We start from the raw sequence: 142784 nt of genomic DNA, 5'->3' as shown, positions 1-142784 counted from the left end.
CGGGACCGTCTCCTTCTTGACGGAGAAAAAATATTGAAAGAGGGCCAAGTCAGGTTTTACCCGGAGATGACCCTCGCATAGAGCGACATGGTTGGCGATGGCGAGGACGCTGTTGGGGGAGATGTTGTGGGGTTGCAACTTGTAGGCCTCGAGGATTTCCGAGAAGAAATCACTCGGGGGCAAGGAGAATCCGCGATCCACCAACGTCCTTGTCAGCACACATTCTACGGCTTCGGGCGCCAGGCTTAGGGTACCCAGAACCACTCTCCAGGATCCGGGTTTTAAGAATCCTTCTGCCTCGAAGTTGCGGAGTTCATCTTCGGTGGTGGTGCAGGGCCACCATTGCCCTTTGACTTCGCCTTCGCGATCCCGGGCTTTGGATTTCTTGGCGGCAACATCCTCCACCTTCTTCTCCATTTGTTTCTTTCCGGCTAGATCCGCCGGATTAGAATTGGCTCCCTCAATGGACTTGTCGGATCCTTTGGTAGGATCCAACTGGACAGGGATTAATGGCGGAGGGGCGAAAGAGATTGGCGTAGCCGCGATCGGCTCCGACTGCGATGGAGGCGGAGTGGAAGAAGACATCTACAGTGAAAGTAAACTAACTTAGTCAGAACCACCATTACGCACTAGTCATCCCTACCAACACCGATGAAAAGCTCGAGGCTGGAATACTTACCGGAGATGGATGCTGCGGTGGACGTAGTTGCCGGCGGCGAGGTGTTTTGCTGCGGTGGCTCGCCGAAGTTAAGAACATGAAGAACACTTCGCGGTGGCGTAGGCTCCGGCGAAACTCCGACAGACTCTGGCACGGCGGAAGCAGGAGCTCGGTGGCGGCGCTCGGAGGAGAGGTGAATTGGGGGAGAATGGTGATTATGAAGAGAGCGATGGGGATATTTATAGGCGCGGGATGAGATTCGTGCTCCGCATCCTGTGGTCGGAACGCAAGCGTCACACCTTTGGATGATGGACACGTGTCGAAAACCCTAGCGGTAAAAATGGCTAAGGATCGAGTTACCGTTCAAATTACCCAAAAATGGCGCCAAGATTGGCAGAACTGTTTGAACCCTTCGAGGTTCCGGGTAAGAATTTCAAATGATAAGCCATTATCTCTGCAGGGTAGTAACCCGGAGACTCGTTGTAATCATGAGGTCGATGGATGAAGTCCCGCGGGATGAAGGATCTTTCCGGCATGCAAGCTGGAAAAGGAAGTTTCTTGATGTCGGAGTTCTTCAAGTTTCCCCATGTTTCCGGGAAGATTGTCAGACATGAAGGTGGTTCGAGCAAGGCGGAAATAAGGGGTGAATCTCAGAGAACTCTAGGGGCTACTGTTGTGGGTATACTTCATGGGTGTACCATAGACGGTGATGGTGGCGTATAGCCCATCAGGCGGCCTAGTTGCTGTAGATCAAGATGGATGAAGTCCAGCCCAGGAACAAGGAGCCGAATCCACCGACCAACCCTGGAAGTCGGATCTGGCCTGGCCCATCAGGGGTAGCCGGATCCAGTGCGGCGTATAAGGAAAGGCGGATCCTTGACGTGCACGGCAATGTAATATTCCGTAGTTAGGCAACTTGTATTCCGGCTTGGACTCTCCATGTAAACGCTAAATCCTGGCGCCTTTATAAGCCGGATCCCGGGAGCCCTAGAGGCACAACCACAACTCATTGTAACAACGCGAAAGCGCCCAGTAATACCAGACAAGCAGCAGTAGGCCCTGTCATCGTGCATGTGTTCCGAAGCTGGGTAAACCACGTACCACCGTCCCGAGGACTCTCCGCCCGATGGCCCCTACTTCTTCTCCCCCTCATGAGGATCCCTCCTCCGAGGTACCGTCGAATAGGCAAAGAGAACGGGGGCTCCTACGGGTGCCGTCTCCTTCCTGGAGGCGTTTCATGGCCTACATCGTGCTTCGCCTCCCCTCAGATGCCGGGGGAAACCCTTGGTTCAGCCACTGGAGTAGGCAGCAACGATGGCACAACGATGTCGTTATCTTCTCGAGTACGTCATGTAGGCCATTCTATGAGAGGCTGACGCAACAACTGGAGGTTGGGGGCAAGGTGAAACACAGGCAATTGGCTGCTGCCAAGGACTTGGGCTTCTGTCGCGCAATAATGTATGGCATGGAGGATGCATCTTGATCGGCATCTTACCCTAGTTAGTTGGGACCCTGCCTTCTTCTCGCCGACTCCTCTAAGCGCATGAGGAGAGGTACGCTGGTATGGGTTTCCTTGGAGTCGAGGTCGAGCTTTGGTGGTGCGTCTTGCTTGTTCGTGACGTGGTCCCAAAACAATGTGTGCCTTCTCACCCTTCGTGGCTGGATGTTGAGCAAGACAGGTTGTTTATCATCGGATTTGTAGAGGGTGCGTTGTTTGCCGCTCGACAATATATCGTGGTGTGTTATAGCCTTCTTAGTGTTGTATCAGCTCTTTTAGACTTTCTTCTGTGTGATTAAGCATCTTCGAGGGTGTATTCTCAAAAAAAAAAAAAAAAAAAAATCCTATGCATGCACATCACCGACTCCTCTTGTAGGTAGCACGTTTGTCGGCAAGCAAAGCCGGCCACGGGTGACTGATAAGCAAGCATGGGGGAGCGGGAGAAAAGCAAATAAAGAGAGGGGCTATCTAGCGTGTCATAGTCGATCCATTATGAAGCTAGCTAAAGATTTAGCTGTTTGATCGTGTCTTGCCTGATGACGACCCGTCCATGATCCATCACCTCACTTATGGACCCATGAACGTCAACCCTTACCTAGGCCCCATCTCTATCTTCCTATCTATGCTTGTTATTCAGAAAGCGAGCTCCGGTTTGGTCCACTTTCAAGTTTGCACTAATGAATGCACAATATGCACACCATACACACCTATATGCAAAAATGCCCTTATGTTGTACAGTATATTGGTTATTAACTGTCAACACTCGATCCATCATCATTGAATCTACTTTTTGACGATTCCAATGTACTATTCTTCTTCGACACTTTTTGGAAAGGGTGATAGGAATTTTCTTAAAACTACGGTCACAATATCACAACCATTGTGGTCACATAGTTTTGGTCTCTCTTTCTCTCGGCCACTCGACCTGAACCACATATGCCTCTTCCATTCTCCATCAAGTGACGGTTGTGGCCAATGTCACCCACCGGATTGAACTTCCCGTCAGTCTTCTCCATTGCCGACAGTCAACGGTGAAAGATGCCGTCAGCCGTCTAAAACCGTAACATGTCTGGTGAAGTTGCGATCTCAATCTATCTCCCTCGACGATGACAAGAACTGAAAAACATCAAGAATCTTGAGTAGTGAAGTTGGATTTTAACATTTTTCTTTTCAGTACTCACCTTTTTATTCAATTCTTGTTTCTTCTCGAGCCAGTTGCCCAGTGGTTGTCAAGCTTGGGACCGATGCATGGAGCTTTTGATACCCATCCCCTAGCTGCAATGTTGCCACACATGCGCAGGCACATCCACATGCATGCACACCGATGCATGTTCCTCTCTCATGGATGCACCACATCCAAGGCTAAGACATGAACACATCACCATACGTACGGCTATTTAGCTAGGTACCTTTGCTGCTTTATTACATCCCTGTAGCAATCTAGCTAGGCGCACACGGCATACACGCGTCATGTTTGTGATCCATGCATGCATGCACTTTTGCATCGCAGCAAACATAGGCTAACAATGAAGGGCGCCACAAAAAGTTGGGAACTCCAGTGTAAATTAGAGATGCGAATTGCAAGGTCATATGCCCATGCATACATGTCTGACTACTAGTCATATATTCTGTGCATCTAGGAGTGCTTCTTTTGTATGAGACTCACGCACTCCTTCCTTAGCCATCACTTCTTTTTTGGTCAAAAGAGATTACTTACATGCGAGGGTTCGGGATGGGGAATCTGGATGGACCTATGATGGTAATGTCGTGGAATTTTGCGTGATGGCTACCTTGGGGGCATAGGGATTATCTTCTCTCGCCACATGAATGTGGCCCTGTTATCACCAGAATTTGACCGGATCAGAGGTGGGCCGCGATTGAAGATGGGCTTGAAGAATATACATAGAAGAAATACATGAATCGGCCTTATATGCAAAGTTTGGGCTAGTTTGCCCATGTATCTGTAACATAGTAGGATGACGTGTCGGTTAGACAGGGTTTGGGCTCGTGCCCGGTTGGGATTATTCCCACATTAGAAAGTCTACGGACTATAAATATGTATCTAGGGTTTATGAAATAAACAACAATCACGTTCACCACAAACCAATCTAGGCGCATCGCCAACTCCCCGTCTCGAGGGTTTCTTCCGGGTAAGCATCATGCTGCCTAGATCGCATCTTGCGATCTAGGCAGCACACGTTATTCGTCGTTCATGCGTTGCTCGTGCTGAAGCCTTTTTGATGGCGAGCAACGTAGTTATCATAGATGTTTTAGGGTTAGCATTGTTCTTCGTATCATATGCTATCGTCGTGCGACCCTTAGACATCTAGCCGCCCTTACACCTATCTTGGGTGTAAGGGCGGCACCCCGCTTGATCATTATTTAGTAGATCCGATCCGTTATGGTTGCTCCTTGTTCTTCAAGGATTAGTTTAATATCTGCATGGTTAGGCCTTACAAACGGGTTGAAGGATCTAGTGGCGCATAGGGTGTAGTTTGCTAGCCCTGGACAGGATGTTCCGAGGATCAACCTCGTGTTGGTTGTTAGGCCTTGTCTAGGGTCGGTTTACGATCACCGTGCGTGGCCGCCAGGCTCAATCACGAGTAGGATGTTCCGATTATGCGGTGAAAACCCTAAATCGTAGTAGGTCGTTTTAGCTTTGTTTTGATCAAGCAGGACCACCATCCGATCGTACACCTCGTACGCATCATGGGTGGATCGGCTCCTTGAGCCGATTCACGGGATAACCTCGAGAGCCGATCGAGGCTCGTATTTAATGTTTACGTGTATGCCATGCAGGAAATTAAGCGAGGCATCATCCAACACCTTCCCGACCGGTATAGGTCAGGTGGCACGCCCTTGCATCAGCATCGGACGTGCGTGCCGAAGGCTTTGCGGGCTGTCGCTCGGAGGGACCAGGGCCAGCCGCAGTCCTGGGAGATTCCCGGCTCTACGGTGTTGCCCGTCGCTGCCCGCCGGTGGGTTTCTGACCGCAACACATTCTGGCACGCCCGGTGGGACAATCTTCGACATCAACCCAATCGCCATCTACATCTGAGATGGCGGAGGGCACTCCAGTCAAGTACGAGGATCTGACCGAGGAGCTCAAGAAGAAGCATGACGAGATCAAGGCAGTCCTAGAAGCCGACCTCATCGGCTCTTTTCATAGAACCCGCTCACATGGCATCAGGTGGAAAGGGTTCTCACCTGAAGGCGCGCTCGATGGAGTGGACCTGTCCACCCCGTCGGAAGAACGCACCAGGTCGGCTGCGTCGAGAGATTAACTTCATGGTGGCTCATTCGCTGCACCGCCATTCCGAGAGCCTCGGTGAACACTTTGGAGCGTGTCGCTCTGCGCGTGATCCAGGAAATCATGAGCCATCAATATTCTCCGTCAGGACCAGCTCTGGGGACTTACCATGGAGAGATGCCACTCCAGTCCCGTCCACCGCTGCCGTTCGCCTTGGCAGCACCAGAAGTGCCGAATTCATCGGCATACGTCGTCTACAAGATCGGTGGTGACCCTAGTGACTACCAATTCTTGCATGAGGCGCCTAAGGAGATCCCTCACGGATACACGTGCACATATGTGCCAGACTGCAGTAACTGGGCACTCTCGAACCAGGCTGCAACAGCAGGGACTTCCGGAACAGCAGGAGGAACTTCGGGAACTAATCTTGAGAAGCAGACGTGGCTAGCTAAGTATGCCACCCCGACAAACCTCCAGAGCTCAGCTCCTGCAGGTTGGCTCGGAGCTGGAAAAGCAAGCATGGCTGGCTAAGTATGCCACCCCGGCGAATCTTCGAGTTCGACGCCTGCAGCCATCACCGCGGATCAGATTTGTACAATTCTGAAAGACCAGTTCGGCATGATGCCGAAAAGGAGGACAATCGGCTATTCAAAGCCGTACCCCAATGAGTACGAGTTGATCCCGCTACCACCCAAATATCGGCTCCCTGATTTCACCAAATTTAATGGATCAGATGGTTCCAGCTCCATCGAGCATGTGAGCCGATATTTGGCACAGCTGGGCACGATCTCGAGCATCGGACGAGCTGCGCGTGAGGTTCTTCGCACGGTCCCTCACAGGATCGGCTTTCGGGTGGTACACATCGCCGCCACCGGACTCAATCCGGACTTGGAGGCGGTTGGAAGAGCAGTTCCACATACGGTATCACTCGGAGGCTTCCGAGGCCGGCATTGCCGATCTAGCACAGGTACGACGAAGCGCGGGGAAACGGTGGCGGAATACGTCCGGCGCTTCGAGACCGTTAGGAACCGATGCTATTCGGTTCATGTGAGTGAAAAAGAAGCAGTCGAGTTGGCGGTGGTGGGTCTCTCATCATCGATCAAAGACATGGCCTCCCAAGCAGACTACCCTTCACTGGCGCACATGGTGCAGAAGCTGTCAGCATATGAACAGCGCCACCCAGATGTTTACCAGGATAAATTCAAGCGTGCGGTGGTCCTGGTTGAGGCAGATGAAGATGAAGGTGCTGCGGGAGATCAAGAGGTAGCAGTGGCTGAATGGACTCGGGGGGCAAGCCCCGTGTCCTGTAAATGGGTTAAGCCACAAGATCCTCCAAAAGGGTTTGACTTCGACGTGACCAAAGCTGAGCAGATTTTCGACCTCTTACTCAAAGAGAAGCAGCTAAAGTTACCCGAAGGCCACAAGATCCCCACGGCGCAGGAGCTGAACGGAAAGCCATACTGCAAGTGGCATAACACGTTCACCCACGCCACCAACGACTGCAGGGTGTGGCGTCAGCAGGTCCAAATGGCGATAGAACAAGGGCGTCTAATTTTCAGCCAATACGCCATGAAGGTCGACACACACCCCTTCCCCGCCGTTAACATGGTGGAGTGCACTTACCATGGAGGGTGCCAGCCAGGATTCTCGTGCAACATCAACATGGTCGGACCTGGGCACCACTCTGGTAAGGACGGAGATGAGGGCAGCTGCTCTCATAGCAAGGACACAGAGGAAGCCGCTCCACGCGATCGGCTCCGTCACGATGGCAAGCGCTACATCACAGAGGGAGAAGTGAGGAACGTAAGATATCAGTGACCTCTCTCTGATCACCTCCTCAACAAGTATGTGGGTCAATACGACCAACGCCGGCGATACAACAACGATGATGAAAGAGATCGTCTGGCTAGGGACGCCAGGAGACACCGTCGGCATGATCGCGACGAGGAGAGATATGAGCGCCACGCCAAGGAAAAGTCGAGAGAGCAAGACGACGTGGATAGGCATCGGGACTGCCCCTTCTTCGGACACTGCCGGGACTCGGGAATGAGCCGATTGCCTACAATCGGCAACTGTCCGAGAATGTAAACAAAAGAAGAAGGATGCAGCTAACGTGTCCGTGTTCAAACGTCTAGGGCCTCTCCGCCTCGGAACAAGAACGCTGAGTCCGCTCGGGTAGAAGATCTCGAGGAACTAGAGGGCGATGATGAAGAAGAAGACAAGTATCATCGGCCAAGGTGGTGCCCCGATGGGCTCGGCCGTTCCCAAAAGCGAAGGGTTCAGCGACTACGTGGGTTGGAGGAAGCCGAAAGGTTATACCTGCACACGTTGAGGAAGGCGCGGCCTGATCCGGCCGCTAAAATTCAGCGGACCCCGGACGAAGAAGGTCGGCCACAAAGGAAAGAGTGGCGCCCGGACAAGAGAAAGCCGATGATGAGACATCGGCTGGGACAAACATGGTGTTCATCCTTCCAACGGAGTTTAGTGCTCCGGGGTTAGACGAAGCACCCGTGGCACAACTTGATCTGCGGCCCACGGCCGGTCATCTTTGAGAAGCCACGAGAAAGAAGCTACAGGCATCTGAAGGCCCTGTACTTGCGAGGTTACATCAATGGGCAGCCTGTCAACAAGATGCTGGTGGACACCGGAGCGGCAGTCAACATTATGACTTACTCCATGCTACGTCGGTTGGGACGCTCTAGCTCGGATCTGATCAAGACCAATGTGACACTGAGCGATTTCAACGGCCAAGCATCTGACGCACAAGGTGTTCTGAACGTGGATCTGACCGTAGGAAGGAAGACCGTCCCTACGACGTTCTTCATTCTCGACAGCAAGAGCACCTATGTTGTCCTACTAGGGAGAGATTGGATCTACGCCAACTGTTGCATTCCATCCACGATGCACCAATGCCTAATACAGTGGGATGGAGATGAGGTAGAAGTCGTCCACGCAGATGATTCAGCCGAGATTTCAACGGCTGGCATGAACGTTTGGGAGACATCAGGCCAAGAGCCACTCTCAGGCATCAATTTGGACGACTGCGAGCGCATCGACGTGACAAAGGACGGGGTTAGGCTGGTTTTATCCACCGGCCTAACCGTGTAACAAGAGCAACATCTATGGACAAACGTGGCGATGCCGATCCATGTGATCGGCCCCAAGGATCTATGGAGGAACATTGCAAAACCTTCATTGAGCAAGCAACATGGAGGCCGATTCCAGCAATCGGCCAAAATTATCCTCACCATACATTCTGCCTGGGTTCGACGTCGATCTAATGGGCAATGGGTTTACGTCGGCTGATGAGCTGGAAGAAGTCCACACTGGTCCTAAAAGAGCCGACGTTCACATATAGTGCCTTAGCTAACCACAGAGCCGATATCAGCAGTTACCTGGCAGAATCGGCTCGGGGGGCACCTAATCAGATGAACATGTGCGATACATGTGCAGTGAAACATTGGGGGCCGATAGAAATTCGGCCCGTAAAAAAAAAATTCAGGATGTTTCATGATGTAAAGCCGATGCATAGCCATCGACTCTAGCACAATTACACAGGATCTACTCGCTGCGTGTTCAAGACGCGGATCACCTTCTGATTCCTGGAGGGAGTGAACAGTGAGAGCTTCCTCAGCGACAATGAGCCGATTTGGTGCCAGAACCTTCTCTTCAAGGACTTCCAACCCTTTGACGGTTAAGCCGATTGATGCTTCGCCTTTGATATCGGCTTTCAAGGGAAGAAAAGGTGATCGATGGTGGCACGTTTGCTCAGATTCGCTCAAGTTCGGGTCCATTTATCTGAACTATATGTCTTCACCGCCGTTCTCGCCTTGACTGAGGCTCGGGGGGCAGCCGACTTGGCAGATGCTCTGTTTTTAGAAGCCGATTGGGGTGTCATCGGCTGGCTTTGCATCATGACCTTCTTCGAAGGCGGTGAGTTGTTGCAGAAGAAGACCATCAGAGCCGCTGGAAGGTATCTGAAAGGAGAGCCATCATTATCTACCGGGTCTGGATCGTCCTGTTGCTGCAAATCACGGCTGGGTCGAGATGTGTCGCGACGACTGAAGGGTATGCAGCCTTGATAAGTGATAACGTTAAAGATCTTACAGAACTCAGGTTTTGGTCACTTGAGAAAATCAAGGAGTACAAAGTATCATGATCAGATAAAGACCGATACGCTGCTATCGGTTCTTTGCGTGGAGACTTACTTTGGCAATCGGCGAAACTGGTAAAAGGACAGAATCGGCTTAGAGATATTCTCTTCATTAATCATGGGATTTCTTACAAGGAAAGAGCCGATTGCTCAAGGGAGGAAGAACAAAAGAAGGGTCTGTTGACCAATCTACTACTACTAGGCCTACACTAGTAGATCCTAGTCTACGAGCCGTCGCTGCCCTCGTCATCGTCCTCGGAGCTCTCATCGGCACTGCTGCCGGCGGGCTCTTCGTCACTGCTCCCGTAGCCCTCTACGGGAGCCTCATCCTCCTCGTCATCGTCACTGTCGTCGTCATCCCACCAGGTGCGGAGGCGTTTCGCCGGTGGGTAACCCTCGAGGGAGTCGTCGTCGTCGTCTTCCTCCTCCTCTTCCTCAGAGGAGGTGTAACCGTCCCAAGGGAACAAGTCATCCTCGCTTGCCGATTCCAGCTCCCCATCGGCGAGGAACTGGAGATCTTCATCTCCGCTGGTCAAGGACTTGTCGTCCTCGGACCAGACGGAGGAGGCGTGGTCCTCCTGGTCCCACTCCTCTGGTGCGCGTATGTCCTCCGGCGTCGGCTCGCGGGAGGAGGAAGACCGATAGGAAAGACCGGAAGAGGAAGAGGAGGAAGAGTCCATGGTGGGAGGAGGGTTTTCGAGTGCTACGGAGGAACAGAGGATGAGGAGAGGATGGAGAAGCAAATTGCTCGACGCGGTTAAATAATGGGATATCGGGGAGAGTTAGTGCTACAACAATTTCCGAGGAGACGGTGCCAAAGAATTGTCGAATCGCGCATAGAAGTCAAGAAGGCAAGGCATCATGATGAAAGACTCGCAGCGGTTCGCTCTCGCCACGACATGACCCGACGAAGGAAAAGCATAATGATTTTGGAAATGTCATTTCCAAAACCAGGGGGCATGTGTTATCACCAGAATTTGACCGGATCAGAGGTGGGCCGCGATTGAAGATGGGCTTGAAGAATATACATAGAAGAAATACATGAATCGGCCTTATATGCAAAGTTTGGGCTAGTTTGCCCATGTATCTGTACCATAGTAGGATGACGTGTCGGTTAGACAGGGTTTGGGCTCGTGCCCGGTTGGGATTATTCCCACATTAGAAAGTCTACGGACTATAAATATGTATCTAGGGTTTATGAAATAAACAACAATCACGTTCACCACAAACCAATCTAGGCGCATCGCCAACTCCCCCGTCTCGAGGGTTTCTTCCGGGTAAGCATCATGCTGCCTAGATCGCATCTTGCGATCTAGGTAGCACACGTTTATTCGTCGTTCATGCGTTGCTCGTGCTGAAGCCTTTTTGATGGCGAGCAACGTAGTTATCATAGATGTTTTAGGGTTAGCATTGTTCTTCGTATCATATGCTATCGTCGTGCGACCCTTAGACATCTAGCCGCCCTTACACCTATCTTGGGTGTAAGGGCGGCACCCGCTTGATCATTATTTAGTAGATCCGATCCGTTATGGTTGCTCCTTGTTCTTCAAGGATTAGTTTAATATCTGGATGGTTAGGCCTTACAAACGGGTTGAAGGATCCAGTGGCGCGTAGGGTGTAGTTTGCTAGCCCTAGACAGGATGTTCCGAGGATCAACCTCGTGTTGGTTTTTAGTCCTTGTCTAGGGTCGGTTTACGTTCACCGTGCGTGGCCGCTAGGCTCAATCACGAGTAGGATGTTCCGATTATGCGGTGAAAACCCTAAATCATAGTAGGTCGTTTTAGCTTTGTTTTGATCAAGCAGGACCACCATCTGATCGTACACCTCGTACGCATCATGGGTGGATCGGCTCCTTGAGCCGATTCACAGGATAACCTGAGAGCCGATCGAGGCTCGTATTTAATGTTTACGTGTATGCCATGCAGGAAATTAAGCGAGGCATCATCCAACACCTTCCTGACCAGGTATAGGTCAGGTGGCACGCCCTTGCATCAGCATCGGACGTGCGTGCCGAAGGCTTTGCGGGCCGTCGCTCGGAGGGACCAGGGCCAGCCGCAGTCCTGGGAGATTCCCGGCTCTACGGTGTTGCCCGTCGCTGCCCGCCGGTGGGTTTCTGACCGCAACAGGCCCTCATGCTGAAATGGGTTTGGAGGATCCTACCTGACGACGGGGGCTTGTGGCTTAAGCTGATTAAGGCTAAATACCTACGGGGCCGGCTACTCCTTGCTTGTGATCGCCGGGAGGGATCTCAGTTTTGGAGAGCCCTCCAGGACATTAAGCATGAGATTAGAGCGGGATTATCCCTCTCTATTGGAGATGGTAGAGGGACCATGTTCTGACTTGACCCATGGCTTGGCGATCGCCTCATTTGTCTTGACTTCCCGGACCTCTTCGCCATTTGCGCGAACCCCCTATCCTTGTTGCCGACGTTGCCCAGGGGGGGCTGGGATATCTTGTTCCGTCGCGGTCTAACCCAGGGAGAGGCCCTGAGTATGGCCTCGCTACGGAACCTCCTCCCGGACGCTCTGCCGGGAGGATTAGATGCGCCTTCGTGGCGCTTAACGCCATCCGGCTTGTTCTCCGTGCGGACAGCCTATAGGGCCATGTTTAGGGCCCCCTGCTTCCCTGGACGGCCCCGCTTTTTTAAAGAGCCTATCCCGCTTAAGACGAAGATTTTATTATGGCGGTTGCTTAGGGATCGCCTTCCCTCTGGGGTGGAGGTTGCGAAGAGGCACGGGTTGGGTAACGGGCTTTGTCCATTGTGTGTGATCCCGGAGACGACGACGCACATCATGTTCTCTTGCCCCGCGGCCCGTTTCTGGGGCCTGAGTGGCAGGCCTCAACCCTTGGGGAGTTCATTGAGGCCCATGCGAACAGCACTGCTAGGAGGAGGCGCCTCTTCTGGCAACTATTCGCGGCCTTGACCTGGACACTGTGGACTGTGCACAATAAGATGGTCATTGAGTGTATCCTACCTCGACGCGCTTCTGTCTCTCTCTACTCTTTCTTGGCTTTGTTGCAGCAGTGGTACCCGCTATGTAGGCAGCGGGACAGGGAGCGCTTGGACGGCATGTTGGAGGATTTTCTTGCGGCAGCCCGTCGCATTTCTACGTCGTTCAGCCTCTGAGTGGCCTTCTTCAGTGGGGGTTGTATCACGTCTCTCGTTCTTTGTGGGCATGTTGTGCTGTTGTCCCAGCAGACCGTTCGTGTGTGTTGTGTGCTCGTTGTGTTATATCTGAACTCTGTATGGATGTGGTTGCTTTATTTATAAAGCGGTGCGAAAGCCTATTTCGAGGAGCAAGATTATGCGCCGCTTCATCTGGGCCGGTGACGAGGGCAAGGGCGCCTCCAGAGGGCACTCCGTGGCAAATCGGAAGACGCTGGAAAAGGAAGCTAGGGGCTTAGGGGTAGCCAACGGAGAGATTTTTGTCCTCGCCTACACACTCCGCTGGCCGCGGCTTCAGTGGACCAACCACTCAGAGACCTTGGGCGCAAGCTTCCCTTCTGTGTTATGCAGTGCGGAGCCACGCCTTAGATGTGTAGTCAATTGACTACAGAGTTTTTAGGCAATCGAAGCTAAAAGTATGCAAAAACAAATTAAGTAAAAATGCATACAAATGCATGCATTTGACTATACAACTTCAAACTAACTACACAAGGTTGATGTCCTGGTTTCACCACTGGCGATATGGACATTTTCTAGGGCCTCAACGAAGATCACTCTTGGAAATGGTGAATCACTCTTTTTTGGCATGGCACCTAGTATGCCCATGGGCTTCTACTCTTGTGCCCATTAAACCTCTTTGAGATTGCAACAAGAAAGATTCAAAATGTTGCCACAAAATTACGGAACAACAATTGGATGAAACCTCTTTGAGACTCCAACGCGTGCCTCAGAACTCGTACCCAACCGACATGGTTAATTGATGTTTCAGGCACAATCTCCAACGTGCAATGTCCCTTGAGCATGAAGACTATATTACCTAGATTTGGATCACAAAGGCAATGTACATATTGGGCTCCATTTATACGGTGCAATTCCAAGACTCACAATGCTAAATATTTGGAAAGCGTACGAGGAGGCAAATTGCATGTTTTTTTCATGGTTGGTCCTTCATGCAAGGTTCCTTAGAGAAGATGGTTAGTTTTCAAGGGATGGTGCCTCTTTCCAGTTAGTCTTAGGTGCTCCTGATAGTGTGGTCCATTTATGCATGAACCTCTCCCATCTAGAAACTTCTACAGTCGTGGGGCAAACAGGGCCAAATCCACGCTCAGAGTTAACACTACATCCCTACTTGGTGGCATGCGCTTACTATGGGGGCATCGAAGGACATCGAAATTAAACCAGCTGCCTAATCTAGAATGCGAGGAAAAGAAAGAAAACACATGATCTTTCGAAGGCAGAGGATCGCAGAGGTGGCATCCTGGTACAAGAGCTTTTCATACTCAACACACACACATCACAAACACACACGCCAGAGTGTAGCATTTCGTATAGTGGGCTTTTATGGTGGTTTCAGCATGTTCCACCTTTTCTTGAAACATGCTTACCCTGGTTTCAACATGTACCATCTTTCTCAAAACATGCTTACCCTCGCTACTTCCTCCATATCTGTCTATTAGTCTTACTCATAGCTCTAGGTTGACAATTTGACAAAATTAATATTAGGTATATATTACAAATATTATATCACTAAAACTTCAAATCTTATATTTTATAATGGTATAATTTTTTATATTATATAGGTCAAATTGGCGATCTAATAAGACATCATATGAGGGGAGTATTAAATAAGCTCAGTTTTCTCCCTTTTAAATGAAAAGACAGTGATTCTTCTGGTTGCTGTAAAGAAAATAATGAAGAAATATTTGGCTTTGGAAAGATGTAAGCCTTATGTATTATGTTTGACTAAAAAATTGTTCAATAATACATGGCTTACGTGTGATCCAAATTGATGCCGTTGGATTCGTTTTAAAAATCGCTTGCCGGTCACTACTATATGCAGGATGTGACCGAGACAGAACAGCAATGCAGCTTCCCAGCCCCTCCTAATTTCCTCTTTCAGCCATCTTAATCGGGTCAAAAAGAGCCTTTATTTAGCACTTAGGAACCGATCTTTTGTAGAGTAGTCAACGTCATCTTGCTGCTAAGGACGACGGTGCAACACAGAACCGGGCGATTGTCCGGTGCATGGGACCCCTCGTGCATTATTTTATTAGGTATCGTTGCCTTTTACTCTGTCTAACCAAACATGATAAATCTCGATGAAATATGGCGAAACAGTGTGACACGAATTTTGTAGCGCGAAATCAACGAAACAGACATGGCCGGGACCTCCGCCCAAGATATAAAAGCATTTCTCGTGCAACATATACAATGCGAAAGATGTTCACGGGTGATATAACTAATCAATCTCCAATAATTACTCATTTATTCCATTTTTCTAATTGGGGTTGAAGCCGCCGTGGCTTCAACCCCAACTCGTACTTCCCGGACCGGTACACCGGCATCGGCGTTCGACGGAATGTTGTAGGTCGAATCGGCGATGCACGAGCTCATCAAGACGGATCCCAGAAGGTGTTCACATAAGAAGAGTCACAAGCCTATGCCGATGAGCATGAGGGGGAGGAGTGGGACGGCGAGAAGGGAGAGGAGGAAGAGGAGGAGCCTCCGGCTCCACTGTCATCCGCGAAAAAGAAAGCGCCCACGAAGAAGAAGTCCGCCGGCTCCACTGTCGGCCCAGGACGAACCTGGCGGACCAAGGAGGAAGAATGCCTCACCGAGGCATGGAAGGTGGTAAGCATGGACCTTCTAACTGGCGCAAATCAAAACTTCGATATATATTGGGAGAGGGTGAATGGGGCGTTCGATGAGCGCAAGCATTGTAATCCCCAGTTGAACAGTCAATATGGATCTTAACCAATCCGGCTTGTCACACCATTGGGACATCCTCCAAGCAGCTTGTAATAAGTGCATGGCATCCAAACTGAGGTCAACGAGCATGCGGTGAGCAACACCTCCGTCGCGAACCACGTAAGTGGATCTTGATCCGGTTGGCTCTCTCCAAGGCCAAGGAGGGCGACTTCGGTCGAACCGTGTCGGCACCAGCAACCGCGGAGGGGCATCCCATTTGGAATAAGGAAGCAAAGGAGGCACAGGCCACCGCGTCGGCTGCAGAACGGCTACAATCTTCTATCGAGAAGTGCATCACCGATGCTGTTGTCAGGGAAGCAAACAAGGCTGTTCGGAACGACACCCGCTTCGCTGACTTCACCTGAGTCTTTTTCTTCGGCGGCATGGCGGCGCGCGAGAGTTTTTCGGGTTGGAGTCTGGATGGGAGATGAAGCGGCGGGCGGGAGAAATGAGTGGCGGAGGGGAAGGGGTTTGGGGGAAAAAGATGTATATTTTTGGGATGTGTGGCTGACAGGCGGCTCCCACGCCCAAAATTATTCGCTGCGTGAGGCGTCGGCGCGCTCAATTCGCACATTCACGAAGGGGCCGCACGGGGTTGCCGGCGCTTTTGATGGGCTCGAAATTGCGCTGACGCTTTTTAGATGCGCTGGTGTGAGTCTATTTTCGATACCACCTTCCAAATACTATCGGGACCGCTATCGGGTGCTAGTGGAGATAGATCTAGACCCTCGACTAGCGGCAGTCTCTGGGTGGCGGAACCATTTGTACATGCGTGCACTTTCTACCTGATAAAAAGTATGATCTTTTCTCATCTCCTGTGCACGCACTGCAACTATAATAGTTGCTGTTCGTGCATATGCACGCAGCACGCTGATTTGACGTCACAATGTGTCCAAATCTAAGTCAGTCACTGGCAGGCCCATCTTGTAGATTGTAACTGATGTTTCTTGAAAGGAAAAGTTTATTCCTGATCCTCGACTGAAATCTTAAATTCATATATGGTGCCTCAACGCTAGTAGCAGTAATGATACTGAAGAGTCAATATCGTCTACGTCTGGTCTCATGCTCCAGTGAAAAAAGTTTCTGATGATGACGCGGTTTACATAATTTTAATCAAGTCATCACAACATGAAAATAATTGGAAATATAAAATATAAATTAAGGGAATACATAGTAAAATTACAAAAAGTTCAAACAACCAGAAATATCGTGAAAATCATTAAGAAAATAAATTATAATTATAATTCCCACAGTTTTTACATACCTGTCTGATCAATTCCATATATGTGTTTATATGTTTAATTATTTCCCACAAAAAATGAGTACTGGGTACTAGGTCAGTGGCAAGGCGTGCAAGTGTGCAACCACCCTCTCTGGGTTTTAGTTTTAAGGGAACCGAATTAAACGGGGTATTATCAAGCACGTATAAATCCACTGCTGGATAGGTCTCATCATCTATCTAACATCATATAGCCAAGGGAGGAAATCTTCCCCGTTGGTCAACTCCCCCCCCCCCCAAATGTTTATGTCTTAAATCTCCATTTTGAAATTTTACTTTCGATATTCCTAGTCTACGGAAAAATATGTTTACCAGTTTTTGTATCTTTCCCATGTAAGTGGGAAACTGCATTTCTAATTCTTCGGTGAAAACCATCTGATCTAAGCACTGAAGTTGGCTTCCCTATGAAAGTCGATGGACCGCAAAACAATTATTTATAAGTTAATCAAGAAATATAAAGTTGCTGTCTTGATTTATATTACTTGTGTCATTCACAAAAACGCCTTAGTAGTTATAAATGATTATTTCTATCTCTAAGAGGAAGATTAGTCCTCATAAGTTCAGTATTAACAAATATGGTACTATATATAATTTCTTTCTTCCAGTTACCTAAAGGAGTCTTGCATAGATTGGATTATTTTCGATCCAGATTCTTTTGGCAAGAAGATAGTGAGAAGAAAAAAATATCGGTTGACTAAATAAAGTGTTGTTTGCCGTCCAAGAGATCAAGGTGGACTTGGAGTTCATGATCTTGAAGTTAAGAATAAGGCCCTTCTAGGAAAATGGATGGCCAAATTATTTACTGAGGATGGTGTATGGCAAAATTTGTTGCGAAGAAAGTATATCGGCTCAAAAACGATTTCTCAAGTTACTTGGAAACCTGGAGATTCCCATTTTTTGGCCGGTATTGTGGCAACTAAGAAGCACTTTTTCTTATATGGTTCTTTCTCCATTAGGGATGGATCGGAGATAAGATTTTGGGAGGATAAATGTTGGGAGCAGCCATCCTTCGAGAATGGTATCCATCTTTTTACAGTATTGTACGTCATAAAAGAGATACCTTGCAGAAGGTGATGGAAACATTTCCACTATCTATGATGTTCAGGCGAGATCTTATTGAACCTCGATTGGCTTCTTGGAATGAATTGCTACAACGGTTAGCTTCAGTCCATTTCGTACAAGGGTCGGATAAATTCCATCGGTGACTTACCAAAAATGGTGTATTCTCAATTGGGTCCATGTATAAAGCTTTAATCGAACCCACTCAACCGGTTTTAAATAATAGCTCTATTTGGAAGATGAAGATACCACTGAAAACTAAAGTGGTTGTGTGGTACCTTCGTCGTGGTGTCATCCTTACTAAAGACAACCTTTGCAAAACGAAACTACCACGGGTGTACGAAATATGTTTTCTGTCACGAAGAGGAGACAATACAACACCTTTTCTTCCAGTGTCAGCTCGCTAGGTCTATATGGTCAATCATTCAGATAGATTCTTCCTTATACCCTCCATGCTGCATTGCACATATTTTGGCAACTAGCTAAATAGGGTGGATCCTAGGTTTAAGATTCTTATCATAGCGGGAGCGATAGCCGTTATATGGTCGCTTTGGTTATGTATGGATGTAATGATAAAAATTATTCGCTTATGCAAGTCATATATACCGGTGTGCGACTATGCTCCCTTTATGGTCGTCGTGTTAGCGTTCGGAGGACCGTGACCTTTTTACGGGGTGTCTACACGATTGGAGAATACAACAGTTTATTACCCAACATGGGTGGTTGCATAATCGTAGGATTAGGACACTCCTATGGCATAATTGGCTCATCATAGTTTTGCGAGTGTTCTTTTGTAATGTTGTTTATATGGCATTGTACTTCGCTGGACAGATGTGTGCATTTTAGCTATGCAGAGACCGAATGTATTAGTAAACTTTGAATGATAAGGGTCCTTTATCGAAAGAAAATGGTGTGTCCTTGGACTCTCTCAGTAATAGGAGGTGGGGAGTGGGGACTAGGTGTGAGACCTTGGTGCGTCTCGTTTCCTAGTTAGGAAAATATAGCTGTGAATGGCAGCAGCCTGAATCCAAATCCAATGGAGTCCCAGCAAGAACAAGGACGTGGCACTAGACGTAGCGAGCCAGGCCAAGAACTTCAAAGCACCTGAGTACAAATGACAAATTTGGCTGTAGTTTTCCGTAACGTTACTCCTCCACCTTGTGAGCTGTGAGCTGTGACCAGGGACAAAATCAGCAACAATTTTTGTTGGCTGTGCTCGTGGCATCAATGGAAACAAATTAAGAGCGATGGATTTATTGGATGGATAATCGGATATACATGAACAGAGGAAGCATCGCGATGAAGGAAGAAGAAAAGAAAAACGTGGGGGCACAAAAAAGGCAGGTAATTAAGGTTAATTTAATAGGTGCGCGCGCGCGAGCGAGCGAAGATGAGGCCGACTGTGCGGTGCGCGCGGCGTCTATATAAGCCTCCATCCGGCCGGCCAGCCGTCCGGGCAAAGGTAGCTACGGGACGCCGCGCTCTCAGACAAAGCTAGCCGCCACCGCCACCACCACCACTCCACCGAGAATCACGCGCGCGCGCGCACGTACCGTCGCTCCCGTCGATCGGCCGCCGGCGCGCGGTGGTCTTGTTGTTCTTCTTCGGGTGGTAGAAGATGGAGGGGGTTCCGGCGGCGATGTGGTGGCTGTGGTGGGCGATGGTGGCGGCGCTGGCCGCGGTGGTGCTTGACTTCGGCGCGCGGGCGGCCCACGCGTGGTACTGGACGGCGTCGCTGGGCGGCGAGAGGCGCCGCCGGCTCCCGCCGGGGGACATGGGGTGGCCGCTCGTCGGCGGCATGTGGGCCTTCCTCCGCGCCTTCAAGTCCGGCAAGCCGGACGCCTTCATCGACTCCTTTGTCCGACGGTGAGTTACCACTTGCCACTGCCTCCGAACCGCGTCTTCCTCCTTTCCCATCCGCACGAATCTCCCCGCTCGCGCGATTTTCTTTCCTTTTCCCGCACGCGCATGCAATGCATGCGCTCAGCAGCAGGCCGGGCCTGGGCCTTCGCTTCAGTCCGGATTCGGGCCTGGGCCTCACATAAGGCCAATGGACAGTGCTACACGTCTTGCAAAAACAAAAAAAGTCAACTACTAGTAGTACACCTCGTTCGTTCTAAAAAAGAAAAACTCTTCATTTTGTTTCTCACTTTAACTTCTTGCTTGTTTTACAAGCTTTCACAATAAAACATATACATGACATACAATGCACCAAACAGAACCTCCCTAGAAAAAGCACTAAACAAAACCGATATCTAGATACCCTTTGTAAGATCCTCCTGATAAACTTATTTTAGGGAAATTAAATAAAATAAAAACATCTGTTGGTGCTAGAAAGATAAGCCTAACTTGTTGTTTTGACGATAAGCCTAACTTGTAGGGCTCACCTTTGGAGAGATTTGTTGTTCAATGTGTACGTGGGGTTGCTTTTGGCTACGATGCACACATCAAAAGAGATGCCACCCCTTTCGCATGACAATCCGATCCAGCCCAGTACTCATGTGTTGGCATCATCAGCAACACCATCATCTGTACCGTGCATCCTATCTTCAGTCAGTGGATTCCCCCCTTTTTTCTTCCTATCCACCGTTTCAAACCCATACCTTGATGCTATCAAAAAAAACACAACAGATATCGAGTGTCTTGTTCTGAACTTTTTGTTTTGGCGATGGTCTTTTCTCAACTCTGATGCACCTGTTTCTGTAATCTAGTTCTCTGTGGGACCCCTAATTGTACCCATCCATCAGAATTATGTTTACCCTGACTCATCCATCAGATAGATGTTACAGACTTGACACACCTGACAAGACACTCATCTCACTACCTGGCTGACCTCAGGCGCATGCATCCAAACTCCCCTTTCAGTTTGCTTGGATCTTGCAATGCATGGCTCACAGCTTCAGATGAAAATTGTTTTTCAGATTACATCTGTACTATCTCCTATCACTTGATCTATTCTATGAGGCATGCATCCAAAACATCTCTGCTTCTGGATTGTACACATTGTTCATTTAGCTGAGGAGAAATGCATTCCGTCTTGGCACGCACTGTCCAACGAAGTATCCACCCCTGTCCACACTTTGCAGGAGCAGCTGATTCCTTCTTTGGCACAGATGTCCCTGCACAGATCTCTGTCTCCACTTTCTTAACAGTAGCTGACGTAGATATGCGCTGCTTGATGATAGGTTATCTTTTGTCATCTACTATTAGAACAAATCTAGTCTCTGCATTAAGCATTAAAGTATATTCTGCTAGGGCAAGTAGTTTAATTCTATTCCATAGCGCAGGCCAGACCTAGGTGATTTGGTAGCTATTTTCTAGTCTGCATATCTTTGGTCTTAATATTCTTCAGAGACAACGATTTCTGTCTATTTTATTTAGTGTAATATAATGGGAGAGTACAAGATGATTTCGACACAAAGAACAAAATAATGCTGGTGCACTGTTTGTGATGAAGGATGACTCTAGCTTGGCCGCAAGCATCAGTCGTCCGATCTATTTTTCGGGCAATGTCAAACGTTTCTTTTCTTTTCTCCGGTCTGAAGTCTGAACCAATGTATATTCTGCTACAATGAGTAATTCAATCACATAGTGCAGGCCAGCCAAAAGGTAATCCAGGTGATTTGATAGCTTCTGTCAGTCTACGTAGTTTGCTGCTGTAAATTAGAAATATTTTATATCCTGACACTTTCTGCTTATTTTCTTTTCTTTATAAATAAATGAAGAAAATGCAGATGATTTTTACGCAAGACCAAGATATTCATTAGATTAATAGAGAGGAATCATAGTTGATTTGTATATACTTGGCTAGCTAAAAGATGTTTTCTCTTCTGAATTTTCTTCCATGGTGATGGCAGGTTCGGTAGGACAGGGCTGTACAGGGCGTTCATGTTCAGCTGCCCGACGGTCATGGTAGTGACAGCGGACGCGTGCAAGCAGGTGCTTATGGACGATGAGGCCTTCGTAACCGGCTGGCCTAAGGCCACCGTCATGCTCATCGGTCCCAAGTCGTTCGTCAACATGCCGTACGACGAGCACCGCCGCCTTCGCAAGCTCACGGCGGCGCCCATCAACGGCTTCGAGGCCCTCACGTCCTACTTGGGCTTCATTGACCACACCGTCGTCTCCACGCTCCGGGCCTGGTCCTCGGAGAATAAGGAGATCGAGTTCCTGACGGAGATGCGGCGGATGACGTTCCGGATCATCATGCAAATCTTCATGAGCGGCGCCGACGAGCGTACCATGGCCTATCTGGAGAAGAGCTACACGGAGCTCAATTACGGCATGCGCGCCATGGCCATCAATGTACCCGGGTTCGCCTACCACAAGGCGCTCAAAGCACGGAAGAAGCTGGTGACTGTGCTGCAGCGTGTTCTGAACGAGCGGCGGGCAAAGGGGAAGGGGGGCAGGAAGGTGGTGGACATGATGGACAGGCTGATTGCAGTGGAAGACGAGAGCGGGAGGCGGCTGGAGGACGACGAGATCATCGACATCCTCCTCATGTACCTCAACGCCGGTCACGAGTCCTCCGGCCACATTACCATGTGGGCCACCGTGTTCATGCAGGAGAACCCCGACATCCTCGCCAAGGCCAAGGTCCGCACTGCACTGCAAGAGCGCACGCCATGAATGAGACCTTCAGTTAACAGAGGTGATTGATCACTGATGGTATTTTCTCTTGTTCTTCAGGCAGAGCAGGAGGAGATCATGAGGAACATACCGCCTACACAGAAGGGGCTCAACCTCAGGGATTTCAGGAAGATGGAGTACCTCTCACATGTAAACAAACACATGCTCTGTGTATTCTATTCTCGATGCATTCATTCATGCCTGAACAACGATTTTGCTGCCTGAAACAATTATCTGTCATCCTTTACTGACATTCTCGATCAATTGTTCTATCTGAATGAAAAACAGGTGATCGACGAAACACTGAGGTTTGTCAACATCTCCTTCGTGTCATTCCGTCGGGCGACTCGAGATGTCTTCATCAATGGTGTGTGCCGCGCACTCTAGAAAAATCATCACATGCTATGAAATTTTTGAGTTTTATTGTTGCCTGAACCTTTGTAAAATTGCAATGAACGAATTTCCAGGTTATCTGATACCCAAGGGGTGGAAGGCTCAGCTGTGGTACAGGAGTGTGCACATGGACCCTCAGGTGTACCCTGACCCCAAGAAGTTCGACCCTTCAAGATGGGAGGTTGGGCAGCCTTCTCACCTAAAACATAATCTGTTCTAAGCAAAATGAATGTTTCTGAAATTTATGCAACTAAAGTTCTTGAATCAAAACTCAAAGAATTATGTATTGCTTGCAGGGCCCGCCACCGAGAGCTGGGACGTTCCTTCCGTTTGGCCTCGGTGCGAGGCTGTGCCCCGGGAACGATCTTGCTAAGCTGGAGATCTCTGTCTTCCTCCACCATTTCCTCCTTGGCTACAAGTAAGCTTTTCACCCATAATATTGCTGCTTCCTACAGTTCCAAAGGAACTTTGTGCTACGTCTGAACTTCCGTGTTCCACAAAACTGGGAACATAATTCAGTTGATCCAGATGTTTAATTTTGTATCTGAATGCAGGCTGACAAGGGTAAATCCAGACTGCAAGGTGAGGTACCTGCCTCACCCCCGGCCGGTGGACAACTGCCTGGCCAAGATCACCAAAGTATCCTCCTCCAATGGATACTGAAAATCCCAAACCCTAGGCGGCGGCACCGGGATGCGCCATGTTGAAACTTAGAATGCCTGTGTATGCAAACAGAATATGAAAAGAATAAAGTACAAGGTGTCCGTTGATTTGGTTAAGTTAAAGTTTTCTTTATTTTATTTTTTTGTTCTGTCCTCTCCTAGGTCCCAAATTCGGCTGAATTTTGATCGTAGAAATAGACATTCCAGTCATGACAAAATTTGGATTCAGCCTTTGTTTGCCGATGCCGCGGATTTATTTTGGCTAGAATTTTAGCTGGCTTGGCATAAAGATTGGTGGTTATTAATGAAATTATTATTCAATGATGGCTTATATAATACCTCAGAAAGTGAGAATCCATTTATCCATGGGAGAAAGAAATTCTTATCAACAGGATCCGGCTCCTGATAATATAACTTTGTTACAACCAGCCAGAGAAAATCATCTAAAAGAACTAAACACGCAACAAAAAAGGTTCTGTGATATTTTTTCTTCAAAAAATATGCAGGAGGGTTCTCTTTTCTGCAAGGAGAAAAAAAAAGCCAGAGAGATGTATAATTACATGTGAGAAATGTGGTCAGGAAATGTATGCAGCTGGCATCGATTACCTGATCTAGCAGGGCAAGTGATCGACACGTCAGTATTATAAAATCTGCAAAACTTGAACGCTCATTCGAGTTGCCATGTGTCTGGTTTGGGGCGTCAAAAGGTTCGATGTTACTAGGTAGTTTGGATGTTTGTACCGAGCCTCGGTATTGAGTATTGGGGCATTCACTCCCCGAATACTTCGAATTTGGGCGTTTGGATGTGCTAGGTATTCGGACTAGGTATCCGGTCTTAATATTCGCATGGGCCGATTGAACTATCGCGACCTTCTCCTGAATGACCAGCCTCTGGCATCGACATCGCTCGGTATTGACGTGAGACCAACATCTCTTCCCCACCTCGACCGCGAGCCTTTCGTCCCCACCCCAAGCACCAGACCTAGCTATCACTACACCGACCAAGCAAGTTGACACTAAGCGATGATAGGGTTGGGGTTGGGCAACATCCGAATCAGGCCGGGGTGGCGGATTGGGACAAGGGCAGCCGAAATCTGCACGGGGGCGTCCAAATCGGGAGTGTGGCCGAACCTGCCAGTGACCGGAGCTGCCGGCTTGCGTGAAAGTTATGAGATGATGTGACAATTGTTATGTTATATAATCAATCAAATATATTTAGAAATTACACAAGCAATCGTTTTCAAAAGTGTATCATAATCATACTCTCACTAGAATTCAATACATCACTTTGACCATCCAAACATGATTTTGCATTCAACTAGGATATCAATTACATGTATCAAATGTCTAAATAGCTAAACACCAATATTTGTATTGATCTAAATATCCTGAGATGTTGATATTAGGCCGAACGCAATGCCAAGCCTATCAATACAAATATCCAAATGGAGCCTAGGAGTTACCGGGGGAAAAACGTCCAAATATATAGACGCTGCCTCACTCAGCTGACATTGTCTCTACCTAATAATAAAAGAAAAAAAATTCATCGTTTGGTTTGATTTTGGTATATTTTTTAAATTTCCATCGAATCGAACTTGATAGAAATTACCCACCGTTACAAAAATGACGCAACAATAGGCAATTACAGCAAGGTTCAAAAAGTAAAGAAAGATACAACCAGAACCAACAACTTTACATCAAGAACTTAGAAGAAAACCAAGAAGAAGCAATCGGGTCCTTCTCCACCGTACCGATGAAATCCGCTCAACGTACGTGTCAGCACCGTCTCTGCCAACGACAGACCAATTGGAGCAACGTAATTGTGAAGAGCTGGGACGGAGATGGTGAAGATCCTCTACAGTGGCACCAGACCTGGAGGAAGAACAGTCACCGCCGTGCGACTGAGGAGGGCCACCCTTCATCCATGAGAAGCAGGGCGAGATGGAGTCGGTCGTCGTGTGACCCCTACCGAGGAACTTCCACAGCCCAAGATCCCCATGTTGCAGATCGTGTGGCAGCATAGTCTACGGATAGTTGCACCACCTAGCTCTTAGGCGTTATATGATTCATCGTTCCGATATGTATTTCGCCTATTTTTGTTTTTCTACAACTTTGGTCACTTGAGACAACAAACGGCTGTGTGCATCCTGGTTATGCAGAGGCTGGATGTAATTGCTTTTTGAAGTAATAAAGCATCCTTTATCGAAAAATGTTGCAGATCGTGTTGGGTTTCGTGGGAAGACATGACGAAGCCGAAATACTTGGGAGGCCTAGGTTTCCGAGATATTGAGCTATTCAATCTAGCTTTGCTCGCTCGTCAGGTATGGCGGATACTGCAGGAGACTACCTCGCTGAGCGCAAGAATCCTCAAGGCCGTTTATTACCAGATGGAGACTTCTTGGATGCACATGTCGGTATGTCCCCTTCGCGGATACGGCGGGCAGTCTGTGATGGAAAAAACGTGCTAAAACAAGGCTTGATAAAGAGAATTGGGGCCGGAGGAGGGACTAGTGTTTGGAATTCAAATTGGATCCCAAGAGATGGTTTTCACAAGCCGGTAACATGTTTAATGGATGATCCTCCACAGCAGGTGAGTGATCTAATTGATGTACACAACGTAGCTTGGGATGAGGAGAAGTTAAATCACTTCTTTCTCCCGATGGATAAAGAGCTAATTAAAAATATTTCGTTGATGACGAGGCGGCAAGCTGACTTCCAGTCTAGGCCTGGCATTACGAGAGGTCTAGAGTATTCTCTGTCCGGTCAGCATACATGATGCTAGTTGATACAAGGAAAAGGAGAACAGACTGGCTAGACGAAAGCGAAGGATCATCTAGCAAGAAAAGGGAGGAGAAGGAGTGGTCTGCAATTTGGAAGGTTAAAGTGCCGTCGAAAATCCGTGTATTCTTATGGCGCCTAGCAAAACAGTCACTATCGACGACGGACGTGCTCCATCATCATAACATGGCGCAACAGAGTATCTGTGCAATATGCGGCCAACCAGACTCGTGGGTCCACTCTCTATTAGAGTGCAACATGGCGCGTAGTGTATGGCCCTTAGCTCGAGAGGATATCACAGAGCTGATCGGTAATATTCATGAACCACACGCTAAGGCCAGGCTGTCAGCAGTGATCGAAGCATTGCCACATGAGGCTAGCGAGGGTTGTGGTCACCCTCTGGGCATTGTGGCATGCTCGTCGGAAGGCCATCCATGAGGGGATCTTCCAAAGCCCACTCTCGACACATTGCTTCGTAGAAAGTTTTCTTGCGGACGGCGCCCGGGGTCGCGGACACGCGAGTGCAATCTGTCAGTGGACCACGGTGGATCCCTCCACCGGCTGGGGTAACGAAGATCAATGTGGACGCTGCAACCTCGAAGAACTCGACGATTGCAGCAGTAGCAGCCGTTGTTCGCGGAGATGATGGGGGCTTCCTTGGTGCATCTACAGTGGTGTTCAATGGAGTCACAGACCCAGAGACACTCGAGGTAATGGCGTGCAGGGAAGGGTTGGCAGTGGCGGCTGATCTTCTACTCCAGCACCTCTGTATTGCGAGTGATTGCATCATTGTAGTCCAAAGTATATCAGGGTTGGGGAAAGGTGTTTACGGTCATATAGTCCAGGAGATCAAAACGAGAAAGGAGGCTTTCCAGAGCGTGAAGTTTACTTATGAAGGAAGAACGGCGAATATTGACGCACACAATCTGGCAAGGAGTTTTATTTATTTACATTTAGGCGACATGTTTGGTTTCAATCTCCACCCTCACGTGCTTGTAAGCATTATGTTGACATTGAATGAATAAAGAGGTGGTGAATTTTCAAAAAAAAAAACCCTCCTCTGCATCCTTTTGTCCCACCTTGCCAAGCCAAGATACCCTCCCCTCCCCTTCCACCTATATATAGTAGATATGTGAAGGGAGGAAAATATAGAAAATAAAATAGAGATTCCTCTCTATATTTCTTCCACGCGTTTCCTTGAAGAGCTGCGCCGTGGTGAAGGAGACGTTAGTGGACGTGGGAGTGAAACAGGTGGTGAGACTGTATGTGAGGTGGGTCAGCGGGGTGTAGACGTTAATTACAGAGTTAGAGCATCTCCAGTCGCGTCCCCCAACCGCGCCAGATTGAGTGTTTGGGGGACGTGTTTCGTTCGTGCCGCGTTTGGGGGACGTCGCTCCTCAGTCGCGTCCCCCAAACAAAATTTCGGAAATTTTAAACTTAAGCGAGATTCGATTAGATTCATCCAAACTTAGCATATATTACATAGATTCGAACGAAATTTGACTAAATTTAAACTAAACCTAAATAGAAGTACTTGCAGCGGCCGGAGGCGTCGTAGTTCTGGTGGAAGTTGTACATGTCGTCGGTGATGACCTCCTGCTTGACGCGCTCGTCGGGCTCGTCGACGGGGTCACCCTTCACCAGGCCGCTTGGCCCTGCCTCGCCGTCGTCGGTGAGGTCCACGAGCGACTTGCCGGAGTCGCGGATGGACATGGCGATCGTCGTCTCGACGTCGCCTCTCTAGGCGTCCTTGTAGTTGAGCGACGCCAAGAACGCCGCTCGCAGCCCTGGGCAGTCATCGGGGCCGTCGCTGCTGGCGATGAGCCACTGCTGCCTGATGAGGACATCCCTACTACACCACTACCTCCGTCATTGATAGCTGAAGATGAACCTGCTGTGAAGCTCAAGTCCGATGAAGTTCGGATTGGACCAATTACAAGAGCTCGTGCGAAGCTACTTAAACAACAGGTGAATTTGTTTCTAAACGATATTTTGATTGATGAGAACTTTATACTATCTAAGTCCTATTACTTATGTATCATCAGGTATCAAGAGGAGACGAGCATCGCACGAGGAGAGAAGCAGCTGGACATGAAGACGGACGTCAAGATGGACGTGAAGCTGGACATGGAGCTGGACATGAAGATATCTCATGGACGCGCGAGGGAGGAGCGGGAGGAATGCGCGAGAGGAGAAGACGACGTCCAGGCCGGTCCAGCACCCGGTCCGACCGGACCCCTGACCGGCCAGCCCGGTCCCAGGCCCGGTTGACCGGTCGCCAACCGGCCGCCAACCGGATATGAAGCATCGTACCGGGCAGAAACCGGAAAGTTGCGAAGTTTCCGGTTGCCGCCCGGTTGACCGGACCACAGACCGGCCCGCCCGGTCCACAGCCCGGTTGACCGGATTCCAGACCGGACCAGTCCGAGTCCTGTCTCGACCGCATCTATTCTGGGTCGGTTATTCTTGTATCTTTTCGACTGTAACTCGTCCCGGACACCTATATAAGTGCCCAGGATGCCCCCTAGCTGCTTTAGACCACGTTTAAGATAAACCCTAGTTCTTAGTTGTTTGCTCTAGCAAAACTATTGAATCCCTACACCATATTGCTTGATATTGTGTAGATCCCGAAAAACGCCTGTGCAATCTATTGTTCCATTGGGAATTAGACGGTTGCAACTTACCGCTTCGTGGTCGGCGGCTACGTGCGCAAGTGTGTGGAGTTGCGAATATCTTGCAGGGTTGAGAGCTGTTGCATTGGCGACAGGGACCAATCGAGAGATCTCGTTGCGTCATACAAGTTATCATCCACCTCATCGTCGTGTTTCTCCGCTGCCATCACCCCGTAATCATCATCACCACCGTTGCTTACTGAGAAGATCGGGCCACCCCATATCATCTTGGTATCAGATTTCCAGTTTTCCTCGGTAAGCCATCCACAATCCACCCCATAGTTGAGTTGTGAGTGTTTTCCTATCCAGAAAAAGCCATAAAAAATTAGGGTTAGGGTTTGCCATAGCCTTAGATTGCACTAATTTCGAGTTTTAGTTGCTTTTCGTAGTTGTTTTTGCGTATCTTTTTCTTTCCATCTAGTATTATTAGGGTTTGTGTTTTCTCTATCATCTAGTTTATCATTTTGTGTCAGTTTTGTTACTCCGAGTCCACATAGCGTACAGTGTGCTTGTTCCCAACCATGGACACAGCCTTTCAATATAAAGTGACTAGGAACTTCCTCAGAAGAGACTAGTTTTACCGCTCGACAGGCTGCTCGTTAGGTTATCGGTGCTTGGCATATTTCTGTTGGCCGTGTTATCAAGGAGTTGTGTCAAAAAAAAAAATTGAAAAGAAGCAAAAAGAGCTACATAGCTGCGTGTGTTATACAAAAAGAAAAATCCAAAAAGAAAAGTGAAGTGCTAGTTGAATCAAGTGAAGGCCTAAGTTTACTTTACTGCACCCGTAGTTGAGCAATCTTGTGCCTGTCTCGTTGAGCTTTTCTAGCGTCTCTCTTGTGCATTGCAACCTTTCCCACATATAGTTGTATTGCCCCATTATATCGCCTTGTGTGAGTATCATTGGTTGTCTACGGTCAGCGCTAGAGCTTGTTATTGGTGCAAATAGGTAGCCTACCTACAGCCCCACATATACCCTGCTTTGTCGTGTGATTTGTTCTTATACCCTTGATATTCGCTTCGCTACATCCGTGCACTAGTTGTTACTACAAGTGGTAAGCAACACTAATTTACTTTGGAACGGTAAGATTTCCTTTTCTTATCAGTTTTGAGTGAGTTGTGAGAGTACCACCATATATTGTTGATTTAGTGCACTAATCTACTAACGATGTCTGCTAGTGATCATAAAATTGTTAACCAGGAAAATAAGAGTGCTGCAGATATCATGGAGGGAGTATGAGGCTCTTCGTAATGAGATGCGACGTGAATTCCGCGCTCAGGACGAGGTGCTTAATGGGAAGATTGATGAGATTTCCCAAAAGCTGGATGCTACTCATGTGACCGTCACTACCATGCAAGATCAAATGACGGATGTACAACGTAATCTTGCTGATTTGCGCTTAGCTGTTGAGAATTTGACCGCGCAACAACAACAAGACGATGACGAAGATCCCGAGCTTCAAGATGACGCACACAATGCTCGTGATGCGCCACGTGGTAATCGTCCTCGCGGTTGGGCTCCACTTGGCCGCAATGGTCGTGGACAAGATGAGGAAGATGGCTTGGGTAAGCCCAAGTTTTCTATCCCCAAGTTTGAAGGAGGAGCTGATGTTGAAGAATACCTCACTTGGGAGCTCAAGATTGAGAAGTTGTGGAGCTTACATCCATATTATACTGAAGATCGGAAGATCAAGCTTGCTTCTTCCGAGTTTGATGACTACGCTTTACGTTGGTGGGATGCTTTTGTTCGTAACAGAGATGAGGATGGTGAGCAGTCTATACGCACATGGCGTGCCATGAAGGAGGTGTTGACGTCAGAAACCCCCTGGCGGGCAGAGACGGACAACACAGTAGAGCCGGGAACAACTAGGGCTGCGGCTGGCCCCAGTCCCTCAGAGCGACGGCCCGCAAAGCCTCATGGTCGCACGTCCGATGCTATCGCAAGGGCGTGCCACCTGACCTATACCTGGTCAGGAAGGTGTGGATGATGCCTCGCTTAGTTTCCTGCATGGCATACACGTAAACATTAAATACGAGCCTCGATCGGCTCTCGAGTTATCTCCGTGAATCGGCTCAAAGAGCCGATCCACCCATGATTCGAACGAGGTGTCCGAATATATGGTGGTCCTGCTTGATCAAGATAAAGCTAATGAGATCTACGACGATTTAGGGTTTTCACCGCATAATCGGATCATCCTACTCACGATTGGGCCTCGCGCTCGCGCACGGTGACCGTAAGCCGATCCTAGACAGGGCCTAAAAACCAACACGAGGTTGATCCCCGGAACATCCTTTCTAGGGCTAGCAGACGTCACCCTACACGCCGCTGGATCCTCCAACCCTTTGTAAGGCCTAACTATTGCGGATGTTAAACTAATCCTTGATGAACAAGGAGCAACCGTAACGGATCAGATCTAGTAAACTATGATCAAGCGGGGTGCCGCCCCTACACCTAAGATAGGTGTAAGGGCGGCTAGATGCGCAAGGGTTGCATAACGAAAGCATGTAATTCGAAGAACAATGCTAACCCTAACACATCTAAGATAACTACGTCGCTCGCCATCAAAAAGGCTTCAGCACGAGCAACGCATGAACAACGTGGGCAGGCTTGTAGCTGCCTAGATCGCAAGATGCGATCTAGGCAGCATGGTGCTTACCGGAGAAACCCTCAAGACGAAGGAGTTGGCGATGCGCCGAGATTTGTTTGTGTTGAACGTTGGTTGTTGTTTATTCCATAAACCCTAGATACATATTTATAGTCCAAGGGACTTTCTAATTTAGGCGTGCACCCAACCGTGCACGGGTAAAACTCTAACTAACCGACGGGTATCCTAATATGTTACGTATACACGGGCCAACTAGCCCACACTTTGCATATAAAGGCCGATTCACATATTTCTCCCATGCATATCCTTTAAATCCATCTTGATCGCGGCCCCCTCGACTCGGTCAAATTCCGGTGATAACACATGCCCCCTGGTTTTGGAAATGACATTTCCAAAATCATTACGCTTTTCTTTCGTCGGGTCATGTCGTGGCGAGCAGAACCGTCGCAGCACTCCTCATCATGATGCCTTGTCGCCTCAACTATCCCGCGTGATTTGACCGCTGTCTTTGGGCACCGCCTTCTCGGAAACCGCTATGGCATCGAATTCCTACTATAGCCCCTTTTATTTAAACGCCTTGAGCAGTTTGCCACTCCATCACTTTGCCCCGTTCTGACCATCGGCACCCCAAAAACCCCCAATCTCCTATAGCCATGCCTTCCTCTTCTTCCTCCTCCACCTCATCGGTCTTCTCTGACTCTTCCTCCTCTCGCGAGCCGACGCCGGAGTGGGGCTCGTTGGCGGCGCACGACATCCTTGCCCCGACGACGTGGGACAAGGAGGAACATGATTCCTCCATCTGGTCGGAGGATGACAAATCCCTGACCGAAGGAGAGGGCGACCTTCAATTCCTCGTCGAAGGGAAAGAGGAGGCAGAGAGCGAGGACGACTGCTTCTCCTGGGACGATTTCACCTCCTCCGAGGAAGAAGCGGAGGAGGACGACGATGACTCCCTTGAAGGTTACCCACCAGCAAAGCGCCTCCGCACCTGGTGGGACGACGATAGCGATGACGATGATGAGGAAGATGAGGCTCCCGTAGAAGGCTACGGAAGCTCCGATGAAGAGCCTATCAGCAGTTGCGCCGGAGGCAGCGACGACGAGAGCAGCAATGGCCTCTAGATTAGGGATCAGTAGTGGTAGTTGGCTTTTGCCCTCTCCTCCCCTGAGCAATTGGCTCTTTGCTTGTAAGAAATCCCTCTATTAATGAAGAAAATATTCCTCAATTAAATTCGCCTCTTTGTTGACTTTACCGATCGTCGAATGGAGTCGCCGCACGAAGAGCCGACAGCAAGACATCGGCTCGCATCGCAATCTGGGGCCAAGCCGTTGCTTACCCACACGGTTCAACAGGTCTTACTAGGCCTAAGCCTCGTCCAAACCACCAGCTTGAACTCTTTATCAATCTCACATTATGACCTCTGGTCTGAACCGATTCCATTAACTTGTTAATTTGAGCTCATTCCTCTAGAGTCGATATCAGCGTATCGGCTTTGTTATTCTGAAGTCGATGCCTATACATCGGCTGTATTTTCATACTGTTATCTCTGTGTGTTTTCTCAAGTCGATGTCTGCGCATCGGCTGCGATTTTTTTTTTTACCGGCCGATTTAAAATCGGCCTCCATACTTCACTGCCCAACATCCCACATGCTTGGGTAATACTTCTTGAGGTGTTGACCATTGACGGCTACTGGGAACTTCTGTCCGTCCAATTCTTCCAACATGTATGCATTACCCTTCAAGGCCTAGACGACTTTGTACGGACCGTGCCAATTAGGAGACCACTTGCCATATGCCTTGTCTCTGGTTCCTAACGGCAACACAGCTTCCCATACCAGATCACCAACTTGAAACTCCTTTGGTCTAACCTTCTTATTGTAGGCACGAGCTACCCTGGCTTTGTTCTCCTTAATCTTCTCCAATGACCAAAGCCTAAGTTCTGTTGCGTCCTCAATAGTGTCACTCATCAAAGCTGCATATTCTTCCGCTGTCAGATCATTCTGAAACGTGACACGTCTTGATCCAGCCGTAATTTCCCAAGGTAATACGGCTTCCTGTCCATAGACAAGCTGGTACGGCGAAGTCTTTATAGCTTCATGGCACGACATGCGGTAGGCCCATAATGCTTCTGATAACTTCTCATGCCAATCCCTAGGGTTCTCGTCAATCTTTCTCTTGATCGGCTTGATTAAGCTCGATTGGACGCTTCAGCTTGCCCATTAGCCCGAGCATAGTACGGAGATGATCGGATCGCTTTAATCCCCATGTCATCGCAGAATTTCCTGAATTCTTTAGAAACAAAGACCGAACCTCCATCGGTCGTGATAGTTTGGGGAATCCCGAACCTATGAATCACGTGTTCTTTCACAAACTGGATCACATCTTCTGATTTCACCTTCTTCATAGGGACGGCTTCCACCCACTTGGTGAAATAGTCTGTGATGGCCAAAATCCATTCATGTTTTTTACTCGACGCCGGATGGATTTTGCCGATCATATCCATGCCCCTCCCTCGGAACGGCCAAGGCTTGATGATAGGGTTCATCGCTGATGCTGGTACCATCTGAATCTTCCCAAACATCCGGCATGCTTGGCACCCCTTATAGTAATTGAAGCGGTCTTCAAGCATGGTGGGCCAATAAAACCCCGAGCGCCCGACCAGCCACTTCATCTTGTGAGCCGACCGATGAGTTCCACGAGCGCCTTCGTGCACCTAATGTAAGAGCCGATTAGACTCGGTTGGTCCCGGCACTTGAGTAGTAACCCTTCCAACGTCCTGTAGAACATATCGTCTCCTATGAGGACATACTTCATGGCTTTGTATCTTATCCGTTTAGGTGCCCCCGAGCCGAATCTTTTAAGTAATTGAAGATTTCGGCTCTCCAATCATCCTGTTCCAGGAATTGCACCTGGACTTCCGACCCTTCAGGTATATCTATGTAGCCTGATGCCATTTGTGCGAGATTGTTGGCCTCGGTGTTTTGGGCTCTTGGGACCCAATTAAAGTTGATGTACCGAAACTGTGTCATCAACTCACGGCATTCCATCCAATATGGGAAGAGCGATTCACTCTCGCACTTGTATTCATCCGTGAGCTGGTTAATCACCAACTTGGAGTCTCCAAAAAGCTCTACTGCCTCCGCTCCGGCTTCCAATAGCAACTCCATCCCCTTACGTACTGCCTCATATTCTGCCACGTTGTTGGTGCAAGGGGTAGATAATCTGATGGAGAAAGAGTACTCTGCCCCCCGAGGCGACACGAGCAGAATGCCGATGCCACAACCATCGTCGCAAGCCGATCCATCGAAGAACATAGCCCATGCACGTATGGATAGTGCCGCTATATTGGTACTGATTCGCTCAGCTATGAGATCGGCCAACGCTTGCCCTTTGATCGCTTTCGCAGGCTGGTACCGGAGATCGAACTCCGACAACGCAAACATCCACTTTCCCGGCCGGCCCTTCAACACAGGGGCCGACAGCATGTGCTTGACAACGTCCGACTTGCATATGACGAAGATCTCTGCCGTCAAAAGGATGTGATGCAGCTTGGTGCAGGTAAAGAACAAACAGAGGCACAGTTTCTCGACCTCAGGATACCTTGTTTCCGCGTCCAACATCCTTCTGCTGAGGTAAAAAACGACCTTTTCAACGCCCTCATAGAGTTGTACCACCACCGAGGCGATGGACGTATCAGCTACTGACAAGTAGATGTAGAACGGCCTGTCTTGCTGGGGCGGAACTAGCACGGGCGGCGTCGTCAGATACCGTTTAATTTCATCAAACGCCTGCTGCTCGTTCCGCCCCCGATGAAACTCGTCATCAGATTTAGTCTTCACCAACGCCATGAACGGCTCGATCCGTCCTGACAGGTTAGAGATGAATCGGCGGACGAAGTTGATCTTGCCGATAAGGCGTTGGAGTTCCTTCTTCGTGGTGGGCGGCTGCATGGTACGCACTGCCTCCTGACTTTTCAGGCCGATCTCAATTCCTCGTTCATGAACCAAAAATCCTAGGAACTGACCGGCCGTCACACCAAAGGCACACTTCTTTGGGTTCATTCTCAGCCCGAACTTCCGAGTTCGGTCTAGGACGCGTCGCAAATCTCCCAAGTGTCCCTCCACGGAGACGGACTTGACTACCACATCATCGATGTAGATTTCCACCAACTTGCCGATCAGATCGTGAAATATATAATTCATGGCTCTCTGATATGTTGCACCAGCGTTCTTCAACCCGAAGGTCATGACCACATATTCAAACAAGCCTACTGCCCCTGGTACTCTGAATGCGGTCTTGTGTATATCTTCTGGAGCCATGAAGATCTGGTTATAGCCAGCGTTGCCATCCATGAAGCTTAAAACCTTGTGGCCAGCAACTGCATTGATCAATGTTTCTGCCACAGGCATTGGATACTCATCTTTTGGAGTGGCCCTGTTAAGATCTCGGAAATCGATAGCCACACGCCACCGGCCGTCCTTCTTTTCTACGGGAACGATATCGGAGATCCATTCCGCATACCCGCATGGCCCGATGAACCCGGCGGCCAACATCTTTTCGATCTCTTTCTTGACCTCCTCCGGGATTTCGGCCTTCATCCGACGTGCTCGTTGTTGGAACGGCCGAAATCCTTTCTTAAGGGGGAGCCGATGTTCAATGATGCTCCTGTCCAACCCAGGCATCTCTGTGTAGTCCCATGCAAAGCAGTCTGGGTATTCCTTCAATAGAGCAATCATCTGACTCCTGAGTTGTGGATCTAACTTCCTGCTGATGAAAGTTGGCCGAGGCTTATCCCCAGGGCCGATGTCGACTTCCTCTAGCTCGTCAGCCGAGGTGAACCCATACCCCAGCTTTCCATCACCTGTGAGGTCGACGCCAAATACTGGGAGAGCCGTTGGCGCGGATAATACGGTCCGATCGCTAGAATCGGTCTCCATCTCGATCATCACCAGGATCTTGTGGCAGTGTCGGGGCCGGTCGCGTGGATCGGCTCCCTCTTCATCCTTGCTATGAGAGCAGTTGTCCTCATCGATACCCTTACCAGGGCGGTACCCAATTTCTACCATGTTGATGCTGATGTCGTGGGAGCGGGTTCTGTGGAAAGAGCCAATGAGTTCGGCCTCGAGGGTTGCCTTGATCTCGTCATGTTTCTTCTTGAGCTCATCGGGCAGATCCTCGTACTTGACCGGAGTGCCTTCCGCCATCTCGGATGTAGATGGCGATGTTGTGGATGTCGAAGGTTGTCCCACCGGGCGTGCCGAGAATGTGTTGACGTCGAAACCCCCGGCGGGCGCAGACGGGCAACACGAGTAGAGCCGGGAACAACTAGGGCTGCGGCTGGCCCTAGTCCCTCGGAGCGACGGCCCGCAAAGCCTCCCCGGTCGCACGTCCGATGCTATCGCAAGGGCGTGCCACCCGACCTATACCCGGTCGGGAAGGTGTGGATGATGCCTCGCTTAGTTTCCTGCATGGCATACACGTAAACATTAAATACGAGCCTCGATCGGCTCTCGAGTTATCCCGTGAATCGGCTCAAAGAGCCGATCCACCCATGATTCGAACGAGGTGTCCGAATATATGGTGGTCCTGCTTGATCAAGATAAAGCTAATGAGATCTACGACGATTTAGGGTTTTCACCGCATAATCGGATCATCCTACTCACGATTGGGCCTCGCGCTCGCGCACGGTGACCGTAAGCCGATCCTAGACAGGGCCTAAAAACCAACACGAGGTTGATCCCCGGAACATCCTTTCTAGGGCTAGCGGACGTCACCCTACACGCCGCTGGATCCTCCAACCCTTTGTAAGGCCTAACTATTGCGGATGTTAAACTAATCCTTGATGAACAAGGAGCAACCGTAACGGATCAGATCTACTAAACTATGATCAAGTGGGGTGCCGCCCCTACACCTAAGATAGGTGTAAGGGCGGCTAGATGCGCAAGGGTTGCATAACGAAAGCATGTAATTCGAAGAACAATGCTAACCCTAACACATCTAAGATAACTACGTCGCTCGCCATCAAAAAGGCTTCAGCACGAGCAACGCATGAACAACGTGGGCAGGCTTGTGCTGCCTAGATCGCAAGATGCGATCTAGGCAGCATGGTGCTTACCGGAGAAACCCTCAAGACGAAGGAGTTGGCGATGCGCCGAGATTTGTTTGTGTTGAACGTTGGTTGTTGTTTATTCCATAAACCCTAGATACATATTTATAGTCCAAGGGACTTTCTAATTTAGGCGTGCACCCAACCGTGCACGGGTAAAACTCTAACTAACCGACAGGTATCCTAATATGTTACAGATACACGGGCCAACTAGCCCACACTTTGCATATAAAGGCTGATTCACATATTTCTCCCATGCATATCCTTTAAATCCATCTTGATCGCGGCCCCCCTCTGACTCGGTCAAATTCTGGTGATAACAGGAGGCAATGACTTCTCGCTTTGTGCCTACAAATTACTTGCGGAATATATATGATAAGCTGACTCTATTGAGACAAGGTGTGAAGACTGTGGATGAATACTACATGGAGATGGAGATGCTTATGCAGCGTGGCCGTGTCCGTGAGTCTCTTGAGATGACAATGCAGCGTTTCCTCAACGGTTTGAAGTATGATATCAAAGGCATTGTTCGTCACTACAGCTACACCAATATGAATCAATTGTTACATCATGCAAGAGAAGCTAAATCACAGTTGGCTGACGAATCAAAGGTCAAAGGTCGAGCTACAGGAGGTGGGCGTTTCACACCCCGCACGGTACCATCTTCGGCGCCGGCGCCTTCGACGCGCTCCGCACCTTACTCTACTCCGCCTAGTAAACCGGTCTCCAATGTGTCCAACACAAAGAAGTCCGAATCTGCTACAAGTACGAGTGGCTCTAATGTGTCTACTGCGCGTAACCGTGATATGGTTTGTCATACATGTGGTGGCAAGGGTCACTTCAAGAGAGATTGTCCTAACCGCAAAGTCATGGTTATCAATGAGGACAATGAATACGAGACTGGAGATGATGTTGATCCTAATGCTCCAGAAGATGATGACTATGACACTGATGGTGAAGATGCATATCCGTCTGATGCTCGCACCATTGTTGTGTCTCAGCGTGCTCTTAATGTGTTGCCTAGTGCATCTACTCAGCGCTGCAATTTGTTCCAAACAAAGGCTTTAGTTGGTCCTGACAAGGCTTGCAAGGTCATTATTGATGGCGGGAGTTGCCGCAATTTAGCAAGCAAGGAGTTATGTACCAAGCTGAAGTTGAAGTATCTACCGCACCCGCATCCATACTATATTCAGTGGTTGAGCGACAATGGTGAGATGAAAGTAAACCACATGGTGCGTGTTGAATTTGCTATTGGACCGTATAAGGATTGCATTGATTTTGATGTTGTTCCTATGACGGTGTGTCACCTACTATTGGGACGGCCTTGGCTCTATGACCGTTACGTGCAACACAATGGCCGTGCTAATACATATCACTTGGAGTTTAAGGGCAAGAAAATTAATTTACAGCCTATGACACCACAGACAAATTGTCAATGAGTCTCGTCAGAAGATTGAAGTAAACTTGGAGGATGCATCCATAGATAGGCGAGAGAATTGTAATGTTGTGAGTGATATAACGAAAAGTGAGAGAGTGAATTCCTTAGTCTCATTAGCCACCAAAGAAGACATGAGAGAATTTAGTAAGGATCCTACAGCCATGCCTCTTGTGCTCTTGTACAGGGGTACGGTTTTGGTTTCTAACGACATGACCCCTCTTCCTATTGGTGTTTCTAATGTTTTGCAGGAATTTGGCGACGTGTTTCCGGACGAGGTACCCGCAGGACTTCCACCATTGCGAGGTATTGAGCATCAAATCGACTTGATTCCCGGAGCTTCGCTACCCAATCGGGCACCATATAGAACGAACCCCGAAGAGACGAAGGAGATACGAAGCAAGTACAAGCGCTACTCGACAAAGGTTATATCCGCATAAGCCTTAGTCCTTGTGATGTTCCTGTTATTCTTGTTCCTAAGAAAGATGGTACATGGCGTATGTGCGTAGATTGTAGAGCGATAAACAACATTACTATTCGATATCGTCATCCTATTCCCCGCTTAGAGGATATGCTAGATGAATTGAGTGGTGCTACTATTTTCACTAAAATTGATTTGCGTAGTGGTTATCATCAAATTAGGATGAAAGAAGGGGATGAGTGGAAAACCGCCTTTAAAACAAAATTTGGTTTATATGAGTGGTTAGTAATGCCTTTTGGTTTAACTAATGCACCTAGCACTTTCATGAGACCGATGAACCATGTTTTGCGTGATTTTATTGGCAAGTTTGTGGTTGTGTATTTTGATGACATATTAATCTACAGCCGCAATGAATCTGATCATATTATACATATTCGACATGTTTTGCAAGTGTTGCGTGATAGTAAACTCTATGGTAATCTTGAGAAGTGCACATTTTGCAAAGATAAGGTCATATTTCCGGGTTATGTTGTCTCTAAGCATGGAGTAGAAGTAGATGTGTCTAAAATTGAAGCTATTCAAAATTGGCCTACTCCCATGAATGTGAGTCAAGTAAGAAGTTTTCATTGTCTAGCTGGGTTTTATCGCCGTTTTGTGCCCAATTTTTCTACTATTGCTGCACCTTTGAATGAATTGACTAAAAAGGGTGTTGCATTTGAGTGGGGCGTTTCCCACGATCATGCTTTTGATGAACTGAAACGATTGTTAACTTCTGCACCGTTGCTTGCACTTCCTGATTTCAATAAGCAATTTGAGATTGAATGTGATGCTAGTGGTATTGGAATTGGTGGTGTGTTGATGCAAGAGGGTCGCCCAATTGCATATTTTTCGAGAAACTTTTCGGTGCTAAGTTGAACTATCCAATCTATGATAAAGAATTGTATGCTTTAATTAGAGTTCTTGAGGTTTGGCAACATTATTTGTGGCCAAAAGAATTTATCATACATTCTGATCATAAAGCTTTGAAATATCTGAAAGCCCAATCTACTTTGCATAGGCGTCTTGCTAAGTGGGTTGAGTTCATTGAGTCTTTTCCATACATTATCAAGCATAAGAAGGGAAAAGATAATATTGTTGCTGATGCTTTATCTAGGAAGACTATGCTATTAACCCATCTTGATGTTAAAATTCCTGGATTAGAGGTGTTATGTGATTTATATGCGACTGATCATGATTTTGCTGAACCGTACCGCTTGTGTGTTATGGGTAAAGCATGGGAAAAGTATCACATACACGATGGGTTCTTGTTTAGAGCTAACAAACTATGTGTTCTAGAATCGTCTGTGCGTTTGCTCTTATTGCAGGAATCACATGCTGGAGGTTTGATGGGTCACTTTGGGCGTGAGAAAACGCTACTTATTCTCGCTGATCATTTTTATTGGCCAAAGATGAGGTGGGATGTGGACAGGTATGTGAAGAGGTGCATTACTTGCAACACGTCCAAGTCCAAGCTGAAGCCTCACGGTTTGTTTACTCCGTTACCGGCACCTACTACACCTTGGGAAGATATTAGTATGGATTTTGTGTTGGGTTTGCCGCGTACTAAAAGAGGCCATGATTCTATATTTGTGGTAGTGGACAGATTTTCTAAAGTATCACACTTTATTGCCTGCCACAAAAGCGACGATGCGTCGCATATTGCTAACCTGTTTTTCAGGGAGATTGTTCGACTACATGGAGTCCCGAAGACTATTGTTTCTGATCGTGATGTGAAGTTCATGAGCTACTTCTGGAAGACACTTTGGGGAAAGCTAGGGACAAAGCTACTGTTCAGTACTACTTGTCATCCCCAAACTGATGGTCAAACTGAGGTGGTGAATCGAACCTTGTCACAACCGTTGAGATCCATGATCAAGAAGAACCCGAAGGAGTGGGAAGAGTGTTTGCCGCATGTGGAGTTCGCTTACAACAGGGCGGTACATTCTACCACGGAGCTGTGTCCTTTTGAGGTGGTGTATGGTTTCAAACCCATTACTCCACTTGATTTGTTGCCTTTGCCCATACATGAGAGAGTTAATATGGAGGGATCCAAGAGGGCAGATTTTGTGCGTAAGATCCATGTGAAGACTAAAGAGTTGATCGAGAAGAAAGGCAAGAGCAATGCTGCAAGGATGAACAAGAAGCGCAAAGAGATGTTGTTCAAGCCTAGTGATATGGTCTGGGTACATTTTCGCAAGGATAGGTTCCCGAAGCTGCGGAAGTCTAAGTTGAAGCCTCGTGGTGCTGGTCCTTACAAAATGCTTGCCAAGATCAATGATAATGCATACTCGATAGATCTTCCAGTTGATGAGTTTGGTGTCAGTAATTCTTTCAATGTTGCTGATTTGACACCATATGACGGAGAAGACCTTGGAGCGTCGAGGTCGACGCCTTTTGAAGGGGGGAGATGATGAGGACATCCCTACTACACCACTACCTCCGTCATTGATAGATGAAGATGAACCTGCTGTGAAGCTCAAGTCCGATGAAGTTCGGATTGGACCAATTTCAAGAGCTCGTGCGAAGCTACTTAAACAACAGGTGAATTTGTTTCTAAACGATATTTTGATTGATGAGAACTTTATACTTCCTAAGTCCTATTACTTATGTATCATCAGGTATCAAGAGGAGACGAGCATCGCACGAGGAGAGAAGCAGCTGGACATGAAGACGGACGTCAAGATGGACGTGAAGCTGGACATGGAGCTGGACATGAAGATATCTCTACACCATATTGCTTGATATTGTGTAGATCCTAAAAAAGTCTTGTGTAATCTGCTGTTCCATTGGGAATTAGACGGTTGCAACTTACCGCTTCGTGGTCGGCGGCTACGTGCGCAAGTGTGTGGAGTTGCGAATATCTTGCAGGGTTGAGAGATGTTGCATTGGCGACAGGGACCAATCGAGAGATCTCGTTGCGTCATACAAGTTATCATCCACCTCATCGTCGTGTTTCTCCGCTGCCATCACCCCGTAATCATCATCACCACCGTTGCTTACTGAGAAGATCGGGCCACCCCATATCACTGCCACTCGTACTCCGCCGCCTGCGCCGCTTCCTCCGGCTCCTCCTTCACCTCCGGCTTCGGGATGAGGAGGGCGGCGCCACGCCTCTCTTGCTGCCGCCGACTGCCGCTACCGCTGCCGCCACGCCTCGTGTTGACGGGCGTCGCCGGCTCCTCCTTTACCACGCGTTTGGTGACGGTGTAGAGCGCCGAGCGGTACGACAAGGACGGCGTCGATCGGGCTGGTCCTGAGGAAGAAGAGTTCGAGGAGGACGAGTACGCGGTTGAAAGGACACGGATGTCGCCTAGAGGGGGGGTGAATAGGCGATTTAAAACTTTTACGAGATGGGCTTAACAAATGTGGAATAAAACTAGCGTTTACTTTGTCAAGCCCAAAGCCTATATACTATTGTTCACCTATGTGCACCAACAACTTATTCTAAGCAATGGTTCACCTATGTGCACCAACAACTTATGCTAAGCAATACAATCAAGTATGTGATAGCAAGATATATATAACTTCAAGCACGATGGCTATCACAAGGTAAAGTGCATAAGTAAAGAGCTCGGGTATAGAGATAACCGAGGCACGCGGGAGACGGTGATTTATCCCCGAGTTCACACTCTTGCGAGTGCTAATCTCCGGTGGAGAGGTGCGGTTGCTTAGTGCTCCCGAACGCCACAAGAGGCTCACCTTGAGGTGTGGTTGCTCGATGCACACCAACGCCACAAAGGCCTCACCCCAAGGTGCGGTACTCACACCACACACCGAACGCCACGAAGGCGCCTCACCTAGATCTCCGGTGACCCTCGCCACAAAGGCCTAGGTCACGGTTCCACTAAGGGATTTCCTTCGAGGCGGAAACCGGGCCTTACACGAAGATTGGGGCACACATCCACAACTTAATTGGAGGCTCCCAACAAATCGCCACAAAGGCCTAGAATCCGTCTAGGGTTCCAAGAACCCAAGAGTAACAACTTTCTTGCTTTCACCTCCACGAATCATCGTGGAGAACTCAAACCGATGCACCAAATGCAATGGCAAGAACACCACAAAGATGCTCAAGTCCTTCTCTATCAAATTCCAACAAAGCTACAAAAGCTATTGGGGGAATAAGAGAGGAAGAACAAAGGAATTCACAAAGAACACCAAGATCAAGATCTAGAGAGTTCCACTCACAAAGAGATGGATTTGATTGGTAGAAAAGTAGATCTAGATCTCCTCTCTCTTTTCCCTCAAATGGGGGCAAGAATCATGGAGGGATTGAGAGATAGTGCAAGCTTCTCTAGTTCAACAATGAAGGAGAGAGAGAGTGAGAGAAGCACCAGCCCAAGGAGAAAGAAGGGGGGTATTTATACCCCCCAAGAAAATCGAGCCGTTGGGCAAAACCAGGGCCGGATATTCCGGCCCAAGTTGGGGCCGGATAATCCGCCCCCCCCGGATAATCCGGCCTCAGGGACAAAACCTGGTAAAAATCCGGCCAAATGTCCGGCCCCTATCCAGAGCTGCTTTTCTTCTGGTCCTTAGCCGATTTCGAGGGCCCCGGATATTTTGGAAATATCCGGCCCGGATAATCCGGCCCGGATATTTTGGAAATATCCGGCCCGGAAAATCCGTCCTAGCAAACTGCAGAAACACCAAAACTAAAACGGGCATAACTTTAGCATCCGGACTCCGATTTTGATGATCTTGGGCTTGTTTTGAAGCTAGGAACAAGCTCTACAAGATCATGCAGGAAACCATCATAGTCCAACAAGGGAGGATAGAAACAAATAATGAAAGGTTTGACCTATCTAAAAAAGACATACCGGTAAAACCTCCAATCTCGAAAATGCAACAAGTTGCCCGTGCAAAAACCATTCTTGATGAACTAGAGCTTGTCATGAGAATAAGTGATATGTCTCCAACGTATCGATAATTTCTTGTGTTCCATGCCACATTATTGATGTTATCTACATGTTTTATGCACACTTTATATCATATTCGTGCATTTTCTGGAACTAACCTATTAACAAGATGCCGAAGTGCCGCTTCTGTTTTCTGCTGTTTTTGGTTTCAGAAATCCTAGTAAAGAAATATTCTCGGAATTGGACGAAATAAAAGCCCAGAGGCCTATTTTCTCACGAAGCTTCTAGAAGTCCGAAGACGAGACGAAGAGGGGCCACGGGGTGGCCAAACCCTAGGGCGGCGCGGCCCCACCCTTGGCCGCGCCGGCCTGTGGTGTGGGCCCCCCGTGCCGCCTCTTGACTTGCCCTTCCGCCTACAAATAGCCTCCGTGACGAAACCCCCAGTACCGAGAGCCACGATACGGAAAACATTACTAGACGCCGTCGCCGCCGATCCCATCTCGGGGGATCCCGGAGATCGCCTCCGGCACCCTGCCGGAGAGGGATTCATCTCCCGGAGGACTCTACGCCGCCATGGTCGCCTCCGGTGTGATGTGTGAGTAGTCTCCCCCTGGACTATGGGTCCATAGCAGTAGCTAGATGGTTGTCTTCTCCCCATTGTGCTATCATTGTCGGATCTTGTGAGCTGCCTATCATGATCAAGATCATCTATATGTAATTCTATATGTTGCGTTTGTTGGGATCCGATGAATAGAGAATACTTGTTATGTTGATTATCAAAGTTATGCTTATGTGTTGTTTATGATCTTGCATGCTCTCCGTTATTAGTAGATGCTCTGGCCAAGTAGATGCTTTTAACTCCAAGAGGGAGTACTTATGCTCGATAGTGGGTTCATGCCTGCATTGACACCTGGACAATGGACGTAAAGTTCTAAGGTTGTGTTGTGTCGTTGCCACTAGGGATAAAACATTGATGCTATGTCTAAGGATGTAGTTGTTGATTACATTACGCACCATACTTAATGCAATTGTCCGTTGTTTGCAACTTAATACTCGGAGGGGGTTCGGATGATAACCTCGAAGGTGGACTTTTTAGGCATAGATGCAGTTGGATGGCGGTCTATGTACTTTGTCGTAATGCCCAATTAAATCTCACTATACTCATCATGATATGTATGTGCATTGTCATGCTCTCTTTATTTGTCAATTGCCCAACGGTAATTTGTTCACCCAACATGCTGTTCGTCTTATGGGAGAGACACCTCTAGTGAACTGTGGACCCCGGTCCAATTCTCTTTACTGAAATACAATCTACTCCAATACTTGTTTCTACTGTTTTCTCTGCAAACAATCATCTTCCACACAATACGGTTAATCCTTTGTTACAGCAAGCCGGTGAGATTGACAACCTCACTGTTTCGTTGGGGCAAAGTAGTTTGGTTGTGTTGTGCAGGTTCCACGTTGGCGCCGGAATCTCTGGTGTTGCGCCGCACTACACCCCGCCGCCATCAACCTTCAACGTGCTTCTTGGCTCCTCCTGGTTCGATAAACCTTGGTTTCTTTCTGAGGGAAAACTTGCTGCTGTGCTCATCATACCTTCCTCTTGGGGTTGCCCAACGAACGTGTGAAATACACGCCATCAAGCATATTTTCTCGGCGCCGTTGCCGGGGAGATCAAGACACGCTGCAAGGGGAGTCTCCACTTCTCAATCTTTTTACTTTGTTTTTGTCTTGCTTTATTTTATTTACTACTTTGTTTGCTGCACTAAATCAAAATACAAAAAAATTAGTTGCTAGTTTTACTTTATTTGCTATCTTGTTTGCTATATCGAAAACACAAAAAAATTAGTTTACTTGCATTTACTTTATCTAGTTTACTTTTAGTTACTTTTGTTACCATGTCTAGCTCTGAACCTGTTACTTCTTCGTCTGAAGAATTAGTCTTTACTTTTAAACAAGGGGATGAGGAGAGTTTTAAGGATGCCTGGTCTAGAATTTTTACTTCTTATCGTAAAACTGAACCTCAAATGACTCTAAGTTTGCTCCTTAGCAATTTTTATTTTGGTCTTATGGTTCGCTATAGATATGCTTTGGATACTTTAGTGGGAGGAGATTTCCTTCATTGCAATGGGGATCAAGCTTTTAATGCCATAAAGAAGTTGGTTGCATCATATGATTCAGCTAATAACTTTGATTCAGATCCTCGCTAGCATATATAGTAGATTAAATACTCTGGAGATAAGTACATCTAGCTTGAATGATAACTATTGCCACGTTCGTAATCGTCTTGAACAAGTCTTAGTGAACTCTAAACTCTCATTGTGGGATCCTTCTGTTAAAATTGTTATCGGTGATCGAACCCTCCATGCCTATTGTGATATTATGTATGAATTTTGCCTTATGCCCGAAAGTATTTATAAATCTTTGAAACTTTGGGGAGTTGAGGAAGGAGGAGAAAAGATAACTCTCATTGATAACTCTACTATAATCCCTAAAGGAATAGCTGCAGGTGTGCATACAACTATTTGTGGAAGAACAATATCTATTGATTATCTTGTTGTTGAAACAGGAAAACTCACACTCGGAAGATCCCTGCTGAAACTATTGGGAGCGAGTCATTGATGTTGGAGAAGGCACTTTGAAATTCACCTCTATACCGGGAGAAACTCGTATATTTCCTAAACCAAAGGGTAAGAAAAACAATAAGAAAGGTAAGGGTAAAGCCCAAGGTAATGTTGAAGTACCACCCCTCGATAATACTTGATACACACTTTCTGCGCCTAGCTGAAAGGCGTTAAAGAAAAGCGCTTATGGGAGACAACCCATGTTTTTACCTACAGTACTTTGTTTTTATTTTGTGTCTTGGAAGTTGTTTACTACTGTAGCAGCCTCTCCTTATCTTAGTTTTGAGTTTTGTTGTGCCAAGTTAAGCCGTTGATAGAAAAGTAAGTACTAGATTTGGATTACTGCGCAGTTCCAGATTTCTTTGCTGTCACGAATCTGAGCCCACTGCCCTGCAGGAAGCTCAGAAAATTATGCCAATTTACGTGCATGATCCTCAGATATGTACGCAACTTTCATTCAATTTGAGCATTTTCATTTGAGCAAGTCTGGTGCCATTTTAAAATTCGTCAATACGAACTGTTCTGTTTTGACAGATTCTGCCTTTTATTTCGCATTGCCTCTTTCGCTATGTTGGATGAATTTCTTTGATCCACTAATGTCCAGTAGCATTATGCAATGTCCAGAAGTGTTAAGAATGATTGTGTCACCTCTGAATATGTCAATTTATATTGTGCACTAACCCTCTAATGAGTTGTTTCGAGTTTGGTGTGGAGGAAGTTTTCAAGGATCAAGAGAGGAGTATGATACAACATGATCAAGGAGAGTGAAAGCTCTAAGCTTGGGGATGCACCCGGTGGTTCACCCCTGCATATATCAAGAAGACTCAAGCGTCTAAGCTTGGGGATGCCCAAGGCATCCCCTTCTTCATCAACAAATTATCAGGTTCCTCCCCTGAAACTACATTTTTATTCGGCCACATCTTATGTGCTTTTTCTTGGAGCGTCGGTTTGTTTTTGTTTTTGTTTTGTTTGAATAAAATGGATCCTAGCATTCACTTTATGGGAGAGATACACACTCCGCTGTAGCATATGGACAAATATGTCCTTGGTTTCTACTCATAGTATTCATGGCGAAGTTTCTCCTTCGTTAAATTGTTATATGGTTGGAATTGGAAAATGATACATGTAGTAATTGCTATAAATGTCTTGGGTAATGTGATACTTGGTAATTGTTGTGCTCATGTTTAAGCTCTTGCATCATATGCTTTGCACCCATTAATGAAGAAATACATAGAGCATGCTAAAATTTGGTTTGCATATTTGGTTTCTCTAAGGTCTAGATAATTTCTAGTATTGAGTTTGAACAACAAGGAAGACGGTGTAGAGTCTTATAATGCTTTCAATATGTCTTTTATGTGAGTTTTGCTGCACCGGTTCATCCTTGTGTTTGTTTCAAATAAGCCTTCCTAGCCTAAACCTTGTATCGAGAGGGAATACTTCTCATGCATCCAAAATACTTGAGCCAACCACTATGCCATTTGTGTCCACCATACCTACCTACTACATGGTATTTTCCAGCCATTCCAAAGTAAATTGCTTGAGTGCTACCTTTTAAATTCCATCATTCACCTTTGCAATATATAGCTCATGGGACAAATAGCTTAAAAACTATTGTGGTATTGAATATGTAATTATGCACTTTATCTCTTATTAAGTTGCTTGTTGTGCGATAACCATGTTTACTGGGGAACGCCATCAACTCGTTGTTGAATTTCATGTGAGTTGCTATGCATGTTCGTCTTGTCCGAAGTAAGGGCGATCTACACCGAGTTGAATGGTTTGAGCATGCATATTGTGAGAGAAGAACATTGGGCCGCTAACTAAAGCCATGTTCCATGGTGGAAGTTTCAGTTTTGGACAAACATCCTCAAATCTCTAATGAGAAAAGAATTAATTGTTGTTGAATGCTTAAAGCATTAAAAGAGGAGTCCATTATCTGTTGTCTATGTTGTCCCGGTATGGATGTCTAAGTTGAGAATAATCAAAAGCGAGAAATCCAAATGCGAGCTTTCTCCTTAGACCTTTGTACAGGCGGCATAGAGGTACCCCTTTGTGAAACTTGGTTAAAGCATATGTATTGCGGTGATAATCCAGGTAGTCCAAGCTAATTAGGACAAGGTGCGAGCACTATTAGTACACTATGCATGAGGCTTGCAACTTATAAGATATAATTTACATGATGCATATGCTTTATTACTACCGTTGACAAAATTGTTTCATGTTTTCAAAATCAAAGCTCTAGCACAAATATAGCAATCGATGTTTTTCCTCTATGAGGACCATTCTTTTACTTTCAATGTTGAGTCAGTTCACCTATTTCTATCCACCTCAAGAAGCAAACACTTGTGTGAACTGTGCATTGATTCCTACATACTTGCTTATTGCACGTATTATATTACTCTATGTTGACAATATCCATGAGATATACATGTTACAAGTTGAAAGCAACCGCTGAAACTTAATCTTCTTTTGTGTTGCTTCAATACCTTTACTTTGAATTATTGCTTTATGAGTTAACTCTTATGCAAGACTTATTGATGCTTGTCTTGAAGTGCTATTCATGAAAAGTCTTTGCTTTATGATTCACTTGTTTACTCATGTCATCACCATTGTTTTGATCGCTGCATTCACTTCATATGCTTTACAAATAGTATGATCAAGTTTATGATGGCATGTCACTCCAGAAATTATCTTTGTTATCGTTTTACCTGCTCGGGACGAGCGGAACTAAGCTTGGGGATGCTGATACGTCTCCAACGTATCGATAATTTCTTGTGTTCCATGCCACATTATTGATGTTATCTACATGTTTTATGCACACTTTATATCATATTCGTGCATTTTCCGGAACTAACCTATTAACAAGATGCCGAAGTGCCGATTGCTGTTTTCTCGCTGTTTTTGGTTTCAGAAATCCTAGTAAAGAAATATTCTCGGAATTGGACGAAATAAAAGCCCGGAGGCCTATTTTCTCACGAAGCTTCCAGAAGACCGAAGACGAGACGAAGAGGGGCCACGGGGTGGCCAAACCCTAGGGCGGCGCGGCCCCACCCTTGGCCGCGCCGGCCTGTGGTGTGGGCCCCCCGTGCCGCCTCTTGACTTGCCCTTCCGCCTACAAATAGCCTCCGTGACGAAACCCCCAGTACCGAGAGCCACGATACGGAAAACATTACTGAGACGCCGTCGCCGCCGATCCCATCTCGGGGGATCCCGGAGATCGCCTCCGGCACCCCGCCGGAGAGGGGATTCATCTCCCGGAGGACTCTACGCCGCCATGGTCGCCTCCGGTGTGATGTGTGAGTAGTCTACCCCTGGACTATGGGTCCATAGCAGTAGCTAGATGGTTGTCTTCTCCCCATTGTGCTATCATTGTTGGATCTTGTGAGCTGCCTATCATGATCAAGATCATCTATATGTAATTCTATATGTTGCGTTTGTTGGGATCCGATGAATAGAGAATACTTGTTATGTTGATTATCAAAGTTATGCTTATGTGTTGTTTATGATCTTGCATGCTCTCCGTTATTAGTAGATGCTCCGGCCAAGTAGATGCTTTTAACTCCAAGAGGGAGTACTTATGCTCGATAGTGGGTTCATGCCCGCATTGACACCGGGACAATGGATGTAAAGTTCTAAGGTTGTGTTGTGCTGTTGCCACTAGGGATAAAACATTGATGCTATGTCTAAGGATGTAGTTGTTGATTACATTACGCACCATACTTAATGCAATTGTCTCGTTGTTTGCAACTTAATACCTGGAGGGGGTTCGGATGATAACTCCGAAGGTGGACTTTTTAGGCATAGATGCAGCTTGGATGGCGGTCTATGTACTTTGTCGTAATGCCCAATTAAATCTCACTATACTCATCATGATATGTATGTGCATTGTCATGCTCTCTTTATTTGTCAATTGCCCAACTGTAATTTGTTCACCCAACATGCCGTTCGTCTTATGGGAGAGACACCTCTAGTGAACTGTGGACCCCGGTCCAATTCTCTTTACTCGAAATACAATCTACTCGCAATACTTGTTTCTACTGTTTTCTCTCGCAAACAATCATCTTCCACACAATACGGTTAATCCTTTGTTACAGCAAGCCGGTGAGATTGACAACCTCACTCGTTTCGTTGGGGCAAAGTAGTTTGGTTGTGTTGTGCGAGTTCCACGTTGGCGCCGGAATCTCTGGTGTTGCGCCGCACTACACCCCGCCGCCATCAACCTTCAACGTGCTTCTTGGCTCCTCCTGGTTCGATAAACCTTGGTTTCTTTCTGAGGGAAAACTTGTTGCTGTGCTCATCATACCTTCCTCTTGGGGTTGCCCAACGAACGTGTGAAATACACGCCATCAATAAGCACAAGCTCTAAATCATCACATGGATAAGATCCAAATAATAACCAAGAAAGATGATGAACCAAACTCGAAAACGCAACAAGTGATCTATGCAAAATCCGTTTTCGATGAACTAGAGCTTGTCATGAAAATAAGCACAAGCTCTAAAACATCACATGGATAAGGTCCAAATAACAACCAAGAAAGATGATGCAAGGATGCAAAGGTTTGAGCTCTCTCCGAACGATACGATCGAGTTACTCACTCGAGAGCCCTCTTGATAGTACGGCAACTAAACTATAAACCGGTCTCCAACTACACTATGAGACCGGTGAGAAAGAAACCCTATCAAGAGCAAACCTTATACTTGCGCATTCCACTTGAGCTTGATGACGACGATCTTGACCTCAACAAGATGGAACGCCTTTCTTGCTTGTGCTTGCTTGACGAAGTCTTGTAGATTGCTCCCCCATAAACCACCATGGGAGAGCTTCTTCTTCGGCGCATCTTCACTTAACCATGACCACCATGTGGATTGCTCCCCCATAATCCACCATGGGAGAGCTTCTTCTTCGGCGCATCTTCACATATCCATGATCATCATATGGATGGCAAGACTCAAGCAAAAGATCTCTTCGAGATGGCTCATTTTGAACTTGCACTTCATTTCTCCATGGCAAGCTTCAAGCTTATGAACTCTTCGAGTTGGCTCATCTTGAACTTGCACTTCATTTCTTCATTCTTCATCATGTTGATGTCTTGAAGTAACTTGAGGGATCACTTCATCTTCATCTTCAAGACATACTTGACACTTGATATCCTTCATCGATTTCTTCTTATTGCAACCTAATACAAACATGTTGATGTCTTGAAGTAACTTGAGGGCTCACTTCATCTTCATCTTCAAGACATACTTGATACTTGATATCCTTCATCAAATTCTTCTTATTGCAACCTTGAAGCCAACATATGGTTCAAGAATTGCCTATGGACAACTCCTACAAATATAACTTAATGCAAACAATAGTCCATAGGGATTGTCATTAATTACCAAAACCACACATGGGGGCTCCATGCACTTTCAGCGGTCCTCCTCGGCTGCCATTGCGGTGGTCCTCCTTGAGGAGACGGTGGCGGTGACGGTGGCGTCTCCAACCTTGGAGCGCCGTTGCGGATGTCACGGATGACGTTGTCGAGGGCGCGACCCGGAACGCCCCAGAACAGGGCGCAGCCGTCCCTGCTCCAGCTGTTGGGCCCGTCGATGAGGCCGGTGGTGCTGTGCATCTCAATGTCGTATTTGCCCTCGAAGTACGTGGCCCACCAGTCCTCGTTGTCCTTGGCCGCCCATGTCTTATCCGCCTGCTCCTCGGCGGTGAGTTGAGCCCGCCGGGCCTTGATGTCGTCCCTCCATTTCTCCGTGCCCGGCTTCGGTAGCGGCGGGACGCCAATGCCATTCACGGCCATCTTCCAGCCGCCGCTGCTTGGCAGGCGCATGTCCGGCGGGACAAGATATTGGGCGTGGTACAACGCCCACGCCTCCGGCACGGTTAGGCTGCCGCGGCCGAAGCCGTTCGCCGCGGCGATCTTGCGGGAGGAAGAGGTCGACATTGTTTGGAGCGGCGAGGAGAAGATCTGGGGGGGCGACGAGAAGGTTTGGGAGCGGTGAGAGATTGAGACGAACCGCAGGGCGTCTTAACGTACAGCGGCGGCAGCGGGTGGTTGCACGCAATAACGCCGGCGCGGATGACCACGCGGCCATGCACGACGAGACGCGTCCCTGCGTCGCCTGGAAAACCAGGGACGCCATTAATGTCGCTTGACCAAAGGTAGGCGACGGGGTTTTAGGCTTCCGTGCCGCTGATGCGTCGGGCCCGCGTCGTTTCGCCTCGCTTTTCGTTGTGTCCGGCGTGCCCGGTGCGTCCCCTGTGGGACGGGGACGGGCTCGGGGGCCCGGACACCGTATCGGGCCGCGCCGGACAAAAATCGGCTTTGGGGTACGCGGCTGGAACCGTTTTTTTGTTCGGCGCACCCCAAATCGGTTTGGGGGATGCGACTGGAGATGCTCTTATAGTTTCAAAGTAAATATATCATGCAACATGAATCGGCCGACGAAAATCATAAAATTGTAATCTCTGGAAGTATATATTGAAGCACTATACAGAAAACATTATCGACTCTTTTTTTATTAACTAGCAAAAGTGCCCGTGCGTTGCGACGGATTTAAATTATAATTTTAGTTATATCATTATAAAATAAATAATCATCACGCAGAAAATCACTCGTTAAATATATGAAAAAACACTAAAATTAATTAAATCTTGTTAAATTAACCAAACCAGCACACACGAACATCGACAATGCGAGGAGAGTATTCTTCCTGGGTTCAGGTTTGGTGCTCGTCCCCTGCTAAAAAGGTTTGGTGCTCGTCATGATACCTGCAATATGGGCATGTTGCAGAGTAATTAGACGCTGATTTCCTTCGGTGTAATTTGTGTTGTTGTGTTGATTAGGCACCACCTGCTCTCCTATTAACGATTGCATAGATCTTTCTATGACATTGGCGTTAGCGTCGGTGGCGGCATTCCACCAATACTGGATCACTGGATCGAATATGTATAATCCTCCTACGCTCGGTGTTGACTCCCCGTTCTCCGGCCACTGCACCCACTCCAAGATGTCTCCACCAATTATGTCATACGGCGGTCTAGATGCCAACGGATCTGCGCGGCAGTGCCGACACTCAACACGATGGCAGTCTGGACAGCAACGGATCTACGTGGCGGGGCAAACATTGACACGACGGCGTTGGCAGATTTGGTGGTGGTAGGTGTCGCCGAGTCCTCGATTGATGTACTTTGCAAACTTCGATCAAGACCAGCCTTTGCTTTGCTGCCCGGACACCAAACGAAACCACAAATCGGGCGGAAGTAGTACTAATTTGATCGTGTCGCTCCTTGCCGGAGGACCGCCACACCGCGTGTTAACTTACAACAGAGCACGACATGCGAACGGAGATCACATCGCTCTTTCTGGTAGGCGCGTTTCCTATCTTTTCGTCGGGAGTTTGTCATCTGCTGTTGTCTTGATCTGGCATGGTGGCTGCCTCTCCTACGTCTAGGTACCCCGCACGTATGGCCCTTCCCGTGTGCCTTGCGCCATGTTTATATATAGGCAACGACGCCAAGCTAAGGCAGTGGGCAACGTACGTGCGTGACCGTCTAGGATTCCTCAATTTGTTAAGATCTGGACTCGTCTCTTCCTGTCGTGAACAACCTGTACCCATAGCATATGTGGACATTTAACCACCATTATGTATTTGTATGTATTGCTAGTAACCAACATACGCAGTGGTGAACGTACGTATTCCGTGTTATATACAGCTATACGGTCCAAAATACCATCAAACATCAGTCGTCGCTGGTGCATTTCTCCAAACAGCTAGCGGGCATGAGCATGCAGGAAGCCCAAGGTTGGTTGAGCGCTGCTTCTCTGCTTGCTAGTTCAGCGTTGCTTCTCTGCTCGCTTTCCTCACGCCGGCCAACGGCGAGAGGCGTGCGAATCGCGTTGCGCGGCAGAGAAGTTCTCTGCTCTCGCTCTCGGCTAGAGAAGAGAAAACGAACCTGTACGAACCGGTACTGCGACCTGGAGCTCGCGCTGATCGGCCTCCGTTTCTACCGCCTCGCGCAGGCGCGCCTCCACCCCATCCTCCTCCGACTGCCCCGCGCACCAAGCGCCGCCCCGAGCGCGTCGCCCTTGCGCCTCCCTCCAATCGCCGGACCATCTTGATGAGTGCCTCCTCCGTTCGGGATCTTGGGGGAGAGTAGGATTGGTGCTGTTGCGATTCCGTTCCACCGTTCGGAGGAGGTGGATCTCTCCGGTGGCTGGAGATAGAGGGCTAGGCCAGCCGCGGACACGGGCTCTCCCTTCCGGCCGCTCCCTCGTCCCGCCGCCGCCTACCGCCGCGAGGAGCCGAGCCAGCGTGCGGACGAAGGGTTCTGCCTTCCGGCCACTCCCCTCCTCCGTCGCCGGCTACCGGAGGCCTCCCCACGTGTGTGGCGGTCGGAGAGGGCTTGGACGGCACGGCTCGCGGCGGCGCTCGGGCAGGCGGCTTGGACGGCACGGCTCGCGGCGGCGCTCGGGCAGGCGATGCGCGCGGCGGAGGCGTGGCCCGCGGTGCTCGGGCAGAGCATCTGCCCGGCTCGGTTAGAGGGGCCAGAAAGAACAAAACAGGACGAATCGGTACAATGGCAATCTGCAGTATTATGTATTTTGGTGGGAGGGTAAATTCGTCCAATAAAAAGTTGGACGAAAATTTTGGCAGAAACCTTAGCTCCTTTATTATTAGGTATAGATTACCAACAATGTCAATGTGAAGTCAAATCGAGGCCGACGTCAAATCAACACTAACACGTACGGCGCACAGTACGGAAGTAAAGGGAAAGAAAAAGAGGAAATTCAGCCAGGCTACATCACAAACACACCACATATACACATACACGCACACACGCGCGGGGTCATGCTTGAATATATCAGTGGCCGCCGCCGTGCTTGTCGTCTTTCTTGTGGCCGTGGACGTGCTTGCGGAGGCGGTGCTCCATGGCCTCCTCGCGGTGCGCCACCTTGGCCTGGTGCAGCTCCATCTCAGCGGCGGCGACCTTGGCCGCGCCGCGCTCGTGCGCCAGTTCCCGTTCGTCGTGCGACCTCGCCGTCGCCGCCTCCGCCTTCTCGGCCACCTTGGCCCGGGTGATCGTCGCGTTCGCCTTCATGGCGCTCGCGCTGTCCTTCACCTTCACCTTGGCGTGCTGCATCTTCTTGGTCTGGGTGGTTTCGATCTCTAGCTGTTGTTTTTCTAGCTGTGGTTGGTGCTTTGCTTTCCTTCTCCGGCTAGCTGGTCGAGCGGGGGTATTATATAGGCGGAGCCGTGCTCCAGGTGGACGAATCGCCGTGCGACGCGTGGGTGGCCTGCTGCGAACGGGTGGAGGAGGCTGACGCGGCCTGACAGCTACGCGATGTCGATCGACATGGATTAGGTAGAGGAAAGGAACAAGTGCGCAGCTACTCCTACTAGCATGCGTCGTGGATGGACACTTATTGGAAGGGGAAGTCGACCTCGCATCCGAAGTCGGCCGCCTAGAGCTGCAACAGGGAAAAAAGGCCACGTGGCAGAGCGATCCGCATTTCCCGGGTTTACTGTCGGTTGCTCGTTGACTGAGTTTAACAAACTGATGTGGATTTTAAGATTGACGAAACCACCACAAACGTATAGCTACAAAAGTAAATGTCGCTTCTCGCTGAAAGCATATTCCGACAAAGTCTCAAAGCTAGGATTTGATCTCTTGTGGGATGAGGAGAGCACCATTACCCTCATAACCATTCAACTACATGTTAATTTTGATTTCGTTGCGGGTTAGCAAACTGTGGAAGTGATAACAAATGATCACGTTGATATTATATATGGTCTAGCGAACTTCAGAAAAGTCATATATTGTATGACATAGGCGAGCATAATCACATCGAAAATGGGCCTTCTGAAATAGCGACCGCGTAGGAGAAGTAGGATTCATGAGGTTAGATTCAGGTTCGAGCATTTTGGAGATGAATGACTCTCAAGACGGATTTATACCTTAATCAAACCGTTTGGGTTAAGTACCATTTTATTTTCTCATTTCTCATAGATTTCATATGTTCATTACAATCGTTTTCGGCCAAAAATAGAATTCACCTCTCTACATAGAATTTGAATCCTAAATCGACTTTCAAATGCAAGAGCTAGAATGCCGTGAGGGAGCCCTATCTAAAAAATGCAAGGCCAGATCCCACTTTCTTTAATCGAGCGGGCAAGGGATCGCAAACATCTTTTCTTTTCAGAGAAAAGGTTTTCAAAATATTTCTTATTGGATCAGAAATCACATTGCATTTTTTCATTCTTTTCCATTTTTCTTCTTTAAGACTACTCTGGCTCGCAAAAAGGCTAGGCCTAGGCGGCAACTGCCGTTACTAGTTTTAGGTTTTTAAAATGTCTATGTTTTTAAATTTCTAGAAATATTGGTCAAGTATGATCGAACTATCTATGAATCTACTATTTATTTCTAAAATTGTGTTACATTTTGAAATTTAATTTTTTTAGTATAGGGGCTCCGACTGGAAGCCGTCCGGTCCCTAGTTTTACCACCTGCGTCTCCAATATGGACCCTAAAACAGACCGAAATCCAGAAGGAACAAGTGGAGATGCTCTTAGGTGTCCCCTCCACCTCAATTCATCACCAAACTTAAAAAGTAAATTAGCCCTCGAAAAGATCACCACCAAACTTAAAAATAAACTAGCCCACGAAAAGATATTGGAAGATGCAGGCCATCCAATGAGACCAAATGTTTTTTTTTTTAGATCAACAGGGGTCTCCCCCCAGCTCCATTTCATTGAAAAGAAGCCAAGTCTTATACAGAAGATAGCTAAAACAACATAACCGAAAAGAAAGATCAGGCTTTTGCTGGGGAGACTGGTTGCCATCCCAACCAACTCCGAAATACCAGCGAGGCCTTGGGCTAGTTCAAACTGGGAATAGTGTGCACACACTAAAACCATACGATAACTAAATCCATTACAACCAAACAGATAAGAAGGAGCCTACTAGCGCAGCTCCCAATCTTCTCAGCTTTTCCTTCGGCATCCTCTTGAGACTACACCACCTTCTCAGTCCATCGATCAGGTGACCACATGAATCTTGTGGGAGTCACCAGGATTGTCCAGGAGGTAGGCTAGCGACGCCCTGCCATCAAAGCTTGAGTTCCAGGAAGAGACCCGATCGAAGGAGGGACATTTCACCCCACCGGGAGGCAGAGAGGAGCTCTTAAACCGGCTAGCAAGCGAGGTCCATGAATCGACCGTTTCCTCCGGACTCTAGCTCTTTGAAAGGTTTCAACCAGTCCCGAAGGAGGAAGAGAACCCTTCGCCACACCTGTTTCACATTAATCCAAGTGGTTTTGTTAAACACCGGACTATTTCTATTAAGCCATAAACTCCACGGAACAGTCGAAGAAGCTACATTAAAGTGCATGAATTTTTTGTTACAGAGCCATTTTGAAGCAATTGATTCAAAGTTAGTAACCTGCACTTCAAAGATCTCTTCAAACAAGTTCCAAATAGATCTAGCCACTATACATTCAAACATAAGATGGTGTACTGATTCAAATTCAGAACACATCTCACAGGTCATGGGTTTAGGAATACCTCTAGCTCTCAGATTATCCCTAGTCATGATCTTATTCTGGGAGAACAACCAAAGAAAAATTTGAATCCTAGGAGGGATTTTCAGTTTCCAAACAGCAGGTAGATAAACTGGAGTGACACCTCTAAAATTAATGATAGCATACAGAGAGCTAGATGAGTAAATCCCAGAAGAGGTGTATTGCCAGATCAACTGATCTTCCTCTTGAGAGAAAATAATAGTCTTAGCAATCTCTAGCAGTTCAAACCACTGAACCATCATGTCATCAGTGAAGGTTCTCCTAAAAGTACCTCTAATCTCCTGGCCATCCCAGAGCTCAGAGATGGTTCTATTCTGTTGGTTAGAAACAAAATAAAGATCCCAGAATTGGGTAGCCAAAGGGAAATTGCCAAACCAAATGTCTTCCCAGAACTTTATGGATTTACCATTCCCTACATGCCATTTATATACAAATTTCACTGCTTTAGCAGCCCACATAACACCTTTCCAGAAAGTGGAAGGCTGAATGTCATGACAGGACAGAATGTTTGGGTTTCTAGTGTTATATTTAGTATCTAGGACTCTTCTCCACAATGCCCCTTCACCCTGAATATATCTCTTAATCCAAGACCCAATCAAACAAATGTTTAGATCTTGGAGATTTGGAATACCTAAACCTCCAAAGTCCTTTTTCATGCATATGGAAGGCCAATTAGCTAAATGAATTTTATGATTACCTTCTTCATCATTCCACATAAAGTTGGCCATCTGTGAATCAATCAGATGCAGAGCCCACTTGGGGAACTTAAAGAAGGAAAGAAGATAAATAGGGATACTAGCTAAACAAGACTGTATGAGAATCCTCTTGGCCGCAGAGGATAGAAGTTTCCCTCTCCAGCCAGTAATTCTTTTAAGAATATTTTCAATGATAGGTTGCAGATCCTCACGTCTCAATCTATCATAATGCAAAGGTATACCTAGATACTTAACAGGAAAATCTCCCATGACACATTGGAAAATATCCAGGAAAGGTTGAGTTTCATTATTATCCATATTAATAGGAATAAGTTCACTTTTATGAAAGTTAATTCTCATGCCAGAAATTTGCTCAAAACAAGTACGAATCCATCTCAAATTTAAAGCAACTCTCTGATCATTTTTAAGGAACAAAAGAGTATCATCAGCATATTGGAGACTAACAATTCCTCCAGGTAAGAAATTGGGGCAGAGCCCACTAATCAAACCACCTTCTGTCCCTTTAACTAACATCCTAGAGAAAACATCTACAATGCAATTGAATAAGAGAGGGGCAATGGGGTCCCCCTGTCTTAAACCTTTGCCAGTCAAGAAAAAATTCCCTTCAATGTCATTAACCTTTACCCCAACAGATCCTCCCTGAGTAATTTGTTTAATAAATCTAATGAAGGTGGGGTTGAAGCCTCTGAGCTCCAAAACTTCATACAGGAAATCTAGGTTAACCTTGTCATATGCCTTCTCATAGTCAAGTTTTAAAACTAAACCTTTATCCTTATTCTTATGCACTTCATGAATAACTTCATGTGCAGTAACAACACTTTCTAAAATAAATCTTCCTCTAATGAAGGCTGACTGATGATAAGAAATAAGTCTATCAATGATCTTAGCCAATCTATTAGTCAGAACCTTGGTAAAGATCTTAAAAGAGGAATTCAGAAGGCTAATAGGTCTAAACTTCTTCATGGACCTAGCCTCATTTTCTTTAGGTATAAGAGTGATCATGGCAAAATTCAATCTATATAGATCTAAGGTATCATCAAACCAAGCATTAAACATATTGATCAAGTCAAATTTGATCACATCCCAAAACTTCTGATAAAACATAAAGGGAATACCATCAGGACCAGGTGCCCCATCTGCATAGGATCCAAAAACTGCAGTTTTGACCTCCTCCTCAGTAAAGGCACTCCCTAACATTATATTCTCCTCCGGAGTTATCTTTTCTCCCTCAGAGAAGAAAGTATCTTGAAGCCTGATGGCTGGTCTATTTTCTTTTTTAAATAGGTCCTTATAAAAGTCTGTAGCTACTCTGAGCATTTCATTAGACTCAGTAACAGGGCCATCAGGACCATCTAAGACATGAATGTGTTTTTTCCTCCTTCTCTGATTGGCCACAACATGAAAATATGCTGTATTTCTATCTCCCTCTAAAATATTCCTATCCCTAGATCTCTGCCTAGCTTTAGTCTTCTCAAGGATCCAAAAAGAATTTAACTCTCTAAGAATGAAATACCATCTCTCCCTCTCAATCTGAGAAAGGACACAGGTTTCAGATTTAATGTCAAGAACATCATATTCTTTCATAAGTTCTTTCTTTTGTTTTCTAACTGCAGCCTCATAATTACTACTCCACCCTTTAGCTAATCTCCTAAACAGCCTAAGTTTTTGTTGCCAGACATCAACTACATTATTATTATCCACCTCTAAGTTCCAAGCTCTATTTACCAACACAGCAAATTCAGGAATAGCTAACCACCATTTCTCAAGCTTAAACCCTCCTTTTTTTGGAATCCTGCTCTCACCAGAATCCCAAACAAGAGGGGTATGATCACTACCTTATCTAGATAAAACTTTAGCACTAGCTAGAGGGAAGCAACTATCAAAGGAAGTAGAACAGAAAATCCTGTCAAGTTTACACATAACAGGATTTTCTTGATTATTCCCCCAAGTATAGCTCCTACCAGAGACACCTATCTCCATAAGGGCCCACATTTCTATCCAGGCATTAAACTTATCAGCCCATTTGAAATCTATATTACCATTATTTTTATCTTCAACAAATCTAACTAGGTTAAAATCACCTCCTATCAGACACGAGTCCTTCCCAATTAAGACAGAGTTCATGAAGTTCAGAAATAAACTCCTGTTTCCTCTCCTCATAGGCAGAACCATAGACAGTAGTAATTCTACAAATAAAATCATTCCTCCTATTTTTAACTACAGCACTCACTGAGAAAGTTTTAATTTCCCAGTCTAAAACCTCTAAGAGATCAGCATTAATGCCTACTAAGATACCACCAAGTGAGCCTATTGCAGGTAGTAAATTCCAGACAAAATTTCTATTTCCTAGAAGATTTTTCAGAAAGGAGTGACTAAATTCTCCTTTTTTAGTTTCCTGGAAGCCAATGTAATCTAAATTAAGAGGCACTAAGTTATCATTAATAAAAAGCTGCCTACCAGGGGTGGAAATGCCCCTACTATTCCAAAAAGCACATATCATGGGTAAAACTTCTTGGGGTGCTTGCCCCGATATTTTCTAATAACATCTATCCATTCTTCGACAAGTTCCTCTTGCTCGGTCCTTATCGAACAAGGAAGCAGCTCTAGGGGAGGAACAAGCTGAATGCATGCTATCGCATTCTACTTCTAAATTGATACCAACTACCTTGGCAACATTATCTAATTCATCAACATGTAAAACATTAAAAGGATTGTTAGACATTATACCTCTCATCCTTGGAATCTCCAGGTTGTTAATCTTCTTCATCTCCTGTGCTTTCTCCATGATGTTCTTGGATCTGTCAATCCTGTTACTCTGCCTAACAGGTTGCACAGAGTCCCCACTTGGATCTTCTCTTTGCTGGCTGCTTTTCAGTCACTTGATCAGCAGATATGAAGGGAAGCTCTACCTCTGGCATGATATCATCAGGTAGCTCCATTTCCTGATCATCATCTTCAGGAGCAGTCTCTTCAAACTGGTTGGTCAAGTTACCTTTGAGCATTTTCTCACTGTACCAGAACTTCTTCACTTCCTCACTTGCAGTTATGGAGACTGGAGTCTTGTCCCACACAAAGGCACCCTCTTGATCAACTAGCCCTCTCTGGATGAGCTTCTGGTAGACATCAGCAGCACTTGATTCTGGAGGAGCACAATTCTCTCCAAGAGGAGCTTCCATCACTTGATCTTTCTGAGAATACTGATCATTGGTAGAAGCTTGATGAATGTTTCAAAGAGAGAAAGATTGTGGTCTTGCAGTAGCACCAGACCCACTCCCATTGTCTTGTCCACTTTGGTTGCTACCCTCAGCATCTCTCTTGCTCTGATCTTCAAGCTCTTCTCCAAGCAGGTCATCATTCTCTTCATTCATGGGAATAACACTTTCTAGAGTGAAACCAAGGTGGAGAAGGTTCCCATGGTATCCAAACAGTCTTCCAGGAGGTAGTTTGGAGGGATCCCTGCAGTGAACCTTTACCCTGACTTCTTGAGCATTGTTCTTAAACACACTGAGCCAATCTACTTCTAGTAACAGGCCACAAACAGAAACAGCTTGATCAAGACTAGTCCACTCACACCACTTTGTTTGAAGACCAGTCACCTTGATCCAAGTTTCTTTGAGCACTTCCACAGGTTCTGGGTCATCATTCCAAGCTTCCACCTTGACCCAAATACCTTTCTTCTTAAGGCCAAATCTGGGGTAGCCAATAACCTCTTCTACCTTGAGATGGGGTGGGAACTTCACCAGTACACATCCGACCGCCCAAGCTCTCCGATTTGCCATGGCCGATTAGTTTTGTATATCCGAGCAAACTCAGCATATAGCTCATCCTTAGAAACTTCACCACCTTCAATTATCACAATGCCACAATTTCGGTGGACCCAAGCTCGGATTAATCACTGTCTCAGGCATCTCAATATGATAGAAACCCAAACCTGGAGCCCCACTTCCTACATACTTAGCTAGCTGGTGTGGTCTTTTCCTGACTGGGCATTCATCCACCAGATGAGAAGTGGCTTTACAGATGAAACACATAGGAGTCCTACCACAAGCAGCTTGGTGGTGTCCTGGCTCTCCACAACACATACATATGGTGTTGGTATAACTCATCTGTAATGCATTGGAGGAGATAGCAGAAGGAGAGTTCTGTTGGACAGACCCAATCTTCTTCTTTCCCCTAGCAGTGTTCTTTGGCTTGCTCAAACCTTCACCACCAGAGGCAGGAAGCTGCAGTTGCTGTTGCTGTTGCTGCTGCTGAGGCTGCTGTTGCTGTTGCTGCTGCTGCTGAACTGGAGGTTGCTGAGGTTGTTGTTGGAAACCAGGTTGTTGAGAAGCCAACCATTGATTAGATTGCATACCAAAGCCAGCATTAGGAGGGTACTGCTGGTATGAACCATTGAAAGCCCAAGGAGGAGGCATGTGGCTTGGAGCAAACCCAAAAGGAGGCTGAGGGTAACCAAAAGCTCCAGGTTGGGGGAATTCCATGGGCATCTGCTGCTGCTGTTGAAAGGTAGGTTGCATCTGCCCTGGCTGCTGCTGCCATTGTTCTTGGTTGTTCCCACCTCCACCTCTACCTCTACCTTTGTATCCCCCTCTACCAGCCATGTCTACTATGGTATCTACAGGACATATCTCCACACCAAAATGACTCTCCCCGGAGATCTCCTCCGCCGCCACCCAAGAGGCCAAAAGAGGAACCCTGAAAGAGGAGGCACCCTTTTTTATAGTAGCTTTGCGGGGAGGAAGGTCTGGTGGATGCCATGGAATATGCCAAAGTTGTTGGAAAAAGTCATCCACTCCACCAAAGCATTCTCCACCACCCACCTGCTGGGTCTCACTGATCTCTGGACCCCTCCAGAGCACCAATCTTGATGTTTTTTGATTCCTCTTCTCCATTCTTCTAGAAGCTTGAGCACACTCCACCACAGATTCATCCTAAGCATGGACCTGTAGAGGACCAGAAACCTGAACCTCATCAGCTAGAGTTCTGGTGGTGGCTGCCGGAGCTGTTGGACAATCTCCTCCAAGAATCTGGTGTGATAGCTGAACTGAATCAATCCATTTACCGACCGAATCTCTGATTTGTTGAACCCTTGAGCACTCTGCACCGGCTGCCGGATGCTCGGTGCGGCCGTAGTGAGCCGCTTCTCGCGCTATCTCGAAAGCAGTTCGAGATTTCCGCGGCCTCCCTGTCTTCTTCTTCCTCGGATCGCAAGCCTTGCCCACTGTCACTGATGAAGCCTCGCAGACCATCTTCGCATTGCAGTCCTCCTCCGATGAGCTGGACATCGCCAGTAGCTCGGAGAGCTTGGCGAATCTCGGACCAGGCTTCACCTCCTGCGCCTCCGCGCGAGGCTCCACCGCAAGACGACGACCCAGCCCGCCAAGGTGTGTTGATGACGATGGAACCAACGCGAAGCTCGCCCTCTGCCGGAGTTGGAGGAGTGGTTGAGCTTGGCCTCTCGGCGAGCGCAGACCAATCCTTCCCCAGTCGCCAACGCCAGCCTCGTCGAACTCCGGTGCACCCTCGGTAGCTGACATGTTCTCATGTTCCCTCCCCAGGCTCCACTTCCGAGTACATCTCCTCTCCCTGCGCCTCCTCTCTGCCATCCGCCACCACAGACGCCAGAGTAAACCTCCTCCGGCACGTCGCAGATCTGGGCGGATTGAGCTTGGTGGCGAAGGTTTGAGCAGTGGTAGAAGTAAATCGAATGGGGAACAGGGGAAGGAGTGGAAATCTATATTTCACTCGGTGCTCCCTCTCTGATCGCCATGGCCCGCTTCGGTGGGGAACGAAGGAGAACCCGCCATGAACAGTGCGCACGGTCGGAGCGGAGACCAGAAGCGGTTCGATTCCACCCTGAAACAGATCATGGAGTTCCACCTCATCTCCCATAGCTTGAGAGAAGAGCGAAACATGCCGGCGCGGCACCACCGGAGGAATCACGGCGGCGGGATCCCGTCCCCCCGCTCTCCAGCCGCGACCCGCGCCTCCAGGTAACGGATCTGACGCTGAAGATCTCGGGGAAGCGGGGGACGCCAACCGATGGGCTCGCACATCGCCGTCCGCTCCTCCGGCGAGGCTTGCATGATGTAGAGCAGGTAGTAGCGCCGGGCCAGCTTGTTGTGGAGATCTAGCTCCAGCGAGCTCTCCCTCCGAGTACCTTCTCGAGATGGCTCGGAGCCCCGAGGGGTTGAACCCCTGCGCGATCCGCTCGGAGAAGACATCCGCACCCTCCGCCGCGTTGTGGAGGCTCTGTGAGACGGCGGCCGCGGCGGAGGTGCGGTAGATCGCCGTCGGCGAGAGGCGCATAGAGAGCTAGGAGAGAGCTAGGAGCTGTTCTCACTACGTACCAGGCTGCAATTTTCAGATGGGCACCGGGGTCAAAAGCTCAGAGAGAGAGGGACATTGAAGCAAAGTTTAGAGGGAGGGACATAGAAGCACAGAAGGGGGAGCTGCATATTATCCTCTTCGTGAGAACTTCAGAGAGGCATTCGGAAGGAGTCTTTCCCTTTTCTTTAAAAACACCTAACTTGAGGAAGCCTTAGAATAGTTTCAAGAAGCCTTATAGAATAGTTTCAGGAAGCCTCAGAATAGTTCCAGTAGTCTTTCACTTATTGGTAGAAGAGACCGCCCTTCGATGATGTGCTTCCTAGATGTATCATGTACCCATACACAAAGCCACCTCGTCGATCTGTTACTAAATTTAAAGCATCTGGGGACTTTCCATTAGCATACATACACAGGCATCATGCAGCTCACATCACTGCTAGATCCAAGCCTACATTAAACAAGCCAGCAGCACGCGTAGTAGTGCGTCAAACAACAACACAGGCAATGTGGAAATTATTAGTACAAACGACGACGTCTATCTTAGAGCCGTCCTGCAGGCCGCCGGCTGCCTAGTAGTGGCCAGCACCGGCGGCAGGAGGGTAGTACGCCCCCGCGCCAGGCGGCGGAGCGGGCGCCGCCGCGACCCCATGCTTGTTGTGGCGGGCGTGGCCGTGGCCGCCGAGGCACCCGGTGGCGGCGTGCTTGTGGATGCGGTGCTCGATGGCCTCCTCGCGGTGGAGCGCCTTGTCCTGGTGCAGCTCCATCTTGGCGGCGGCGACCTTGGCCTTGCCGCGCTCGTGCGCCAGCTCCCGCTCCGCGTGCGACCTCGCCGTCGCCGCCTCCGCCTTCTCCTCCGCCTTGGCGCGCGTGATCTTGGTCTTGGCCTTCACCGCGCTCACGCCGTCCTTCACCTTCTCCTTGGCAGCCTGCATCTTCTTCCACTGGTCTAGCTTCCTCTCCTGTTCTCTTCCTTTCTTGTCTCTCTTCGATTCTTTCACTCACTCGCGCTTGGTTCCGTTTGGATGCGTGGTGGTCTGCTCGATGGAGTGAAATTTATACGGACGGGTAGACTCCACGTGAACAAATCAGTGAGCGGCGCGTGGTGGACACGTGGCACACATGCATGTTTTAATAGACAGAACGACCGATGGAGAAGACGGGCAGCTGGGCTGACGGACGGATGCTTCCAGAAAAGGGAATAAGTACACGTACGTCAAGGAATCAATGCATGCAGTCGTGGTGCATGGGCATGGCGGTAGTCAAGTGCCGTTACTCGACTCCGGCGGGGCACGAGAGGCTACCATGGGAAGGGAGCATGCTATCTGCGGATCGATCTAAAACGATGATTTAAATGGTTTGATTCAGTCTGTTTGAGTTGTATCGTGGATAGAAATTAGCGTCGTGGATAGAAATTAGGTTGATGTTTGGCCGGCCAGGCCAGCGTGTCGCGTGGAGCGATCCACGGGAAAATCGTACAGATTTTATGAAATCATGTGCGATGGCTCGAATCCATAGTCAATCCTATTTTTGATAGGACCGGTTGATAATTGAATCCAATTTTATTTGACTATCCATTCTATCCGTGATAGCTATTGTGCCTCGATACCCCATATAATGAACGAATGTAAAAAAAAGACAAGGCACAAGTTAAGATTTTCATTTAGATGTTGTTATATGTTACACGTTTGAATGAAAAACAAATGAATTTAAAATACAAATAACCCTACTAGTCGTTGGTCGGCGGGCGCAACGCCCCAGCTTCGTCGTCGTTCTTCTCCTGAGGCATGCTCTCGCGCCCAGGCCGGTACCGGGTGGTCGGCGGTGAGGCCTAAGCAGAGGTGGGTCGCTGGATCACCGCAAACCACCGCCACGTAGTGAACTCGGTGTTCGTGGCAAGTCACTCATTTTCGCAGTGGGTTTCCTCCGTGAGGGTTCGAGTGTTTAGCTCAAGGATCCTCTGTCACTCGGCCTCCATGAGGAGCCGCCCATATTCCTCGGTACGCAACCGCTCGCGGGAGACCGCCATGAGCCTGATCTAGGATGAGGGTGGCGTTCCTCCAGTTGTGCGCAATCCGTAAAGACTCTAGTATCGTCGCATGCTCCAAATTGCTCACTTTTGCTCCTGTTCTTACTCGTCCGCTTCGCACTCCGCGTTGACCTCGGACTGCATGTCCTAAAGGACGGACTCTGCTATGTCGGCCTCGCTGAGGCCTACATTGAAAATGTCTGACGGGCTCCAGCTCCAAAGGTGGAGGTGCAAGGCGGCATGCCGCCGTGCCAGCCCAACATAGAGTAGTTGGTGGTCTTGCGGAAAGGCATCCTAGCTACATGGCGAGGATGTGTTGGGGAAGGAGTTATGTAGTGAGAGCGCGGCGGATGACGCGTTTAAATAGACCAGCGCATTGTATGCCCGCGGGGAGCATGAAACGGTCGACATTGTTGACGGACCAGCGCAGGAGCGGCGGAGGCATAAGCGTAGGCATCGATGGGCGCGGGCAACTTTAGAGTCAATCTATTCCACTGATGGCTAGAGGAAAAAGGCCATTGGGCCGCTGCATGCAGGTCCTCGTTCCACATGGACGGATACGGGAGGACACACACGTTGTCCGCGTAGACGCATCCGTTCCCTAAGTTTAATGGACCAATAGGTCGCGCCAAACGGATCGGTCCATTTAGATCATCTCACTGAATCATGAGTGGGTGGTCCGCATATTCGCGCGCACAGATTCAAACAACCCAGCACTGGATGAATCGACCCGCCGGAGATGCCCACCTCTATGGCAACTACGGATTGGCGCTGGTAGGTAGCGATCCCGGCAAAAGAAATGCTATTTAAAAGTTTCAAAGAAATGTGAAGTAAAATTTTGCATGTACATATTATGTTGATACTTACGCGTGTGAGTTTTCACGAAAAAAAACCATTGTGTGTGGCCTGCATAAAAATAACAAAATGTCCAAATGAGATTAGTGAACAGGAATTTGTACTATTCACAGGAATAGGAATTTGCATTTTGTCATTTTTGTGTAGGTCACACACAATGGTATTTTTCCGTGAAAACACACACGAGTAAGTACCAACATAATATCTATATGCAAAAATTTACTTCACATTTTTTGGAAACTTTTAAATAGCATTTTTTTTAACTTTTCGTAAATGGATGCGCGCGCACCCAGGTTCCATTCACCATTTCCGGAATCCGATATCCCTTTCTTCAGCCGTCCGTTTCTACTTTATTTTATTACTTATAGTTCGAATTTTAGAACAAATGTTTAATTAGAAATAACAAAATGAACTGAAAGCTAAACTTTCATGGATCCCACTTGCAACCCAGCCAAGCCTTTCCCGGCAGGATTATTTTCCCGGCGGGAAGAGGCTGCAGAGGCGAGGCACCGGATCCCACTATCCCAGTCCCTCCAAACCTACCATCAAACCAGTAACAGGGTAATATATTGGACTATACGCCATTACGCCAACCCAGATTTTTCAACAGACCTCATCTGTACATAATCAAATCTTAAATGAGAATACAGACTCGCGACAACAACCAACCTGTTACAACTTAAAACAGATTACAGTAAAATGAGGCTATAAGGACACGGTTTAACTTCGACATGACAGAGCGAATCGGACGCTCTTATTTATCGCACAGGCGTCTTCCCGATTCTCGAGGCAAGGGCAGGCCAACTTGCCTCCTATGTATATATCATCTCCCACTCTACTACAGTTCCCTTAGATTGAAAGATCTGAAGGGCGATTGGCATCCAAGATCAACCATCTTTGTTTGATGGCTGGTACACGGCATCCATGATACCATGTATGGTCGACAGGCTCAGGCCTGGGAACCTGTGAGGAGCATCGGGGCCGATCTCAATCTTGACAAAGGGCCATTTCATTATGGATGCCGCGCTGCGCTCTTCGTGCCCGTCACCGACCGCGCAGAAGCGGACGTTAGGACCGCCATAGCGTTCCTTGATCCACTTGAAGCACTGCAGTTTCCCCACTTCCCACGAGCTGTAGACTGCACAATGTAAGCAGTTGAACATTAGCATAAAATTTCCATGCGCAACAAAAATGAAGTGAACAAAAACCACTAACTAGTACGGCAACGTAAGTGTACCATTATCAGATGAGACCACGTCATCCAGGCGATACAGCAAACATTTGGCAATACTTGGAACCAGGGACCCTGAAGTAACTATGAGATTGATGCCTAAAGGTTTGCTACCAGGTTCAGCTGTCGATTTACCCAGTGCTTCTTCCAGCAACTTATGAGCTGCATATCAGGAAAACAGTATTGAGTATTCAAGCATGCAAAACACATCGTAGACGTTGACGCAAGAAGGCAATGAACTTAATCATTCTATCCCTCCATGGCATACTCTATTTGTTTTTGCACATAGATTCAAGTATACATAGTTATCACCAGTTCAGCAACCTTATGAAACTGGATCAATAGTAAACATAGATTGAGATGTGATTCCGTGTTTAGAGTAGACCAGTCATTGTTAGTGCAGAAAAATGGATACGGATAACAAGAATGCTATCAGAGGATGAAATCACTTCAACTTATTTCTCCCACATCTCAAGGCAAGGGTACATACGGAAACCAAAAAACAAAATTCCAGATTTTATCACTGACATATTATATATCATATAATGTATCCTCTTGGAGTCTTGATTGTAAACACATATAGCTTTTATAATGCATCCTCTTGGAGGTTGTAAACACATATAGCTTTTATAATAGATCTAGTTCATCATGAAACTGAAAGCATGCTCTCTTTTTTCACTAACTGGAAGTAGAAATTTAGCAGCATCTTGCTTTGATATTAACATTATCATGTATTCCATAATTTGCATTACATAATGTCATTATGCTTTAGCAGATTTTTGGATGTAAACACTTTAACTCCAATGGATGGTTGCCACCTTTTCTCACAAAGTGAAAATCAGAAGCATCTTGTTTCAATATTGATATTTCTCAACAGTAAGAAACATTTCCAAGTGGAAATAGTAAACTAGTATGAATCACAATACCTGAAGAAAGCCAACCATCAGTATATTTATCTGTCGAACTATACAAATCATTCCAGACTTTTAACATGTGGTGGTCCAGAATTTTTTCCAAACCCTGAAAAAACGCCAGAGCAGCTTAAGCTTAGTGGCTCAGAGATGAGACTAATAGAAATATTACAATTTACAAATTAATAACTTTACGAATCAGAACTCCAAATAGTAGCAATAAAACTGAAGCTCGGGAGCTTTTCAATAAGGAAAATGATGGCTGGGAACTCCAAATGGTAGCAATATACCTGCTGCAGTTCAGCTGCCTAATACTATTTTACAGAACGGAGATACTTTCTTGACATTTTCAAATCAATATATGATACAAGACCCACCCCACTCTCATGCCGCCAAAAATGGCCAAAAATAATGTTTTCGCCATATGGCAACCATTCAAAATATGGTCAGTGCTCGATGTAAAGCTTGAGCGAAAATATCAAACTGTGACTAGACATAAACTTGCGTGGTCTGGTTGTCCTGATGGAATCTAGTTATGTGGTTACAACTCACAATGCTAATTTGCTTAGTTAACGGACCACATGTATGTTGGAATACTCTTCATTCTAGAAGCTCACATGAAAAGATGTTAACATCTCTGAACAAAACTGGCTTCAATTGTGTTACAAGATTAGGATATGCATGCAGAAAAAGTTGTACACACGAAAGTTTGCACACTGAATTTGCAATATACCACTACCACTTGCTAGATGTTGTAGAAAACTAAGGCCAAGAGCAAAACATCACAAGGATTAGGTCTAAGAATTAAAGACCAAACACCACAAAAGAAGTTATTGCTACAGAAAGGAGACAGATGCTACGTGAATTCTCTCATCAACCACTCATTCTCATGACACGAAATGATCGATTATAGCTTTTTCGAAAAGTAATCTGGGCACTGGGCATCACCATATTTAGAAGGTTCGCTCTTAAATGCAACAGAGCTGCTTAATGGCATGTAACAAATGTTCAAGGAAATAGAGTAAGATCAAGTAATTATTGTGACACCTTTGCATACTTGTCTCCAATAGCACGATGCCTATAGGCAAGCTTCCTTTTATTCGCATCATCATAAGGAGAACTAAAGCAGTCGGCCTCAAAATCATATTTCGTCAAGTCTTTCCCATCATCATATGCACGTAATGCATCGAGATAGGGTTCATTGTAGTTCTCGATCTGCATATGTGAGAGAACAAAAAGATCAGTACATGAGATAGAAATTGACATATAAAAATGGACCCACATTGTACAAATATGCAGCTAGATGACTCATCCACAATATCAAAAGAAGATACTGAATACAGTTTTGGTATTTCTAGTAGCATTATCATTCCTAACAAGATAAAAGGCAAAACAACATGCAGAGAAAAATGTGAAATGTTCTCATACATATGTTAATCTAGTAAGCTAGCAGCGTATAAGATTTGAGGTGTCAACTGACCTCCTCATAGAAGAAGTGCCCATCGCATAGTTCAAGAATGATGTTCTCCCAACGCTTCCCTAACTCAGTACCTTTTTCATGGTCCTTGAGGCCTTCATAATGCCCAGCAAACGACCCATCCAGCAGCGACTTGAGCAGAATAAGCGTTTCATCCATGTCCCATACGTACACGATGATAGGCTGGTCTGTCACGCCATCACCGGCGGAAGTTTGGCTACTTGCCAAAGCGGAGACAACTTCGTCCATTCGGCACCTGTCGACATACAAGATCACATCAGCTAGAATGTAGTATCGCACAGATGACGTAAAATCAGGGCAGCACGCTATCAAAGTGCGCCGTCGCTAGTTACAAAATCCCATTCTTATGGTATCATCATACACGCTGTCGCTGGAACACGTGACGAAAGACGACATTCAGTCCTGAAGTTCGATACGTTTAAGGTTACATATGTTCCAACATAGGGCCTCATCAAGAAGAAAAAATTCCTCTTGTACCACCCCTGCTCCATGTTGGCCCCTTGTCCCCTCTGGCCTCTACTGCTCTATACTCTTCATGTACCAGACGACGCGCCCAAAAATTCCAACAAATAAACTGGTACTGATCACCACTTCTACCACGCAGAAGCACTGATCCGGCAGCCAACTGAAAGGCACAATTTATTTCGACTAGATCGATCGAAGCTAACAGGAACAGCAGGGGAGGGCAGGGCTCCCGGAATAACCCCGAGCAGCACAGGATAGGGCTCGTGAGCGGCGACATGGACCAATCCAGGCCCGGATTCGGATCTCCACTCCAATCCAGTAAAGTAAAACCGATGAGGACGAAACGGAGCTCTACCTCGCGTAAGATTCGGCGGCGGAGACCTGGCTGGCGGGCACGGCTGCCGCGTCCGTCTGCCCCGGCGGCGTGAGGGCGGTGGAGGTGCGGCGGCGTGGGCCGGCGGATGCGATGCGAAGCCGGAGGCACCTGGAGCTCGTGAGCTGTTTGTTAGAAAGAAAGCTCTCTCCTGGGACAGAGACAGAGATATGAAGAACAAGTGACGTGGCCTTATCTGGCCCGTTGAAGAAGTTAACGGAACTGATTTAGAGAAATCCACACGACAAAGCTGTTTTTTTCTTTAGGAGCTAGCCGGAGCATGGCCTTTTCAATTTTGTCAGAAAATTACACATGGTGATTCGAAAAAACTGATGACTAGTTTGGTTTTGTAGTTCTTTTTTGTTGGTTGTGTGTGCTCATCGAGCATGCCGCTCGATGGTTTGGTTTTATAGTTGGGTCTCTATGGTGGATTTATCGTCCGAAGACGGGCAAGGGAGGGGCCTCAACGCGTTCTCCTGTTTACTAACCTATTTGATTTACGTCAATCCTAACTGATAATCTATCCCTTGAGCGGTTGTTATCCTTCTGCACGTATGTTTATCTTAGTTTCACTTCTCTATTTTGAATTATATAGACCTATCCTCGGCCCAGCTCTCCCAACGTAGATCCATCTACAACGACGCTATTGAGAAGCCAATTCTTCGTTCAAAGCAAGCAACTACATGTGCATTGCTCTTCAGTCGCTAGTGTATTTCCATGTCTATGGTGAACTTTGCAATGTTAGCAGAAAAACCTTATTCATTAAGAGATGGAACTTCAAGAGCAGCTAGGTCTAGAGGGAAGTTGTGAGCATTACGTTCGTGCATTACTTCCATACCAAGATTAGCTCGGTTAATGATATCAGCCCAAGTATTAATAACGCGACCTTGACTATCAACTACATATTGGTTGAAATTGAAACCATTTAGGTTGAAAGGCATAGTACTAATACCTAAAGCAGTGAACCAGATTCCTATTATAGGCCAAGCAGCCAAGAAGAAGTGTAAAAAACGAGAGTTGTTGAAACTAGTATATCGGAAGATTAATTGGCCAAAATAACCATGAGCAGCCACAGTATTCTTTTTGGTCATCAAATTCTTTCTAGTATAATGCATGACTAATATTTGCCAAAAAAGAAAGAAAAAATGACACTAAAGCTGATAGAGATACGGGGAGAGAGAGGCATGGGAAACATATAGCTCATCAAGGAGGGCTTTGGACATTATGTAAGAGAAAAATAAAGATGCTTTGTCATTCGATTAGTTATGAAGAAAATAATATTTACATAAAATCCTAAGGAAAAAAGAGTCATGGCACCGACATAACTGGTGGATAAGGAAAACATTAGTCCCGAGATGGTGGGAATAGTTGCAATCATATTGGGAAAACTCTTGACTTAGTAGGGCCACATCCTAGCACTGCATGATGACGTTGTAGGGAACCTGCCCGTTATTCCTTCTAGACTTAATCACACTAGTACGATGGTTGTTGGCCACCTTCTTATAGGCTTTGGAAAGCTGACAATGAATTCATCGCACTGTTGGTTGAATGGCACTCCATTAGATGTTGTCTTATCGTGCGGCCATTCGCCACCAGAATGAAGCTACAATTTGTGGGACAAGACCTGATCCGTCTTCGAGTGAATATGACATGTTTGTGCAAACTAGGCCGTGAGGCCAGCTGCGCGCGGGTTACCAAGTTATGCATAGTGAGAATCTTATTGTGCGCACAAGCGTGATACATTAGCCCCATGTGTATCCTCATACCTTTTTGGCACTCAAGGGGGCAACAGAGCTAGGAGAGGCTGAATCTAATTGACCTAAATGGGAGATTGTTTTTATCATTTTTTTCCTAAGAACACGCGCGAGTATGGCATGTCTTCATTCGGTAAGGAAGAGAATGAGTTATTTGATTATTAAAGCCAGAAGCAGATCACATCAATCTGTCTCGAGCTCCTCCATACTAACATTCTGGAAGCTTGGCGAGCTTCCACTGCTCAAACTCCGTCATGATACACCGGCAAAACTCCATCAGAAGGGTTGCCATCTTTTCAAAGACCTTGGCATTCCTCTCTAGCCATCTTATCAAAGACCATGGCATTTTTTATCATGATTATATTGGACAGAGCATAACAAGCTTTATAGAATCGTGTGAACTGAGCTGAGAAACTAGGCTCGGTCCGGCAACTTCGAGTCCCCTTTCCCCTACTACTGTAGCGTGTGAGGCGATAAGAAGGCGACTTCGGGTTCTTCGCTTCGCCGCCGGCCGGGGCGGTGGTTCCCTCTCTCTCCATCTGCCGGCTCGGCGGCGGGAGAGGGGGGAACCCCGGATCTGCGAGTCCGGCATGTACATAGTAGGGGTAGGTTTCCTGGAGGTGTTATCGTGAGGGGGTTGATGGTGCCTCAGTGGAATAATGGTGCCAGAGCTTGTTCCCCTTCCCGGCGATGCATGTGGCGCAGTCGATGAGCTGCTGGCTGTGCGTGCTCGGGGCGTGGTCGACGCGGCGAGGACGGCGACCGGCGCATGGAGCTTTTGTCCTCTGTCTCTCTCTTCGTTGCGGTAAGGAGGGCTCTGGCCTTGCTGCGGAGAGTCTGGGGGTGGTGCGGCGGCGTTCCGGCGGTCGTCGTCGGTTGTTGCAGCCGCCTCGTACAGGAGCTTGTCGTTGTGGAGGCAGCCTGGTGCTTGCTTGCTTTGGCAAGGTTGGTGGATGCTGGAGAGCGTCTTCGTTTCTTCTCTCTGGCTCCAGCTAGAGACGGCGAAGGCGAGGCAGCGGTGGCTCGGGGATGTCTCCCCGCCGATGTTCGATCAACGGCTTCGATTCCGGCGGTTGCGTCGGATGATTCATGCGGTTTGCAACGCAGCTTGGCTGCTAACGAGCCCTAGCTGTTCTTGGGTCTGTGGCAGGCTCGCTTTTTTCTCCGATGGCGTCCCGGCGGCATTGGCCTTCGATGCGGCGGGCGGTGCGGTGGTGGAGCTACAGGACCTGCAGGGACTTCTTTTTTATTTTATCTTTTCAAAGGGTTCTTTTCGCTCTTTGCCATGGCAGGTGGCCTTCGGGTTGCTCTAGTGTGTGGGTGCGTGTGCGGTTTCTGTTCTTGTAATCTTGTTTGAACACGTACTTGCTTTCCTCAAAAAAAAAAAAAGTATCGTGTGAACTGAATATGGTGCATGGTTTCATAAAAGTGCGTACCACAACTTTTTGACGCATTTCTTTTCTTTTCTAAAGTTGTAATCTGTTAATCATACATAACCATTCTTCCACGAAAAACAAGTGTTCGATACTTGGATTGTTTTGTCCCCAATAGCTTCTCGTATAATGACTTCGTCAATCTCAAGACCCGCCGGATCAATTCTTCAACGCAGTCTTTTGGAGGTGCTCATAGGGGTAGGGTGTGCGTGTGTGTGTTCATAGGGGTGAGTGTGTGCGCGTATGTATGAGCGTCTTTGATTGTACTGTGTTTCAAAAAAAAAAAAAGTTGTAATCTGTTAATCATACATAACCATTCTTCCACGAAAAACAAGTGTTCGATACTTGGATTGTTTTGTCCCCAATAGCTTCTCGTATAATCGAAGCTTTTGATACCATAAAGCTAGCTACTAGCCAAAGGGGGCACGTGGCCACTCCAATAAGCGTTCAACATTTTCAGATAACTGTTAAGATGCTGATGAGTCATTTGCCCAGCTCAATCGGACGGTGAACTTTACAAGCTGCATACAACATCCTAAGCCACGTCACTCATGTGTGATTGCACACATCACTTGCACGTTTACTCTTCGCACATACAACCATTTGAAAATAGATGCAGCATACATGACCCTGCCCTCTTAACGTTGCAGCCGATAGTGAGGCATCAGTAGCAATCAAAATCAATTAAACTAACTTTATTTATTGTTTCTCTCTTCTTTGAGAATAATTTCTCTTTTTCTTCGATAAAAAAATGTTTTAATATCGCGAAGATACCAATTACATCTAACATCTGCAACAACACATGGCTCTAATGGCAATAAGGCTGCATACAACAACAAAAAAAATTGCAAAAAGGAAAAGTCCAGCTAGGACCAAACCCCCTTTATTCGAAGCCAGGCTGGCAGTCCCCACACCACTGGTCGCCAAACCCACCGGATGTATACCGACAGATCAAGGGCGGAGGATCTGGAAGGGACCCAAGATCCACAACACCGCCTCTTCCGCAGGATAACACTGAAGTGCATCGTCGATGAAGTGGATCAACATCGCCGCCTCGACTAGAGGACTCCGCCCCTGGCTGCCATGCTCGACGGGAGGTGCCCGTGCCTCCATAGCCATGCTTGAACATTGTCGCCGCGATCTACCCCCAGCTCCTTCAGCGTTGGGTCCTGCCGCCACAGACGAGGTCAGCGACAACGACGACGAGAATCTTGTGGCAGCTAGGGTTGGCCCCGGTGCCGCCCTGGGGAGCAGCACGGGAGCCTCTCCTTTTTTGCAAGTTGTAGTTTGCAAATTAACTTATCAGGAGCTCCATGTTGGTAATTGTGAAGCACCGGTCTTGGTAGGGAATTCAGTTCTATCTTCCCATTCAAGGATTCTCACCTTTTTTGGTAATAAGTATGTTTTAAGTTATTGAATGATAATTGCATTTTAATAACTGGCGACCTATGTGATTTGAAGCCCTATAGATATTATCTTGGATTTTTTTCCCAAAATTTGGTCCAACCCATTTATTCCATACTTCCTGAAATCTGCCCAATGGCCCATTTATCCAAGACAAGAGGTGAGACAAAAGTTTAGTCATATGTTGTTAGTACAGAGATGGACCTTTTTTTTTTTAGAACCCGCAACGGAGTGCGGGTCATTGTATTAAGCTGACAAGAAACACCATAGAAAGGCTACAACACCACACATGCCTTTCGGCTTACAACGCACTCCTACAACACCAACAAGCTCGCTTTGTCCAACCTCAACCCAAGAATGGCGAGGAGGCGGGGCATAGAGTCTCCAGACCGCGTCACATCCAACGCCCAACAAAAACCACAATACGACCAATAGCCAAGTTGCCGAGACCAACGAACCACTCCATGCGCCTAGAAGATGAAGCGAGAGAGTGGCTGGGTGTGACCGAACTTGGGAATGAGCCGACTAGAGAGTGTTGGTGATGGCGTACATTGCGCCCCGGAGACTCACACCTTGAGCAGTAGCCAACACCGGCAGGACCACAACCTCCGAGTGCCACACTAGGACACCCCTCGCAGCCAAAGCAGCGCCTTCAAGAAGGAAAGCGACGGAGCACCGCCGCCGCTGCCCGGTCTGACAGGCAGACCTAGGGTTTCCCCCGGCGTCGAGGGGAAGAACAACCAGGCCCAAGAACACGCCTCCAAGGAGGAAAATGGCGCCCGCAGGCGTCACCGTGGTCAGCATCGGACGTACCGAGCAGGGTTTTCACCCGGGCCAAACACCGCCCCCAGCGAGACGGAGACGAGTCAGAAGATGCCGCCCTGAACCACCACCGCGGGAAGCATCTACTAGTCGACGGAGGAGAACAAAGCCCACCAAAAACCACCGCAGCAGCCACCCAACATGAACCAGGAACGAGATCAAGATGATCTGATCTAGGGAGTTAGGTCGTTGCCGCCACCGGAGGAACTCCGGCCACCACCACCGCCGGAGGAGGACCACCTTGAGGCCGGCCCTCCGCAGATGAAGAGCCAAGCCGGCGCGACCAGAGGGCATGGCCCGCACGAGCCCATCTGGGCCCGCTCGAGCCCATCCAGACCCGCGAGCTCACGGTCGCCGGTGGCGCAGCAAGCCGCCTCGCCCCAGCGTCGCCACGCCTCCTCAGCTCCGCATCACCGGCTGCGCACCGCCTCCGGTCCCCAGCGGGGAGGCCTCCCTCCAAGCCGCCGCACTAGGAGCCGAGAGGGACTAGGTCCCCGCCGCCCCCTTCACCGGCGTCGCACGGCTTTGCCCGGCGGCCGCGTTGGGGGGCGACGAGGAGAGGGAGGAGGGGAGGAGGGTGGCGCCGGCTGGGAGTTAGGGTTCGCCCCCCAGTCGCCCGGAGGAGGCGACGCGAGGGGCGTGGTTTTTCACCATGAGATGGACCTTCTTATACGGAGGGTTGTTTCACTTGTTGTACAAGCATGAGGAGAGGACTCCTACACGTGCACTCCTCCTCTACCGCCTGCCTCAACGTAACGTGCGTCACGGTTTGCGGGATGCTTCGAGTCGATACCTCTTCTTCTTCTTTTTTCACGCATAAAATGGAATTCTCTTACATGTTTTGTAAACCTAAATTAGGCCAGTTATGGGTCCTAGATAAGCTCATCAACGATGATGACAAGGCCTTTCAATTTTATTCTTTGTTTTTTTTTTTTGCACACGAAAATCATGAATTCTTGGATTTGGCGCATCCCATGGCATGTCGCCTATGGTTCTGGAATTTCCCATTTCATTATCATTGTAGCAGGAGACTCAGTTGATCTTGTTGAGGCAGTTGTCTAGCAGGCGGGGGTGAGGCAGGTACCTTACCCGGCATCTTGGATTTACCTTTTTGTGAGAGCATTCATATATATAAGATTAAACTGAATCAAATCAGAACTTTTACGGTAGACTAGCAAAATATAGGATCAATTTCTTATGTCGTGTATCCTCGATTGATGCAGCCTCGGATGCTTAAATTGTAGATTTGAGTATTGAGCGATGACTTAATCTAGGAGTTTCTAGGATAGGGAGGCAATTCTGATTAGCCAGTGCACCGTTTTATACCATTTGACGAAACAAAAAAGAGGTGCCAGCAAAACCACCAACAAAACCCCATACCCAAAACAAGTCGCATAGGAAACAGAAATGCAGAGGGAAAACAAACAGATTAACGAACTGGTAGTTGCAAATACCAGGTTATTCCTTCTACACACCAGGGGCCTGATACACACACAAGCACAATACATGCAAAATTACAAATTGTAATTCTCAAGAACAACGTATTTACAAACTGTGCAGGTTACGAAGCTTGGGATTCCAACAAGGCCGCTTTCTTCTTGTTTGCCTGGGCCTCACTGTACTCGCCGTAGGAGTAGGAGGCGAGGCCCCAGAGCGAGAGCACGAGGGCCATGCCCTTCTCGCTGCTGAACTTCTCGTGGAGGAAGACGACGCCCAGCACCTCCGTCACCGGGATGAAGGCAGCGATGAGGATACCGATGAAGAGCGTGTGGACGCAGAAGATGACGCCCACGGCGCCTAGAAAGAAGAACTGCCATAGTATGGCGCTCCACACCAGCACCGTGTAGTACCGCGCCTCCCCCAGCTCGAACGCCCGCGCTTCCCTCGCGATTGCCTGTATACACGCATGCCAAGAATCGATCAGTCATCAGACCACACTTCCACGAGCGCCATGTTTCTTTCGGGCGTGGTCTAACTGCGACATGATTAAGGAGAATGGGGGATTTGCTTAGTTCATGCTCAATCAAGTTTTACACCGTTGAAAATTTGTTGACTGCCAAAACCCACCGGCGGGCAGCGGCCTTGTCAACACTGTAGAGCCGGGGGGAGCCTAGAGCTGCGGCTGGCTGAGACCCCTCCGAGCGACGGCCCGCAATGCTCTTCTGGTCACACGCGGCGTTGCGAAGTGCAAGGGCGTGCCACCTGACCTATACCTGGTCGGAAGGTGATGAGGTTGCCTCGCTTAGTTTCCTGCAGGGCATACATGTAAACGTTAAATACGAGCCTCGATCGGCTCTCGAGGTTATCCCGTGAATCGGCTCAAAGAGCCGATCCACCCATGATCCGTACGGGGTGCACGAATACTTGGTGGTCCTGCTTGATCAAGATGAAGCTAATGAGATCTACGACGATTTAGGGTTTTCACCGCATAACCGGATCATCCTACTCCAGGTTGGGCCTTGCGGCCACGCACGGTGCTCGTAAGCCGATCCTAAACAAGGCCAAAAAACCAACATGAAGTTGATCCTAGGAACATCCCGTTTAGGACTTGCGAACGCCACCCTACGTGCCACCTGGATCCTCCCCCATTGTAAGGCCAAACTATTGCAGATATTAAACTAATCCTTGTAGAACAAGGAGCAATCGTAACGGATCAGATCTACTAAATAATGATCAAGCGGGGTGCCGCCCCCACACCTGAGATAGGCGTGAGGACGGCTAGATATGCAAGGGTTGCACTACGTAAGCATGCTTAAACGAAGAACAATGCTAACCCTAACACATCTAATGATAACTACGTTGCTCGCCATCAAAAACGCTTCGAGTACGAGCAACGCATGAACAACGTGGGGCTTGTGCTGCCTAGATCGCAAGATGCGATCTAGGCAGCATGTCGCTTACCCGATAGAAACCTTCGAGATGAAGGAGTTGGCGATGCGCCGAGATTGGTTTGTTTTTGGGGTTGAACGTGAGTTGTTGTTTATTCCATAAACCCTAGGTACATATTTATAGTCCAGGGGACTTTCTAATGTGGGCGTGCACTAAACCGTGCACGAGACAAACTCTAACTTTTAATCTAACATATAATCTACCATAAAGATACACGGGCAATTCAGCCCAATTCCTTCGTGTCAGGCCGCTTCAGGATTTTCCATATATACTCTTCCAAGCCCATCTTGATCGCGGCCCACCTCCTGATCGCGGCTAAATCCTGGTGATAACACATGCCCCCCTGGTTTTGGAAATGGAATTTCCAAAATCATTACGCTCTCGTCGGGTCATGTCGTGGCGTAACCTGTCGCAGTATCCGTCATCATGATGACTTGCCTTCTCAACTTCTCCGCGTGATTTGCGCAGTCTTTTCTCTTTCTTTCAAACACCACTTCCTCGGAAACTCGCTGTGGCATTGAATTTTCACCATCTCCCTTTTATTTAACCGCTACGAACAGTTCGCCTCGCATCCTCGCATTAGCAGTCCAAAAACCCTCCTGCACCATCATGTCTTCTTCCTCCTCAGCCCCATCGGACCTCTCCAGCCAGTCCTCCAGTTCCCGCGAGCCAACGCCGGAGCACAACCCAGCGGCGGTCCATGCGGCCAATACCCGCCGCGCCATTGCGGCCGGGGAGGAGTCAGACCATGACTTCTCCATCTGGTCCGAGGACGACCAGTCCTCGACGGACGGGGAGAGCGACCTCCGTTTCCTCGCCGACGGGGAACCAGGGGAGGAGAGCGATGACGATCGCTTCTCCTGGGACGACTTCACCTCCTCCGAGGGGGTGATGGAGGAAGAAGAGGACGAGGAGGACGACGACGACGACGACTCCCTCGAGGGCTACCCACCAGCGAAGCGCCTTCGCATGTGGTGGGACGACGACGACGGCGACGACGAAGACGGGGATGAGGCCCCCGCGGAGGGCTACGGGAGTAGCGACGAGGAGCCCATCGGCAGCAGTGCCGATGAGAGCTCGGAGGATGACGATGAGGACAATGACGGCCCGTAGATAGGACCTCTGTCATAGGGTCAGTAGTAGTAGATGGGGCAATGTATCCCCTCGTATTTCCTTTTGAGAGCAATTCAGCTCTTTATGTAAGAAATCCCGCCTATCAATGAAGAACTATTCCCCATTTTGATTTTGCCGATTTCTTCTGAGTTTAATTGAGCCGATTTGCCTCTCCTACTGACCTTGCCGATTTGCCCTCTTCGTCAATGTGTAATGAGCCGATAACAACGCATCGGTCCTTCCACAGAGCGATCTACCAGGCCTGTTGCCCCCCGAGTCTCAGCCAATGCAAAACAGAGACGAGGAATACGCGCATGAACTGGGTAGACCTGGGCCTGATCGTGTGTGGGGAAGCTCCTTATGCAGCGTCAGCCGATTCGAACACAAATCGGCTTCTCTGAGCGGAAAGCCTTCACGGTGAGCTGCCCCCCGAGCTCTTACTCGAGGCGAGAATGTGCCACAGCCGATAATTTTTTTGTTTCAGCTGCACTAGCCCCACAGATTAGACGTCCTGGATTTGGTGAAGGCTTGATAATCCTCGCACAACTAGAGTCGATGGCTACACATCGGCTGTTTCTTGATTCTGAAGTCGATGTCTGCTTGCATCGGCTGTGCTCGAAAATTTTCGAATTTTCACTTTTTATTTTTACAGCCGACCTGTGCATCGGCCCCCATATTCCAATACCCATCAACAAAAGATGAGATGCTTCTGTTGCATATCCTCGTATTTTCATATACCTGGGTGCCCCCCCGAGCCGATTCTGTCAAGAAAATTGATGGTATCGGCTCTGTTGGATAACATGTTGAACCCAGGTAGAAAGGTAGGTGAGGATAATTTTGGCCGATTGCTGGAATCGGCCTCCACGTTGCTTGTTCGTTGAAGGTTTTGTAAGTTCCCTTCGTAAATTTTTTTGGGGCCGATCACAAGGATCAGCCTCTCCTGGTTTGCCCATTGGTTTGATCTTGCTACTTGGTCAGGCTGGATGAAACCAACCCAACCTCTGACTTGATGCGCATGCTGCCGTCCACCTTGTGGGCTCCGTAGAGTCGTGGGGCGCTACGCTCTGTCGGCAAGACGAGTACCATGTTTGTGCCAGCCGATGTCTCATCATCGGCTTTCCTCTGTTTAGGGCGCCACTCCATTTTCCGTGGACGACCCTCTTCATCCAGGGTTCGCTGAACCTTTGCAGCCAGATCGGGCCGTGCCTTTCTTAGCGTATGCGAGGTACAACCTTTCGGCTTCCTCCAGGCCGCGCAATCGCTGAACCCTACGCTTCGGGAACGGCTGAGTCCGTCGAGGCACCACCTTGGCCGGTGGTACCTGTCTTCTTCCACTTCTCCCTCGTCTTCCGAATCTTCAAGATCTGCCCAACGAGGTGACTCGGCGCGTTTGCTCTGTGGCGGGAGAGGCCCTAAGCGCTCGAACACGGACACGTTGGCTGCCTCCTTCTTTTTCGATTGCATTCTGGGCAATTGCCGATTGTGGGCAATCGGCTCATTCCTGAATCCCAGCAGTGTCTGAAGAAGGGGCAGTCCCAGTGTCTGGCGTTGTCATCTTGCTCCCTGGATGCTTCCGTGGCACAGCGCTCGTGCTCCTCCTCATCGCGATTCTGCCGACGATGTCTTCTGGCTTCTCTAGCCAAACGATCTTCTCTATCATCGTAATTGGGTCGCCGGCGTTGGTCATACTGGGCTAACATATTTGTTGAGGAGGTGATCGGAGAGGGGTCGCTGATATCTTATATTCTTCACCTCTCCCTGTGACATAGCGCTTGCCATCATGATGGAGCCGATCGCGTGGAGCGGCATCCTCTGTGTCCTTGCTATGAGAGCAGCTGCCCTCATCTCCATCTTTGCCAGAGTGGTTTCCAGGTCCTACCATATTTATGCTGAACGAGGGACCTGGCTGGCAACCTTCGGGGTAGGTGATTTCTACCATGTTAACGGCGGGGAAGGGTTGGGTGTCGACCTTCATGGCGTACCTGGTTGAAAATTAGCCGCCCCTTCTCTATCGCCGCTTGGATGTGCCGACGCCACACCCGGCAGTCGTTGGTGGCATGGGAAAGCGAGTTGTGGAATTTGCGAGTACGGCTTTCCGTTTAGCTCTTTCGCCGTGGGGAACTTGAGACCTTCAGGAACCGTCAACTGTTTCTCCTTGAGCAGGAGGTCGAAGATTTGTTCAGTCTTGGTCACGTCAAAATCAAATCCCCTGGGCGGCCCTGGTGGCTTTACCCATTTGCAGGCCACAGGGGTTCCTCCCTGAGTCCACTCAGCCACTGCTATCTCTTGGCCTCCCGCAGGCACTTCATCCTCCTCCGTATCGACCATGACTATTGCACGCTTGAACTTGTCTTGGTACAGGTCGGGGTGGCGCTGTTCATATGCTGATAGTTTCGAACCATGTGCGCCGGCGAGGATAATCTGCTTGGGAGGCCATGTCCTTGAGCTGTGTTGCAAGGCCTGCTACTGCCAACTCGACTGCTTCCTTTTCGGTTATACGAACCGAATAACATCGGTTCCTAAGATTCTGAAGCGGCTGGATGTATTCTGTCACCGTTTCCCGCGCTTCGACGTAGTTGTGCTAGATCGGCAATGCCGGACTCGGAAGCTTCGAATGGTATTGCATATGGAACTTGTTCTTCCAATTGCTTCCAAGACTCGGATGGAGTTCGCCGGTAGAGAGGTGTACCATCCAAAAGCCGATCCCGTGAGGGACTGTGAAAAGAGCCTCACGCGTAGCTGATCCGACACTGAAGCCGGCCCTAGTTGAGCCAAATATCGGCCGACGTGCTCGATGGAGCCGGAGCCATCCGATCCACCGAATTTGGAGAAGTCGGGGAGCCGATATTTTGGTGGCGGCGGGATCATCTCGTAATCGTCGGTGGTACGGCTTGGAATAGCCGATCGCCCTTCTTTTCGGCATCATGCCGAACTGGTCTCTCGGTATGGCACCGATCTGATCCGTTGTGCTGGCCGTAGGAGTTGCACTCGAAGATTCGCCGGGGTGGCGTACTTGGCCTGCCACGTTTGCTTTTCCAGCTACGAGCCGGCTGCGGGAGCTGGGCTCGGGAGTTTCGTCGGTGTGGCGTATTTAGTTAGCCACGTCGCGCTCGTCGCCGACGTTCCTCCCTGTCTTCGCCGGAGTCCCCGATGTTGTGGCCTGGTTTGTGAGTGCCCGGTCACCACAATCCGGCACATACATGCACGCGTACCCATGAGGGATCTCCTTAGGCGCCTCCATTAAGAACCGGTAGTCACTGGGGTCGCCACCAATTCTGTAGACGAGGAATGCCGGTGTAGTCGGCACTTCAGCAGGTGCTGCCAACGCAAATGGCAGCGGTGGACGGGACCTGGAATGGCAACTCCCCTTGATGCGTCCCGAGAGCTGGTCCTGACGGCGAGTGCCGGCGGCTCATGATCTCCTGGATCACGCGCGAGCGACACGCTCCGAGCACGTTGACCAAGTTCTCGGAGTGGCGGTGTAGCGAGTGAGCCACCGGGTAGTTGATCTCCTGCCGCGGACCCCCGGTGCGTTCCTCCGACGGGCGCAGAGGTCTACCCCATCGAGTGCACCTTCGGTGAGAACCCCTTCCATCCGATGCCACCGGAACGGGTTCTCCGAAAAGAGCCGATGAGGTCGGCTTCGAGGGTAGCCTTGATCTCGTTGTATTGCTTCTTGAGGTCATCGGGCGGATCCTCGTAGGTGAGCGGCGTGCCGTCCGCCATCTCGGATGTAGATGGCGATGTGGTTGATGTAGACGATATGTCCCACCGGCGTGCCGAATGTGTTGATCTGCCAAAACCCACCGGCGGGCAGCGGCCTTGTCAACACTCGTAGAGCCGGGGGAGCCTAGAGCTGCGGCTGGCTGAGACCCCTCCGAGCGACGGCCCGCAATGCTCTTCTCGGTCACACGCGGCGTTGCGAAGTGCAAGGGCGTGCCACCTGACCTATACCTGGTCGGGAAGGTGATGAGGTTGCCTCGCTTAGTTTCCTGCAGGGCATACATGTAAACGTTAAATACGAGCCTCGATCGGCTCTCGAGGTTATCTCGTGAATCGGCTCAAAGAGCCGATCCACCCATGATCCGTACGGGGTGCACGAATACTTGGTGGTCCCGCTTGATCAAGATGAAGCTAATGAGATCTACGACGATTTAGGGTTTTCACCGCATAACCGGATCATCCTACTCCAGGTTGGGCCTTGCGGCCACGCACGGTGCTCGTAAGCCGATCCTAAACAAGGCCAAAAAACCAACATGAAGTTGATCCTAGGAACATCCCGTTTAGGACTTGCGAACGCCACCCTACGTGCCACCTGGATCCTCCCCCCATTGTAAGGCCAAACTATTGCAGATATTAAACTAATCCTTGTAGAACAAGGAGCAATCGTAACGGATCAGATCTACTAAATAATGATCAAGCGGGGTGCCGCCCCCACACCTGAGATAGGCGTGAGGACGGCTAGATATGCAAGGGTTGCACTACGTAAGCATGCTTAAACGAAGAACAATGCTAACCCTAACACATCTAATGATAACTACGTTGCTCGCCATCAAAAACGCTTCGATACGAGCAACGCATGAACAACGTGGGCTTGTGCTGCCTAGATCGCAAGATGCGATCTAGGCAGCATGTCGCTTACCTGATAGAAACCTTCGAGATGAAGGAGTTGGCGATGCGCCGAGATTGGTTTGTTTTTGGGGTTGAACGTGAGTTGTTGTTTATTCCATAAACCCTAGGTACATATTTATAGTCCAGGGGACTTTCTAATGTGGGCGTGCACTAAACCGTGCACGAGACAAACTCTAACTTTTAATCTAACATATAATCTACCATAAAGATACACGGGCAATTCAGCCCAATTCCTTCGTGTCAGGCCGCTTCAGGATTTTCCATATATACTCTTCCAAGCCCATCTTGATCGCGGCCCACCTCCTGATCGCGGCTAAATCCTGGTGATAACAAAATTGCATCGCGTTTCAAACGTATAAGTTGCAACTAGGTTTTTTTTAGTTGCAAGTGAAGTTGCAACCGAGAGTTTTTTAGTAGCAAGTGAAGATGCAATTAAAAAAATTTATTCGGACAATTAAATTTGCCTTGTTAGTCATCAAGTGCAACATAAGATGCAATTAAGATTTAATAATACCATCTCACCGAGAACGAAGTTAGAAATAATCATCGTAGGAGTAAAAGCTTGATAAGTTTCCTATATCTTCTGACGTTGGCATTTGTTACTGTCTGAGCCAGCGGTCAGTCCTAGGTAGAATCGAAGAAAGATGGCAAGCCACAAAGTCTGTAAGAAGATTCGTTTTCGTTTTTGTTTGTTTGATGTAAGAAGATTCGTTTAAGAGAGAAAGTAGGAGGATATGATATCTCTTTGCGCTAAAAGCATTATCTGCCTTTTCATCCGAAGACCGATCCACATTTGTTCTTCATGCATGTGAACGGTGGAGTTAGAGCATCTTCTCTCACGTCGCGTCCACCAACAATGTGTGGGCGTTGGATTGGTTTATTAAGGGAAGCCGCCCTCTAGTGACGTGTTAAGGGCACATCCATTTTCAGCCACGTTCCTCAATCAAAACACATAAATTCGACATAATTTATTTTTTTCTTTCAAATCTAGTTATACATTACAAAGCTGAATGAAAAGGGGTTATATTTTAAATAAAACCTAGCCTACTAGCTATCGATCGGGGGCTCACGATGGGCCAGCCTCGCCGTCATTCTTCACCTTGCCATGTTGAGCCCACCTCTCCGCCTTGTCGTCAGATGCACGCGCCATTGCTTCATGCATCTTGCGGTGTTGCGCCACCGTCGGTACCGCCGGAGCTTCCATGGACGTTAGCCTTTCAACTCCGCCCTCCTCAGGCGACACTCCTCGTTTTGGGCGACTCGCGCTGGTTCGCGGGTGGTGTCCTCAGGGCGGGTCTAAGCATTGAGCTCGAGGATCCTCTACAGCTCGACCGCCATGAGAAGGTGATTAGCCTCCTCTATAGGTGGATGTTCGACGAAGATCTCGGATGCGCTACATGATGGCCTCGTTGACCTCCTATCGGTTACGGGTGGCGTCCCTACGCTTCCTTACCGACTGGAATGATGCGAGGATAGCCGCCTTCTCTGGGTCGCTAACTCCGGTCGTTGTCCCACATCGCCTCTTCCATCATCTCGCACTCCGCGTCCGCTAGGAACGCCTATTTGGGCTCAACGAACTCATTGTAGTCATCGTCCAAAGGGAAGGGCTTGGTCCGTGGCGGCAGAGGTTCAGCCGGCAGCCCCTGCAGCCGTTGCAGCCCAACATCAAGTACGTGGTGATGTTGTGGCGCAATATTGTTACCAGAAAGGTTGTGGCTAGGAGGAAAAGAAGGGCGGGAAGGAGCGATAGAGGCGAGTGCACAGTGAACTTGCACGATGGTCGGTCTTTAATAGGCGAAGACGAGCCGGAAAGTGGAGGGAAAGGGCGGGAAGGAGCAGTGTGTAATAACGCCGGCGACGACGAGATGTCTCGCCTACCCCCTCCCCGGGAAACATCGCAACCATTATGAAAAGTTGCACGCATGTGGGTGTGTCCATGACTGGGCTATCCCTCCAATCTCCAAGTCGCCACTGCGTTGAGTCCGACGCCCCAACAAGGAGCCCTGTGGGGGCGGGGATGGCTTCGAGGCGCCGAACATGCTATTGAGCCGCGCCGGACGAAAATGGACTTTGGAGCACATGGCTGGGCATGGTTTTCTATCGATCGCGCCCAATAGGCCTTCGGGGCACCATTTGGGGGGACGCGACTGAACATGCTCTTAGGGCATCTTTTATGCGGCAACACATTTGGTCCGTGCACGTCCGATGAAGTCATCCCGGTTAGAAACCGTGGCCCAACGCCGGAAACACATTTGGCCACATATCCGTTTGTTTTTCTGCAAGGACCTAATCCTGATCCAAATGTGGGTCTCGTTTGCATCCTCAAGGACAAGATACAGATACGCGACATGTCCTCCCTAGTCTGCACATGTCCACCTCTCTGAGATCGTGTCGGTGGCACAACAATCCCTCGTGATCTTATAAATGGGACCGTGCCTACTTCTTCGTGCCCACGAGCAACCCTATCACCACTCCTCACTCCGAGTCCCCACTGCGGTTGTCGACAGTAGCAACCCTAGTCGCCATGCCCGAAACGGTGGTCTGGTAGGGGAAGCACGGCCATGTGGCCAGCTCCTCCTCCATGGTTAGTCGACGTCATGTTTCGCGTACCCCCTCCCTCGTGTGCGGCAACGCGTCAATGTCGATATCACAATGATGCCCTCGTTCTTGGAGTTGGGCATGTTGGTTCCATGGCTGGGCAGCGGACGTGCACCTGCCCACGGGTTGGCATCTAAACCGCGACAAGTTGTCGATGCCTCTAGATCTGCCGAGGCGCCAGAAAAGGAGGCTACTAAGCAGGTCGAGAGGGGAGCCTCCATGAGGGCCATGGCGAGGGCCGAGAGGGAGGAAGTGGCGTGGAACGCGGTGGGGAGGGTCGCAATGGCGCGGGACGTTCTCCCCCTCGCGCCGCGACTCCATCTGGTCCACTGCCCTACCCACCGGCCACATTGTGCCCCCTCCCCCACCCACCCACCCACCACCATCGTTCATCATCAAAATCGAGAGTGACGAGGACAACGACTAGGCGACAGGCGGGTCGACAATTCCTAGATTAGGTAGGGTTGACCGACTTGGGCCATGGCTGACGCTAGCGTCGTGCATCCTTCTTTTGACGGTTAGTGGTGGGGCATATATTTGAGTGCCGAAATTGTGCCGTCCAAGAGATACTGTGGGATCATGCAACCCCTAGCGTGACAATACCACAGTAGTCCTACATTCAGAAACCAAACAACGTTTCTTTCTAGGTGGGGCCTAGACGTCCTGATTCCATGGTACGCTTTCTTCCCTGAAAATCGCGTGTCTCCACTTGAGCCAAAGGCCAATCGCCAAATGCCCCTTTTTGTGTTCAAGCTGCGATGATGTCATCCAGGAGAAAAAGAGAGGATGGGAAACGACGGCAACCGGCCTGCCTCGCTTCATCGACCTATGCGTCTATGTCCAGCCTTTTGCCCGTATTGTACTTTTGTATCATAGGTGTGCACTGTGTGAAATTGCATGCTCTAATTGGTTTATCTATAAGAACGATCTATAGTAAAAGAGGTGTGCACTAGGTAGAATTGCATGCTCTAGCTGATTCATCCATAAAATCGATCTAATGAAACAGACTATATGCAAATATATTCAACACCTTTCTTCGCATCTAGACCGGTGAGCTTTTTTTTTTAGATCTTGCACATGACTTAGATGTTTATTGTTGATACTTAAAAGGAGGCCGCGAATATTTATTTTAAATACTACATTGGCTAGAATTTAAAACCAGAACCTTTTAGGGCACTACTGGTGCCGGCATGCTACTGCGAGATGAGGAAGGACAGGTTATTGTCTCGGCTTGTCGTCAGCTGTTCAGATGCTCTGAAGCTTTTGAAGCGGAAGTACATGCTTGCAGAGAGGGACTTGTTCTTGCCCAGCAATGGAGTGACAAACCAATGGTGGTGGAGCTGGATTGCGCCGCTCTATTTGATGCTATCAACAATGCTATGCTAGATCGGTCGACGTTTTCGTTTCTTATAGCTGAGATTAAAGCTTTAGTTATTTCTGGTAGTACTGTTTTCTTTGTAAAAGTGGATAGAACACAAAATAGGGCTAGTGATTGTCTTGCATCTTTTGCGAGACTACAGGGTAGAACTTTGATCTGGGATGATTCGGGGCCTGATTGTCTTCGTCAGGTCCTTGAATCCGACCTGCTTGTAATCCCTATTGAGTAATAAAATCCGCTTTTACCCGCAAAAAAAAAAAATTTCATTCATAAGATAGGTCTATAATAGAAAAGACTAGGCAATTATATTCAACACCTTAACTAAGCTAAAGGCTGCACCTCTCCTAGCAAGATCGCTCCATGCAAACACCAACTACTCGATCGATCGATCAAGGACTAGTGTAGGGCGAGGGACGCGTGACCTGGAAATCGTTGTTGACGATCATGCCGACGGTGCAGAAGGCGGTGGCGAAGAAGCCCATGACCAGCTGCATCTCCATCACCAGCGCGTACGTCAGCACGCGGCCACCACCACCCGCGGCGGCGCGCTTGTACGTCAGCTCCACGAGCGGCAGCACGAGCCCGTACAGCGCCGCGGCGCCGAGGCTGAGGACGAAGCCCAGCCAGTACTGGCCCCGGCTCACCCCCGCGGGGCGGTCCGACGAGGCGTGCAGGCCCAGCACCACGGCGCCCATCGTCAGCAGCGCCACCGCGTTCAGCGACGGGGCCGTCAGCCGCTGCCGCACGACGAGGAACGCGAAGAAGACCGTGAAGGCGAGCTGCGTGGAGATGAGGATGGCGGAGGTGGACACCGGCAGGAAGGACAGCCCGTACGCGTACAGGAAGTCGTCCGCGCCCGTGGCCACCCCGAGCGCCGCCGCCGCGAGCAGGATGCGCGGCCGGGTCAGCACCAGCGGCGCGCGAGGGTCGCGCGCGCGCCGGCTGAGGTAGGACGCCACCACGGGGATCAGCAGCAGCGGCCAGCCGCCGGTCTCCAGCCACGCCGACAGCCACTGCCGGTGCCCGCCCTTGCTGTAGTAGAGGCGGCTCAGGAGCGGCCCGCCCGTGGTGCCCAGCGAGAGCATCCCGCAGTTCACCACCACCAGGAGCCAGTGCATCCCCTTGCCGCGCGGCGCCGGCGCCGGCGAGTGGTTCGTGTCCTTGGGCGCTTCTACGTCGTCCATGCCTACGTTACGATCGAGGTTGGCTCTTGCCTGGCTGCTTGGCTGCCTAGTGTGGTGTAGGACTGCATTTCTGGAAGCTAGCGCGCACGGCGCTTTGTAGACAACGGTGACGCCGGCCGGCCGGCTACCTAAGAGTGATGGATCCTTCTTATATATACGGAGTAATTATCTAAACTAGTTTTTTAACAGCCACCGATGGTGAGTTAATTTTGACTGTAGTTTGAAAAGTGTAGCATTGTTGCAGGTCTCGGAGTAGAATGGGACATTTGAGGCGTTGATGGTTAGGGCAGTGCTAGCTTAAGGGTGCTAGCCACACGAGCAAAAATAATTGATAGAATAAGTTTAACAAAACACTTATAAAATAAATAATGCAACATGATAGAATTGATAAATATAACATAACCAAGTGAACAAAGTATTTCGTTCATATGGATACAATAAAGTAAACATAAGGGGTGGGATAACACCGACACATGTTCAATGCCCAATATCCCAATAAGATTGGACTTCATATTCGATAGAGTGGCTATGTAAGTAAGCTATTGTTTAAATAACGAACTCAGAAACTGACTAGCTACTAAGGCACACTTCTTTTCGGCTTCTAGTCCGGCTTCGAGGTCGGGAACAGCCGAAGCCCGAAAGAAGTCTCCGGCTTAAACCGAGCTTATTTCCACCGTTAAGCTGCCTTCATGTGTATTTTGAGAATCTAGGTTGGAGGTGTTTCTCCAGAGTTTCCCAAGCTTCTACGTTTACAACCCGAAGCGGTATATGAAATTGCCCATCTTTTTCTCTTCAAATTACAGCTCGTGCCACCGCCCAGAGTACCACCAGGGATGGAAAGAAAAGAAAATGAAAAAAAGGCAAAACGAATCGGTACGCCCGGCGGCACCACCCCGCATCGTTCCCAGGCGACAGGGGCGATAGGGTTTCTTGACCTCCCACCCCCGCTGCTGGCGCTGCTCCCCCGCCGCCGGCGCCTCCCACCGCTTCTCCGCCTCATCTCCATCCCGCTCGGCGTCTGAAGTCCCCCCTGGAGGTCCTGCCTGTCCGCCCGAAGACGACGGTTCCGTCCGCCTCCGCCGCTCGTACCTCCGCCTCCGCCGCGCCTAGCTTCGCCTCCGACGCTTGATGTCGACGTCCCAGCCGATGGTACTCACTGATTTCTTTCCATTTTGTCCTCTGCTGCACATCCTATATTACTTCCAAGATCTGATGTTCTCTGTTGCACATCCTATATTACTTCCAAAATTGTAGAAGCCCACAAGAAGTGTCCAGTGGGGCTTCTAGGAGCTTCTCCCCACTACCGTTTCTCCCCACCGATTCCTAGAAAGCCGGCTTCTCCATAAGCTTAAGCCGAAAAGAAGTCAGCCTAAATATGCTTCATATTTGATAGAGTGACTATGTAAGTAAGCATTTCTACATATTTATACAACGTACTAAAATTATAGGAAAAATACTACAAGCATTTTTATGTATTTATGCAAGGTACCAAAATTATAGGAATAATATTACAAGCATTTCTATGTATTTACGCTCCGCCTGTCTAAAATGATGGTAGAATTACCAAATTGGCCAGACTTTTCACTAATACCATACTTCAATTGTGTCAGAAACCAACTCCTGCTTGCATTGTCAACAATACCAAATGCAATGGGAAATATATTGTTGTTCCCATCCCTCCAGTTGTAGCTAGAAACCATTGGTATGTGGTCAGCTTAATGAAACATACAATCAGAACTAAGTCAGGGTACATGTTAACGCATCAATTCAGGGGACTTGTTAACGCATAAATCTCTACTATTAAGAGCAAACTGGTGAATGCCTGGTGTCACATTTTTAGGATGGACAATAATACCCCCACATCGCCTACCAAGATGATTTATCTCAACGCAATCTTAAAAAAAAAGCCAACCAATCAGCTTAAAAAAAGGAACAACAATCTCTTCTGTGATTGCACGCAGAAGCAAAATAGAGTAACAACCAGCATCAAATAAGGAACAACAATCCCTATCTTAGCCGCTGCTCCTTATTTCCGTGCCTGCTCGACGCCGATGGACGGGGCGGCTGTGAGAGAGCTGGCCGAGGACGGGCGACAGGCAACATGAGTGACCCAGGCGCCGTGCATGGCCGCAGGCGTCGTGAGTGAATCGACAAGCACATGTTGCAATCAACTCCGAGACATTGCCGTGAAGGTGGCCGCTGGTGTGGCTGTAGAATTAGGCAGATTTATTCGCTCGGACGTCGCTCCCACCACTAGAACGACACACCACAGCAGACAAACCCTTAGAGCATCTCCAACAGACTCGGCAAAAGACGCGCGCACTAAATAAACCGCCAATTCGGCCCGAGCGGGAGCCCGCGCGAACCTCCAGCAGGCGCGCGAAAATGCCGCGCGTGCTAAATTTTTTGCCGCGCCCGCGCTTCTGCTCTATCCCGCGCGGGAAAGTTGCCGCTTCGGCTGCCGCGCGCGCATGCCAACCGCCCCGGAAACTTCACTGCACGCGTGTCGCTCCACTTTCTCGCGCATCGCTCTGCCTCCCACGTCGCGCCCGCGCCGCCGATCCACCTCTGCCGACGCGATGCCTCCCCGCCGTCGCTCCTCCTCCGGCTACCGCGGCGTTCGCGCGCGGCCAAGCGGCCACTTCGATGCCGAGATCCGCTCCGGCGAGGAGCGCATTCGCCTCGGCACGTTCGAGATGGCGCACGAGGCGGCGTGCGCCTACGATGCCATCGCTCGGCGCTCGGCCGCTCCCGCCGCACAATGAATTTCCATGATGTGTGGACGAGGGAGCAGGCGGAGGCGCTCGCGCCACCGTCGCCGGCTGTCACGCGCGAGCAGCAGCGGCGCCAGCGCGAGCTCGAGCAGTGGCTCGTCATCGCGGAGCGCGACGAGCGCCTCCGCCTCGAGTGGGCGCGGCAGTTCCCGGAGGACGTCGCCGCGATGGAGGCGTTCTACGCGCAGATGGAGGAGGAGAAGGCGGCGGCGGCAAAGAAGAAGATGGACCGCGACCAACGTCGGCGGCGAGGATGGCGGAGAAGGCTGCGAGGAAGGCGGAGGAGAAGAAAAACGATGTCGGGCTGTCGGCGATCGTCCTCTCGTCCTCCTCCTCCTCCTCCTCCTCCTTCGAGTGGACATCCACTCCGGTGTTCGACACCACCCACTCGTCGGACTTCGACTGGGACTCGGAGTAGATTAGGGTAGTTTTCAAATAAATGTCGTTGTACCGTCGAATTTTCTAATATATTTCGTATTTTCAGTTAATTTTTTGTGTTTTATTTGATCTATTTCGTACCAAAAATGATCGAAATAGTTGTTTCCGCCGCGCTGCGCGCTGCATAATACAGCGTCTGGGGAAGGAACATTTTACGCGCCAGAGCACGCGTTGTATAATACAGCGTCCGGCGGGGGGAAATTAGAGCAGCGCGCAGCAAATGTTTACAGCGCAGTCGCAACGACCTATAGCGCACCAGTTTTTAGTGCGCTTGTTGGAGATGCTCTTATCCTAGCTACAAAACGGAGAAACAGGACCCCCTCCCCTCCTGCCGCCAAAGCGGCAAGGAAGGCGAGGGAACCAAAGCAGGATAGTGTGCAGCTCTACCTTCTAATAATCAATCATGTCCAACATGCTAGACCTACAAAATTGTATTAATAGTTATTATGTTTTGGTTATTCTGAGATCGTAAATATTCATCTCCACATTTTCATTTAACATATATATTTATTATTGTAGATCATGGATGCCCCAGAGACAGATATTGCAGATGCTTCGAAAGAACCCATCGACATATGCTAAGATACGACCGTTGGTGGAATAGACAAATAATTCATCAAGTTTTACACAAGCAAAGGAGCGATTATATTTTTTAAAGCATGTTACCATATGCCAATCTTAACAATTTATTTCTAAAAATTGCGCTTTTGCAGATCATGGACAATAATGAAATAGATGTCGATGTTCCAAAAGAAGCCACCTCCGTAGGCCCTAAGGCTATCTTAATGGAAGGGGGCCTTGATTCAAAGACTTCTACCAATCCAAATGAGGTTCATACATAAATAATCATTGCACGACATAATTAATAAGCCAAAAAACGAACATAAAGATTATTCCAAAAGGTACTTAGTTCCGCTCAGCTTATCCTCCTTTCCTTTTTGCTAGATAATGTTTTACCTAATTAATCGGGCACACCTACATATATCATGGCAGCATATGTTTGCACCACCGAACATTTTGCTCTTGTTGAATTGATCATGTCCGCAACTAGAAATACCAAGTTGTGGACATAGGTGATGCCTTGCTGACTAATGATAATTTAGAATGTCTTACATGCGACGATGGATTCTTATCCAACCATAGTCAACAATGGACCACTATTTTACACATTAATGTCTAAATTTTTCTTAATTTAAATGTATTTACGTGTCCAATTATAGATGATAAATACGTATATATATTGTATGTGGGCATGTGCAAGAATGAGTGTGAAGCTCCAAACCTTATCCACTAGGGTTAACTCTAAAGCAAATTCAAGACATACTCAGGATGGACCAGCCTATGGACAAGCATAATTTCAACATGGTTGTGCACGTAGTGGCATGCGGCAAGATACAATTATTGATAGAGCCTCATGTGCACAACATGGACTGATTTTGTGTAAGTTATTATACTCACATGGTTATTGTCACTGCCATGGTTTTGAATTTTATTTCTTATATTTCAGTCAGCGATGCTCGATGGTACATGACATCCAAGTTGGCACACAAAACCAAATATTAATAAGTTGGCAACACTTTTGCATAGTCGATCTAAGATAGACAATAATATCTCATCGTGTAAGGTCCCTTGTCCATTCTTACCATGATTTATGTATTTTAGTGGTCACCATTTGCAGATTTATTTGCCACACGCATTAGTTGGGGACTTCATCTTGTTCACCATCGACAAACATGAGCGTCGTGTATCTATTTTGGACCCCTTTTCTGAACTTCTATCAAAATAGAGGTACAATTAAAATTACAAAGGTACTCGTTGTATCTAAATTACGCTCTTGAAATAGCACAAACTGGATGGATATCTGATATTTATTTTTGGCCACATAAATACCCTCACAGTATTTCAATACCAACAAGCCCCAACATGTGATTTCTGTGGTTATCATTATAATACATTTATTTTATTATTGTTCTAATGACTAAGATAATAATATTTTTCATTTATTTGCAGAAATTTGTCTGGTTAGTTAGTACTATTTACTTTTATGCTTTCATAGGATGGTAAAAGATGTGTTCATCCAATTTACACCGTGAGTACCTTATATTCACATTCTTATATTTTTATGAAAAGAAAGTTTCATGCTAACTCAATAGATTGCTTCTGCAGGATGGTTACGAGTTGAGAAAGAATTTTTTTGATACACATACTCAAGTACCTTGCAAATGAAGTTGAAGACAACATTCCAAATGTTGTGCGAGCATATCTTAGTCGCACCACGGGCACATGGCTTTAATAAATAATATAGGTAGTAATGTGGTGGTCGTTGCATTTTATACTCATTACACTGAATTATGTGATGAAACCTTTAGATATTTTAAATATTATGTGATTATTTTTTATGTACTTAAATGTTTACGTGTGTTATCTACACGTATAATACGTGTAACACTATGCATAAAGTAGGGAGTCATGTAATATTTTTACACGAGGCATAAGGTAGGGAACCGTGGCGAAGCACGGGCATTCAACTAGTTATGTACTAACCTATGAATGGTCTACATCCTTTGAGAAATCATTCAATGTCAATCAGCCCTAACAGATTCAGAAATGCAATGTCTGGTTTGCACAATGAACGCTCTAAATTGTCATGGCCAAACTGGTCGAGTTGCCGCCGCGCCAGCCCTCTCTTTCATACATAGAGACACTCACGTCGTAAGTCTCAAGGAGATCCTTCCCTACAGCCCACATAGCACTAGCCGCGCCATCACGTGGAAGGATCATGGTTCACCATGGCTGGCCAGAGAGGGGATTAGCGCACGCAGAGAAAACGACGCACTAGTAGAGAAACCCCCCTTCTGTACCGGTTTGAAAGGGTCTTTAGTACCGGTTTTGGAACCGGTACTAAAGATCCGGCACTAAAGGCCTCCACCCTTTAGTACCGGTTCCTTACGAACCGGTACTAAAGGTGCCCAGCGAGGCTGGAGATCTTTTTTTTATTTTTTTTTCACAAAAAGGCTATTTCGTTTAATTTTTTTTATCCATTTTTTTTCTAATTATTTTTCACTCCCTTTTTTTCATAATTTCTAATATTTTCGTTAGTCTCTAACTACACTTAATCTCTAGTCAATTACTTACCCTTGGTCAAACTTCCCGGTCGGTCACCCATCCTCACACTACTCCAACACTAGCACGCTTAACTTCCGGGTTCCTTTCCGTCCCACTTCCAAGTGCTTCGCGCGCATGTTGTTGATAGTAGTATCATATCAATCCTATTAACATGTTGGTCAATGTGACACTTCTTTGTTATTTGTATTGCAAATAATTTCTTTAATAAACAAAAGTAATGATGTAATAATAATGTTGAATAAATAAATAAAATTAACTTTTTAATTTGTATTATTTTTATATAAATAAATAAAGTAATTTGTATTATTTTTATATATTTTTAATATTTTTTTGCCAAACTTTAAACCTGAAAATTTGAAAATCTTATAATTTGATAAAAGTAATAGTTATTCTGGGAATCAAAAAATCTTATAATTATTAATTTTAATTTTTTAAAAATAAAAAATATATAAAATTCTAAAGTTTTGGAAAAAACCTAAAATCTTCCTGCTTTCATATTTTGATTTGGAATTTTGAGAATCTAAAATTTGGCTAACCGGGTAAACCCTGGTGAATTCGGATGTAACTTTTTCCCACGATGATTTTGATATATTATACGTTTTTTTTCGACGTCGTACGCAAAAGTTCTTGCGGTTTTACCATTTTCCAAAACTTTTTTTGCAAAAAAGTGAAAATTCAAATTTGTTAATTTTCCCCAATACTAGGTTGCATAACATACAACAATCTGAAAACATTTTATTTTTTTGAATTTTCTATCATTTTTATTTGTATTTTACAAATCAAAAAAAGACGATCCACGGTGGGGGGGGGGGGGGTGGAGGTGCGTGGGGAGCAGGAAAAACCTTTAGTACCGGTTCGTGACACGAACCGGGACTAAAGGGTACCTTTAGTACCGGTTCCTGTCACGAACCGGTATTAAAGGTCTGTGCAGTGCAACCGGTACTAATGCACCCTTTAGTACCGGTTCGTAAGGAAACCGGTACTAAAGGGTTGGACGAAAGACCCCTTTTTCTACTAGTGACGATGTCCGATGGTGCAGTTCAGCTACATGCAGGCGGCCGGCTTGCATGGCCCCGGTCAATGGGAGATGCTCGACTTGGCTTCCAAGGCAGGCTTCTAGCGTCTACGAGATGGGTTATTGGGTTGGCACGGCATGGGCGAGGCGCAGCTACACAATTAGAAAAATATAGAGGAAAGATATATACAAAAAATATTCACGCGAATATTCACGCGAGCGCACGCGTTATTAGTCTATATTCCATCTCTCACTACTACCTAGGAGACAACAAAACACTTCCCCTTATAAGGTGCTCTCAACTTCTCTGGCTTAGCAAGGTGGGACTAAATATTGGAATGGTTCAACAGCCAAACCATATGTGATGCTCCGGTTCTACTATTGGGCTGGTACATTCACTTGGCCCAAGCTAGTTTGCAGTTGTTGGGCTAATTAATGTATGTTTTGGCAGCCAGACATGCTGCCACATGGGCCTGGCATAATGTAGATGTTGTCTTTTATATATGCATGCAATTTATATCCATCTGTAAGTCCATGGTGAAAAGTTAGTTACGCATTGAGTTTAAATCCCCATGGATGGCTTCTTATAGTAAGTAGGAGTAACACTACTTTATTTAAATGCATTTACCACGTGCGAGGATTGACTTATTTGTTTTATTAGTTCATTTATTTAATTAAGTAATAACTACTACAGAAACAGTTGCATTCTCTTTCCGCTTCCTTTAAATTTAAAATTTTCTACTGTATTAATCTCTTTTGAAAAATCTGGCTCAGAGAGTGGTATTTTCACTCCGGCTCTTGTTGTGTGCAACAATCTAGTGTCGTTTTTTCCAGAAGCTCATGCAGAGCACGCTGGCGGACATATCATCGCCAAGATCTACATCAACGTGGTATTCGCGAACATTTTTGTCAACACACTACCGTCGTGGCTACCAACACATGATGGACATACATCTACAACTACTACTGCAAGTCATGGCGATGGCATGACCGCGTCTATGACAGCGATGACGGCATTGACTATGTTCGGCAGATACGACTGCATCGACAAAATCGGCGTCACAATTGTGCTGCCCTACAACCGCGCATACGGTTCTGGAAAAACTGGTGTGCGTCCGGTGGGTTTCCTCCAGTCTAATATCTGGCAAAACTAGTGGTCTCTCTTATAACTGTGTACTCTAATATCTGCAAGACATCCCGAGTACCTCTACATGGTGCAAAACATATCCACAACTACAACCGCGTCTAAAAAAACGTGCAATTTTCATTTCCAGTAGTAGATGGTTTTATAAAGGTCTTGCATGTAAAGAACCTAAATTAGTTTAATCATAATCTAAATCTCTCCGGAGGTTAGATTAAGGGGTTGTTAGAATTGTAATATTGGTCCTATACGTATTGAGAACGGTGTACTACACCAACCGAAACGTATCCTTGTAACGCTACGGTGAGGGATTTTCTGGCCTCCTATCACACGTATCCGAGCAAACCCTAAACCCCCGCTCTTCAAGTACAAGCTTCTCATCCTCACAGCTGTTCGTTTGATCCAAGTTATGTCCCTCCAATCAGCTAGCTATCTCCTACACGTATGCGTCTCAGTGAGACTTCGCCGGCAAGATCGATGAAAAGTAGCGCACTGCATGTGCGTGGAAAACAATGATGAAATTAATTACTTTGTTTTACTACTGTTATTTTATGCATGAAATGATAGCATAAGACCCGTCACTCCATGTGTCGTCTCTTGCTGCGCCTTATCGGGCCATATCTTTATGCTCAAATGTGCCTCATGCGACTTTTTATTGTTTGGCATTACTATTTCCGTTTTCAACACAAACAAAATCTGGGTATTCTCTTAGTATAAAACATCAAGAATGATCAAATCCAACGACCTAACTCGATCTGCACCATTGACCAAGATGGAGACGATGAACAACTACTCCCAGGCTTCTCCACCTCCGCCATATCGATGTCGATCAGCTCTTACATTAATTGGGGGTGATTACATGGTACAACACATATATAGACTAATACCGATACAAACACAAGTTATACTAATACTTGTCAAGGGCGGCGGTAAAGCTTGATAGATAAAGATACAACGGGCCACAGGTAGTAGCATAGGTAACAGCCGGTGAGGCCCGACGGGTGGTGGTGACAGGGCTAGGCAAAGGTTACGATGATGTCATCGGAACTTTTAGAAGTATGAATAGGGATTGGGATGGAGGTGGCGGAGGCGGGGGCTCCTACTCCCGCTCGCTTTCGGTTCTCCCATACCCACTGTTTCCATTGTGAATAGACAGGCGACTGAGAGGAGTGACCAGATGGTGGTGATCCCCATGTTATATGTGTGCCCGATCATTTTGTACATCATTTTGCCTCCTACGCGTTGAAGCACCTCATCGGCCACACCCTCATGTTTCCCAATCTGAAGGACAAGCTCATTGTCCTCACAACTATTCATTTGATCTAAGATATGTTCCCACCAAGCAGCTGGCTAACTCCTACATGTCTCAGCAACTCTTTGCCAACAAGATCGATGAAAGCCACCGGACTGCATGCACCTAAAACAATGACTAAACCGTCCGATCTCACTACTATTATTGCCATGCATTATTATTTCATGCGGAAAGACAAACATTGTAAGTCCTATCCCCCCTTATCATCCACACTATTTGGGGTTTTCCCGCCCAATTTCGATGATAGGCGCGTACCTAAGTAGTTATTTGTAAGCATAAAATATCGAGGAAAACCAGGTTCCACCGTGCTTCACTTTGCGCCGCAAACCTAGATAACAAAGATGGAACACCTTCTACAAAGGTTCGCCGCCTCTGCTATACCTGCATCTCCCTCCGGCAAAATGGGGTGGGGGCACCAATCTCCTCTTATCGGAATCATTTGGTTGCGTGGAACCTTTGCATGTAGAGTGGCCGGCCGCCGGACCCATTGCCGCACTCGTAGAACCAAGGAGCCGGGGTGGGAATCCAACTTGTTCTAAAAGCCCATTCACGAGTTCGTTCTCCACCGCTTTTCGGAAGGTCGCGTGCATAGACCATTCTCGAAAGGGTGCTCCAGGGCCTCCAGGATTGCATCTCTATAGTCATGTACCGGAAGTTACCTAAATACGAATGGAGATGGTCAAATCCAATATCCTAGCACGACACCATGCCGATGAGAAGAACGCGTGAAATGATAGGCAGTGGCTATCGTTCACGACCCCTGCCTTCACCACGACGTCTCCCTCCCCCACGGCTGACATATGAATAGGGGAGGCTCCCCTGTTCCGCCGCCGCCCACGACCGACCAGCGCTACGCTAGGAAATGAGCCGCCAGATCGCGATGCTGCCGTCGGCGCTGCAGCACGAGGCGGTCTACAAGTGCGAAGATTTCTGGTGCGCCTTTCTCTTCTGGGAGCACGAGGCGCACCGGGTTATCTGACGCCGTCGGGATTTCATGCTCGGCCACGCTAGCGAGGCCGGATGACGATGACGATGAGATGGAGAACATTCCTCCAGCCGAGGTCAACCTGGAGCCGGCCGTCCCAGACGGCTATGAGGGGGCCTAGTATCATTTTCCGACGAGGAGGCCAAGTACATCTGGCTAGGGCTGGAGGACGTCGTCCAGCTCTCGGCCATGGTGGCGGAGCAAGTGGCCTCCCTGCCGCCGCCACCACCGCTTCCGCCGCACGCGCCACCACTGGAGGTGCCTCCCCTGTATGCATCGCCAGCGACACCACATCGTTACGCGTAGTAGCCGACTCCTCGGCAGCACACGCCACCAGTGGAGGTGCCTGCTTGGGCGCAGCAGCTCTAGATGCCACCACCATTCGTCAACCTCATCTCCGATGACTAAGAAGACAACGGCACCTGATTATGTTTAAACTATGTAAATTATGTTTGAATCAATGAACCTTTAATCAAAAATTCACGCTATTTTTAAAATTTATACCTTTCTATTTGTTTCCTGTGCATGGGCCAAGTAGCCAGTAGACCGAATGAATCACGCCGCTGCGCGTGCTGTCTGATCCGGCCGGACCGCCGGATAGATACTATCCACGGGCCAACTTAAATGGATAGGAACAAACCATTTGAGTCGCCCATTTAGGTTAGCCCGCTAGAGATGCCCTCAGACCTCATGTTCTCTGCCTCGTAGTCAGCTCTAGCAATGAAGTTGTGGAGCTTACGCTGATAGAGAGCTGAGCACATCATCATCCACCATCTTGAAGAACTAGTCAAGATTTACAGACAAGATTTACAATTAAAGGGCGAACTACTCCCGTCCGGTGGTATTAAATTGACGTTGGGTGGTGTAGCTGACATACGTACCTGCCGGCATGTGTTGAATAAAAAAGAGGTAGTAGCCAAGTTTGACTGATCTTATCCATGACTCGTACTCCCTACCGCCTATTTTATGTTGCACATAATTTTTGGTGCAAGTTAAACTATACAAACTTTGACCAAAAATATAGATAATAATACAAAAATCTATTAACAAATGCATATAATATGAAAATATATTTCATAACAATTCCAAAATATTATTCTTTTGTTCTATATGTTTATATTTTTATCAATATAGATGATAAATTTTTACGAAATTTAACTTTGACCAAACCTAATATGCAACAAATTTTGGACAGGAGGGAGTAAGTTGCATGCATGTTCAGGATGTGGTCTAAGATTTGAGCTTACATGTTGTTCAATCCACACTGCTCAATACATAATGGCCGTCCATGCATCCATGCATTGCATGCAACGCTGACTGCATGCCGGGGAAAGATGAATGTGCTGATGCATACTCCCTCCTTACCGGATTAATGAGCAATTACGCACTTTGAGAAATAAGTTTCACTACAAATTTGGCCAACAAAATATGAGATATATGCCACAAAAATTATACCATTGGATTCGTATTCAAAAAATGTTTTCAATAATATAATTTTGAGATGTATATCTTATATTTTGTTGACTAAATTAGTAGTCAAATTTATTTCTTGAAGTGTGCAAATCCGGTATGGAGGGAGTAGCTGATTTACTCTAACTAGTAGCCAAATTCATTATTTAATTATGCTTACATCCAGACTCGGTTTTGTTCAGGCCGGTCGATAGTTTCCGTCCCTTTGTAGAAAAGTTTGTCCTAATTCTTATCAGTTCTCAAGTTCATTTGTCTGTAATATTCTCATTTTATTATTAAGATTAATTCCCACCATTTTTCTACCACATGTAAGTTATAAAAACCAATCACCCAACTCATTTGAGTATTATTGGTTCGCAGAATCATGAGTCGTGTGTGCGCCAGCGGAGAACAACAAGGCGAGGTGTGGTGAACAAGGTCTAACCGATAATCTTTTCTGGGCCAAGAAGATCGACTACATTGCAGAGGACCCAGTTGACACCTCTAGTGATGTTCAAAATTCTCGACCAAGGAGGTGGCACTATCCATCCATATAGCCTAAACTGGTGATAAAGCTTCTAACACTTTGGCCCTGTGACATAGCCTCGCAGAAACTGGCGGGAAGAATAGGAAATCTTCGGACAACCAAAACCCTATCACGGTGTTATACCGGCAAGACAACGCACGGGAAATTATGTTAAAACTCTACTTTCATGCATGAAATAAGGACACGCGACGATGTGACGACACATGAAAATGATAGGTAGCTGTCATCCAGGTGCACCAAACAAGATCCCCGAGGACGCACGGCTACGAGAAGGCACGTACTATGAAGAGTCTCGTGCTATCATTTCATTCTTAAGATAATCAAGTGAGAAGACGACACATGGAAGGCAAGCAAATTTCCCAAAAAAATACAGTGTTATCGCCTACACGAAAATAGGTGGAAATCCGCGAAATCTTCGGACAACCGGGAATGAATTGGGCACCTTGCATTTTACATGGCCATAGAGCGTTGCTTCTTTTCTTATCGATGGACCGAGCTAGGTAGATCACTGGCGATCAAAAATATGAGTGATGGTCTTCGTTCAAGCACTCCCTAGACAACACCACCATCTAATAAAAATAGTGGCATGCCAGCTTCTGCTGCTATTGTTACAATACCTGCAATTTTTCCACATTAGTGGCGGCAAGGGAGAGGAAGGAGGGGGCTCTGTGGCCATGGTTTCATCACTGCCCGAGTCACCCAAGAGCATAGCGATGCGGGGGTGCGAGCGAAGCGTTTTACTCCTCACACTACCTGCAGCAGTCATGCATGCAACTAGCTCAAGCAAACTTTGAGTAGCTACATAATCATTGTACTGAAAGATGGAGATAATGGATGAATTTTCTGCTTTTGCGTCCTTATCGTTCCTTTCTTTCTTTCTTAAAGTCGTTGCTGCTTTTTCTCTAGAGAAACAACGGGCTAGGTCCTACTTCATACAGGGTTATGATTAATCTTGTGTGATTACCTCGCCCTTTTTGTAGCTCAGGGAGGAAAAAGCAAAAGGTAAGCCCCTCTCGCGTGGGAGGATGGTTGATGAGTCAAAGACATCATGCCCTTCAATTACAAGGGTGCTACACTTTGAATCTTGGCGGCGAGGAAGCCCGGATCAGTTGTTCTTCGCTCCGTACTGGTAATCTCGATGTCAAAGATAAAAGCCTCCTCCTAGGCAATCCCGGCTCCGCCAACACCAGTATTTCTATCCGGCCTATGTGTGAGCAAAAGGTTTGCCTTGTCCGTCTTTGCTTGTTGGTTCTCACCAAAGTTCTATAATAGAAGCCACCGAACCCACCGGCAGGCTACAAGAACAGAGAAGGTCGGACATCATGGTCATGTTGAGTTACTTCACTTGATAGCTAGCTTATTTGGTGTGCACGTTGCTAGTTCCTAATAGGTGAGCATAGATAGTTACTTAGTTAGGTAGGCAGGAGTATGCATGGATAGCTTGATCTGAATATCTGATGCCTTAATTCAAAAAAAAATGAATATCTGATGCCTATAGACGTACGCGCACATTAATTGACCCAAGGCGGGAATCGTACAAGCTAGATATTGAAGTGCACGGTCAAGCTAGCTAGATCGATTCATTTTGCTTTTTCTGAATGTAGCTAGCTACCTCACATTTCTTCTTCTTTCGTCCATTTTCTTGGAAAAGAAAAATGGTCTGACAACTTACTCCCTCCGTTCCACCAAAAATATCACAAAGTTGGATATATTTAGACACTATCAAGTGAGTAGATACATTCAATTTTTCACAAAGTTGAAACATTTTTGGTGGGACAGAGGGAGTAGTTATTTAAGAAAAAGGAAGAAGTAACTAAGCTAAAAAAAAACCAAGAAAAATTTAATTAGCAAAAGAGTCTAGAATTTCGCCATGAACTTTGCAATTTATCTATATAATTGGATACTCCCTCTATCCCAAAATGGGATGGTACAATTTTTGAATAAAAACAAACTTCTTAAAGTTTGAACAACTATATAGAAAAAAGTGTAAACATTTATAATTCTAAATTAATATTTTTAAAACCATCATGAAATATTTTTTCATATTATGTGCATTTAAAATTTAAATTTTAGATGTTGAACTTTTTGTACATAGTTGTTCAAACTTTAAAAAGTTTCACTTTGATTAAAAACTATAGGCAACCTAATTTAGGAAGGAAAGAGTACTTTAGTTTCAAACCACCCATATAATTCACCATACATCTTTTTAGTTCTTCTTCTGACGTATTTTTCAAAAACGGGTTCATGCATTCCTACTTCCTAAGAGCCAAAAAATCACATCCGTTTAAACATAGTTAAGCTTAAAATAAAAGGTTAACTTTCTAGAGCATTAGAAATTTCGCCATGCCATCTGCTTTTCAGACATTACAATCACATTCCACTGATCACACAACGCACAATCTAGCAGTTAATTAAGAAAAAGAAAGTAGTAACTACGCTAATAAAACAAATGATGTTTAATTAGCGAAAGTGTTCATATTTTGGCCATCACATTTGCCCTTTATGGGACATTCAGATCACAGACCAAACAAGTATACAGTAGCTGTGCATACAGCCGACCGAAACATGTGTGATTTCAGATCACAATAGAAGTGCTAAGCCTATAAGGTTGAGAGACATTATTACATTAGATATATGCATGGAATCACAAGCTGGAACACAATTAGCTAGCAAGCTACTACAAGCCTAAATATAGCCTCAGGTGGTTTTTTTCCCCTTGCCATGCCTCCCAACTCCCTCCTGTTTTCGTTTTCAAGCGCTTCAGCCCCGAGCAGACATGGTAACTGCAAACAAGCAAGGAACACAAGGTTAGTGTTTCTTCTTTTCAGTTCAGAGACAGAGATCAACACTTATTTACATTCATTTCAAGACAGATCGATAGTAGATAGGAGGATTAATTAATCAATGGAATTCAGGGAACTAGGAAATAAAAACATACTCGCTCAATCCTAAGCATGCAGAAGAAAACTACTTACAACAGCACTTATTATAGTGCCATTGCCACATACAGTTCTAGTTAACTATACAACTACCAGACTGAAGATAAACCAGCATGTCCACCATCATTGGCATGATGGTCAGAGCACACTCCGAAATTTGGCTGTGACCTTTGCCCCTTTTGGACATCCAGACCACAATTCAAATAACAAACAGTACGAGTGCATACAACACACCTCTAGACAATCAAACACACAATCCAGACGCATATTTCAACCAGCAAGATGAATAAATGGTAGAATGATGACATGATGGAAACTACTAGCCAGCACTCATGTATACTAGTCGTAGGAGTGCACAGCCCAGTTTTTCATATTTAAAAAGGCAGCATTAACAGCATAGCCACTATGTCAAGTTCAGCCCAGCACCAACAAGTGCTACCAAAAATTAGCTCCACCAAGAAGTGATAAATTCAGCAAATGGACATGTAAATTCAAATTACAGCACCCTCACCTCTCATAACCAGGCCTAGATGTCAAAATCGTAGCAACACAAAAAGGAAAGTTGGTGACCAGATCAACATCACCACCATAATTCAAACAAGGATCAAAGGCTTGGTGGCCAGAAGAAAGCGAGGAACCAGAAACTTACCTAACCACAGGGAGTGAAAGAATGCCACTGCTGTCGTTTAGTCCTCGTTATCCTCAAACAAGAAGAAAGCATGGTCAGCAAAGCAAACACTGATAATTGCCGTACAATATCGAGCAGGATTAGTGAAATATGACGATGTTCATGGCCGGAAGAGAATGGCAAAGCATCCAAGAGAAACACGTAGAGAGCCAATAGCGCAGAGCACAGACTGGAACAACCTTCCGAGCAAAACGGCACACAAAATGCATGTATGTTAATGTTTGTACCATCTGTTCTTCAAACGTGCAAAAGAGAATCAGAGATGGAACAAACCAGCAAATGCATCAATACGAAGAAACAACGAGCCCAGGGAAAACAACACCCAATTCTATCCCAGAAGCCATCAGAAGTTATAACAGTGCATCAATACACAGCCAAGCTAAACATGGATTCCAATATCACCTCAATTTTTCACTGCTCTAAAGCAAAGCATGCAGCCTAAAAGAGGGCAAACATGGCGAAATACAGGCCCTGGAGCTTATATAACACAAAGAATTAACACGTGAGCCTAGCAACGACTACAGTACTATCACAGTATCATGTGCATACGAAGAACTCTAACAGGAACTATTAGCCCTCGCTCAAGTCATGAAATATAAGTGGTTGGACATAAACGATAAGACCACTACAGTGTCACTCTCCTACCAAGATGACACTTGTACAGTCTAATTCCAGGAATGTACTAAACCTGCTTCAACCACCCAAAAAAAAGCATAACATTAGGCTAAAATAAAATACAACAGCATCCAGTACCACCTGCAGGGACGAGTGAGAAAGAGAGACATCCTGATGGGGGACACGATACTGTAGGAGAGGTGGTGGTTGAAGAAGGCAGGGGCAGCATCATCTAGGCGACATGGACGCCCGCAGGATCTCGGGTGGAGAGCACCACCGTAGGGCACATCACCACATCAGGTGGAAAAGCATCAGAGGGCACAAGAGCCAGCAGCACAACCTGAGCAAGATAGAATGAAAGCGTGCATTAAAATGCTGGTGGTCCTTGCCAAGCAGCATAGGGATGATGCGGGAGATGGTCCGAAAGTTGCTTACTTTGAGAGATGAGGAAGCCGGCGGAGCACAAGTCGAAATACCGTGCTGCAGCATATTAACCAACACACGAGTTAGACAGACAATCAGCTGAAGTTGTAATATATGAAGCAAAGCCAAGAAAAAAAGAAGATTTTCTTTCTGGTTGTTCTTCCCCCCAACACGGAAATGGACAAGAATTCGTATGTATTAAAATGGCGCAGTCCGAGAACAACGGAGTAATGGAGAGAGAAAGAGAGACCTCCTAACGGGTGCCCACGGTGTTGCAGAAGGCAGGGGCAGCAGCATCCAGGCGACATGGAGTAGGCCTGTGGACAGCACCGCCACCACAGCAGCAGCAGAGGTCACCCCCACCACGACATGACCACGAGTCGAAAAACAACCGGAGGCGGAGGACGCAACCACCTGGGGGAGCACAATCGATTGGTAAGCATCCAATGTTACAAGGCAGAGTTTAGCATGATCTGCGGCAAACGAACCGTGTACTGAGTTTAGCATCAGCATTTGACAGACTGAAAACAGGAGGTGTAGTCGTTCTTTCCTACAGTGCCACCAAGTTGTAGGTACGGCACACACGCAATCACATCAGCTGGCTTGTGTGGTGTGATGCAAATCAACTGGACGTTTTGATCCGCTCGTGCATCTCATTCGTACTGTGCGGCACGGCCTGATAAAAGAGACTTGGTTCAGTGAATTCATCGGCAGAAAAAGGGTAGTACAGTATTAAAAATCCCGAGTGATGTTGGTGAGGTGGAATGGGAAACAGGGGCGACCTCCTGATTGGGGAGGCGGGTGTTGCACAAGGCAGGGGCAGCAGCGTCCCGGCGAGCCGGTGGTGGAGAAGCAGGCATAGGCCACGAGCAGCAGCACCTGCGCAAGATGGGGTAAAAAAGCATGCGTGAAAACACAGAAGATCGTGGCCGGGCAGCTCATGTAGAGGAATGTGCTCACTTTCGGAGACGAGGAGGCGGCGGCGGCGGCGGCGGTTGGAGCATCAGCTGAGCAGGATGGAGTGGCAAGAAGCATCCATTAAATTGCAGCAGATCTTAGGGATGAGGAGGGAGAAGGGTTTCTTACTTTGAGAGACGAGGACGAGGAGGGGGGCGTCGCGGATGCGTAGAGATCGAGAGTTGGTGGCGGCAAGTCCGGATCTGGGAGGAGTCCGTCGGAAGCCGTACGTCATGAGGTGCAGGGTCGGAGGGCGTTGCCGGCGCCCCTCCCTCGGGATTGGCGAGGGCGGCGGCGCAGTGGGATGTTTGCAGAGTGATGATGGGTGGGAGGGAGCATCGACCGGCGAGGTGGAGCTCTAGGGTTTGGAGGTGGGGGACGGCAACGGCGGCGTGCAACACCTTGGGCGTGGGCTTGGGATTTGCCGAGCGCGGTACCAAAATTCAACCCCACATTCACGCCACCAAACAATGTTTCTTACTGGGTTGGGCCAAATGATTCCTTGGTGCAATTAAATCGCGTGTCTCCACTTGAGCCAAAGGCAAATCAAATCGCCAAATTTTTTGTGCGTTGAGGGAAATCACGGTGCAGAAGAAGCCCATGACCTGTAAAGAGGGTGTTCGTACGGCCGGCACCTAAGGGATCAAAACCAAGTTTGATGTCTGTGTGACCAAGATACGACTTGATTACCTCCTCCAAGCTAGTGACCATGCTCATTCATTCATTGATTCCTTCACGTACGTGTTCTTGCTTTGTTCCTTGTCTGGAAGCACCTGTCCGACCGCCCACCTAGCTAGCCGTCTTCTGGACCTCCAGCACGAAGAGCCGTTCCATCCAGTAACATGCATGCAACCCACGTACCCACCACGCGTCGCTCGCTGATTCGTCCACGCGGAGAGGCCCGCCCCTTATAAAGTTCACTCGGTCGACCGAGCAGCCCGGCACATCCAAACAAACCAAGCAGATCGTCTCAGGCAGTGAGGAATCAAGAGACCGGCCGGAGAACGGAAGGAGCTAGCTGATTAAGCTAGCGAAGATGCAGCACGCGAAGGAGAAGGTGAAGGACGGCGCGAGCGCGGCCAAGGCCAAGACCAAGGTGGCGCAGGCCAAGGCGGAGGAGAAGGCCGAGACGGCGACGGCGAGGTCGCACGCCGAGCGGGAGCTGGCGCACGAGCGCGGCAAGGCCAAGGTCGCCGCCGCCAAGATGGAGCTGCACCAGGACAAGGCGCTCCACCGCGAGGAGGCCATCGAGCACCGCATCCACAAGCACGGGCACGGGCTCGCCGGCGGCTACGGACACCACAACAAGCATGGAGTGGCCGCCGCGCCGGCGCCGCCGCCAGGGGCGGGTGCCGGAGCGTACTACCCTCCTGCCGCCGGCACTGGCCACTACTAAGCACGATGCGCGCGTGTGTGACTCGCTAATAGCTATGCGTTTTAAGTTCGTCTTTAGTTTACTAGCTACCCGCCGTGTGTAGTGTAGAACGGAAGTGTTCGTCGTTCGTGCGTGTTCTTGTTGTTGTGGCCGTGGCCAATCCTGGAGATGACACCAGCTGAACGTCTGTACTGTAGTGTTTGTTTTCAAAAGGATAAATCTACATATGATGTGTTGGTTGGTGTGACCGAGTCAGACCGACGAAGAGACAGCACTCGCTCAAAATTTGGTAAAGTTGAGACGTTTTTTATTGGACAGGGAGGGAGTGTACTGAACTACTAATCCCTCTATCTCAAAATTGGATGTCTATGATATTTGGATAAAGGTTAATTTTTTAAAAGTTCAACGAACTATATAGAAAAAGCTATCAACATTTCTAAACTCAAATTAATATTTTTAAAACCATCATGAAATATATTTTTATATTACGTGTATTTAAAATTTTAGATGTTAATATTTAAAAAGAAAAAGAAATAAAAGAGGTAAAAACACCAGAGTAAAGTTTAGTAATGAGAAACCTACCTATAAAGTTGGAAATGATGAAGATGAGGTAACTAAGGAAGGTATTGTAGTTATGTATGTACACTGCAACGTAGTTGAGTTGAGCTCGATTTTGAATCCTCATAGTTCGTAAAAGGTATGGTTAAAACAAAATAAAATTCCTTCGAGATCCGGAAAGTACCATGTGCACATGAGCACAAGTGCTGCTTGGACTTTTGGATTTTTGAAAATTTTCAAAACCTCACTCTTTTATGTTTTCAAAAATTATGGTATTAAATATGTAGATAGATTTAGACACGAGGAGTGTAGTCAAAAAAGTCCCATTAAAAAATACTTTGTATTTTGGAAAATACAAAAAAGACAAATTTCTGACAATAAATAGTAGTACAATAGTACGTATATTTTGTTAGTATACTGTTAGAAATTAATCTTTTTTGCATCTCCAAAAATATAACGTATTTTTTGACGAGACTTTTTTGATTCCAATTCTCGTATACACAGATCTATCTACATATTTAATGTCATAATTCTTGAAAGCATAGAAATATGAGAATCTGAAATCTTCAAAAATCCAAAAGTGAAGGGAGCACTGACTCCCATGTGCACAAAATCCTTGTCCTTCGAGATCCCCATACATTACGTCATTTAGTTTTAATGAAAAGTAACAAACATAAATTTTAACTTTTTTGCAAACTTACGTTGTGTATCGGTAAAACTGAATTTTTGATTGCATACGAACTTTAAAAGCACAATATCTAAATAATCGGGAGAAAAGTCTACATCGAATTCACCTCCTCTTCCTTCGATGACGGCGACGACCCCATCCTTTAGTGACGGATCTACCCAGTATGCCAGGTACAAAAAAACCTTCCCCTCTTTGCATGCACAGTAAGATCTGGCAGTTTCAACAATCCACAGTCCGCTCTAGGAAGGATCTACCGCAATCCGATATTAGAGTAACAGATTTAAGCAAATCGAGACCGTGAAAAGCAAGAACTGCACAAGAAAAGCAAGAAATAGGGACGAACACCTTGCAAACATCAATCCGAACGCTATCCTAATGGAAACCCCACTACTAGGAAAAGGCCTAGCCGTAAGATGGGTGTTAGTGGCGCACCAGGAGGGCAGTGCGCCACTACTACTTAGCAGTGACGCACCGGAAAGTGGTGGGCCACTATTAAAAATGTAGTAGTGGCGCACCTCTCCTGCGGTGCGCCACCACTAAGTTTGACCATGGGTTTGACCCAACCTAATACATAGCAATGGCGCACCGTGCAGAGGTGCGCCACAACTATTTTTTGTAGCAGTAGCGCACCTCTACATGGTGCGCCATTACTATGTAAAGGGGAGGATGGACATGTTTGGGCATCACTTAGTAGTGGCGCACCAATAGAAAATTCAAAAAATTAAATCCATTGAAATGCCCATGTAATATGTCATCTAGGTTTAGTGAAAATTGAAAAAAATGAATTTTGATATATTATGCAAAATGGCGTCATCTTTCGGTAAAACAGGTTTTCTGGTTGCATACGACGACCTCCGATGAAAAACTTTTTTATATCAAAATCGATCTACGCGAAATTTCCTATTCAAATTCAACCGCCTACGGCCGTTTGGACAAAAAATGGATTCGTCAAATTCAAAACAGAAACAGGACTTTTTTCAGGTTTTAGATTTTGGGCAAAAAATAGAAAAAAAATAGTGGTGGGGTGCGCCACTGCTAAGCTTCCCGCCCACGAATTTCAAAATGGGAGGAGCTGGCCACTTAACCCCCTCCTCCCTCCTCCATCCTCCCTCCTCATCCACATATTCTCCTGCTTTCATTCTCCTCTCCTCCTCCTGCTCTCCTCCTCTCCTCTCCTCTCCTCTCCTCTCCTCCTTTCACTCCGGCGACCTCCTCCTCTCCTCTCCTCCTTTCACTCCGGCGACCTCCTCCACTATATCGAGCTCCGGTTGTTGTGGGTATACTACATGGGTGTACCATCGACAGTGCCTAGATCCGGCAAGCCCGGGTGGCCCACAGACGGTGGTGAGGCATGTGGCCCATCGGGCGGCCCAGTTGCTGTTGATCGTGAAGGAAGAAGTCCAGCCCAGGATCAGTAGGCCGGTACGGATGCCGGTACGGATGGCGCGCGGGAGCTGTTTGATGTGATGCCAGAGAAGGATGTGGTTTCCTGGACGTTATGCTGAAACACAAGATGAACATTTCTTTTAGGGAACACAAGATGAACACAAGCTGGACGCTATGCTGAAACTCTTGATCTATTCAGGTCAATGCAGAGAGTTGTCAACAAGCTGGCATCTAAACCGCGACAAGTTGTCGATCCCTCTAGATCTGTCGAGGCGCCAGAAAAGGAGGCTGCTAAGCAGGCCGAGAGGGGAGCCTCCATGAGGGCCATGGCGAGGGCCGAGAGGGAGGAAGTGGTGTGGAACGCGGTGGGGAGGGTCGCAATGGCGCGGGACGTTCTCCCCCTCGCGCCGCGACTCCATCTGGTCCATTGCCCTACCCACCGGCCACATTGTGCCCCCTCCCCCACCCACCCACCACCACCATCATTCATCATCAAAATCGAGAGTGACAAGGACAACGACTAGGCGACGGGCGGGTCGACAATTCCTAGATTAGGTAGGGTTGACCGACTTGGGCCATGGCTGACGCTAGCGCCGTGCATCCTTCTTTTGACGGTTAGTGGTGGGGCATATATTTGAGTGCCGAAATTGTGCCGTCCAAGAGATACTGTGGGATCATGCAACCCCTAGCGTGACAATACCACAGTAGTCCTACATTCAGAAACCAAACAACGTTTCTTTCTAGGTGGGGCCTAGACGTCCTGATTCCTTGTCTTCCCTGAAAATCGCGTGTCTCCACTTGAGCCAAAGGCCAATCGCCAAATGCCCCTTTTTGTGTTCAAGCTGCGATGATGTCATCCAGGAGATAAAGAGAGGATGGGAAACGACGGCAACCGGCCTGCCTCGCTTCATTGATCTATGTGTCTATGTCCAGCCTTTTGCCAGTATTGTACTTTTGTATCATAGGTGTGCGCTATGTGAAATTGCATGCTCCAATTGGTTTATCTATAAGAACGATCTATAGTAAAAGAGGTGTGCACTAGGTAGAATTAATTGCATGCTCCAGCTGATTCAACCATAAAATCGATCTAATGAAACAGACTATATGCAAATATATTCAACACTTTCCTTCACATCTAGACCGGTGAGCTTTTTTTTTTAGATCTTGCACATGACTTAGACGTTTATTGTTGATACTTAAAAGGAGGCCGCGAATATTTATTTTAAATACTACATTGGCTAGAATTTAAAACCACAACCTTTTAGATGTATGATACCATGTAAAATTATATAGTCTAGCCAATTCATTCATAAGATAGGTCTATAATAGAAAAGACTGAGCTAGAGGCTGCACCGCTCCTAGCAAGATCGCTCCATGCAAACACCAACTACTCGATCGATCAATCAAGGACTAGTGTAGGGCGAGGGACGCGTGACCTGGAAATCGTTGTTGACGATCATGCCGACGGTGCAGAAGGCGGTGGCGAAGAAGCCCATGACCAGCTGCATCTCCATCACCAGCGCGTACGTCAGCACGCCGCCACCACCACCCGCGGCGGCGCGCTTGTACGTGAGCTCCACCAGCGGCAGCACCAGCCCGTACAGCGCCGCGGCGCCGAGGCTGAGGACGAAGCCCAGCCAGTACTGGCCCCGGCTCACCCCCGCGGGGCGGTCCGACGACGCGTGCAGGCCCAGCACCACGGCGCCCATCGTCAGCAGCGCCACCGCGTTCAGCGACGGGGCCGTCAGCCGCTGCCGCACGACGAGGAACGCGAAGAAGACGGTGAAGGCGAGCTGCGTCGAGATGAGGATGGCGGAGGTGGACACCGGCAGGAAGGACAGCCCGTACGCGTACAGGAAGTCGTCCGCGCCCGTGGCCACCCCGAGCGCCGCCGCCGCGAGCAGGATGCGCGGCCGCGTCAGCACCAGCGGCGCGCGAGGGTCGCGGGCGCGCCGGGTGAGGTAGGACGCCGCCACGGGGATCAGCAGCAGCGGCCAGCCGCCGGTCTCCAGCCACGCGGACAGCCACTGCCGGTGCCCGCCCTTGCTGTAGTAGAGGCGGCTGAGGAGCGGCCCGCCCGTGGTGCCCAGCGAGAGCATACCGCAGTTCACCGCCACCAGGAGCCAGTGCAAACCCTTGCCACGCGGCGCCGGCACCGGCACGGGGAGCGTGTCCTTGGGCGCCTCTACGTCCATGCCTACGTTACGAGGTTGGCTCTTGCTTGGCTGCCTGGTGTAGTGTAGGACTGCATTTCTGGAAGCCAGCGCGCACGGCGCTTTGTAGACAACGGCGACGCCGGCCGGCCGGCTGCCTAATAAGAGTGATGGATCTTTCTTATATATACGGAGTAATTATCTAAACTAGTTTTTTAGCAGCCACCAGTGAGTTTTTTTGACTGTAGTTTGACTAGTGTAGCATTGTTGCAGCCCTCGGAGTTGAACGGGACATTTGAGGCGTCGATGGTTAGTGCAGTGCTAGCTTAAGGGTTCTAGCCATACAACCAAAAATAATTGATAGAATAAGTTTAAGAAAACACTTATAAAAAATAAATAGTGCAACACTCGATAGAACTGATAAATATAACATAACCAAGTGAACAAAGTATTTGGTTCATATGGATACATAAACATAAGGGGTAGGATAACACCGACGCATGCATGTTCAATATATGCCCAATATCCCAATAAGATTGGACTTCATATTCGATAGAGTGGCTATGTAAGTAAGCTGTTGTTTAAATAACGAACTCGGCAACTCACTAGCTACTAAATATGATTCATATTCTATAGAGTGACTATGTAAGTAAGCATTTCTACGCATTTATACAACGTACTAAATTATAGTAAAAATGCTACAAGCATTTCTATGTATTTATACAAGGCCGGTACCAAAATTAAAGGAAAAGTACTCACTAGGACCCCCAAATAGCTGGCAGATACGATTTGGGTCTCCCCGGTGGAGATGCTCTAAGACCATGCACTATGTAGACAAAAAGCGATTCAAACTAGCCATTGAATCGGTTCAATACATAGTGGAGCACCGATGCATGTTGTCAGATAAAAAAAGCGAACCATGAAATTGGTTCGGTTCAAAGGGTATCCAACCTGACACATTAAGGATGTGTTTGGTTGGGGGAGCTGGGTCGACTCGCGTCGGGTCGCACCGGTTCGCCCGTTGTTTGGTTCGCGAGCGGTAGGGGGCGGAGCGGCCAGGGAGGGAATATACCCAAAATATGCTGTATGGGGTGAAACGGCAAAATTGGTGGAATCACGCGGCCCGCGAGTGGACTCGCTCAATCGCCCCCTTCGCTCACCCGTCGAGTCCTCGACCTCTCCTGGGTCCCTCCACGATCCGCACGGGAGGCGGCGGCCGGTGAGGCCGTAGGCACGGGAAGGAGCGGCGGCGGCGGGAGCAGCGCGGCGGCGGCGCGGGAAGGAACGGCGCGGCGGCGGCGGGAGCAGCGCGGCGGCGGCGCGAGAAGGAACGGCGCGGCAGCGGCGCGGGAGCGAGCGGCGGCGGGAGCAGCGCGCGGCGGCGCGGGATGGAGCGGCGCGGCGGCGGCGCAGAAGGGGCGGCGCGGCACGGCCGGAGCAGCGCGCGGCGGCGGCGCGGAAGGAACGCGCGGCGGCGGCGGGAGCAGCGCGGCGTCGGCGCGAGAAGGAACGCGCGGCAGCGCGCGGGAAGGAGCGGCGGCGGCGGGAGCGCGCGCGGCGGCGCGGGAAGGAGCGGCGCGGCGGCGGCGCAGAAGGGGCGGCGCGGCACGGCGGCGCGGGAAGGAGCAGCGCGGCGGCGACGCGGGAAGGTAGGGCGCGGCGGCGGCGCGGGAAGGAGCGGCGCGGCGGCGTCGCGGGAAGGAGCGGCGCGGGAAGGAGCGGCACGGCGGCGCGGGAAGGAGCGGCGACGGCGACCTGTGAAGCAGTAGCAGCGGCAAGGGACACTGGCAGCCTCCATTCACCTAAAAACAACCAAACACGAGAGTGGTTTGTTCCATTCACTCCCACTCAGGAAACCAATCACGAAATTCGTTTCGCTCCACTCAGACAACCAAACACTCAGACGAATGGGGTGGCCCGACAAAATATGGTTGGCCATAACCCATGCAGTCTGAATCCCCAACCAAACACACCCTAAAGAAGAGGACCAATCAGAAGCATCTGCTAGAGGAAACAGACAAGGAAAAAAGGAATAATATGGCCCCACTTTTGCTGCCAATGCGGTTCCTCACATAGCAGAAAAAATTAGTCGATTCCTAATTCTGGCAGCTTTCCCTTTGAATCGAACCTACATAGTACATGGACTAACGTCCGTCTGGTTGGAAGTGTCTCCCTGTTGCCATGTAGGCATGGCAGCCCCACCTGTCATTTTACTGACTGACAACGAGTCTCAAGAGTGGTGGTAATAGAAAAAACCAAAACATGGTGGGTTTCTAATCCCTAGCCCCATATAGGTGTTTTTTGTAATCTTCGCTAAAAATTCAAATATTTAACTAATGATGAAAAATCAATCACTAACACAGATGATGCATGATCTCGCTTGCATCCGACTAAATTACGCATAACGTGCTGCAGCGTGGCTGCGAATTAACCGCTTACATTCAAGCACACATTGGCCCAAGTTATCCTAGATCTTAAATATAAGCCATATACCTTTTTGAGAGAAATTCCATAATATATGGTGTATTGCGATGCACAATTTGTTTAGTGATTTGATTATGTTTGCTTATCTTACGCAAAGTTCTCTATTTTACCACGTCAAATGTATATGGGTAATCCCACATAAATTTGGTGTATTTTTTCCATAATATGTGTTTCTTAATTTCCATGTCAAACTATGAGTAGTCTAAGTTACTCTCACTATAAGTAGTCTTATATCTAGGAAGAGAAAGAGTATTATTTTTAGCACTAGAAGACAAAACGCAGCGCTTAGCTGACATGTACATATATAGTTAGTTTTACAAAAGGAAAGTTGATTATTTTGTGATTCATGCGCAGCGCGTGGTCGCTGATCCATTACATCTCCAACGAAAAGAGAATGTGAAACGTCCCTACAAAAAAGAATGTGAGAAAATCTTTGAAGCTGGAAGCGCAATCTATAAATTAGATAGTGCGTGCTCGCACGCACCGAAATAATCCATAAACTATGTATGCCGCGTGCCTTCAAATACACACACAATTCTTGGTTTTCCATCCATTCCATGCATTGCTATCTGCACTCTGCAGCGACGAAACTGATAACCGTGCCATGGAGAGCGTCGTTCCGTTGCTCGCCGAGAGGCCGGGGGAGAAGGGAGCATTGTTGAGGGAAGTGGTGAAGGAGTCCAAGAAGCTGTGGGAAGTCGTCGGCCCGGCCATGTTCATGAGGCTGGTGCTCTACAGCTTGAACGTCATCGGCCAGGCCTTCGCCGGCCACATCGGCGATCTCGAGCTCGCCGCCTTCTCCATCTCCAACACCGTCGTCTCCGGCCTCAGTTTTGGCTTTCTAGTACGTGAAAATACCACAGCACGCCCCTTATTCTTGACTCTTGGGTTGTACTCCACTAGTAGAAAAACGCTCATCTGTACCGGTTCCATAGGGGCATTAGTACCGGTTGAGCAACCGGTACTAATTATCCGGCACTAAAGGCCTCCCCCCTTTCGTACCGGTTGCTTACAAACCGGTACTAAAGGTGCCTCCACGTGGGCACGGAGGAACCCGTGGGGCTGGAGACCTTTGGTACCGGTTCGTAACACGAACCGGTATTAAAGCCTATTTCGTTTATTTTTTTTTTCCATTTTTTCTAATTATTTTTCACACCCTTTTTTTCACGGCCTTTTTTTTTATTTTTTCAGAATTACTAGTATTTCCGTTAGTCTCTAACTACACTTAATCTCTAGTCAAATTACTTACCCGTAGTCAAACTTCCCGGTCGGTCACCCATCCTCACACTACTCCCGCACTAGCACGCTTAACTTCCAAGTTCCATCCCGTTCCACTTCCAAGTGCTTCGCGCGCATGTATGTGATAATAGTATCATATCAATCCTATTAACATGTTGGTCGATGTCACACTTTTTATCGTTTGAATTCCAAATAATTGTTTTAATAAATAAAAGTAATGATGTAATAATAATGTTGAATAAATAAATAAAATTAACTTTTTTAATTTTTATTATTTTTAATTATTTTTAAAAAATTTAATATTTTTTGCAAAACCTAAAACTTGAAAAATTGAAAATCTTATAATTTGATAAAAGTAATAGTAATATGTTAGGACTCAAAAAATCTTACAATTAATATTTTAATTTAAAAAAATAAAAATATATAAAATTTTAAATTTCTAGAAAAAAACTAAAATCTTCCTGCTTTCATATTTTCATTTGGAATTTTGAGAATCTAAAAATTGGCTAACCGGGTAAACCCTGGTGAATTCGGATGTAACTTTTTCCCAGGATTTTTTTGATATATTATACGTATTTTGTCGACGTCGTATGCAAAAGTTATTGCGGTTTTACCATTTTTCAAAACTTTTTTGCAAAAAAAGTGAAAATTCGAATTTCTTAATTTTTCCTAATAGTAGGTTGCATAACATAGAAGAATGTGAAAACATTTTATTTTTTGAATTTTCTATCATTTTCTTTTCTATTTTACGAGTGTCAAAAAAGGCGATCCACGGGGGGGGGTGTGGAGCTGCGTGGGGAGCAGAAAAACCTTTAGTACCGGTTCGTGACACGAACCGGTACTAAAGGTCTACCTTTAGTACCGGTTCGTGTCACGAACCGGTACTAGGGTTACCGGTCGTGTCACGAACCGGTACTAAAGGTTTTTCAGCCGACGCAAACCCTTTAGTACCGGTTCGTGTCACGAACCGTATAAAGCGTCCTTACGAACCGGTACTAAAGGTCTGAGCAGTGCAACCGGTACTAATACACCCTTTAGTACCGGTTCGTAAGGAAACCGGTATTTATGGCTTAGATGGATGAGAGGTTTTCTACTAGTGCTCATTCCTCAATGCTTGGCAGTTCGGAATGGCGAGTGCTCTTGAAACACTATGCGGCCAAGCCTACGGCGCCAAGCAGCACTCCATGCTCGGCATCTACCTACAGCGTTCATGGATCATCCTCCTCCTCTCCGCCTTGCTCCTCGTTCCGATGTACGTCTTCACGGCGCCACTGCTGGTCGCGCTGGGCCAGCCTGCGGAGGTGGCGCGCCTGGCCGGCGAGGTCAGCATGTGCATGCTCCCGATGCACTTCCTGTTCGCCATCATCCTGCCGCTCAACAAGTTCTTCCAGAGCCAGCGCAAGAACTGGGTCATGGCGGCGTCGGCGGCGGTGTCCTTCCTGGTGCACGTTGCGACGAGCTGGCTGCTGGTGGTCTACTTCCGGTTCGGGGTTATGGGCGCCGCCATGGCTTTTAATGTCTCCTGGGGTGTCAGCATGGTGCTGCAGCTCGCATATGCCGTCGGCGGCGGGTGCCCGGAGACGTGGAGTGGGTTCTCGCCGTCGGCGTTCGTTGATCTTTGGGGGTTTGTCAAGCTATCGGCGTCATCTGGCGTCATGGTATGGTATGTATGGGATTGACTTTCATTTGTGTGTATCACTAGAAATTATGTTGTTGCATGCATGGGCTGATGGGCTCATTCCGAATACGTTGAATTTGCCGTTGCAGCTTGGAGAGTTCTTACTACAAGGTACTGCTATTGCTTACGGGACACCTGAAGGATTCTGAACTGGCCGTGGATGCCCTTTCTATCTGGTACATTTTCTACCTCTTTAGTCATCCTCCTAATTCTGTGAAATCATTCACCTATGAATGTCCAACTAGTTGGAACCGTTGGAATTAATCTTTTTTTTTTTGAGAACACAGTACAACATAGACGCTCACAAACACGCATGTACAAACATCCCTATGAACGCACACACGCACACCCTACCCCTATGAGCACCTCCGAAGAACTGAGCCGACATATCTTGAGGTTGACGAAGTCACCACTCGCCTCGCTGTTGACGGGCACGTCACCTACCACTGAAAGCATAGTGCCGGTGAAATCCTGGAATAAATCCAGATAAATGCAAACACCCATGCCAAGTCTAGAACTTGAACCTAGGTGGGCTGGTTCCACCACAAGGAACCTAACCACCAGAGCCAAGCTCTATTTGCCTGTTGGAATTAATCTTATGCAGTATGGTTAGTAATTAGCACGACACTGCAGGAATTAGAAGTGTTTAGCTGAAAGATTCCGTACGTGTGTGTTAATGGAGTTGGTATTGGACACTATGTGCGTGTAGGGTTATCTTAGTTTGGTTAGGTCTAAGTATATATTTGGAATGCAAAGGTGTGCGAGTCCGACTGGAGCTTAATCTAGTTCGTTAGGTGCACCAGCTAGGTCGGTCCGTGCGTCTATTTATACCTAGGCAATTGCAAACCAAGATTGTATCGAGAGATTTGAGAAATAAAGATAAAAAAATAGATGGGCACGACACATGCACTTTGCAATAGTTTCGAGACCCCGCGTGTTTGCCTAGTTTGATGTGATTGATCCATGGATAAATTCCACAATTAGTTTTAAAGCTAGGTTTAAAATTTCAATCCACGCTTGCCACATGGAGGCAACCAAACAAGCCCCTTGGGGTGGACGCTCGTCCCTAGGAAAGACGGTGGAGGTGGATGATAATTGATGGGACTGGTGGTGGCGAGGTGTTGTGCCGGGAGTCTCGTCATGATCATCCCTTCAGAGGAGTCATATGAGTCAAGAGCATGTGAGTGAGTCGTCGCTATGTTTGAGGTTGTGGTCTACGGGACGTTCGTTGCACTTGAAGCGTGTCACGGTCGAGGGGTCTGGTGAGGTGTATCACCAAGAGCGAAGACGTTTGCGAAGACAAGATGGCAGGGGTAACTAACTGCATGTCTCAACAAAAAGACGAAGACCAACGTGAAAATGGAAGCGGATCCGTTAAAATGTGTTTCCTGCATGAGGCTATGCGTTCAGTCTACATATAGCATGCTAAAGGTCACTACGGGAAAACATGGCTTTGTCGTGCGCCACTTTGCACGGCAAAGACCGCTAAATGCACAGCAAAGGCTTTGCCGTGCGTGGACGCACGGCAAAAGAACGCACGGCAAAGCTTCCGACGGCAATGACCCCTTTGCCATGCGCACCGACGATTTAGGCGGCAAAACCCTTTGCCGTGCGCGCGCTGGGCTACCGTGCGCCATACTCTTTGCCGTGCGCGCCCACTATGCCGTGCGTATTGGACTTTGCCGTGCGCCTCCACGTTGCCGTGCGGCAACCTCTTTTCCATGTGTGTCGTCGTTGCCGTGCGGCCAGAGTATGCCGTGAAGCTGGCTTTGCCGTGCGCCCACCTACTAGCCCGCACGGCAAAGGCCTTGCCAGCACACCCTCCAGGAGCTCCCAGGAGCATAGGTGAGCGCCACGTGGCGCCTTTGCCGTGTGTGTGCACACGGCAAAGAGACCAAAAGTCCTTTGCCGTGTGTAGGCCCCTGCATTTTTAATTTATTTTTTTGCTATTTTTCAATTATCCCTGCATTTCAAATATTGTATTTCACAAATATAGCATATATAACATATATATCAACATATGATCACCAAACACATCAACAACACCACAAATACATCGAGCACACATAGTTCATGCATACAATCCGTTACATAGAGTCCATCCATATAGCAATATCCATTATTACAATTCATAACAAGTGCAAACAATCCATTACAACGACGACAAGTGTACGACGACCATGCCATCAACCTTGTCCTCCTCCATTGCTTCCGCCGGCCTCATCGTCATTGCCTTGTGACATATAATCTACAAGGTTGATGGAATGAGCATTCGCATTTGCATATTGAACACTTGAACAAGTACGAGTAGCGGGTTGGGCACAAGTGTAGGAGGACTCACCGTGGTTCATGCTCCGGATGATGTTCGTGTTGTTCACGGTGAGAGGTGTCACCGGGCTCTGAGTGGGCGGTGGCGGCATCCACGGCAAGTAAGGTGGAGGAGGAAGACTCCCCGGTGGAGAAGACAGAACCGTCTGGCTCATCAGCCAGCTGCATCATCTGTTGTTGTTGTTGCATCTGCTGCATCATCTGTGTCTGGTACTGCTGGTACTCCAGAATCTGCTGCTCCATCTGCGCCCTTTGCTCCTGGACCGCCTGCTCCTTCGCTGTCATCTCCGCCTACGTTGTGTTGCTACGATGTCATTAACATTTCAATGGAAAGCATGTAAAGGAAATGTAGAGGCCCGAGGAAGAACATACCTGTAACCGCTCGACAGCTAGATCTGAAGCCCGTGGCTGGGGCTCTACCTCAGGCTGGCCGCTCTTACGACCACGATAGATCTAGCGGAGAGAAAGAATGACTAATTAACAAAATAATTATAAGTATCAGATGATAAAATAGAAAGAAAAACAAAAAAAAAATGTTTTTGGCGCACGGCAAAGATGGGAGTGCACAGCAAAGAGGCCATTGCCGTGCAACAAGGTTGCCCTCACGGCAAAGGTAGTAGCACGGCACCGTCCAGAGCCATTGCCGTGCATCCTTTCTTTGCTGTGCGGCTTGTAGGATCTTTGCCGTCACAGATACTCTGCCATGCGCTTTGGCCAGTCTTTGTCGTGCTCTGTGTCGTTGCCGTGCGCCGCTGCTGACGTTGCCGTGCATGTGTTCTTTGCCGTGCGCTTCTCTCACACTTTGCCGTGCAACAGATCTTTGCCGTGCGTGCTAGTTGTTGCGCGCGGCAAAGATTTCTTTGCCGTGCAGCAGCTCACGGCAAAGATTTGCTGGACGGCAATGGCCTTTTTTACAGGGTTCCTTGGCACATCTTCACGTAGATCAAGCGCACCGTGAACCTCCCCGAGGGTTCAAGTGCTCAGGAGATACTTTCTGGGGTTTCGGACAGTCGAAAGTCCCCGATCTCCCTCATTAGTGCATGCCAAGCAATCTGTTCCCCCGGGCCCATGGCCTGGCTTAAAGGTATGCACCAAGATTCATCGACCCAAGCCCCAGCAATAGAGATATATTTCTCCACCGCCAGCGCAAACATCAAGGGGAAGCTCTCGCACAAAGGGCCCCTCACTTGCCACCAGTCCCTCCACAGTCTCGTGGAGGTACCATTATGCACCGTGTGTTTTGCCCCCAAGCAGAACACAGCTTTTACCTTTTGAATCACATTCCAAAATTAGGAGCCTAAGCGGTGAGAGTCAACTAGTAGGTCCATGTTCTGAAGGTACTTACTTCTCAGGATTTCCGCCCATAGGCCTTGCTCCCCAGCGTACAACTTCCAAATCCACTTGTCCACCAAACAAATGTACATGATCCTAGTGTCATTAATGCCAAGGCACCCAAGGCCTTTCGTTTACACATCGTGTCTCAACGCACCCAGTGGTATTTCCATCTCATTCCATTTGCGCCCAAAAAATTCTGGACCGGTGCTTATCAAAGATTTTGTGCACCCCCTTAACAAATAGGTAGATGCCCATGGCGTGCGTAGGGAGGTTGGAAATGCAGTCGTTGATAATAGTCAATCTCGCTGCCAAGGACATGAGCTTTCCCATCCACTAGTCGGCCCGCTTTGCCACCTTGGCGCCGAGCGAACCCCAGTCGCCCGCCATGAGGGCCTTATCACTGATGGGCAACCCTAGGTATGTGAAAGGGAAGGACCTAAGCTTACACTTTAGCATGTTTGCAATTCTCTGTTGGTCCTCCGGTGAGGTCCCCAGAACAATCACCTCGCTCTTATGAAAGTTGATGCAGGGCCTATCATGTTCTCAAGACACATGAGCAAAAACTTAAGATTAGCTATAGCCAAATCCTCCGGTTGTATCGTAATGATCGTGTCATATGCATATTGCAGATGGGACAATCCCCCCTAGAATGAGGTGCGGGATTACACCCAAGATGTGACATGCGAACCTAGCAACTTCCAACATATCCGCCAAAGCATCAACCGCAAAGTCAAACAGGATCGGCGAGAGGCTTCCAAAACTATTAAGAATAGACACTTAGGAAAACATAGAGGAAAAATATATACAAAAATATGAGACTAAACATTATAATAAGAAAACATCTAGCGAGGATTTGCAACAAAAGAGGATAAACATGAGATGTGTGAACAAAATACTGAAACCGTGTTCAAGTATTTTCTAGAAATTCCGTTGTTTGAGTTTTCCCTAAATTGGAAATTCGTTTGTAACCTAAGGGATAACTATGATCTTCCAAATTGTTTGTTACCTGTGACTTTTGTGCATAATTAAATATAAATATTTAGCAACTTATCATTTTTTTTCTAGATTTCGTTGTTTCTGTTGTCGCATTTCTCTTCATGTTTCTTAAGCTTTACTTGTGTTTCTTCCTTTTTTGTGTCCTGTAGGAGGGTGTTCGTACCGGCACCTAGGAATCAAAAGCCAAGTTTGATGTCTGTGTGACCAAGATACGACTTGATTACCTCCTTCAAGTGACCATGCTCATTCATTGATTCCTTCACGTACGTGTTCTTTATTTGTTCCCTTGATCCCTTCTCTCGAAGCATCTGTCCGACAGTCCACCTAGCTGTCTTCCGGACCTCCAGCACGATGATCTAGCCGCCGTTCCATCGAGTAGCATGCATGCAACCCACGTACCCACCACGCGTCGCTCGCTGATTCGTACACGCGGAGAGGTCCGCCCCTTATAAAGTTCAGTCGGTCGACCGAGCGGCCCGGCACGGCGGCACAAGGCACATCCAAACAAACCAAGCAGATCATCTCAGGCAGTGAGGAATCAAGAGACCGGCCGGAGAAGGGAAGGAGCTGATTAAGCTAGTGAAGATGCAGCACGCGAAGGAGAAGGTGAAGGACGGCGCGAGCGCGGCCAAGGCCAAGACGAAGGTGGCGCAGGCCAAGGCGGAGGAGAAGGCGGAGACGGCGACGGCGAGGTCGCACGCCGAGCGGGAGCTGGCGCACGAGCGCGGCAAGGCCAAGGTCGCCGCCGCCAAGATGGAGCTGCACCAGGACAAGGCGCTCCACCGCGAGGAGGCCATCGAGCACCGCCTCCACAAGCACGGGCACGGGCTCGCCGGCGGGTACGGGCACCACAACAAGCATGGAGTGGCCGCCGCGCCGGCGCCGGCGCCGGGTGCCGGAGCGTACTACCCTCCTGCCGCCGGCACTGGCCACTACTAAGCACGATGCACGCGTGTGTGACTCGCTAATAGCTTATCCGTTTTAAATTCGTCTTTAGTTACTAGCTACCCGCCGTGTGTAGTGTAGAACGGAAGTGTTCGTCGTTCGTGCGTGTTCTTGTTGCTGTGGCCGTGGCCAATCTGGAGATGACACCAGCTGAACGTCTGTACTGTAGTGTGTTTGTTTTCAAAAGGATAAATCTACATATGATGTGTTGGTTGGTGTGACCGAGTCAGACCGACGAAGAGTCGAAGATACAGTATTCCCTAAGTATGGTAAAGTTGAGACGTTTCTTATTGGACAGGGAGGGAGTGAGTACTAAACTACTAATCCCTCTTAAAACTGGGTGTCTATGATATTTGGATAAAGGTTTAATTTTTTAAAGTTTGACGAGCTATATAGAAAAAACTATGAACATTTCTGAACTCAAATTAATGTTTTATAAACCATCATGAAATATATTGTCATATTAATTTTTTAGATGTTATATTTAAAAAGAAGAGGTAAAAGAGGTAAAAGCACAAGATTAAAGTTTAGTAACGAGGAACCTACTTATAAAGTTGCAAATGATGAAGGTGAGGTAACTAAGGAAGATATTTTACCTATGTATGCACACTTGAGCTCGATTTCGAAGTTCCATAATTGTAGAAAGTATGATTAAAGCAAAGAATATGGGCAAGCCTTTTTTACCTTGCACTTTTGGTACAGTGGATCCTCTTTTTAAATTTGTAAAATATAGAAGAAATAGATAGAAATTTTTAAAAATAAGTCCCCATGTATTCTGTCATCTAGTTTTAATAGAAATTAACAAACATAAATTTCAATTTTTTTTGCAAAATTGCGTTGTGTATCGGTAAAACTGAATTTCTGGTTGCATACAAACTCGAAAAAAATACACAACATATCAAAATTCGGGAGAAAAGTCTACATCCGAATTCACCCGACGACCACCACCTCCTCCTCCTCCTCCTCCTCCGGTGTCCACCTTCTCTTCCTCCGGCAACCACCTTCTCCTCCTCCTGCGACCACCACCACCACCTCTTCCTCCTCCTCCTCCTCCTCCTCCTCCTCCTCCTCCTCCGGCAACCCCATCCTGGCATCCCCCCACCTTCGACCAGCCTCCTCCTCCACCACCCACCCACCAAAAACCTCCGGCCGGCCTCCTCCTCCTCCACCCACCCCACCCCACCCACCCACCTCCAGCGACCTCGGTAAAATTTCAAAAAACAATCCGGCGAAATTTCGGTGGCCATAGATCTAGATCTAGCCGCCATTTTTAAAAAAATTCAAAAAAAATTGTGGCGTACCACCGCTGGGTGCACCACAGAAAGTTTTTTTGGCGCATGCCTACATGGTGCGCCACAGAAAAGCGCACGGACCCATGCACCACAGAAAAGAGACATTTCTGTGACGCATGGATCCGTGCGCCACAGAATTCAAATTTTGTGGCGTGAATTCTGTGACGCAGAATTCCAAAATGATGCGACACAGAAGAGCCTTTTCTACTAGTGTAAACTGTGTCTACGCAGTGGAGAAAAATTCAATTAGCTGGGACTGTATTTAAACTTAGTTTTCACAAACTCTAGCACAAGTGTGATATGCAATCATGGAAGATTGTGTTCACCACTTTTGATCAATTGAAGTTAACAATCACACGATTGCAACCCACAGTTTGAGCTAGCACGAGTCCTTGCTTTTAGAGCTTGGGCTTCTGCCGAGAGCACATTTTGTACCAAAACTATCTTGGGTCACCGGCCCCATAGTATCACGAAGCTGATCGTCGTTGAACCAATCATCAGTATTGAGTTTGACATGGTCCGGGGGTGGCTTAGGTTTTTCTTCCGCTAAACTAGCAGCGCAATAGTTAGCAGATAGCACCGTAATCGCCATGGCTGATTTCCCAGCAGTCTACAGTTTCTCTTCATGCACTTGTTGTCATCGCTTACCATCAGTTCAGCTATGTTTGTCTGCCCCAAGATCGCTGATACTTGGTATTCATCGTTGAGACCGTAGTTATATTTTTATTGGAATGTACTGCTCTGTTGGTTTTAATCGACGCGGCCAACTCACTGCCTGTATGCACGCACTGAACACACTCCACGTCGGTTAAAAACGAATAGAGGTACCCGCATAGAGTGACTGCATATAACAACACCGTAAGAAACTGAGTTTATACTTCTTTCCCTGTTGCAGCTGCTGGTGGCCGACTTCAGATAACGACTTCTCATGTGGCCGACTTCCGCGTCGAATCCATATACATCCACGACGCAGCAGGTGGCGCAACTGCATCTGATTACGACGTTGCCCCGTGATTATCTTACTACTACTACCGGTAGCTCTTGTGTGCACTTGGTCCTTTCGTTTTCTTTTCTATACCTATCCATGTCGACCCACTCGACCGACACCACGTAGCTCTCAGGCCGCGTCAACTGCCTCCACCCGCAGCCAGCCGTCCATGCGTCGGAAGAGGATTCGATCGTCCACCTGGAGCGCCAGTCCGCCTATATAAACCGCACTTGAGCAACCGGAGAAGGAAAGCCAAGCAGAGCAAGAGATAGAGAGAGAAACCAGCAGCTAGCCAAACCAAAGCATAGCAAGATGCAGCACGCCAAGGAGAAGATGAAGGACGGCGCGAGCGCCATGAAGGCCAAGGCGACGATCACGCAGGCCAAGGTGTCGGAGAAGGCGCAGGCGGCGACGGCGAGGTCGCACGACGAGCGGGAGCTGGCGCACGAGCGCGGCAAGGCCAAGGTCGCCGCCGCCGAGGCGGAGCTGCACCAGGCGAAGGTGGTGCACCGGGAGGAGGCCATGGAGCATCGCCTCCACAAGCACGGCCACGGCCACAAGAAGGACACCAAGCACGGCGGTGGCCACTGATAATACAGCGCATGCCCGCGGACATGGGCGTGTACATGTCGTCTGTGACTGTGACCTCTTGTAATTTTCCTTTTTTACTTGCTTCCGTACGTGTTTGTGTTGACTTCACGTTGGTTGTTGCTATAGTTAATAACAGGTCGACAAAGTTTAATTTGTGTATAAACTGCTTCAATACTTGTAGTTGGGTTCGACATCTTGGGCTTGGTTTGGTTCAAAACCAATTCGCATGGTTGATTGTTTTTTCTTTCCACGTTACCGATTTTATCAACTTAAGTGAAGAGGGATGATAACTGAATTATTTTGAAAGTTCAAGGTCTATTTTAAACTAAAAATAATTTTTAGGACGAATGTGAACTTGTTCGAGAGTTTCAGGAGTGGACTTTCTTCTTGTATATATAACTTGAAGTTAAAGATTTGCAACGGGGAATTACTCGTCAGCTGCTGGGAAATCACCACCGAAGAATTACATATCTTTGAAAAATTACGAGTGTATGATTTCCGGCGGAAAATTATTGTTGAGGCCGAAGGTGCGTTGAAGGATTGTTGTCCAAGCTTGTCGAGCACTGCTAGAAAATACCGCTGGAAAATTATGTGCCATTGTTGAGTTACTACTGCATAATTACCATCAGGATAATTGCGGGGGTTAAAGGTTTTCGTCCGAAAATATAGTGGGAAGAAATACATGCACGAATTATTGTTTCTCGTGAGGTCCACGTCTGTTGCTTAGAAATTACAGCCGGAGGAGTAAGGTCGGAAGGAAATTATTGTTGAGGCTAAAATTTTGCATCGAAAAATTACAGTCAAAAAGTTACGAGCGGTCATAGAAGTATTGCTGGGTAATTACCGACTGAACGTCAATTGAATGCTTGTGCGTTGAATTATTGTTGGAGTTAAAATATTTGTATCGGTAGATTTCTAGTAAAAACAAAACTATTATTCGTCGTTGGTTACTGTAGCAACCTGGCGACATCTCGCAATCTTAATCAACAAAATAGCTCTCTATAGTAGCAAAGGCACAAGAGGCGTATGGCTTCTCCATCGATCACCGGCCTTGTCAGAGTAGATGGCGAGTGTTTTTTTATGTTTCTCTTCATGCTGAGATTGGTGTTTTAGTTTGTATTGTAAATTCAGTTTTTGGTACTTATGTACAAATTATGATATTGAATATTTTAAGTGAAATCTTTGCCTTGGAAGAATTGTAACAAAGGGATGATTTTCTTGTAAGTATGGGACGCTGACGATTCTCTTTGGCATTCAGGCGAGTTCTTATGGCCAACAAATTTAGATTCTACAGTTATGGATTTAGTTTTGTAGTTCATTATAGCTCGCCTAGTCTTGTGGAGATAGGAAATCGAGTGCAACCGAACAACTCTAACACGAAGCGATCAAATCTCTTAGCACAACCGAACAACTCAAAACGATGCAATCAAATCAGCAGCTGCTGCACCAAACCAACAACAACAAAAAAATCAGCAACTGCTGCATAACAGGGCCGAACCCAGTGTTACCCGTTGCCCTAGTAGAAATGATGCGGGCCGGATCTTTAACCTTAGAAGTGCTTACAAAGTGCAGTGGTCCAATAACAGGGACGGCCCGGACCGGGGGCCTCTAGCATTGTGATGTAGTAGAATTGCAATTGCATGGTATATTAGTAATACAAGCATCTCTACCGGAGCCCCAAATAGTTGCTAGTAGAATCACTACTCAAGTGCAGAGTGTTTATATATCCTATCTGGACTGAATTTTGTGACTCAATGGACAGACACTAATGCTGGGACAAAATTTTGTGGCGAATCTGATAGTTTCAGTTTTCAGTTAGGAAGATTTAAGTGACAATACTTTTATAGTCATAGTCAATTAGTATATGAATATATCTCTTACTTCCCGAAAAAAACCTGTGTAGCCAAATTCGCCATCTGTTGAATTTTCATGCTTGTGTATCAGGCAGAAATATACATGGAACTTAAAATGTTTGTGTTAGCTCAGTTTCAGATAGTATTCTTACGTGGTAAATAAACAGGAGAATATGCAAGCAAACATGGAAGTGAAATTGTAGTTACGGCTGATCTGCTTCGTTCCTTTTGAACTGTATCCATTCTACACCCCATTTGTTTGGGAGAATTACTTTGTACCTGACAGAAATATTAGTTGTGAGCTGTCCAAAGACTGAATTATAGTTGCTGGGACTACTTTGGTTTTTGTGTGTTTTGTGCTAATACAAACAAACGAGGATGGCTTGCTGTTGTTGTAAGATTAAATTCAGGGGCACTAGCCTTTTCTAGACCGGTCAATAAAACACCATTGTGCCTATTGCACGCTGAATTTATTTGCAGATATTGTTTACATTGCTGAATTCCTTTGTTCTTTCTTTTCTTATAAAAAAAAGAATTTGGTGTGAAAGGTTCTGTCTGAGATATAATCTTTGGATTTATTTTGTTTAATATACAAATTCTGAATATGTGCTATATATGTAATGCAGGAGATAGGTGAATTGCAGACATATATGTTTTCAATTTTCTTTCTACCCATGATGAAATAACCAATGATGCACATTTTTGAACTATAGTGCTATGTACTTCATGACAAATCTTTGTTCCTTATTATTGAGTTTCTGTATTTCTGAATATGAACACACTTTAGTATCATAAATGCACTTCTAATTAGCGTGTCGATGGTTTTAGCATATCAGGACCGCGAGCATGAAGCGAAGACTTAGTGCTCTTTATATACATTAGATCAGAGTAAAACTATTTTGGGATGATGTGGAAACCGACGTCTCAATCGAGTCCAACGATAAGAAGGTGGGGATCTTTCTTTTATACCACTCCCCAAGGTCTTGTGAGGGTCCTCGAATATGTCAGGGTATAAAAGAATATATATGCACATGATTCCGCTAAATATGTCGCTAGCAAGGGCCAACATGTCCGGGTATGCTAATAGTGAGGTATGTATGAGGAGGGTTGGCCCGAATACCTGGCTGTAGCGGAGGTGTTGGGAGACGGATCAGAGATGTTGTAATTTATTAACATGATCAAAACAATGTAGATGCATCACAAAAGCAATTGACTTTCGTATTTGTTACCTGTCAAGTCCATGAGGTTTTGCTGAGTACGATTATAGCACAATGCAGAGTTCAGAACTAATGAATAGATGGCAGAGAATCACTTTGCAAATTTCTGTTATTATTACAAAATGTAATCACGTGTGCACTGCATACTGATGTCATTAGAAGTTTGTAGATGTAGCATTGATATTCATATTTTTTGGATGAGAATCTTGATCTTTTGTGGATAGATCTCACTTGGTTTAGCTATTTTTAATAGCATCGAAACAATTTGTTGGAAAGAGCATTCATATACTATAGTAGAAAATCTGTTTGTATGAAGGATTTGCAGATTGACTTTAGCTGGGAGTATCTAGCTTCGCACTAGGAATATTTTTAGCCTCTTGACGAAATAACTAATGATGCACATTTTTACTTAAAGCTACAACCCTTCTTGATAATACATGTATAGTATTATGAATTCTGCCACCGGTTCTTTTGTTGTTTGTCCTCGGTCCATTTGCTGAACTAATATAGGATCATTATCAACAAATGTGTAAGATTACACAAGCATTTTGCTGAACTAATATAGCATCATTATCAGTTTTTATATTTATCTACATGTCCTTAATAATGGTGGAAACCGAGCCTCCTTTGGGAATTCCGAACCTTGTGTTATTGTGGAACTTGTTATATTTTTTCATAACTTTGAGGCAGGAGTGCAATCTCTCCAAATTCATGGGCTATGGAAATGAATGACAACGTCGATTTTCCGAACTTGGAGAAACTACTGGCGGGCAGCAACGAGTGACTGGGGTGACTACAAAATACAATGGCGACACTATTGGAAGAGGGATGCGTACAATGCACAGTGGCAGCTCGGCCAAACAGCAAAAGAGGTGAAGCTAAGTGGCTAGCGGGAGAGGGGAAGGATGCGAGATGCATACTTATCATGCCTTTGGGGCACTATGTTTGAAATGTGGTGTTGAAATTGCTCTTACCCTCAGCAAAAGTGTTGTTGAAATTTGAAATGATGATTAATATGGTCTCTTCCTTCACATATCACTTAAAATTTATGGTTATTATATTTGCACAAGCGCGGTGTGGAATTTTTTTAAAAATCCGTAGCAACACACGGGCATTTAACTAATATTAGTAATACGAGCATCTCTACCAGAGCCCCAAATAGTCGCTAGTAGGGTCGCCGGCGCGTTTTGGGATGTACCGAATGACAACATTGCTGGTACGAATAAGGCAAAAGTCTGAAACAAACCCCGTATTCGTAGAGCAAGTCTGAATGTTGAAATCCTTGATTTTTGAACCCTGAACTCGCTGATCCCAGACTTCCCGGACGTTTTCTTGTAGTGCTCTTGTTTGTGCGCTAGGATTAGTTGACGTGGCAGGCATTTGCTAGAAAACTTGAATGACGGTGGGCCTTACTGACATGCCTTTCAATTTAGGTACGTATTCTTTGCTCCTCAATCTCCTCCGCAAACTGTGAAGTTTCAGTTTTGGTTGTTCCCTTCCTGCAACTTTAAAGGCGGCGGCCATGGCGACCGGCAGGTGATCGCGGCGGCGGGAAGATGATCAAGGCGTCACACTTCATCCCCTGCTCCATACCTTCTGCATCGACGTCTCCAGGAGGTTTTGCAACTTCTGACCGCCCCTGACTCGCGACGGCTCCGACCCGCCACTTGCCGGCGGCAGAGACTAGCACAGCGAACGAGAGGAATCTGATAACCACATGTACCATGTGTTGGCTTATGCGTTGCTAGATTTTAAGATTTCCAGATTGGTAAAGGTGGGGTTTGGACGGTTTTCCCTCTTAGAGTTTACTGAATCTGGTTGCAAATTACACATGGTTGCAAATTTCTGAATCCGCCGTCGCCTCCGCATGATAAGAGTGCACCAGACTATTCTCCGCCGCGCGCCGGCCTCCCGCCGCCTACTTTCGTCACCATAATATGTCGGGTGCTCGTAAGGAACTGGGAGGCGTCAGTAACAAAGAGCTTGTTGGCTTATAGGCTGGACCAGCCCACCGTGGGTCAAATCCACTCAACCCACCGCCCGCCCTAATCCCCGCCACATCACCTGATCCCAGCACACAAAGGATAGCAGTTCACAAAACGTCCAGAAAGTCCAACTTCAAAAATCAAGGATTTCAACGTGAGAGCTCGATTCAGATTTGCTCTACAAATACAGGGTTTGTTTCAGACTTTTGCCTACGAATAATTCCCAGATCCACCGCACCCGTCGCCCATTTCTTTTTTTTTTTTGCGAAGCAACCTGGCATTTTATTTATTCATCACTGCATAAGTCTTTACAAAGCATCGGAACGAGATAGTCAGGCACAACATTACACCAGGTTTGCTCATACTTACTACTGCAACCCCGTTTGGCTAAAATGTCAGCAGCTCCATTAGCACTGCGGTGGGCATGCTTCACTACCACCTCCTGGAAGCCACCAAGTCTATTCTTTAATTCCTGAACCAGTGATCCAGTTGACGATCGATCCAGCTCAACAGCTTTTAGTTTACTTACTGCATTGACATTGTGTTGACGTCAGAAACCCACTGGCGGGCAGAGACGGGCAACACCGTAGAGCCGGGAACAACTAGGGCTGCGGCTGGCCCTAGTCCCTCTGAGCGACGGCCCGCAAAGCCTCCTGGTCGCACGCACCGATGTTTATCACAAGGGCGTGCCACCTGACCTATACCCGGTCAGGAAGGTGTGGATGATGCCTCGCTTAGTTTCTGCCGGGGCACACACGTAAACGTTAAATACGAGCCTCGATCGGCTCTCGGGTTATCCCGTGAATCGGCTCAAAGAGCCGATCCACCCATGATTCAGACGAGGTGTCCGAATATATGGTGGTCCTGCTTGATCAAGGTAAAGCTAATGAGATCTACGACGATGTGGGGTTTTCACCGCATAATCGGATCATCCTACTCCGAGGTTGGGCCTCGCGGCCACGCACGGTGATCGTAAGCCGATCCTAAACAAGGCCTAAAAACCAACACGAGGTTGATCCTCGGAACATCCTCGCTTAGGGCCAACGAACGACACCCTACGTGCCGCTGGATCCTCCCCCTTTGTAAGGCCTAACTATTGCGGATATTAAACTAATCCTTGTAGAACAAGGAGCAATCGTAACGGATCAGATCTACTAAACTATGATCAAGCGGGGTGCCGCCCCTACACCTAAAATAGGTGTAAGGGCGGCTAGACATGCAAGGGTTGCACTACGAAAGCATGCAGCATGAAGAACAATGCTAACCCTAACATGTCTAAGATAACTACGTTGCTCGCCATCAAAAAGGCTTCAGTACGAGCAACGCATGAACAACGTAGGCAGGCTTGTCTTTGCCTAGATCGCAAGATGCGATCTAGGCAGCATGATGCTTACCGGTAGAAACCCTCGAGACGAAGGAGTTGGCGATGCGCCGAGATTTGTTTGTGGTTGAACGTTGGTTGTTGTTTATTCCATAAACCCTAGATACATATTTATAGTCCAGCGGACTTTCTAATGTGGGCGTGCACTAAACCGTGCACGAGTAAGATTCTATCTCTAAACTAAGATGCGATCTAAAATGTTACAGATACACGGGCAATTAAGCCCAACTTGGTATAAAAGGCCGATCCACGTATTCCTTCTATATATATTTCTTCAAACCCATCTTGATCGCGGCCCACCTCTGACTCGGTCAAATTCTGGTGATAACACATGCCCCCCTGGTTTTGGAAATGACATTTCCAAAATCATTATGTTCTTTTCTCGTCGGGTCATGTCGTGGCGAGAGCGGAGCTGCCGCGGAATCTTTCATCATTACACCTCGCCTCCCGGGCTTCTCTGTATGAATCGTCAATTTCGGCCTCACGTCCTCGAGAACCGTATGGCATTAAATCTCCACTACACTCTATTTATTTATCTGTGCCAAACGGTTCACCACTCCATCGCCTTGCTCTGCTCTGTTCACCAAACCAAAAAACCCTTCTCTCCTGCAGCCATGTCTTCCTCTTCCTCCTCCGCTTCAGGCACCTCTCTCCAACCGCTGCCGAAGAGCAAAGAAGAGGACGATCTCCGCTCCGGGGAGCACCCCATCTCCTCGGACAAGGAGAAGAAGGGAGGAGAAGCGGAGAAGACCAAGGCCTCCCCCTCCACCAGGCTCCCGCCGAAGAAACGCTCCCGCATGTGGGCGGACAGCGAGGACGATGATGACGACGAGGAAGAAGATGAGGAGGAGGAAGATGATTCCTCCGCCTCCATTGGGTATCCTCCAACGAAGCGCTTCCGCGGCTGGGCGGATAGCGAGGACGATGATGATGACGAGGAGGAGGAGGAGGCTCCAGTGGACGGCTGGGGCAGCAGCGCCGAGGAGCTTCCTGGGAGCAGCGCCGACGACCTCGACGACGGCGACGATGAGGACAGCGACGACTAGTAGAATAGGACTAGCGGTAGCAGTGCACTAGGCACTAGATCCCTCTTTTGAGAGCCATCGGCTCTTCCCGTAAAGCTGCTCCTTTGAATTAATGAGAAGCTGTTCTTCCAATTTCTCCTTTCATTAATCCAATTTCCATCCTTCCGCTTGCCACACCAAGACCGATAGTGACGAATCGGGCTATTATTGTTTTCCTCAATCGTGGCGCTTTGCGGTCCACGGCCGATGACTATTCATCGGCTAATTTGAGGAACCAATCTCCTCTTTTCTTGCGGCACCAGGCACGGTCCAAACCTCGTACCGAGATGACGGCTTTTCCTTCCCGGTTCCTCCACGAGACGATTATGATGCAATAACAGCCGAGGTAACTCCAATCGGCTCTTAAGAACGGGGCACCCATAGGCCCGTTGCCCCCGAGTCTCAGCCAAAACAAAACAGAGACGAGGATACGCGAATTAGCTGCATGGACCTGGGCTTGATCATGTCTGAGGGAGTTTCCTATGTAGAGCCAGCCGATTTGAACATAAATCGGCTTCTCAAAGCAGAGAGCCTTCAAGGTGAGCTGCCCCCCGAGCTTCTTCAGTTCTTGCCGGCCAGATCGGCTCCATCCTTGACCTGATCTGTATGTCCAGGCTGCTCTTGGCCTTTGCCCTTGAAGAGAGGATCCGAGCTCTTACACTACTCCATTGAGGAGTTCTTCCATTAGTGCTCCATTGACCCTCTGATCGTAACAGTTATTCCTCTTGAGTCGATGGCCATGCATCGGCTGTGCTCGAAAATTTTCGAATTTTTCGGCCGACTTGTGTATCGGCCCCCATACTCCCATACCCATCATCAAAAGATGAGCTATCTCTATCGCATATCCTCGTGTTTTGTCCACCTGGGTGCCCCCCCGAGCCGATTCTGTCAAGAGAATTGATGGTATCGGCTCCGTTGGATAACATGTTGAACTCAGGCAGAATGGTGGGTGAGGATAATTTTAGCCGATTGCTGGAATCGGCCTCCACGTTGCTTGTTCGGTGAAGGTTTTGTGGTGTCTCTTCACAAATCTTTTGGGGCCGATCACAAGGATCAGCCTCGCCATGTTTGCTCATTGACGTGTTCTTGTTACTCGTCCAGGCCGGTAGACAGAACCAGCCCAATCTCCGATTTTATCATGTTGGTGCGCTTGCTGTTGTCCACCTTGAGTGCATCGTGTAATCGTGGAGCACTAAGCTTCGTCGGAAGAACGAGCACCATGTTTGTGCCAGCCGATGTTTCATCATCGGCTTTCCTTTGCTTGGGGCGCCACTCCATTTTCCGTGGACGACCCTCTTCATCTAGGGTTCGCTGAACCTTTGCAGCCGGATCGGGCCTTGCTTTCCTCAATGTATGCAAGTATAACCTCTCGGCTTCTTCCGGGCCGCGCAATCGTTGAACCCTGCGTTTCGGGAACGGCCGAGTCCGTCGGGGCACCACCTTGGCCGGTGGTACTGTCTTCTTCTTCTCCTCGTCTTCGAATCTTCGAGATCTTCCAACCGAGGGGCCTCAGCTCGTTTGCTCTGTGGCGGGAGAGGTCCTAAGCGTTCGAACACGGACACGTTGGCTGCCTCCTTCTTCTTCCGGTTGCATTCTGGGCAATTGCCGATTGTTGGCAATCGGCTCATTCCTGAATCCCAGCGGTGCTCGAAGAAGGGACAATCCCGGTGCTCGTCCTCGTCGTCTTGCTCCCTTGCCTTTCCCTTGGCACAACGCTCGTGCTCCTCCTCATCGCGATTATGCCGACGATGTCTTCTGGCTTCTCTAGCCAGACGATCTCTTTCATCATCATTGCTAGACCGTCGGCGTTGGTCGTACTGACTCACGTACTTGTTGAGGAGGTGATCAGAGAGAGGTCGCTGATATCTTATGTTCTTCACTTCTCCTCTCGTTATGTAGCGCTTGCCGTCTTGGCGGAGCCGATCGCGTGGAGCGGCTTCCTCTGTTTCTTTGCTATGAGAGCAGCTGCCCTCATCTCCATCTTTGCCAGCGTGGTGCCCAAGATCTACCATGTTGATATTGCACAGGAAACCCGGCTGGCACCCTGCATGGCAAGCATACTCCACCATGTTTACGGCGGGAAAGGGTGGTGTGTCGACCTTCATGGCGTATTGGTTGAAAATCAACCGTCCGTTTTCTATCGCCGCTTGGATGTGCTGACGCCACACCCTGCAGTCGTTGGTGGCGTGGGAGAGCGAGTTATGCCATTTGCAGTATGGCTTTCCATTCAGCTCTTGCGCCGTGGGGAATTTGAGACCTTCAGGTATCTTCAACTGCTTTTCCTTGAGTAGGAGGTCGAAGATTTGCTCGGTCTTGGTTACGTCAAAATCAAATCCCCTGGGCGGGCCTGGTGGCTTTACCCATTTGCAGGACACGGGGGTTCCTCCCCGAGTCCACTCAGCCACTACTACTTCTTGGTCTCCCGCAGGAACTTCGTCTTCCTCTCGCATCGACCGGGGCTACTGCACGCTTGAACTTGTCTTGGTACGAGTCCGGGTGGCGCTGTTCATATGCTGAAAGTTTCGAACCACGTGCGCCGGCGAGGGATAATCTGCTTGGGAGGCCATGTCCTTGAGCTGTGTTGCAAGGCACTGCTACGCCAACTCGACCGCTTCCTTTTCGGTTATACGAACCGAAAAGCATCGGTTCCTAATGGTCTCGAAGCGCTGGATGTATTCACGTCACGGTTCTCCGCGCTTCGACGTAGTTGTGCTAGATCGGCAATGCTAGACTCGGAAGCTTCGAATGATATCGCTCATGGAACTGCTCTTCCAACTGCTTCCAAGTTTGGATGGAATTCGGTGGTAGCGATGTGTACCACCCGAAAGCCGATCTCGTGAGGGACTGTGAGAAGAACCTCACGCGCAACTCATCTGACGCTGAGATCGTGCCCAGCTGTGCCAAATATCGGCTCACATGCTCGATGGAGCTGGATCCCTCCGACCCACTGAACTTTGTGAAGTCTGGGAGCCGATATTTGGGTGGCAGCGGGATCGGTTCGTAGCTGTTGGGGTACGGCTTGGTGTAGCCGAACGCCTTCCTTTTCGGCATCATACCGAACCGATCTTTCAGAATTGTACAAATCTGATCCGCCGTGATGGCTGAAGGTGTCGAACCACGAAGATTCGCCGGGGTGGCATACTTAACCAGCCATGCTTGTTTTTCCGGTTCTAAGCCAACTGCAGGAGCTGGGCTTTGGAGGTTTGTCGGGGCGGCGTACTTAGCCAGCCACGAGCGCTTCTCGGGATCGGCTCCCGACGTTCCTCCTCGCCGTCCCGGAGGCCGCTGATATTGCAGCCTGGTTCGAGAGTGCCCGGGCGTTGCGGTCCGGTACGTATGCGCACGCGTATCCGTGCGGGATCTCCTTAGGCGGCTCGGGTAGGAATTGGTAGTCACTAGGATCACCACCAACCTTGTAGACGACGTATGCCGATGAGTTCGGCGGTTCCGGCGCTGCCCATGCGAACGGCCGGGGCTGGAGCGGCATCTCTCCCTTGAAAGTCCCCGAGCTGGTCCCGATGGAGAATACCGGTGGCTCATGATTTCCGGACGACGCGCGAGCGACACGCTCCAAGGTGTTCACCGGGCTCTCGAGTGGCGGTGCAGCGAATGAGCCACCATGTAGTTGATCTCCTGCGCGCAGCGACCCGGTGCGTTCTTCCGACGGAGCGGACAGGTCCACTCCATCGAGCGCGCCTTCGGGTGTGAAACCCTTCCACCCGACGCCATGGGAGCGGGTTCGGTGGAAGGAGCCGATGAGTTCGGCTTCGAGGGTTGCCTTGATCTCGTCATGCTTCTTCTTGAGCTCATCAGGCAGATCCGCGTACGTGACCGGAGTGTCTTCCGCCATCTCGGATGTAGATGGCGATGTCGTGGATGTCGTCGACCGTCCCACCGAGCGTGCCAGAATGTGTTGACGTCAGAAACCCACTGGCGGGCAGAGACGGGCAACACCGTAGAGCCGGGAACAACTAGGGCTGCGGCTGGCGCTAGTCCCTCTGAGCGACGGCCCGCAAAGCCTCCTGGTCGCACGCACCGATGTTTATCACAAGGGCGTGCCACCCGACCTATACCTGGTCGGGAAGGTGTGGATGATGCCTCGCTTAGTTTCCTGCAGGGCACACACGTAAACGTTAAATACGAGCCTCGATCGGCTCTCGGGTTATCCCGTGAATCGGCTCAAAGAGCCGATCCACCCATGATTCGGACGAGGTGTCCGAATATATGGTGGTCCTGCTTGATCAAGGTAAAGCTAATGAGATCTACGACGATGTGGGGTTTTCACCGCATAATCGGATCATCCTACTCCAGGTTGGGCCTCGCGGCCACGCACGGTGATCGTAAGCCGATCCTAAACAAGGCCTAAAAACCAACACGAGGTTGATCCTCGGAACATCCTCGCTTAGGGCCAACGAACGACACCCTACGTGCCGTTGGATCCTCCCCCTTTGTAAGGCCTAACTATTGCGGATATTAAACTAATCCTTGTAGAACAAGGAGCAATCGTAACGGATCAGATCTACTAAACTATGATCAAGCGGGGTGCCGCCCCTACACCTAAAATAGGTGTAAGGGCGGCTAGACATGCAAGGGTTGCACTACGAAAGCATGCAGCATGAAGAACA

The 142784-nt window shown here is 47.9% G+C and overlaps 10 protein-coding genes and 1 long non-coding RNA gene across 11 annotated transcripts; 5 read left to right on the top strand and 6 right to left on the bottom strand.

Moving 5' to 3' along the window:
- Positions 1 to 19450: 19450 nt before the first annotated feature.
- LOC124684951 (ent-kaurenoic acid oxidase 1-like) lies at positions 19451 to 23612 on the top strand. Its single transcript, XM_047219209.1, has 7 exons — positions 19451 to 19677; positions 21669 to 22407; positions 22501 to 22590; positions 22729 to 22807; positions 22908 to 23014; positions 23130 to 23251; positions 23388 to 23612. Exons 1-7 carry the CDS (start codon positions 19451 to 19453, stop codon positions 23494 to 23496), a joined length of 1473 nt encoding a protein of 490 aa, XP_047075165.1. The 3' UTR covers positions 23497 to 23612.
- Positions 23613 to 55708: 32096 nt separating this feature from the next.
- LOC124667722 (late embryogenesis abundant protein 6-like) lies at positions 55709 to 56224 on the bottom strand. Its single transcript, XM_047204981.1, has one exon. It carries the CDS (start codon positions 56163 to 56165, stop codon positions 55887 to 55889), a length of 279 nt encoding a protein of 92 aa, XP_047060937.1. The 5' UTR covers positions 56166 to 56224; the 3' UTR covers positions 55709 to 55886.
- A 9993-nt stretch (positions 56225 to 66217) lies between these two features.
- Positions 66218 to 66644, bottom strand: LOC124704363 (late embryogenesis abundant protein 6-like). The gene has a single exon (XM_047236619.1). It carries the CDS (start codon positions 66578 to 66580, stop codon positions 66218 to 66220), a length of 363 nt encoding a protein of 120 aa, XP_047092575.1. The 5' UTR covers positions 66581 to 66644.
- Positions 66645 to 69077: 2433 nt separating this feature from the next.
- On the bottom strand, positions 69078 to 73062 carry LOC124684949 (eyes absent homolog). The gene is made up of 6 exons (XM_047219208.1): positions 72990 to 73062; positions 72152 to 72404; positions 71719 to 71886; positions 70687 to 70780; positions 69767 to 69922; positions 69078 to 69667 (listed from the first exon to the last, which is right to left on the bottom strand). The coding sequence occupies exons 2-6, from the start codon at positions 72395 to 72397 to the stop codon at positions 69417 to 69419; spliced, it is 915 nt and encodes a 304-aa protein (XP_047075164.1). The 5' UTR covers positions 72398 to 72404; positions 72990 to 73062; the 3' UTR covers positions 69078 to 69416.
- A 6919-nt stretch (positions 73063 to 79981) lies between these two features.
- LOC124704352 (purine permease 3-like) lies at positions 79982 to 92214 on the bottom strand. The gene is made up of 2 exons (XM_047236610.1): positions 91453 to 92214; positions 79982 to 80314 (listed from the first exon to the last, which is right to left on the bottom strand). Exons 1-2 carry the CDS (start codon positions 92212 to 92214, stop codon positions 79982 to 79984), a joined length of 1095 nt encoding a protein of 364 aa, XP_047092566.1.
- Positions 92215 to 107442: 15228 nt separating this feature from the next.
- LOC124667715 lies at positions 107443 to 110268 on the bottom strand. The gene is made up of 5 exons (XR_006991376.1): positions 110155 to 110268; positions 109917 to 110080; positions 109679 to 109723; positions 108590 to 109583; positions 107443 to 107784 (listed from the first exon to the last, which is right to left on the bottom strand). It is a non-coding gene; the product is annotated as an uncharacterized LOC124667715 (long non-coding RNA).
- Positions 110269 to 111659: 1391 nt separating this feature from the next.
- LOC124704342 (late embryogenesis abundant protein 6-like) lies at positions 111660 to 112019 on the top strand. The gene has a single exon (XM_047236600.1). The coding sequence runs from the start codon at positions 111660 to 111662 to the stop codon at positions 112017 to 112019; it is 360 nt and encodes a 119-aa protein (XP_047092556.1).
- Positions 112020 to 116033: 4014 nt separating this feature from the next.
- LOC124704332 (purine permease 1-like) lies at positions 116034 to 116825 on the bottom strand. Its single transcript, XM_047236588.1, has one exon. It carries the CDS (start codon positions 116823 to 116825, stop codon positions 116034 to 116036), a length of 792 nt encoding a protein of 263 aa, XP_047092544.1.
- Positions 116826 to 119871: 3046 nt separating this feature from the next.
- LOC124704322 (protein DETOXIFICATION 27-like) lies at positions 119872 to 122448 on the top strand. The gene is made up of 3 exons (XM_047236577.1): positions 119872 to 120111; positions 121628 to 122169; positions 122274 to 122448. The coding sequence occupies exons 1-3, from the start codon at positions 119872 to 119874 to the stop codon at positions 122446 to 122448; spliced, it is 957 nt and encodes a 318-aa protein (XP_047092533.1).
- A 4980-nt stretch (positions 122449 to 127428) lies between these two features.
- On the top strand, positions 127429 to 127782 carry LOC124704314 (late embryogenesis abundant protein 6-like). The gene has a single exon (XM_047236566.1). It carries the CDS (start codon positions 127429 to 127431, stop codon positions 127780 to 127782), a length of 354 nt encoding a protein of 117 aa, XP_047092522.1.
- A 2542-nt stretch (positions 127783 to 130324) lies between these two features.
- LOC124667707 lies at positions 130325 to 130907 on the top strand. Its single transcript, XM_047204969.1, has one exon. The coding sequence runs from the start codon at positions 130381 to 130383 to the stop codon at positions 130657 to 130659; it is 279 nt and encodes a 92-aa protein (XP_047060925.1). The 5' UTR covers positions 130325 to 130380; the 3' UTR covers positions 130660 to 130907.
- Positions 130908 to 142784: the final 11877 nt, after the last annotated feature.

The sequence above is a fragment of the Lolium rigidum genome, chromosome 1, assembly GCF_022539505.1.
Source record: "Lolium rigidum isolate FL_2022 chromosome 1, APGP_CSIRO_Lrig_0.1, whole genome shotgun sequence".
Taxonomy (NCBI): domain Eukaryota; kingdom Viridiplantae; phylum Streptophyta; class Magnoliopsida; order Poales; family Poaceae; genus Lolium; species Lolium rigidum.
Note: the sequence above shows the minus strand (reverse complement) of the source record. Positions and strands in the feature narration are given on the sequence as shown.

Excerpts from the sequence above, each read along its gene's own strand:
- LOC124684951 (XM_047219209.1), top strand. The coding sequence starts at position 19,451 with ATGTGGTGGCTGTGGTGGGCGATGGTGGCGGCGCTGGCCGCGGTGGTG. Across the intron at positions 19,678-21,668 it reads ATCGACTCCTTTGTCCGACG|GTTCGGTAGGACAGGGCTGT; the intron begins GTGAGTTACCAC and ends TGGTGATGGCAG. Across the intron at positions 22,408-22,500 it reads ACATCCTCGCCAAGGCCAAG|GCAGAGCAGGAGGAGATCAT; the intron begins GTCCGCACTGCA and ends CTTGTTCTTCAG.
- LOC124667722 (XM_047204981.1), bottom strand. The coding sequence starts at position 56,165 with ATGCAGCACGCCAAGGTGAAGGTGAAGGACAGCGCGAGCGCCATGAAG.
- LOC124704363 (XM_047236619.1), bottom strand. The coding sequence starts at position 66,580 with ATGCAGGCTGCCAAGGAGAAGGTGAAGGACGGCGTGAGCGCGGTGAAG.
- LOC124684949 (XM_047219208.1), bottom strand. The coding sequence starts at position 72,397 with ATGGACGAAGTTGTCTCCGCTTTGGCAAGTAGCCAAACTTCCGCCGGT. Across the intron at positions 71,887-72,151 it reads GGCACTTCTTCTATGAGGAG|ATCGAGAACTACAATGAACC; the intron begins GTCAGTTGACAC and ends TCACATATGCAG. Across the intron at positions 70,781-71,718 it reads TTGGAGACAAGTATGCAAAG|GGTTTGGAAAAAATTCTGGA; the intron begins GTGTCACAATAA and ends GCGTTTTTTCAG.
- LOC124704352 (XM_047236610.1), bottom strand. The coding sequence starts at position 92,214 with ATGGACGACGTAGAAGCGCCCAAGGACACGAACCACTCGCCGGCGCCG. Across the intron at positions 80,315-91,452 it reads TCGTCAACAACGATTTCCAG|GCAATCGCGAGGGAAGCGCG; the intron begins GTCACGCGTCCC and ends GCGTGTATACAG.
- LOC124704342 (XM_047236600.1), top strand. The coding sequence starts at position 111,660 with ATGCAGCACGCGAAGGAGAAGGTGAAGGACGGCGCGAGCGCGGCCAAG.
- LOC124704332 (XM_047236588.1), bottom strand. The coding sequence starts at position 116,825 with ATGGACGTAGAGGCGCCCAAGGACACGCTCCCCGTGCCGGTGCCGGCG.
- LOC124704322 (XM_047236577.1), top strand. The coding sequence starts at position 119,872 with ATGGAGAGCGTCGTTCCGTTGCTCGCCGAGAGGCCGGGGGAGAAGGGA. Across the intron at positions 120,112-121,627 it reads GCCTCAGTTTTGGCTTTCTA|TTCGGAATGGCGAGTGCTCT; the intron begins GTACGTGAAAAT and ends AATGCTTGGCAG. Across the intron at positions 122,170-122,273 it reads TCATCTGGCGTCATGGTATG|CTTGGAGAGTTCTTACTACA; the intron begins GTATGTATGGGA and ends TTGCCGTTGCAG.
- LOC124704314 (XM_047236566.1), top strand. The coding sequence starts at position 127,429 with ATGCAGCACGCGAAGGAGAAGGTGAAGGACGGCGCGAGCGCGGCCAAG.
- LOC124667707 (XM_047204969.1), top strand. The coding sequence starts at position 130,381 with ATGCAGCACGCCAAGGAGAAGATGAAGGACGGCGCGAGCGCCATGAAG.